This window comes from Excalfactoria chinensis, chromosome 3 (assembly GCF_039878825.1).
Source record: "Excalfactoria chinensis isolate bCotChi1 chromosome 3, bCotChi1.hap2, whole genome shotgun sequence".
NCBI classification, from domain to species: domain Eukaryota; kingdom Metazoa; phylum Chordata; class Aves; order Galliformes; family Phasianidae; genus Excalfactoria; species Excalfactoria chinensis.
Window position 1 is genome coordinate 90,907,814 of NC_092827.1, and position 144,179 is coordinate 91,051,992.

At 41.4% G+C, this 144,179-nt stretch overlaps 1 protein-coding gene and 1 long non-coding RNA gene across 3 annotated transcripts; one reads left to right on the forward strand and one right to left on the reverse strand.

Annotated features, from left to right (window-relative positions):
* Positions 1-2,656: 2,656 nt before the first annotated feature.
* On the reverse strand, positions 2,657-22,473 carry FERMT1 (FERM domain containing kindlin 1). Of its 2 annotated transcripts, none has more exons than XM_072333116.1 (15): positions 22,441-22,473; positions 18,598-18,770; positions 18,162-18,395; positions 16,318-16,464; positions 15,528-15,741; positions 14,783-14,885; positions 13,152-13,259; positions 12,083-12,214; positions 11,887-11,936; positions 9,765-9,889; positions 8,395-8,501; positions 7,245-7,466; positions 5,647-5,771; positions 4,170-4,311; positions 2,657-3,003 (listed from the first exon to the last, which is right to left on the reverse strand). In XM_072333116.1, the coding sequence occupies exons 2-15, from the start codon at positions 18,746-18,748 to the stop codon at positions 2,830-2,832; spliced, it is 2,034 nt and encodes a 677-aa protein (XP_072189217.1). In that variant the 5' UTR covers positions 18,749-18,770; positions 22,441-22,473; the 3' UTR covers positions 2,657-2,829. The 2 variants fall into 2 exon arrangements, with proteins under 2 accessions (XP_072189217.1, XP_072189216.1); XM_072333115.1 differs by lacking the exon at positions 22,441-22,473 and adding an exon at positions 22,143-22,428.
* Positions 22,474-23,746: 1,273 nt separating this feature from the next.
* On the forward strand, positions 23,747-78,868 carry LOC140250416 (uncharacterized). Its single transcript, XR_011903161.1, has 3 exons — positions 23,747-23,886; positions 24,508-24,736; positions 78,734-78,868. It is a non-coding gene; the product is annotated as an uncharacterized lncRNA (long non-coding RNA).
* The last annotated feature ends 65,311 nt before the right edge of the window (positions 78,869-144,179 follow it).

Here is a 144,179-nt window from a genome sequence, read left to right on the forward strand (position 1 = left end):
AAACCCCCCTGCCTGCAGGAATGCAAGGGTTGGGCCCTGCATTCCTCAGTGACACAGCGATAAGCAGAGCTACGGGAGAACAGGAGAAGGTGAGGATGGTACCAGGCTGTAAAGTTTAAGAGATGAGTGTTTCTTACTGGCTGTGGTCCAAGTGATGGCTAAGAATGAAAATATCCTGAAAACTCCGGAGAATGGCTTTTAAAGCCAGCAGAAAAAACACTTTATTGGTCATTCCACAGTGCAAGCACTAGCAAGACTTAGAGGTTAGAGGGAGAGAGGGTTATTTAGCCCAAGGTTTCAGAAAACTATGGGATGTGTCTGTTGTCTTGTTACAGCAGTGTGGTCTGGGGACAACAGTGAAATGCCCTATGGAGTCTGTTGTGTGTATGGACAGATAGCAGACGCCTAATGTTGGTAGCGTTTTACCCTGACCTGACATTGGTTTAATTAAGCACGGCATATAGAATATGGTCACAGTTGGGCCAAAGTTTGCTAAAGGTTTTTGATTTAATCTAAACAATGTTCCTGTCTGGGACTTTGTGCTTTGCAAAGAAAGATGATGATTTATTTCCAGGGCAGATACTCTCTCTGTAAAGTATTTCTTATGTAGCCCTGGGACTGTGCTGTTAGTAACTTTACTATAGGCTGCCGCAATGGTGGTACAAACAGCAAAAGCCAACTTAAATCAGGTTGTTGCACCAGTAAGGGTGTGGTATCTGGTGTGCGTGAAGGGGAAGGTCTGAATCTGGCTCTGACATGCTTGGTGCCATGGGTGGGATGGAAGTTGAGCAGCTGGCCCTGAGCGGGGCTGTGTGCAGGCCCAAGCAGAGCAGGCTGCTCAACCTGGGGCTGTGAGGTGTAGAGTGCCCTGTGCACCCCTGGGCTGCCTGCAGGAGCTGCAGCCGCCGCCCCATGCAGTACTGAAGGCAAATGGATGAGAACAGATTCGTCTCTATGTGCTCATTACCTCTCATCCAAGGGTGTTGTAAGTTGGGTGGTACAAGAAGAAACAACAATCTCAAAAACCATGGAGATGGGGCAGGGGCAGGGAAGCGTGGCAGATGGTGGGGCTTGCGTGCCAGCCTGCATGAGCTGGCAGAGCTTCTGCTTGCATAGCAGCAGGAAGGCTTTCTGAGAAAGGCAGTGACGCATCAGAGTGAGATGGAGGGAGGGGTGGCAAAGAACAGAAAGATTTGGTAGTTTTGCTGGAACTTCAGCCAAGGCATCCTTGACTGGAAGTACGTGTGTTAGCTAAGCACTGTAGGAGTCACATGCTGTGCTGGTGGGAATTTGTGTTTGAAGTTCTCCTGTGTCTGGATTTTTGTATACAGATAATTTAAACAACAGGTGGCAACCACGGGTGTTTGATGTGATGGTCGTGTGACAAGCCCTGTGCTGAGGGTGGCAAGCACAGAGCTGTGCTTCCTGGTGGTCAGTGTAAGGGAGCCTGCGGTCATCAAATGCAGGGCTCCAGCACAGACATAGCCACGATCCTGACTGAAAGTCAGTAGCTGACGTGGAGGCTGTCTGGCAGAGAGCGCCTCTGGCACTGATGTCTGTGTTCAGCTCCCCAGGGCAGGTTTTTGAAATGCTGCAAGTGTTTGGGCTTGGCCTATCTGTTACAGCTGGCTCTTAGACTCTGAGGAAAATACCTGGCTTGTGTCAAGTGAGCAAACAAGTGAGTCCTCAACTGAAGTAAAACTGGATGGTCCCTTGGCCCCTGTGTAGAAAGTGCCAGGGAGAAAGAGTCACAGTGGGCTGGACAGTGGGCTGCCTCTATCTGCTCACCCTTTTGCAAAATATTTAGTCACAGTTTGTTTAAATTGATTCTGCAGCAGCCTCCTGGCGTGCACAGGAGAAAAGCTCAGGACATGACAGAAGAACGAGGGCTGTCCAGCCTGTGACGTTTGGAAATGATGTAGTCACTTCTGCAACATCTCCCAGTGATACGGCAACACTTGTCCCTGAAAACAGTTTTGGTTTGTCCAGCTGTTCTTTATGAATCCTTCTACCTTTCTTTTCCTGCGCCTTTCTACACGTTGTAGGGCAGAACCAAAGCTCTTTTGGAACAAGTGGATGCGTGTGGCTCTCTCCAGCACGCTGCCAGAAATGTTCATTAGGCAAAATGTTTCTGAGTAATCTTTCCGTATTCCGCATTACATCGTGAGCAAGCTAGTTTCTACTGGTACTTCAGCTCCTAATGCCTGAACAAGCTCAAAGTTAGATGTTACTGCCAGAGAGAGTAGTAAGGACAGAAAACAGAAAGCAGGCCTATGCTCAAAGGCCTTTTTAATAAGTAAATAGTTTAAAATAACACCCAAAGCTTTTTTTCAACCTGGAAACTGACAAGAGTTCCAGAAAAGATGAACATCCTGAACCTAATTCTGTCGAGATAAATGCTTTGTTCTTGGTATGTTGTAGCTCTGCTGGCTCCGTGGGAGCAGTTTATATGGGTGAAGGTAGATGCAGCACCACGGTATTTCTGAACTGTGTAATCACTACTTGGGTCATGACAGCTCAGCCTCCAGGGCTTTGGAACGCTGACTGAATGTTTGCTGTTCCCAGCACAAGTGTTAGACAGGTGATCTAGCTGTAAAACATATTTATTAAGCACTCGTTCCATTAAAGGATGGCCTTTTGAACAGGGGCTGGTTTGACAGTGGTCATTACACAGCTGTAACAGTAGAAATTCGCCATACAATGTTCTCGAGTTACTGTACAATTCATTTATTATTCAGAAATTAACCATCAAAGATGTGGTCTGGTTTTATTTTAATCATCTCTGGACCTCTTAAGCCGTGGGGAGAAGCAGGCAGAGCTCGCTTCGGCTCATTCCTGACCTCCTGTTAGTTTGTGGAACAGCTCTTCATCCAGAGATTCATTGTGGTCTTTGGAGCGGGTTGACAAGAAGATGTAGCCCCCAATATGCTCATGGATGATTTTGCAGTCTGCGCTCAGACATGTGAAAGCAACAGACATGTTCTGATCAAACTCAATTGCAACCTAGAGAAAATACATACAGAAAAAGAAGGAATGGAGATAAACTGCATCATTTTTCTGCTTCAACGTCAGAGAAAGAGCGAGTGTGAGCACAGCTGGACCAGAAATACTTGGGCAAAGCAGCACCTGTCTCTGCTAACCAAGAGCTGTAAGGATGGCTGGGTCTGCAGTATGCTGAGGGTCTTTGGCTTCTGGTTTGTTAATGTTCTGTTCCGGCAGGGCCCTCTTGTGGTCAAAGGCCTCATTGGCAGGCAACAAAAAGTTTCAAATGATTTTTTTTTTCTAGTGGTGCATTAAGTGAGCACATTGAGAAGAGCAGAAGTGGCTCTCCTGACTCTTAATGTTTAATACCACTCATCGTTATGTGCTGCTTTGGGGGCCAGGTTTCGATTTCCAACTACTGTCAGTTCTAAAATCCAGCAAAGTGTGGGGTTAGTTGCTAACTGGCTTTTGCCTTTCTGAGAGGCGTTATTTGCTCTGGCATGAGGTGTGCAGCAACAGGGGGAGAGCAACAGGCATTGTATTTCATCTCTCCTGGCTCTTGCAGATGGATACGGAAAATGGTGTAAGCAGGAACAATTTCAAGGCTGCTTGTGTTTAGCTCAGCTTACCCTGGTTCTACACCACTAACATACAGTTTCAAAGGTGGCTTCAAACTTTGAAATCCAAATGCTCCAGTAGGCTGCTGGCCAACTGCTGGTGGCACAGAGCGTCCAGGAGCAGAAGCACCTTGCTATAAATTGCACCGTGGAGCATCTTTCACAAGACCATGTATAGACATGGGGGAGTTTGCAACCTCAGTCTGGGATTTGAAAAGCAATTTGTGCTGCTGTATCCTCAGCCTCTAGCAGGGACTGAACTACTGCAATTTAGAGGGTGATACACGAATAAGAGCAATTCTTACAAAGATAATGAGGAGGAATTTACCTTCAGGTCTCTGTATTTCATCCCACTAAAATCAATGGCAACCTCAATAACCTTTGTAGGTAGATTTTAGACTTGGAGAACTTACAGTTTTCTGAACATTCACTACAGTCTCACTGAAGAAAAAAACCTATGTTATTTGATAACACATCAAACACATCTAAGATTTCCTCACTGTGAGGTTTAAAAAGATTTCCACTGTCTGAAATGTAAAGGCTGAATGCTGGGAGCTGTTCCTGTTTTACCTGGCGTATTTCCCAGTTCACATTCCACTGCTTCATGGCGGAGAACCTCCATGTTGTGATTGGGTCTCCTGTGGCTATATCTATTCTTATCAGCCTGTTGTAGGACACCCCAAGCACGTCTTCTTTCTTGCTTCCTTTAAACCTGAAAAGAAAACCACACCCAACTTTTGAGCACATTTAGTCTGCAATGATTCCTGTCTCAACTTCCTGCCAAAGGGCAAAAAAAGAGTGGGAAGATTCACAACAGCCTGGGCTGGAGCAGAGCTTGGACTCTTCTTTAAGACCAAGATTAATCTAAGTGTCCTTAGATTAATCTGGTCCTGAGGGAGATAATGTGATACACAAATAGCATCATCATCTTTAACTCCTCCACTGAGATACTGTCCATCAGCTTGCAGAAGTGAACCACAAGATGTTTTGCTCATCCTATAAAATTTAAGGTTGTTTTTGTTACAGAATTAGCGCTGACGGATGGGGCAAAACATCTCTGTGTTAGTTAATTAAATACTGACAGGGAACATTCCTGGGCACTGAACTCAAGAGCCTGTTCTGTTCAACTGCTAGAGGAGCCTCGGGCACAGTTCTGGCTGTAAGCAAGCAGCACTTTCCTATGTGGCTCTCAGGGATGGCTGAGGAGCTGAACATCCAGGCTTAGCTTATGTTTACCAGCTCTGTGTTCACTGCTCATGCTGTACTGGTGGTTCACACCCTACTACTGGGCTTGGGGAAACAGGAGAGTTTAATAGTACAGATGTCTGCTGTTCTATGCCAGCCGGCCTCTGTGCCAGCATACAGTTACCAGCTTGCTCAATTTATACCACAGATGATTCCTGAGTAGCACTAGGAGAGGTAGTAAGAAATTAAGGAGTGTGCCTCTGAGTATGACTGTGTCAGTGCTCTTTATTCTCTTGGTGTTTTGTCAAGAGAAAAGGATCAGATACTTTTGCAGAGCCATGCCATATTCAAGGAAAGCATCTGGGGAGATCACTGTGAAGACAGCAGGACCTTTCTTGTGCTGACTGCTCTTCCAGACTAACCTAAAAGAGGGATTCTGTCTGCTGTTTTCTTAGAGAATTGTCAAAGAAATTATGCTCAGCAAAAAAGCACACTTTTGTATTCTAACAAATGAGAAATGGAATGAGAAAATGTACAGCAAACCTGAACACACCAACAAGGTTTCCCTTTTTATTTTAAACATTTTAGTGATTTTATGTCCAGAAGCGTTTAATCTTACTGATGTATTTCAGGCAAAACCCAACAGGTTTGTATAGAGGCAAAGTGAAGACTCTCATTCCAGGAATGGAACTACTGAGTTCTACTGCTATAGAAATAAACAGTAGCCTGGAAATTACTACAATTAACAAATGCCTCTGGGGAAAAAAAGTACTAAGAGAATGTTTCTATAACAAGGAATCAAATAAATTCCTGAAAATCAGTGACTGTGAACAGCCTGCCATTGCTGCAGCAGTGTGATTACCTTACAATGTAGTAGGATAAGCCAAACTCGGGGAGGGACTGCCATGCTTGAATAAAACGCAGCTTTGCCTCCACTAGGGGCATCTGGGATACGTTTTGGTGAGCCTCCAGAATACGAGCTGCCAACTGGGAAACACAGCAAGAGAGAAAGATTTCAATTGGACAAAAATACACGTTTTCACTAAATCAAACTGCATTAGCGCTGATGCCAAGTTCAGCTGTTTAGCGGTCACTGTCCATGCAGTCATACTGCAGAGAGAACTTAGGGACAGACTTGGAGCTATATGGGCAGAACAGCACAGGAAGGACTCAGTATTTGGGTTTGTGCTGCACTCAAACTACTTCCAGCACACCATAAAATGATCTTGTCAGGCCTGTTCTGTACTGGGAGCCTGCTGGCAAACAGGGATGAAGTCCCTGTTCAGTTCCCTCTGCTGTCTGTGTCTTCCTCAACGGGCAGAAGCATGAGATGGTATTATTAGGGCAAGGTCTTCCCTTGAGAAGGTGATTCATAGTGTACAGCACTGCCAAAACAGACTGCTACAGTGTAGCTTGAATTACTAGTAAAATTCTGGCCCTTGGCTCCCTGCTGGCCAAGGCAGTTGCAGAAGACGAACATCTGAATTGCAAGTTCATTTGTAACAGGTTCTCCAAATTCAGCTATCCTGGAGCAACAGTTTGTTCTCATTCAGAACCTGCAGCATCCTGTGCCAGAATTTTTTTTAGCCAATTTTTCATGATTCTTGCCTTGTACTTCTCCTCTGGCAACATGGGCCCTGCTGTACTTGCTCTGGATTGACTCCATCAGCTGCAGCTGACCTGGAATACCTCTGGAAAATGGCCTTGCTGGAATGTTAAATGCACTGCTAAGGCGCAGCTCCACACACCTGGAAATGAACTCTCATCACCCTCCAGGTGAGCAGGACATTCTCATAGACTGAAGGCTGTGAGGGAGGGAAGGAGCTCAGCAAACCCCTCAGGATTCTTTACTGATGTACCATTTGTTACTCACTTAGGCATCTTTTAAGCTCAAGGTGTCATGCATGGGCTAAATACAAATGTATTCGCAGTAACAAAGTCCCCTTCCTTATCTAGCTGCTCTAGTTACTGTGCCATCTATCTAGTCCTGAAAGCAGACTGTGAAATGTGTAGTCAGCTCCTCTTGATTAGGTAATGGGTTTATATGGATGATGCTGAGTAGCATGTACCCTATTACTCTGCTTGGAGACTATCCTGCACTCAGGTGGGCTGATCTCTTGACTCAAAGGGGCAAATAATTAAATGGAGAGGAAGGAGGGGTACTTGGTTTAAAATACAGGCAGAATCTTCCTTTCTCACTCTGAAGAGACTTTCAGGGACAGCACTATCAGGAGAACGTGATGAGTGACTTAGGAGGCAGTGCAGCTGTAGGAATATCTGGAATAAGGGCTGAGAGAGCTCTCCCTGTGCTCAGTTTAAAAAAGAGGCCTCTCACTAAGTATTAAAGGGGCAAATAAGTAATGCAAGATGATTCTAGTGGAACCAGTCCCATCCTTTAGCACTCATCTGCCTGGTGTTTGGAACAACCCATCCCCACCTGTAAAGCCACGCTCCGTATACCTGCTTAGACTTGTATTTCTTTGCATAACGTAGTGAGACAAAGCATTCTGTTTTCATATCTATGCTTTCTGGATCAGAGGCGGCCTGGGGAGACATAGTCCAGTTCTTCATCTTGAGAAATGAAAGGATCTTGTGAACCTCAGGATGGTAAGAGCTGTCAGCCATTGTTTTGCCTTTTGAGGCTAAAACAGAAGCAGCCATCCACCGAGCATATTGATTCTCCTGCAACAAACACAAATGTTGGTATTTCTGGACAAACCATTTATGAAGATGGCTCACACATCTCTCTCTGTACAATAAAACCACAGTGCTTAGTATGTGTGGATGTGTAGTTACAACAGGACTGCTGTTCTTCCCTGACTGGGCAAGTTGCATCTACAGAATCAACCTGCAGAACAATTAGATTTTAAAGTTTGAAAGTCCTTTATCTTGAAAATGTAGTTTTTTCTCAAAAAAGAGATGCTTTCTTATGCCAAAGACTGTACAATGTACAACAGGTTTAGTTGTGTCCACAGCTACCACTGGTATGAGCTGCAATTGCAGCTATACGCTATCGCTGCTTTGGGTACTAGAAAAACTTTGGTATTTCATCCATGTGAGTACGTGTGGAAAATGGGCTGATGCATGAAGCTACTGGCTGGCAGAAAGAAATCTGGTACTTTTGAATATATTTGCTTGGAAATTTTGTGCCATGACTGTTTTCCACGTAATGAAATTCTTTACACAGTTTGCACTGATGCATTTCAATGCAAACCAAATACACTGAAATGGAAAGCAAACTTGAGATCCCAATCTTTATCTGTACGTAGGGAATTCTAAGTAAGAGAACAAAAACTCATTCTGAAGAAACTGAAACAAAACAAAACGCTGTAAGTTCTTTTGATATTTTTGATAGTAAATTCTTTTATTCTTTCCAGCAACCCTACTTGGAAAAGGATGATAAAAGACAGAATTAATGTCCTTTTGTTTCCTTGGCCATTGAATTTTTGTGAGACCACCCCATCACTCTTACATTTTACTAACCATGTAGATAATGAACTCTCCGGAGCATTCTTATTTTTCTATACAAATTCTAGAATTGGACTGTGGGTCTTCTAGACAGTCTGCTAATAAATCTGGAATATAAACTTCCCCTTGTCTTATTACTCACGTTATCACATCTTAAGTACACTTCGTTCATGCCAGCAGCAACTGGAATTAGCAACTTGATTCCAAACTTCTTTGCTGCAACATTTACATCCGGTACAACTTCACATCCTAGATCACGGAGATTGAGAAAGAAGTGGATTTATTTAATTACTAGCTCACTAAGTACTAGTTAATACTGGAAAACTGCACTTAATGGTTGCTTTGCTTTAAAACTGAAGGCCAAGACTTTCAAAGATCAGGCCTAATGAAAGCTTTCTGTTCTAGCTCACTGCCTGGCCTAGCTTGCCGTGGATATGAACGCTCTGGGCATGAAGAGCAAGTTATTCACTATGGAAGAGAACAGATGTGGTGCTTTCAAAACTTCAACCTGGTCTTAATAAATGCTCAACACTTAGAATGGAGTTGATGAGACAGATCATTTTACCATAAGTGATTTTTTCCCCTCATTTTAACCTAAGTGATTTATTTTCAGAAGCAACTTAGTAGTGAAAATGGGACATAGGTGACATCTACAACAGAGCTGGTCATTTCTAGGATCCCAGAGATCTCTAGGACTCAGTATTTCATGTTGATGGTGTTACTGCTCTCTGGACCCAGCTGGAGTCAAGGATGACTAGAGTTACCTTTGTGTAAAGGGCCACCAGAGCTGTGGGCTACTTGGTGAGGTTCCAGTCACCCAGTTCAACCATGCATTTATCTGACCTACGGAGGATGTGCAGATTGGTATGCAGAGCCACCTGTTCACAGGTGTCAATCTGCTTTCTTTTACAGAAGTTTATTTTAGGAGGAATCCTGGGCATCACCCATTCCCTGTTGCTGAATGTATGGTGTTCCTGCAGGAATACATGTAGATGGAGGCTACATATAATGTTGGTGTGTGCCCTGTGTAATTGCAGTGTTTCTCTTCCAGAAGCACCTAAAGCAGCTATGGAAATCCCCAAGGCTCAGAGAACTTGCTGCACAGCAGTATACAGCTACAGCATTCCGGGTCATTGCATCATCCATAATCCTCTACTAGCAATGTGTGTTTGCCACAGACAGAGGTGAGTACTGCCACTTAACAGAGAGGAGAACTATTCGGTAATAGAAGAGATCACATTCTCTCTCTGATTCATCCTTATGTTAACTCAAGGGTACATGCAATTTTACAAGCCAGGTCCAGATAATCCTGTGTTAAACTACTGAATCCATTCTGTCCAGCCTTCTGAAGATTCAGTCTGCCTGCTTAGGAGTGGCAGTAACTGAACAAGTAGTTTCAGGACTAAACACAACTGTGCATGCCTTGAGTCTTGCAGAGATGTATTCAGTCTTGATGTATTCAGTTCATTAATGCAAAACAAAACAGGTAAGAAAGGAGAAGAAAATTCCTACCTTTTAGGTTTAGTTTCTCTATAGGTTCTCCCTGTCCAGATTCTTTGTTTTTAAAATAAGATATGGAAGTGTCTTTAAAGACAAACCAATATGGCTTGATAGTTCTGACTGACAGTTTCCTGGGCCTAAAAGAAAAAAAAAACAATCACATTTGTTAATATTGAGATGTACGAGGCACTAATCCTAATTGCCTTGAAGTTACGTACACGTGGCTTCAGTTGGGCAACTCACACTTGTGTCGTTGAGGGGGAAAGCACATGCCTGGAACCAGCACAACACCCAGGTTATCGCAGGTGTGTGTTTTTCTTATCCTAGACTCCAGCTGAATCTTACCTGTAATTTCTTTCCCTCCTTTTATTCCCCCACTCCTATGTGATTTCTATTATTTTTTCTTCCTTTCATAAGTGAAACCATTTCCTTCCAACAAAGAATATATATGCGTATATAGATACATACACATATATTTAAGATAAACTCACTAATGCTGATGTAACCCACTAGTTTGTTCTTAAACAAGAGAAACTTTTCAGCTTTTCCTTAGCTAGGAAGTATGCACCCATCAAACTAACCTGTGTGCATTGAATTGTAATGGAGTAGAGACCATCTTTTTGGCTTTATCTGAAATAATATCTAACAGAACAAAATTGTGTTCCTTGTCTAAGTTTCAGAGGTTCTGTAACACTCCAAGAAGTAATTAGTTGAAACCATCTTATTCAACCCTTCACGCATGTATATACATGGCTTAATCTACTTCAGTACTTTTCAAAAGCAAACTGATTTCTTCCTAACAGTAGGCAGAAAAATACCAACTTTGGAACCGTGAATTAACTGTCAGATACTAAAAATCAGTTTCACTGTTGTGCCAGTTCCAGGAGGGGATAAAAATCATAATAATCATTATTCACTCTGAATAATTCTGAGTAAAAGTTGACTTCTAATTTATTATAAATGATACTATATTATAAAGTGTGCATCTCCTGTAGCTACGTTTATGTGAATACCTGTACAGGTGACATGCAGAAGTTTGCATTTAGGTTTATAACTAAGCACATAATTTTACTCCCCAAATGCTGTCGTTCCTTGAAAAAATGTACTACCACTTAGCAAATTTCTACAATGCATTGGTTTAGTAAGTGATTAACCATGCCTATAGGACATGTTTAATGATGAAACATAACCACTGAATGTTTTTAAAGCAAACTATTCAACCGCTGGGGAAAAATAAACTATCTATTGTTAGAGGCAAGTAGCTGATGGCCCTTAAAAGGCTTAATTCCCTTTAATCCTAAGCCACCTTTGTATTGTGCATGTCAAACACAATTTCTTAATTGGAAATTAATAATACTTAGCAGTTAACAACAGTTAAGCATTTTCAAGTGCAGTGTTCAGTTTGCTGATTACAAATATGACTTGTAAACAGAATGAATCTAAAAGATATTTCTGTAACAGAAATCTTTATCTTTCCAAAACCTAAAGACTGCTTTGATGAAAGACACTGTAAAGTTGAGGTCAGTGCAGTCACTTATATAACCCTTAAATCAAGACATTACAATGGGATCACAGAACTGCACTTCCCTCAGTTTACTTATTTAGGTGAGGTATTACTGAGCTGGTTTACTATACTTTTACTCCAACTTGAAATTCATTTTGATATTAGATTCCACATCTGGTGAGAAAAGGGTAATGTTTGTTTTGTTTGAAAAGGAAAAAAATCTGCAAGGCTGCCTTCAGAAATCCTTGTCAGGGAAAGCCAAAAGTTCTTTTCCATGTTTCTCGCTGGCAGAAATGAATCACAGTAAAATGTGATTGAAAACAAAACTGTAAATTATTTAGAGACAATGATTGATGAATGCTAGGAAATTACAGAGAAATATAGAGAGCCTAGACTTTTCACAAGCATAAATATAGATGCCATAGCACCCCAGAAGTTAGAAAGATTTGAGGAGAATCTGGCTCAGAAGCAGTAAGAGAAAGATTTGAATAGGGCAGTATTAGGCTAGTTAGAGCTATCTGTTGTATTTGCTCATTTATAACCTCAGGATCTACTGTAAGATTAGAATGCAATGTTCAAGGGATCTCTTGTATGGTAAGCTTTTTGTTATTGTTGGTTTTAATAACTCACCTAACTAGCCTGAGATAATCAGCAAGTTTCGGGATGTCTGTGATGTCCTCCTATCAGGAATAATCAGGAATAATTTTAGTACAACACACTTTGTAATTGTCTGTTAATTCTGTTAAGAAATCAGGAACCAGCAAGGCTCATCAGAGCCAATACATTTGATTTGGTGAAAGCAATTCTGGGATGCAAAAAGACATACCAAAATATTACTTGATTTTCCACCTTCCAGCGTCACCTCCAGATTAGAAAGTGCAGCTTCTACTTCATCTACTTCTGATTCATTGGTGAAATCTTGTGTCTCTGATGATGATGATAACTTGCTTATGTGATACTAAAATAAATCATCAAGAATCAGATTTGAATGAGCAAATTTATTTCAAATAGCGATTAGCAACACAGAATCACAGCATATGAAAATGCCCTTTGGTCTTCTGGGTCTTGGTCAACTGTGTAAAGTTCTGCAACACAGAACCTCTTAAAGGGAACCTTTGAGTCCTGTGTCCTTTCCACTGTAATTGCTGACAAAAGTTTCCCATTTAAATTGTCAAGATTTATATTCCTTCCCTGTATAATCATCCCATTCTGCATTCTGTGAGGTTGACTCTGCTAACATTTACATTTTGTCACCTGTAAGTGCCATCCACACCAGGTGGGAACTTGAGAGGTGAGTTCTGTGGTATTCTACAGTGGCAGGCTGTGAATTTTTGGCAACTTCATTTAAATTTAAAAGGAAGGAATTTTATACTAATGAATTATTGTACCTTATTACCCACAGTAAGGGACCAGGCCATGATAAATCATGTTAAATTTATATGTACTTAACATCTTTTGTGTAGCATCTTTATTTTCACACTGTGTTATAAGGTTTCTTTTTTTTTTGGCTGTTGTGATCATATTCATTTGCATATTAGATTTTCAGGACGAACAAATGAAAGGGTGGTAGCTGGTATGAGAAGCAACACTTCATAGTAATCCCCTTCGGAAAAGACAGAATGGTATCAAAGTAATATGTTATGAATGGTTAGCTTTAGGTAGAGCTATTAAATGGTTCCATGAAGTGTATGTGTCAATTTGAGTAATGGTATGCTGCCACTGAATTTATTTGTTTTTTTTTGTTTTATTTGTTAGTTGATGCTCCTTACTGTTTCTCGCTCAAATAGGAGGCCCCCAGACCAAGGAGACCTATTGGCCTGGGCTCTGTTTGAGTCCCGTCCGAGCTTGTGCCTGCTTCAAGAAAACAGGTTTTGCAGCTTGGATCAAGTACGTGCCTGTAGTGCAGCAAAGATCAACATTTCTTCCTCTGTGCAGTCAATTTCTTCTAAGAGGATGGCCCAGCGGGCTTGCTCGTATATTTGGTTTATTCGCACGGCATCATACTGTAGCAAAAAAGGAACAACACTGGTCATTCATGGCAATCGAGGTAAAGATTAATGTCAGCTGCAGCTTATCTAACATTGGACTGAAGCTATAAAAGTTGTCTCCTTCCTCTCCCTAACTTCTTCCCTGCTGTATGTTCCCATCTTTCTCTTATACAAGCTCGCGTGACTGTAATCGCACAGTGACTTGCTGATCCAACAGAAAATGAATGAGGACTCTGTGGCTGAAGTAGAAGGAAAGACTGAGACTTCCCTTTTTGTGGTAGTAGGTTTTGGACTGGCTTTAGCCAAATGTGGAGCCATGCTGAGAGTAAAAATAACACCACATGGCTGACAGGAATATGCCGTTCAATAGCTTGCTACCAACAAAAGACAGAAATTCTTAGTCCTTACTTCCTCTCTTTTGCTTTTGGCTTTTTTGGTTCTGGCTCTCCTCTTTCACTGTCTTGACATTTGTCAGGTCTTGCTGCGAGCTGCTTTAATTCACTATCCATTTTTTCAACATGGATTAGTTTAAATTTGTTTGGTTAGTAAGCTGAAGTGAGTCATGGATACTCAAACTCCAGAGCTGGTGGAAGGCAGCTGATGGGAGGGTGAACCTGGGAGCGTGACCTCTCTCTTTCAATAGCTTCAGGATACTCAATAGCTCATTGCTATCTTAGGTTATTTCATGGCTATGGCACAGAATGGAAGTGTCAGGGCTGCTGAAGCTGAGGTTCCTATTTGATTTTTAGTGGGGATGGCATTTCACCTGAAAGAAAACAGGTTTACAGAATTTAAGGAAAATAATCATATGAATGCCAAACCCATTTCACATTTAACTCCTGATTTATACTGGTCAATAATCATAGTTTAACTTCTCTGAATGTACCATCCAGGCCCTTAAAAACCTTGGCTTAATGAAACCACAGTGTCTGACTGACTTTTAGTTGAAATAAACACATATGAGAGGCAAACTGAGAAAAACATATATAAGTGAAAAACATATATAAGATTTTTGAAGACTAAGTCTTGCTTTCAAATGGGACTCAAATACTTTTACTGAGCTTTCCAGAAGTATTTAACCATCCAGATATATTGAAACTAATTTGATTTAAGTGCCTTGGAGCTTCAGAGTCCAAAAAAGCTGAATATTCATTAAAGGGCAGTAGAGTATAAATGTCACTTTCACTCCTATTTTCAAAAATAGGGCTTATACTTCTAGATCATTTAGGTTTAGTTTTTTTTCCCTTAGTTTTAGTTGTTAGGAGTGAAATGGAAAGTAAACTGTCCTCTCTAGAACTGCAGATACTTTTTCTGGTGCTCTTCAGATCTCATCTTTACACTTAAGATCTTATCACAGGTGAAGAATGGTAGTTGTGTGTCTAGAGGGGAAAAGTGCAGCCATAGCTGAGGGGCAGAATTAGAATTTTATCTCTGAAAGGTCTGTGACAAATCCCAGCTAAAATTCAGTATCTTTGTGCTACAGCTCCTTGACATGAAAGCAGTCAAAGAGTGAGCAACAATAAAAACAAAGCTCTTACTTTTGGATTCAAATCAAAGAACGTGTAATATTTAAAGCGTAGAAGAAGCTGATCATCCTCCAGAATGCCTTGTTCCATAAGTGATCGAGATGAATCTAGCCAGCTGTGGAAGAAAACAACTCTCAGATTCATTTGTACAGGAAAGCTGTCACACCTGCAAAGCTGCATTGTAGTTATGAAACAGAGCAGTAATGAACTAAGTCTTGTAAGTCAGGGAAAAGTTCACATTTCAAGTCATAACTTGAGAAAAGTGGAATATTCATATAGCTTTCCAACTTCCATTGGATGAACACAGGACCTAAAATCTTCCTCTTCTTTTTTTCTCTATTCAAAACATTCAGGACTAGATATCACATATTTTTAATTCATCAGAACTTACTGAATTTATCCACATGTGTATTTTCACTGTTCCTTTAAAGTCTTCAGAGTTTGCTAAGCAGTCTTTTGCTATACCCAGTGCTACTCACTTCACTGGATTTCCCATCATCTATCAGAATTTAATCCAAAGCCTGCGCAATTGTATCATTCATCACTTTAAAACAAGATCATCTGATCTTGAATAAGGAAATAATATCAAACATAGTCGACGTATTTTCAAAACAAAACCTAGATCAAAGCACGTTTATAAGTATAAATACAGCCATTTATCAAGGTTTTGTTTTCAAGGTCTCATTTGCCCTTAATAAGTTGGATTAATGCCACCTCTGTTCAGCCAGCTTACAAAGAAGTCAGAGAGCCGTCTTACCCTGCGTTGAGTTTGGCTTTGTCAGCTAAAGTCCGAGGCTGATACATCTCTGCTAGTGTTCCTGGAGAACAGTCGGGATGACTGAAGGCAAGGATGCTGCAGTTCTGCTCGGTCAAGGGACTATCGCTGAACCACGTGATTGTGGAAGAAGCTGGTGTCCCACTGATGGGATCATAAGTGGGCGTCATGGTTTTACTATATAAACCTGGACTCGCTGGAAGTTAAAGCAATAAAGTATTATACCACAGAAAACTGCCTTTAGACTTAGGTAGTCTACCATTTTCCATCGCAAGAGCCTAACTAACCTTTTTCATTTGAGACACTACTATCTGCTGTTTGCAGCAGTCCTTATCCTTTTACAGGCCAAGTGCCCAAAGGGACAGAAGTGCTTTTCCTTCTTCTGTGAGGTGTATCTCATTTGTGTTAGACACAGGAAACACTCCCACCTTTTGATTTCTCTTTTTCCTTGCAGATTGCCAAAACTGTCAGGTTTTTTTAAGGCTGGTCTCACATTTTTAATGAGCAGCAGCACATCCTGTGTGCGGGGCCACCGCTGATCACCTGTTTTGTGGTACCGCATTTCAAACAACAATGGAAAGTAGAGCATTTACACAATAGAAGAATATAAATATACCGAGGATTTCTTGAAGCTCCTGATTTCAACTCAGCTGTGTCTCTGTGACTACAGTCCTACACTGAACTGCTCTCCTTGGTTTTAATTGCATAACAGAACTCCTTCCTCTTTTTCACTTTCAGTCAGAAGAAGAAAATTTTACCAGTTTCTCATTACCTGATAATCCAGAACTCGTCGGAGAGTTGCACAAGTTTAAAATGTCCTCTGTAACCCCTTCTTTGCTATTCTTATCTTTTTTCTTCTTTTTTCGGAGTGTATCTTCAGGCTGTTTCAACAAAGAGAGTTCTTCTGACCGCCTGATATCTACAATGGCAATTTGGGAAATGAAGGAACATGAAACATTGGAAACTTAGAAGACTACGTCCATAAAACCCCCCATGATTAGGAACGACATTTGGGGAAGCTTCATAATGCTCTCTGAACCTTAATTTTGGCAGTTTGAAACAAGTACCCATAGAAAATCTTGGTAATTCAGTGACAAGGCCAGAGAACGGGCAGCAACGGTGAGTTTTGCCAGTATTTAATTCTGCTTTCTTAGCAAGAAGTCAGTATGTTTTAGAATATGAGAGGGAAAACTCTCTCCCTAAAGGTTCCACGGTAACCTTTGAACAAAACCTCACTTTAAATGTATCATATAGAAATAAGCAAGAACAGAAGTGGGAACACTCTTTTTGAAATTCATTCCTTTGGAGTTTTTTTTTTTTTGCTTAAAAATGTCTTATTTTACCCACAAGATTGTCTTGTTGATACTCTGTTCCCTACTGCAGTACTGATTCAGACACGTATTATCAGTTGCAGATCTGAAAAACATGCAAAATACTTTCATCTTGGATAAGCAAAGACATTTTAAACTCTGTTCACGTATAAGAAGAGTTAGAAGATTTAATCTGGAATAAAACGCGGGTAGAAATATTTAATTAAGCCAAATGTCAGTTGAGCAATTACGGCATTTTTATCAGAGTTGTTAGATGTAATAAATGTGCAGTCTAGGTGCTAGAAGATGAAGCTGAAAGCTACATTGTAGTTAGTGTATCACAGAATAGCTTAGGTTTAAGGACCTTAAAGATCATCTGGTTCCAAACCCCTGCCAGGGTTTCCAGCTGCTAGATCAGGCTGTTCAGGGCCCCAACCTGGCCTTGAGTGCCTCATGGGTTGGCACATCCACGGCCTCTCTGGGCAATCTGCTGTTCCAGTACTTCATCGCCCTCCAAGAAAAGAAATTCTAACATCTAACCTAAATCTCCCCTCTTTTAGTTTAAAGCCATTCCTCACTGTCCTATCACTATCAGATCGTGTAAAAGGTCAGATCCCCCTCCTGCTTTTAAGCTCAAGTGCTGGAAGGCTATAAAGAGGTCTCCCCGGAGCCTTCCTGATGTGCTCCAGCCCTCTGATCATCTTTGTTGCCTCCTCTGGACCCACTCCAACAGCTCTGCATCCTTCCTGTACTGGGGCCCCCAGGCCTGGATGCAGTACTCCAGATGGGGCCTCACAGGAGCAGAGCAGAGGTGGAAAATCTCCTTCTCCCTGCCCCTCTGTTGATGCAGCCCAGGATACAGTTGGCCTTCCAGGCTGCAAGTGCATACAGCTGGCTCACGTACAGCTTCTTGTCCATCAGGACCCCCAAATTCTTCTCTGCAGGGCTGCTTTCAGTGAGTTCTTCTCCCAGTCTGTATTTGTATCTGGGACTGTCTCAACCCAGGTTCAACACCATGCACTTGGTCTGGTTAAGCCTCATTAAATTCTCGTATGCCCACTTTCTGAGTGCATCATCAACAGGACCTCAGCTATCCAGTACTCTTGCAGCTCATTTCTGACACTGTTTTCAGCAGAGAATGGGAACCACTGGCATGCACTGGATACTAAAAACAAAACACCTGTCATTTCATCCTACCTCAACTCAATGACACTTCTTGGGCTAGCAGGGAGTAAGGATTTTACACAAAAAACAAAGACAACTAATAACATGCTCGTTTAGCTGCCAGAGATTTAGCTTTACTTACTGAGAATTTTGCAGATGTCACTGACAGCTTTGAACACCACAGAAGAAAAGCTGACTTTCAGTCTTACAGTCTTCATGTTTGGCAAGCGAAGCCGCAGCATTTTGTGCTGAGTAGTAAAGAGCAGCTTAGCATCTGCCTGTACCCCACATTTATCCAGAGTCCAGTGGGTTTTCAGTAGCCAGCACTTTTTTTGCTCCCACCAAAGGGCGTAGTCTGACCAATCTTGTGACACTTCTAGGAAACAAACAGTAACAATATAGAAACGATAATCCTGATGCGAAGGACAAAACCTTGAGATTGAAAAGCACACACATAAGGAAAGAGACAAAACATTGCTGCTCTACGCTCCATGGGGAATTCCGAGATTGAATGGATTAAAGCAAAGCTTCAGGTATTATTTTATTAACACTATACAAATGGAACGGTGTTTACTCACTGATCTGTTCCACCAACTTCAGCATCACTCCTCCAATATGGAGGTCCCCTGTGACCCGCAGTGTAAATTCCTTTTGCTCCTCTTCACACTGATGATCAACTGTCACCAAGAGCTCCCAGGTGTTAGAGCCGTACGCACTTGAGGAAATCATTTTCCAAAGATCTGTGTAAGCTCTGCAAAAAAACAAAACAAAAAGGATATTTTTTCCTCTACTCTTTGAAACCAACGCACGTCTTCACAGTTTCAATACATATCCATATTGCCAAGATTTCACAGCAGCCTTAGTAGGAAATTCAGATGTGTTATCTCGTTAGCTCTGAACTAAGCTCTGTATCTCAGTTCTTCTGATTACTCTTGCAAGACAGAGTGGGATTTTTTTAAATTCTGGGTGTATTTTTTTCCTGTAGCTGTAGGTGGAATCTGTTCTGGCAATCTATCCAGTGAACGGAGGGGTTTTGTTGACTTTTACACTCACAGCTGTGATTTTCACTGCAAATAGAAGTTTACGTTTAGAGCAAAAGGCAGAAGAGCTCTACCAGAGTATTTCACCTATTAGGGGAGGTGTGTGTGGGAGTGTACAAACATTTTAATGGCTCTCTGCCAGCAACATCAAGGCACATAGCGGCAGTTCCAGCTGACTGTCTGCTTCTGTGGGGATGAAAGCATGTATTCTGTCTCAGCATGATGGATCACCTGAGATTCCACCAGGCTCCTGCCAGGACAGGTACACAGTAATCATGCCAAGCCAAACTAGAAGAGATGCTCACAGTAGAAGCAAAGCAGGTTATCATCAGTAGAGTTCTGCTAATTAGTGAAGAAGGAGCTTGTAGGTATACAGTGCCTGATGCTGCAGGAAGCATTTGGATATTTACCCAGTGAAAGAAGATAGCAGATTATCACTCAGTGTCCCATCAAACTGAACCCTAAGGAAACAAACCTTTACAGTGGAAGTTTAGGCAATAGAGTGGATGACTTCCATTTATCGCAGACGTTCAGCAGTGTCTGAGAATTCAAGTCACAAAGACTTTGGCCTCTGGTGCTGTATGCAGACTGCCTGAACGTATAAATTAACTAGTACTTGTTTACAAAGAAGGCTAGAAGGGACACAGCAATGCTAACAGACTTCTGCAGATCCTTAAAAAAAGCATTTAGTAAGCTAAATCATTCAGCCTTAATTAGGTCAAAACATAAAATCAAGGCCCATTCCCACAGGTGAGGAGTGACAAGGAATGACCCTTTCTAGGACTGACCATGGGACAAAAGCAGACTTGTTTAGGTTATATGAATGTAAAACAAAGCTAAGGGTTAAATACTTCATGCCTAGAAACAGGGTTTTCTAGTTTTTATTCCACCTATGCACCAAATTCATAATAATAAAGCTTTATGTTACTGATTAGATAACAAAGGAGGGTTTACGTGCCAAAAGATACTATTTGAAGGCAGAGCCGAGTTCAATGTTCAGAGGTTCCCTTCCAGAGGCACAGAGAGGCTCAACAGCCAACCTGTTCCTGCTGAACCTTCCCCAGACTTTCAAATGTGCTTCTTAACTTCTTACAGCTTAAGAATTTCAATAGGAAGACTCCTGATTTTTTGTTAAATGACACAGCGTGTAGTATTTGCACTATGGAGACAGGATAGAGTCATCTAACCATTTCAGTCAAGCTCTTTGAAAATCTGTTCTCAGAATACCACCATTGCAGACTTGGTTTCTTGAACTCCTTTGGGTTCAGGCCATACTTTGAGGCAATCCTACTGATATAAAATTGGATATTTAAGGGATAATACAAATATGGTGGCAATGACAAATCTATTAATAAGAAAAAAATGATTCCAAATGTAAAGGCCTTGAAAATGTATGTGTTAAGATTTGATTGATGCCAAAAGAAAATGAATGATAACATAACGGAAACAACGTGTCTGGCTCAAAGCCGTCACTGATGCAGTCTTTTTCCCCTAAAAGGAGTTTAACTGGAACAGTGCTGAGAGTCTGCCCTGAATGGCTAAAATGGTGACTTAGGACAGCTCCAACTCTTCAACACCAAAAGGCCAGTTAACACTGAGGAACAAACACTGTTATTATGTTCCTGCATGTGCCAGCCTACACCTTTTTCACCAAATAGTTACTAAACTAAAAACTAACAAGGGCTGGTACTTAACCAAGAAGTTTGTTTTGTCTTGGTAAATAAAGGCATCATGCTGTATGCTGGAAAACACTATAGCTATACTGCTTCTGGGATACAGCTGGCACTTTGAATTTGGGCTGCTATGCACTACATGGATTTACTAGCTTAGGTGTGCTTGAGAACAGGGCACTGTACCTCTTGTGAAGGCAGTGTGCAAGAGCTGCTGAGCCCCGGCACAGCAGGATTCAGCAGAAGGGAACACAGCGTGCAGGAGATCAGTTGTTACCATTACACTTTATTCATGGCAATAGGAAAGTCACAGTGCCACCAATCACACTCCTGAGCATCCATAACAGCATTAATATACAAAGAAATGGACGGCTGACTAAGCATGAGGACCATGTGATTTCAGTTCAAGAGTGCAAGTCTGGCAGAGCCGTAACTATTGCCTACACTTCAGTCTGTTGTGAGGCAGTGTTATTACTGAATTACTCATTCAGTATATCTGTCCAGCAAAGCCATATGGGGAACTTCTTTTTCAGTTCACTGTAGCATGCCAATCCAATTCTGTGCACAAACGCTTGTGCTGATGTGGGTGAAAAAGAGCAGCCCGAGGGCTGGGTGAGACTCACTCACACTGCGGCTTGCAGGCCTGGAAAACCATGGCCTGAGAGCAGCAAATTCTGGCAACCCATCATTCCCTGAAGCCGCTCTCCTCCCCACTTCCTCCTCGAGAGGTTTGAGTTTGCAGATAAGAAAACACAACCACCAGTAAATCCATCGCAGAACAAAGCCCAGTCTCAAAAAATAGTGAAAAAACCATGCAACGGGTACAACTGGCTGTTGTGCATTAAAAACAGAAGGTACGGCCCCAACTGCATAGAGGGACCACGCAAGTTCCGTGTCTTAAAACTTAAGGTGGGCACTGGATGTGCTGGTGGGGCGGCGTCACTGCGGAGCCTGTTGGCCAACACAAGCCTCCAGTGCAGCCGTTACAGCCTCATGGAGCTGGGTGCGGATTTTGGCCCCAAGCTTCGAACTTCGTGTAGAAATACGTGTGGACGTGACCTTGTCTGCGCAGGAACAGATTCACCTTCAAGTTAAGCGGGGAAAACAGGCAGCGTGCAACTGATGGCCCTGCACGCTGGCAGGCCAGGCAGCCCTCCTCAGAGGGAAATGCTGAGGAGCCCATTCCGCACGGAGCCCAGGCCTTTGAGGAAGCGCTCGGCTGCTGCCACCCCACCGAGGAGACTTCCCGAAAGGGCCTCGGATGGGATCGGCTCACAGCGCAGCGATTAAAACAGCTCCCCAGATAATAATAATAAGCTCAGCCGACCCCACGCTCGCCCCGGCACGGATTGCCCCGGCACGGATTGCCCCGCGCCCCGCCGCCCGCGCCGCTCCCGGTTGTCGCTCACTCACTCGGGCCCGGCCCGGCCGTCCCTCGCCTCCCCGCCCGACTCCTGCTCCCTTCGCCGGCACCTGGCGTCTCAGTGCCGGGAGGAGGAGCGGCGCCCTGCCCGGCCCTACCCGCGCCTCGGCGGGGCCCCGGGGGCTGCACCGCTCAGGGAGCGGCCCCGCTCCCGCCCCCTCTCCGCGACAGCCAGCCGGCGGCACCCCGGGGCCGGGCAGCGCGTCCCTGCCCCGGCCTGCCCTGCCCTCCTCCCCCCTCTCGGCGCCCGGCGGGCAGCGACAAGCCGGAGCTCGGTTCTCGCGCTACCCTCGCGAGGGGCGGGCCGCCTTGCTCCGCGCGGGGCTGTGCCGTGCTCGGGTCTCCTCGCGGAGCCCGGCGGCGGGGCCACGTGTGCCTGGGGGCCGTCTTTAGTTTGCAGGCGTCCAGGGAATGCTGCGAAGGCAACCGAAATGCGCACCTTAACTCTTTGCTCTTCGGAATACTGAGCACCGACAAGTCTGAGTGACAGCTGGGGACATAACCTGGCTCTGCTTACTGTACTGTCGGTCTCTAGGAGAGGTTGGCTTTTGTGGTAGAGGTGGCTGGGCCGCGAGGAAGCCGATAGCCACCCTCGGGAGCACGGAGCGGAAAGCCATATCGAGAATGCACCCTATCTCACCATTAGGAAGTGAAAGCTGCTGCAAAGAATCCATATATATGATGTAGAAGTTAATATTTAACGTCAGTAACTTTTAAAAAGCTATGACTCCATATGCAGATAGTGTTTGCGAATGTAGCTACGCAGATAAAAGCTGCTTTGAAGTGACTGTAGATAAAGGCTTTCCTTTTGTCCTGGAAGGCTTCCTGTGTGAGTTGGGTGCTGGGTGTGGAGCTGAGAGGTGGGACAGCCCAGCACCCCCCAGTGCCAAACCTGGCACCTGTGTGTGTGGGGAAGGCCTCACGGGGAGCTCTGCCTCATTTACATCTAACCTGAGCGCCCCAGCCCCAAGGCTGTGGAGACACATCAGTTGTGTAGGGATGCATTATGATGAATAAAATGAGTTTGATTGACTGGAAGTGGATAAGTGCTTCTCTAAATGGCACACTCCCACAGAAAACCTTTCATCCCTTCAACTTTTGACCTGCTTAGGCTGTGTCGTGACTAGGTACAACAGAACGGGGAAGAAAAACTGATGGGAGACAAACAGAAAATCAAGGAAAACATTCGCTCATGTTAAACTCATATCCTGGACAATGAGTCCCTGGAGACTGGAGAGGTAGAAAGGATGCATCTCTGAAACTCCATCGGGAGCAAACAGCTACTCTCATTAGAACAAAGCAGATGTGAAGTAAGTGAACCACAGATAAAATCATGACCTTTGGTCCCTTTATTGCTGCCATAGATTCAGCCACTGAACTGCTCTAGCAACACTGATCTTTTCAGATTGTGGACTGGGTAAGCATCAAACATCTTTTAACTCAAAACCTTGAGAACAAATGCCTTTCTAGACTCAGTCACCTGGAAGCACTGATGGGCCTTTAATTGCCCTGACCAGCCTCACCTGAGCCCCTCTGGCTCCTGTTTATAAACCCAGTAGCAGCTGTTGAACTTGGATTTAGGTTTTTAGTTCCTGTGTGAGTGATGCTGGTGGTGCTCTTGGTGGTCATGGCACTGAAGGGCTTGCTTTGCAGTCTTCTTTGTGCTTCTGTTGCTTCTTGGTGGTGGCTTGACTCAGCAGTTGGTTGGCTGTTAGATCTTTGCAGTGCAGTTGGGTAAGTTATCTGTTTGTGTTTTGAATACAGATATGTGTACAGTTGAGTGAATTAACTCTTCATGGAAAATGCCTTTGAGAGATATGGAACTCAGGGCTGAGTTATTTTCAGTAGCTAGACTGAATTATCCCAGTTCCCTTAGATGCTCTCATAAGACTTACGCTCTTCGTAGCTTCATTGCCCTTCTGTGGGATCTCAGTGTCTTGTAGTGAGGGGCTCAGTACTGAGCTCGGTGTTTAAGGTATAACCTTGCCAGTGGTGACTACAAAGAGATGAGATGCAGAGATCTAAGGAAACTTGTAAAGTGCTGGATTGCTTGGCTCAGAAAAAAAACATGTTTTATTGTTTAAAAAAAACCCAAATTTTCTCTCTTGGGGACAAAACTGCAAGGCCTTGATTAAAGTAGGTAAAAAAAAAAACCCACACCCACAAACCCAACAACCAACCTACCAAACAAAAGAAAAACCCTGAGGTGATAGTAGGTATAATTAATGCAATATAAATAATGGTGACTGCTAAGCCAGGTGTATTGATGAATACTGAATTTAAACTCCAGGTCGGTGTGAGTCTTGATGTCTTCTAATTTCAAGTGCTGTTTGTTTTGTTTGTTTGTTTTTTCAGTTCTCTGTGAATAACTGAGTTGAGGGAAGAGAACGTAGAGGCTGGTATCAGCCGCGTTCTGCTGTGCAGGGTGCTCTTGGCATGTTCTTCCTGGGCTGCTGTGGGATTGCTGGAGAGAATTCTGTAACCCATCCACCAGATCAGTTTGAGAAGAAAATGCATTTACTGTGCACTGGAGAAGCTGGATGAGGAAGAGATTTGGAAAAAGCCAGAAGACGACTAAGTCTGGGTAAGTTCTGAGTCAAGCATGAGCTTCTACAAGATGTAGGTATCAGGAAAAAAGTGTTTTTTTTTTCAGTCAGCATTGAACAATACCTGCACTGTGAAGAGCACTGATGTTTTACTTCTGAGAAGTCGTGGAGTAAAAAGTATGTTTTGGGGGCAGAATACTCATCTTCAGCCATCTCCCAGGAGGCTGAGGAGATCAGTTTTGGAGAAGTGTGATTTGTCCTTTCAAAATAGTGAATGGGGAAAACTGTAATTGAGCAACAGCTGTTCTCTGCCTTCTCTACCAGTTTACATGTTAAAATCCCCAGCAGTCAGTAACAAGGCTTACTGGAGGCAGTGCCACATGTCTTTGCCTGTTGGTTAAGAGTCAGCTCATTGGTTCAGAGTTTGAACTCTCTTCCTTTAGGATTTACTGATGTCTGTAATAAAGTCTCTTAGTAGGTCAATGTGTGTTTTGAGAGCATGGGAAGGTAATGTGGAAAAGGCAGAGAACTCTATGGTATAGTTGTTTTTAAATGTATTTCTTCTTTTGGTATAATTCTTACAGCTCCTTTTTACTTTTATTAGGCCGATGTTTTAAATTACCACCAAGCAGGCATACAAGATTTGCTCTTTTATCTCTAGAATCATTATTTCTTGTGCTTATGCTTCTCTTAACAAGCACAAGGCACAGAGTAACCTTCTTTCTTGGTGGGCCTCTGTATATCCACCATGATTTTACCTTAATTATGCGAAGAAAACTTGCTCAGTATTAAGCTTCAAATGCTTTGGGGGCTGCTTCAGTTCATGGATGCATCTGGTCTTCAAATTCATGTCGCTTCCTAGCCAGCCTTACTTTAAATCGTTTTCACATCCTCTATTGAAGTGCCTAAGGATATAAAAGAATTGGTTGTTGTGGAGGTAAGTGAGCTAGCATGATGCCTGATGCTTCCAAAAGTACTTGGAGCTCAGTTACTTTTCTGTTGTTCCTCTTGTGAATCTCTGTAATTACATGAAGCTTTGCGTGTAGTGGCAGTGTTTGCACACAGGTGGGAGATCTTTGTTACAGTTGGTGAGTATTAGTGACCTGTGATTACCCTCAATAGTGCACCTTGGTGCAATTGAAGCTAATGAATGGCAGAGCTATAAGATGGTCAACTTAACCCCCCCCTGCCCCTGTGACTATATAATTGTAGCATAGTCTAGGCTATATTAGCTCTTTGAGGTTGATGTTAGTATGTTAGCATCAATCATGCAATGCTGTGAGTGGTCACAGCTAATGCTGCGGTTTGTTACTGGTAGGTATGTGAACAAGTACTGAGTGTGTACATCGCAGGAGGGAGACATGAATAATGTTAAGTTTGACTTGCAGGAGAAGGGAAAATTGTGTCTCTTTCTCATTGACATGCTCACTGCACTTGCTTTGGTCAAGAAAAGTTTAGTCTGCAGTGATGCCACGGATCTAATACTTCCTTCCTCTCTGTAAGCAAAGTTTCCTAATAGGAGTGTGTCAGGCTGAGTCAACTCTGGATCCAGAGGAGAACCACAGGGGCCAGGGTGTGGGGAAATTGTCAACTCATTGCAAGCCTGGGTTTTCCTCACTTCTTCTTAGATGCTTACTCACTTCAGCTTTTCTCAGGTCATGAGAGAGCTCCTTGAATTTGGAGGGCAGGAGGTGAGTGCTGAATGTAGCCTTTGAGGTGGAAGTTGCCTAAGACTTGTGAAGATGGTCTGTAGGTATCTGGCACCTTTGGCCTCAATGAAGCCTTGAAGGTAAGATCGCTACACTGAGTTTACAAAGGAAATAAATAAATAAATTTTAAAAATTGCTTGTCTTGCTCTTTGTTTAGAAGAGTTCAAGCTTCTATTGCAGATCTGAGCTGGGACCTGAAGTTGATGTGGCTTGGGTTTCCCAGGATGCAGAGCAGACAGCCATGATCCATAATGAATCAAGCTTGTTACCCTCTGGGTACAGGTGTTTCTGAAGGATTTGAATTTGACCTTCTATCTCTGTTTATCTTATGCGTGAAAAACAGATCGTGATAGAACACTGACATGTCTAGTACAAAGGCTGAGTCATTGAACAGTGCTATCAGAAAATCCTTGATTATGAGGAACAGCGAGGGGTGAGCAGGGGCAGTCACAACAAAGAACAGATTGAGGACGGTGAAGTCTGAAATGGACCGTAACAATGCATGCTTTCCCCAGGCAGCTGGTTTAATGACTCAGACCTGTGTCATAATGCTTTTAGCTGGAGCTGTGAAGATTTACGAAGCTTTAATCACACGTAGGACTTTTTGGTGACTGAAAATGAACTAATCCATTAAGCCAACCATTCAGTCTTTTGCCTCACACTCCCTTGCCTCTCAGCACCCCCCTGTCGACTATAGGTGGCCTGATTACTGAATGTGATAGGTATTGTCAGACTTAAAGAAATTCTTAGTGTTGCCTTTTTTGTGCTTTCACAGAGTCAGGGCCTATGAAGAGATGGTGCCTAGTAAATGTGACAGTTCTGTCTCTAAAGTACCTGTCTGTCGTTAATTAAAAGAAGTACCTCCTCCTCCACACTTAGAGTCTGAATACTTGCTGTAGAGTTGTTAAAGTTAGGATTTAGAAGTTACTGTGCCTGATTACGTGTACATAAATATTATAGGCTACAGGTTAGAACCCTGTAAAAGATGTTGGATTTAGTCTGCACTCCTGCTGTGTTGATTTTTCTTGTTGATTTCATGTCAGCTTTTAATGTGTTCATGTTGTTTTTGTTTCACCTTTGACAAAGGAAATGCTGGTTCTTATTTGTCAAGTTAGAAATATGAGGACTGGAATAGCTACACGTCTGTACTAAATTATAAGGCTAAAATGCAGATGTCAAGCTTAGAGCTTTAGCTGAAATGCCACAGTCTGTTGTGTTTGTATATAAAACTAATACTTCAAGTCCTTTTGTTTGTAGTGGCCACTCAGTAACATGGCTATTTGCAGTAACAATGGGCTGTATCCTACAGAGCTGTGGGTGGGTTTGGTTTACATGTGCTGGTTTGGAGACTAGGGCTTACCAAACAAATAACTGAGTCTTCCTTCCATCCTGCAGTTTTGGATTATACTGGTCCTTAATGTCTAAAAATTATTTTGAGATCTTGGGGTGAGCAAAACCGTGCTGTATCATCCTGTGGTGTGCTGCTGGACTGTGCTGTCGGTGTACTGTGTCATGTCTGCTATTCTACTCTTAGCTCTAGGAACAGGTGAAGGAACAATTCAAAGGCAAACACAGGATTTGGCGCTACTGCTACCGAAGTTAAAACATGAAAGACTGGGTTAGAAATAATTGTTTGATTGCATAGTCTTGTTGTAAATGCTTTCTTTAGGATACTGTTTCTCAGTTGGAGTGACATTCTGAGATATCATCTGAAGCTGGATTGGGGCTGTTTGGATGAAGGCTTTTAAGATAAATAGGCTTACCTTTGTTTGACCTTTGTTTTAAAATTGTTCGTATTAATACTACCCTAAGTCATTCTTCATTCTTTCTAAACACTAAATACTACAGCTGTAGTTACAAGATCAGAATGAAATTGAACTTTATACGTCTATTCTGGTTGACTAAAGGCTGTCTTTTGCCTCAAGGAAACCGGAGCTGCAACAGGGGGACCTCAGTTGTCCTTGCTCCATTTATACGGCGGAAAAAAATATGCCTTGAGGTTGTGGAGTGGTTCAGCTGTAAATCAGGTTTCTGAGCCACAGGTGGTAGAGGCAGGGTTATACATGTGTTCCCTGGCTGCGGTCTGGGAGGTCTCATAGAGCCCCAGCTCCAGGTTGTGTTGGTAGGAGCCAAGCACCTCTGGCTCAGGCAGCAGAGGCTTGTGGAAGACTTGTGGTGATGAGACACCAAGGAGCTCGTGTCCTGTGACTTGCTCATTGCCTGGCCAGGTCTCTGGAGAGAGTAGAGTTGTACCAACTCAGCCTTATCTTGGGGCCATAGAGCTGTGCCCACTTGTCTGGATTAGACTCAAAGGCCTATAAGATATCAAGCGATGAGTTCTTCCCTGGGCTGTACTACTTGGCATGGAGTAGTACATTGCTTCTGTGAAAGGGAGCTGTGCAACTTTGACAAATAATTCCAGATGAAGGCATAGTGAATACTGTGTTGATTGACTTGGTTTTCCCATCCAAATGCGCAACTCTCTTTTAATACTAAGCCCAGACTTTAAAAATAGAAAGTTTAATTAAGACTTACCTTTCTGTATTCTGGCACCTAAATCAACACTGGGATTTTCCAAAGGGCTGAGCAATGCACAGTTTTCTGCAGGGTTATGATTGACCCTTGAAAACTATGTTGTTTTAGTTAAAAACTCTTTGAGAATCATACCAGGGTTTTATTCACCTGAGGAGAGAGATATATATGTATAATATCTATGTAGATAACCTCATTCTCACAGTCTCTGTCTGAATTACCAATTTGCTGATTTTACTATTATCCTTTTACCCTACTATCCTTCTTAGAGCTTCAACTGGGAGAGTAAGGCCTGACTTTGAAAACAGCATAGAGAAGCTGAAAAGATAATTCAAGCACATTTAAAACTAAAGAGCAAGTAGTGCATTGCTTATTTAAAACCAATCTAAAAAGAAACTCGTTTGGGGTACGGCTCTCTAAAAACTGGCAAAGTTTTCAAACCTTGAAGTGCTGCTTTAAATATTTCTTTAAAAAGGAATCACCTTTGAGGATGACTAAAGCAGCGGTTGTCATAATAGTTGGGTTACTTGCATCTCTTCTGTTTTCTGGCCCTAACCCAAAGTTTACTTTCTTGCCTGTGCTTGTACTTGAGGTTGGACCAGTTAATATTTTTATTCCAGGTGACAGAAGAAAACTGCTTTCTTCGCAAGATCAAGTGAGTGTTGGATACTTAAATTTCCAAACAAACTATGATGTGTAACTGCATTCTTAAAACTTGGCCCATATTTAGTTTCTCTTTGCAGCTAGAGTGGGTACTGATTGAAGAGAACCTCTGTAATGGTGAACTGCTCTCTTGCGCACGTGCACCAGGCATGCTTTTACACAGTCTCATTTCATCATTCCAGCCTGAGTTCTGCTTTTCATATTACCTGTAGCCAAATTTCATCCTCTCTTTCTCATGCTGATCATTCTTAGTACCTAAGAAATGCAGATATTGCAGTTTGTTAAAGATAGATTCTAAGGGAGGTTCAAATGTCCCCGTTCAGGTGCTGAAAATGGTTGGCCTTGTTGGCTTTCTCAGCAGCCCTGCTAACCCAGACATTAAACAGCCCTGACCCCTGTTGTACCGCTGGTGGGATGCACAGTAGCTGTGTGTTGGTTGGAGTGGTACATTCACATAGAGTTTCTCTCCTTGTCAGCAACAGTCAGCAGGAAAACAGCTGTGTTGGCTTTTCCCCATCTTACAGATCCATGGAATTTGAGTCAGTTTGTTGAACTTCTCCTTCTTAGAAAGCCCAGGGAGGTTTTTCACACTGACAGGAACTCGGCTCTAAATTAACTTTTCTTCTGAATACATGTTTTACCATGTTGTGTTGTATGTGTACCACAGGAATGATCCAACCCATATTTTAAATATAGGTGGGGCTCTTTGGTAGGAGTTTGGTTCCATATCTTCACTAATATTCTCTGCTCAACCTCAACATGAGAAAATGTGATCAGATCAAGTGAATACTGGTTGTCGTGCAGCACCGTACTTGCCTAGAGAAATGAGGTTTGTAGAAAGCAAGGAGAACAATGGAGAATCAAACTACAGCTATGGTTCCCATCAGAAAGGTTAGTGTAAGAGTTGAGGTAATTTGTTGCTGGAAAAGCAGGTGTATTTTTGTGGCTATATAAAAATGCGTGCACTCTGACCAGCCAGAAACAAATTGTTAAACCTTTGACTTGGGGGGAGCAGGGACTGACAACTCAGTGACTGAAGAAATTCCACAAGGTTTTTTAAACCTTTGCCTAATCTGCTGCCCAGAGCTGAATATATTTGGAATTGTCTCCTCTGTGGAGGATGGAAGAGCTGAGGGTGAGCCGGTACACCTTTTTGTTCTAATGTAGGATTTTAAGGAATTCAAGTCACTTTGAACTTGGGATAAACGACAAAATATGTTCATGTGAATTACTGTGACACTGCACTTGGTTGTGTATCTGTACTTAAAAAAATCTCCAAAGCAGCGTAGCAGCAATGAAGATAAAATAAGGAAAACTGTGGAAGAATCCTCTACAATTAATGCTCTTTTATCATACTGAAGAACTCAAGCTGAAAGAAAACATCACCTGCCTCGCTGAGCTGTGACCAGTAGATGCCACTGCAGGCTTAGTAACAGGGGGCACCGCAGTGGGGAATGTAGCTGCAGCATGGGAAGAGCTGAGGACAGTATCCGAAGGGGCATCTAATGGCTGCCTTTGTCTTAATAACTGATGACAGCATGTTCTATGCCATTTGATGCTGAAGGAGTATGGGACTGATATGTGGTAAAACAGCCTTAGGCACATGTGTACGTGATTAATTCTTAAAGCAGAAAGCATGCTTCCTATTTAGGATTCCATAGTAAGTTTACTTGTCCTATTTGGGTAGCCTGCTTGCACTTGCTGTATGCTGGAAGTGAAACCTGTGGCTATATGTCTGCTTCTCCCCAACAGAGGAGTGCAAATGATGACAATGCTTTCCAGTTAACTAGAGCTTTGTGCTCAGCAAGCTCAGAAGGATTCTACTTGACATCACATGGAGGATTTGGTAAACACTGGCTATTGCATGTTTGTGAAATAACATGAGCTGTCTCAGAGGAAATAGAACATGCGTGGGGAAAAGAACATCTTCAGAAACCTACAAAACTGTATTTAGGTTTTTTTTTTTTTAAAGTTTAATTATATTAGGGAGAAGAGATCTAACACTGAATCATTTAATTGGAAATAGGTTGTAACCAATAATATTTTTGCATACTTGTTTGCTTTGCTTATCTGTAAAGAAAAGCAAATAGTGGAAGTTGCACAGCTTCAGTTGTAGCTCCATTTTTACATATGTTTGCGTATAAAATCCACTTGACTATGAAATTTGTATGGAGCATTAACTATTTCAAAAGTATCTCTTAAGTTGAAATGTAGACCTTGCTGCTGATGCAAAAGCTATCCCCAGGACAGGCCTTTGGTTGCTGGGAGAAGGCCATGCTGTGAGGGTGTCTGGTTTAAGAACCAGTGCAGCTGTATAATACAGATGGTAGGAGAACTTGAGGGCTGAAAGATGTGGGTGCAGGAAGGATGTGGTGGTGTCACATCTATGTCATACGTGCTGTTGTGTGGAGTTCATTAAGGGTTATTACAAGCTTGCAAATGCTAGTCTAGCAATCCAGAGTAATTCTATTGCTGTCAATGGAAAGTACCTCCTTCCTGTTGTATCCTGTCACTCATACTAGGCAGGGGTGTGCTGAGCCTTTGGGGCTGCTCTCAGAGATGCTCTGAACACCTGTAACTGGTGTTTGGGTAGACCTGAAGGAGGGTACCGTCAGTGTCCATCACTTTTCCTTCCTGAGCTCCTCCTGATGCAAACTTTGTTTCTGAAGGGTAAGGTCAAAGTATTATGGGTTAGTTTTGTGAAGCCCTTCAGCAGATACTTAACGATATGAACTGTCCTGCTGACTGTATTCCATTGTACTTTGATCTGATAGGAACTCTTTGCTGATAATGCACTAATCAAACTATGAGTTACTTTTACTGTGTCTGGCACTGCAGTTCAAGCTGTGCATATCTGTCCCCATCTAATCAATTAGGAAACTAATCCTAATAAGCATGTTAACTTTTGAAGCAATTGGGAAAGCACCTGTTACAAAGCCCTGAAGGTCTCAAATTGTGAACTGCATCCTTCCAAAATCTAACCGGCTTTAACAGAACTACACAGAGTTAATTTGTTATTCTGTTTGCTTGCTTGTTTGACGTTTTGAGCCCTTGTTATGCATTTGGGTCGTACTGTTAGTCTTTACTGCCCAGCTGAACAGCCAAGTGGGTAGAAGATAGACCTAGCAGAAGTGAAAGGTGAGATTCCTGAGTAATTGCATAAATACAAGAAAAATGACCTGAGAAAATATCTGAAGATTTGGTCAGAAATTGTGGTAGCCTTTCAAGGAATTGATTAAACTGAACTGGAGTTAGGATCTTCCTTCTTTCCCAAGGAAGCATGAGTGCATATGGAAAAGAATGAGAGCAGCTTAAATGAAGTTTTATTTTTTGCCTTTGTCTCTGTTTATGGGTTCTTCTAAATTGATTACACTAATGTGGTAGTTTCTGTAATTGAATTATGTCTGCACTTAATGAGAACAAGTTAATTACAAGTCATCTTTTCTTAGTTGAAATGTATTAGCTTTGCCTGCTCAGAACTTCATGGCTTTTGTTTGCTCCTCTTGTTGTAGATTGTTATTCAGTGCAGCTGTGCTTTCTATTGCATAACAACTTAATATAACTGGCTTTAGACCAGCCTATAAAAAAGGGAGAGCTATAAATTACCCCCAGTGATTTTCAAATGTAGATCAGTAGTGTAAAAACACAGTTCTTATTCTTATATTAAAGCTTGCTCCTAAGTGGCCTATCAGCTTTGCTTTTAGCCCCTTCAGCAGGTTGCGTTGCCAGCTCTTGATGTCGGAGGACTGAATGTGTGTGCAGGAAAGTTGTTGGGCTTTCAAAGATGGTCCCAATAGCCTGGGTTTGGAAATCATGTTTTGTTTATAACCAGAAAGTTTTTTATTGTAGAAAGCTCTTGGGAGATGACCTTAACCTTGGGCTACGGTAATGTCAGGGCTGAACAGGGCAGGGCATAGTTTGTATTTAGGTTGGCAAGAGCCAGTCCTTCAGAGCTGCATGACTCAGTAGCTGACACACTTCCTTCGGGGTATGAATGCCGCAGCATGTTGGTAGGAGGTGCTGCGCTGCTCCATGAGTCATTAAAACCAAAGCATTGAACTTTTCCTGGTCATTACGGATTACTGGGCTTTCTTAGTAAGAACGTGGCTTCACCTGGCGTTTCTGACTAACCCCTGACTCCAGTATGCTCCTGCCCCATGTAGTCTACTCCCTGGCAATCAAGTTTCATCACTTACTCTGTCTTCTTGCTGAAGTGCTGTAGCTTCCTGAATTTAGTGTAAAATAGCCTATTCTTCATATTTCTGGGGACATCCATTGTGTTTCTATGTATGTGAATGTAGAAGGCTAAATCCTCACATGACAGAAGCTGGATCATTCCCTTTGATTGTTAGTGTACAGAAACAAGGCAGGAATGTTGGTTTTCTTTTCCATTTGTAGTAAAGATCCTTGTTGTGATGTCCAGTGACCTAGAACAGAAATATTTCTTGTCCATTTCAGGAGCAAGTACAAGCTTCCCCTTTCCTGCAGTGGGGATTTGCACTTTCCTGGGGACCTGCTCGATCCTGTGGTCGCAGCCTGTGCATATGTTTCCTTGCATATCTATTGCACTGTGACCTCCACTTCATGTCCCAGTGAAAGACAGCTGGTATCCTACCATAAGAAGAGAGTGAAGTGCTTGTGATGTTGACAGCAGCTGTGTACCAAGTCTGCCGTGACTTGGGGATGGTTTAGCAGCTTAATGCTGAAATACTATTCACACACAACTACTGTAAGCTTAACTAGAGACGTTGGTGATCAGTTTGCATTATGAAGCAGCTGGCTCTCCTTTCTGACTTATGCAGACCAGTTGGGTTTTCCTTGTTTTAGAGACAGCAGGTTCTGGCTGGGTAAGTATGGAAGAGGAAAATGCAAAAATGGCTGATGCTCTCAGGACTCTGGAGAGGTTTCTGTATTTGTCTGTTCTAACTTGATGTGAATTCCCCCTGGGTCTTTGAGTTGCGCTCCACAGCAAGATTTGTGTTAATCCTGAAGCTTTTTAGTGATGATTTCTTACTCATTGCATATGGAAACTTGTCAGTTCTGACCTGTTCGATCTAGCATTGTTTTAGGAATATCTAAGTGTGAGGGAAGCTTTTGATCTTTAGGTAGGAGTAGAGGCTCCATTTCTAAGTCAGTGTTCAATAGTCTTTATGACTATTTTACTTTTACCTATCTGTACGTATTGCATTATGTTCCCAAGAGCTTTAGTTCTGTGCTTACTGACAGCTTACTGAGCTGATGGCCCATCTTGCCTAGCCCTTGAGGTAAGGGTCATAGTCAAGTTTCCACCAATCAAGTTTAGAGATAAAGAGGAACTTCTATTTTGTGAACTGTTTTTTCAACTTTAGTAATAATAATAATAAAAAACCACCAAACAAAACATAACAAAACCCTCTGCATGAAAAATCAACCTCCCTGCCCCCCACTTAGATGCAAGGGAAGTATCTACGTGGATAAAATACTCTGTGCTGCTTTAGCTCCCCTTTTGTTTTTCTGGAAATCACGGTGATTGTGTCATTCCATGTATGAAATCTTCTGGCATATCGGAATGGTTCTTAACGTGTTTTGAGAAGCTATTCGGTAGCCACCTAGTATATAAATGCTTAATCAGAGTTTTTAAGGGCTCAGTTACGTTTCTAGGATGAGAGGTTAACAGTTAATAAATCTTTGACAGCGACAGGAGTCTTATCTTAACCCGCTTACTAATTCAGTACCTGGAAAACTCAAATGTCTCAGAATCAGTGTTGCTTTTAAGTGGAAACTTGCAATAATATTTGTAGCTCATGTACTGATACCGTGCTGTGCTTGTTCTGACCTCCCTTTAAGGACCTGATCCAAAACCAATTTTGAAATAAGTGGAAGGTCTTCCATTGATGTTCTGTTTTAGAACAGATCCTAGAAGAAACTGCAGAGGAAGCGATAACATGGTGGTGGGTCATGTGTCTTGTGTCTGCAGTACCGGGGAGCTGATGTCATGTTTATTAGAAGCCAAGATCAGAGTTCACAGGCTCAGGAAATGTCTGCAGAGTTTAGGAATGGTTTGTAACTTCTATCCCAATGACAGGTTTATTTGGCACTTTTTGATAAGTGGCCTGTTTGAAATTTCCTCTCCGAGTAAGCAATTTGTAATTCCCACTTGAAAGGGCTACTGTGGGGGATGGTGATGGGGCCATATTTGAGAACCATTTATGGTTACTAACATCCTGGCATCTGTCATCCAGGAGTTTTGTGCCTTTATGGTTTTGATCTGTCCAAAATGACTTCTTTATATAGAAACTGGAAAGCTCTTTTTGTGTCCTTAGAGAAGATAATAAATACTTGCAGTCCCTTAAAACATATAAATAGAATTGGTGACTGAGGTAAAGGATCATTAGAAACAGCTTTGCTTTTATTTGCTATGGAATTTGCTCACTTTATTTTGATTACCTTGTCTCATACAAACTTACAGCATGGCTTTCTGTTCCTCGCCAAAATAGCATCATTGTGACACTTAAAATCTTCCAGTTCTGAGCCATTGCACTGATTCACAATCCTGTTACCTTAAGGCCAGGATTCTTAAGTAACAAAGTAGTCATTTTGCAGGTATTGGAGGTTCCTTTTGCTGATTTCTTCCACTGGCTGCTGAAGGAAGTTGGAAACCCCTTGGTGCTGTAACTGCAGTACTCCAAGGGTATCAAGAGGGTATAAAGGAAACAAAATTTCTTGGGAGGGATAACGGCTGCTCCTTAGACCAGCTTGCATTGCTGGAAAGAAAGAGCAAACCAGTGCAGAATTTCAAGGGATGTGACAAAGTGAGCCTGAGATTAAAAGTCTTTTTAGTCTAAGTATGTTGGATGTTCTTTTTCTTTACCTTTCCTGATTTCAGCAGAACTGTGGAGTTCCATGAATGGCAAAGGGGTGCCATTATGTGCTGTTAAGATTACAAAGATGGATCCTGTGACTAACTAGAATAAAAAACTGCTCATTTTTGGTGATGGTAATTAGGATACAAGAGACTTGTTTCATATATGATTGGTATGACTGCTCTTTTGAGGCTTAAAAGGAGTATAAGGGACAACAATCAGCTGCTTGCTAAAAATGGAGACTTTCCAGAAGCAGCCTAGTGTGGTAGCTATGAGCTTAGCCACAATGGCCTTTATTTTAAGAACTGAGCAGGTGTTTAGGGAAGTGTTACTGAAACATAGGCTCCTCACAGTCAGCATTTAGGAGCATGGTGGAGCCCAACAAATTCACTGCCAACTCCTTGAGGATTAATTGGAGTTCCATTGTTACCAGAGCTCTGGGGGATCACCCAGATCAGATAAGGGTCCATATACCTCTATTGAAACCTGGATGCTCTGAAAAATTGAGTCTTCAGCATGTGTAAATCTTGTGAATAAATTCTGGATTCCCCGCTCACTTGCATGCTCTTGGAAAAAATGACCACTGCTTTTTTTGTGTGTGATAAGATCTAGTTGGACACACATATTTACTCCTTTGATGTTTTCAAGGTTTCTATAGGTGGTGGAGACCTCATTTGCCTGAAGGCATACAGTGGACTAGTGATAAGGCTGAAGGGAATAACTAGATCCCAATTCCAAGTTGCTGCCCTGTTCTCTGAGACATACAGTTAGACTCATCTTTAATCGAATTTATTTTGTCATCAGTAGTTTGTGCCAAATGTACCCTGACCTCTGTCCTCACTGAAGGGAAACCAAGGGTATCCACATAGAACTTTATCACAGTGTTGATTGGTTTTTGTTCTTATATTTTTGACCTCCCATTCAAACAATTTAACGCTTTATTCATGATCATTGCCCTGCAGTTATAGAGAAGGTAATTCTTTCACTGTTACAAACTGAGTTTGGTTCCTACCAGCAGAGGACACTGCTGTTCAAGAAATTTGGATTTGCAGGTTAAATCCCCAGGAACAAGAAGTGGATGAGGAAAGTGGGAGGAAGATTTTAGGAATAGCGTTAAGCACAAATCTTAGCCACTCAACTGCACTTATTACTAGGATGGAGCTGATAGCAGTAGCTGTATTTTGTTAGGAGATGGCTTGTGGAGAGGCTAGATTGGGAAGAGTAGAGAAGACTTCAAGCCAAGAACCCCAGGCCACTTGTGAGGGTAAAAATGGAGCAACCTGTATGTATATATAGCTTCATCTCTAACAGTAATGCATCCTGTTTACTTCCATTGAAACCACAACAGATACAAAGAGCACAATGGCAGTATTTAATACAGCAAATTCTTTGCTACAAAGCTTTTTTTTTTTGAGCCACCACTATTAGCCATTGGTATAGAAGAGCCTTCATGTTGCATTTAACAAATCTTCACCAGTGGAGGTGATCACAGTGCTCTGAGGGCATCATTGCTGCGGTGAGAGCATCGCTGCTGAAATGCATGACCTGCTGCCTTGCTGTGCTCACAGTCACTGCTTGGTCTCCTTAAATATTCAGCAAGTGTCAGTGGATGTTGATGAGTGTGTTTTTTCCTCTTTGAGGACTTCAGTGGTGCGCTTTAGTTCCATACACACTTCTGTGTCCGATGCTGTTTTGTCAGGCTGTCCCTGTGCTGCCATCTGTCGCACAGCAACAGCATGTAACAGGATATTGGTGGGAAGGTTCAGCCTCTGCTGCTGTACCACCACCGACTGCATCTGACATTGCGGGCCAGCATTATAAAAGGAGAAGTGTTACTTCCAGGGCAGCCCTTGTGTGTTTATATGTATTTTGGTTTTCATTCACCTTATATTTTAAGAATTACTTGTTTACTAAAAATAACACAGGAAGTAAATGCTTGGTGTTTTATCTGCTTCTAATGAGTGTTGTAAAAGAACAATCCTTGAATTCGCTCTTAAGTTGAAAAGTTAAGATGGGGGAAGTTGTTCAGCATTTCAACTGAAGTCAACTTTAGTTGTGCCATGCTTGTATTAGGTGAGGATATGACTCTGAGCTTTGATTTCTGTTGTTGGTCAAGTCAGGATACCTAAGTTTCTCAGCTGTGATGCCACTTTGTGTTTTTTTTTCCTCCTCAATTTCCGTGAAATCTGCTTTTAAATGAAGAGTGTAGCTGGTGTGCACAAACCTGTTGATGCTCAAGGAATAAAGAAGGAAGTCCAGACTACTTAAGCCCTAGAGCTGGCAGCTGCTGCTCTGTTGACTTTAGGGTAAGAGCTGGGCTCATGACTTGATGCATTCCATGGGTAGCAGGGCTGATCTCTCCCTTGTTGACTCCCAGGAGTGGGTGACTAGGGACAAGTTTGGGTCCTGGTGGATGAAAAGCTGGATACAAGCCAGCAGTGTGCATGCAGCCCAGAAGGCAAATGTTATTGTGGGCTGCCTCAAAAGAGGGGTGGTGAGGGGGGAGAGAAAGTCCCTCTCAGTTCTGCCCTCATGAGGTCCCATCTGGAGTGCTGAATCCAGGCTTGAGGCCTCCAATGCATTAAATCTGTGGGAGCTATTGGAGTAGGGCCAGAGGAGGGTCACAAAGATCATCAAAAGCCTGGAGCACCTCTCCTATGAAGACAGGTTGAAGGAGCTGGGCTTGCTCAGTCTGGAGAAGGGGAGACCTGATTGTGACCTTCCAGTAATTGAAGGGAGCTTATTAACAGGAGGGTGACTGACTTTTAATGCAGTCTGATAGTGATAGGACAAGGGGGAGTAGACTTAAAGTACAGTAGGGGTAATGTAGGTTAGATGTTGGGGGAAGTTCTTTATTCAGAGCTGTAGTGCCCCATCCCTGGAGGTGCTGCAGGCTAGGTTGTCTGAGGCCCTTGGCAGCCTGAGCTGGGGGGAGGCAGCCCTGCCCATAGCTGGAGGGTTGGGGTGATCTTTAAGGTCTCTTCTAACTTAAGCCATTCTATGATTCTATTAAGTTTTAAGAGATTGAAATGGATGTTATAATTCAGTGGTGAGGAATCAAAACTCTGGGGATTCATTTTCTTAGTGAATTTTATTATGACACAAAGACTGACTCTCGGCCAGCTTTGCACAGTTAAGAAGGGAGGATGCAAGTTTTTGAGATCACATTGTCAAGCTTTCCTGGCTGAGTGCTTTAATAAGTGTCACAGGCTGGCTCATTCTTCCAGTATTGTTGAGAAGTGGCAAGTTTCAGATGTGATGTTTTGTGTAACAGCTAATGGTATAGGTGTGTTTGCCCTGCTTGCTAAAGAGAGGTAGGAGACACTTTAGTTCTTGATAGTCATATATAAAGCCAGGCTTTTAGGTTCTGATTGGTAGGTACATAGGTACTTATGCCCTGAGTAATCAAGTACCAGCTATGCTGTATTTCAGGTGTCTAAAAACAGCTGTGGAGGAGGCAGGAAAACTATTTGCCCCCTTTTGTATTTCTGAGTATGTATCTCAAGACAGTGGCTCATAACTGAATGATTGCTTATTTTCTTTAGCTTTCTCTTACGGGTCTGTGTAGTCTTTTTGTGTGAGACTTGTGCATCTGGCCCTTCTGTCCTGCTCTCCTATCGTGCTACTGGCAGCACATACGTTTGAAGCATCTCAGCTTTTCTCTGAATTCCCCAGCTGCTGCATCTTCCAGCCTTCCACATCTGGCATTGGTTAGTGACAAGCTACACCATCATAGATCTTGAGCTCTCCACAAACATTGTCCTGTGCTACAGCTGTGTCCTATTGTGTGATTTTGATTGCAGGATACACTACTGATATGGTCCAATATGATGGATCCTAATGGAAAAGGCTCAACGTCTGCTTGTTTTGCTGTTATATTTGCTATAGATGTGAGGGGAAATCAGTCAACTGGAAGATTAAGAAAACAATGTTTTGGGGTTCTTTCTCATAAATATAAGTTATGTAAAACTTAACAGGTTGGATCCTTATAGTGGCAGGTGGCAAAACTTGAAATGGAACCTAACCCAAGTGATTTGTTTCCTAAAGTGAAGGAGTTGTAGCTTTTGTCAGCTCAGTGGAAACTGGAGATCTCAGCACTGTTGATTTTGATTCTGGTTCATCAGGGTCTTTTAAATATATGTTTATATTTATTCCTGTAATTATAATTATATATCACAGAAGTGGAGAAAGTGTTGTATGTTTACGTGAAGCTGCAGTTTTTCCCATGACATTCTATCTCTGAATTATGTACAGGTGGTTTTTCATACGTCTGTGTATGTATGTACTTTGTGTGTTAGAGGATTTGATTCTGGAGTTGCTGAATTGCTCATGTAAGCTAATAACTCTTGCCTATTTATGTGCCAGTGCTGTCATAGAATCATAGAATTACTCAGGTTGAAAAAGACCTCAAAGATCATCAAGTCCAACCGCAGCCTAACCATAGTACCCTAACAACCCTCTGCTAAATCTTATCTCTGAGCACCACATCCAGGATGCCATTGGCCTTCTTGGCCACCTGGGCACACTGCTGGCTCATATTCAGCCAACTATCCATCAGCACACCAAGGTCCCTTTCCATCAGGTAGGTTTCCAGCCACACCTCCCCAAGCCTGTAGAGTTGCCTGGGGTTGTTGTGATCAAAACACAGGACCTGACACTTGGCCCTATTGAAACTCATGCCGTTAACCTTGGCCAATTGATTGAGTCTATCCAAGTCCCTCTGTAGTGTCCGTCTTCCCTCTGGCAGATCAACACTCCCTCCCAATTTAGTGTTGTCTGCAAACTTACTGAGGGTGCACTCAATCCCCTCTTCAAGATCATCAATGAAGATGTGCAGAAGTAAGAATAGTGCAGCAGTAAGATATACAAAGATGACTTTGTGCAACTTCAGGAGTCTTTGCTTGAAAATCAGCCCCTTTATGTGAACTGTTTGGGAATTCCCTTTAGGAAATGACTTGAAGTAGCTTCATCTCTAGTACTGTTAAGCTTCAGCCTCCTGAGGACACTTTCTTCTACTGTGGTTGTCTTTTTATTTTCTGTGCACAGCAAAGTCAGCACATTTGCTCTTGCTCTTTAAAATAGAGCAACAGAATTATTTGGGTATCAGTGTGTATGTGTAGTAAAAGAATGTATGCCTGCATAAAATGGGAATGTGTGTATGTATGTGTCAGTTTTCAGAAGGTTATTGGAAGCAGCTGTGGGTGGAAGAGAAACAAAGCCGTGGATTTGAGAGCCAAACAATTAACATAGGAGTGGAATACTGTAGTTACATCAGTCTTTCTTTAAAAAGCCAGAATTTCTCCCTTATTCCCAAAGGTATATTATTAATTCTCTTGGCATGTAACATAGCAAAATGACTGCGTTTATGAACTTGACTACTTCTTTTAACAAGTTCCAATAACTGCTTCCTAAACCTTGTGTTTTTATATCAATTACATACAGTAAGCATTGAAATCTACCAAAGAGAACTGCTGAGGCCAAGAAGGGTTATTTATGTTAAATAAGGATTGCCAACTGCCAGAAGTAAAATGTGGTTATAATTTTATAACACCATTTGATAATTAAAGTCATAAGTGAGGTTTCCTGCTATTGTTTAAAAATGTGTCACGATAAATTTAAATCAAGGATAAAGGCACAGAATAGGCTACTAAAGAACATATCAGTACAACAAAGATGGTACGGCAAACATGTCTGTTGCAGAGGAAAGACATGTGCTAACAATTTCAGTGAAATAATTATATTTATTGCATATAGATTCTGTTTTAGGAACTATAACCACTTAGGAACCGTTTTCATTCATGTCAGATTGAGGTTAATTTGTTGTTACTGTATGTCTATAGATAAATTTTGCTGTCAGAGAAATTTAATATGTTGGTTTAATGATAAGACAGTCTTCTAGTCTGTTTCTTTAAAAAGGTCAAGAAGTCCAGAAGAAGTTAATAATTTTGGCTAATATTTGTGTCCACAGCGCAGTGAAGTTAATACTTTATTGATAAAGAAAATAGAACTTTGGCAAGTAAAGACTCACTGGCCAGATTCAGTAAAATATTTGAGCCCGTGCTTAACCAGTTTCAGTGGGATATTGATTTGAATAGGAGTTAGGCATGTGCCTTAGAGCTTTTATAGGGATTCTTTTTTCAGAACTAGCCTAAATTTGAAGAAACTTCAAACTGTGAAAGTGAACATCAATAATGATATCTCAGTTTTGTTTTATTAGTTGTCAGAGTATATTATTTTGCTACTGTACCATCCAGACCATGTACTCATTAGATTTCAGGGCTGACTCATTTCAGCCTACTGGTATTTGATAGTGCTGCCATATTCCCAGAAAGAAGTGGTTTAATTCACATGCATTTGTAAGAGTTGATCACTAGGACATTCCTGACTTTAAGTCATGTTCGTGGAATAGGTAAGTAATTTCCAATGTATCATTTCATACATTGCTAATATAACCCATGTGTTTCATATCAGCCCTGAAAGGACATTAATCAGTACACACCACTTCTGCCAGACGTATTCTACACAAAGTCCCAGGTTACATCTCGAATGTCAATATGTGGATAAGGATGAATAATAAAATGCAATAGATATCATTTGTTACATATGCTGTATGTTAAAAAAAAAAAAAAAAGAGATCCCATAGAGCTGATGGTAATACAGCATTAGATATACAGTATACAGTTAGGCGCTCTGAGGTAAGAAATGCCACGTTCAGGCCTACAGGTTTTATTCTTCTGCCCTGTACACATACATTGTTGTCATATAGGCTCTAAGTATAGAGTCATATCAGTGATGCGATTTTTTGAGCAAAATAGAAACAAAACATGGAAGTGGCACAACTCTACTTCTTTTTAAGAACAAGTCCTTTGCTCTTTTCCTGTCCACGAGGAAAAATAATTTATCTCCTTCTCATCTGTGTTTGGTGACCTGCAGGATGTCCTTTTTTCCTTCTCTCTACAATCTAAATGTTCTGATTTGCTACAATTGGCTGTTATTCCCGTTGATTTACTATTTTCCAAATGTCTGACAAAAGCACTTAGAATTCAGGATACTGCTGCACCCATTGTAAATGTGGTATTATGAAGATCCTGGTGAATATCATCTCTTGTCACAACGAAGGCTTAACATGGTTCACAAAGATCATGTTTTTCCTCGGATTGTTTATTTATTTATTTTAAGAAGAGCTGTGTTGTGAGGGCAGTACTCAAAGCCTTGCTTGGCTGTGACATCTCTATATACTGTATGCTGCTACCCGTGTAAGGGGGGAATTGTTGTTTGTTCAGCTGCACGTACACAAGTTATTTTGTACTGTAGGGGTTATAATCAGCTATATAGGACGGGCTTAATGTTTCTGAATGTTCTCTGTCTCTTAAACATGAAGTAGAATTATGCTTGCCCTTCTCTGGCCTCCTAAATGGCATGTGTGTCTTTGGTGAGCACTCTAATGATAATTGGAATTGGTTTGGTCCTTCATTTTGTTTAAGCACACTGCAGTTACCATGTAGATGCATCTAACTATTCCAAATGTTTTTCAACATGCTTTTATTTTTTTTTTCCTCCATGTGTTTACTCTGCTGTTAAGTTCAGCTCTAAGTATCTGATCTCAATTAACCTCCCTTAAAAACTGAAGCAGGAAAGGCTGTATTGTATTTAAGGGCTGTATTAAAGCCTTCTAGATGTTATCGATAATCAGGAGAAGCATTAGAGATGCCCTCCATTACAGTTTACTGCCAATAGCTGGCAAATGCAAACATGAAAATATCTTGGACCATTTAGAGAAAAACCCTCTGCTACTGTTGGGGGGGTTTATGCTACCAGAACACTCAAATACTTGTGGAGTGCAGATGACTGAGCTGCAATCACAGCCTTCTGCGTTTAACAGCAGCAGGAAGCATTTTGTTTGCTACTTTCCTGGGTGTTTTCCAATGACAAAAAAAAAACACCCCTGTGCACTTCTGTCTAGTGAAATTCAGTTAGAATGCTTGGTAGTTGGATCTAAATCAGGCTAGACGTAGCTGCTTAGCGTGGTTTGCATTACGTACTAGCTGCGGACATAGCCTTGAGGAGACTATGCACACAGAATATTTTGTCTTAATTGACTCCAGTCTGCTTCACCGAGAGGCTTCTAATCTTTCTCCTCTCTATTCTTTCCAGCACACACCAACGTGAGACTTTGCTCTTATATATATCTGTTATATAGATGGCTGTTTCTTAAAAATTCTTCTAAAAATAAATACAGGTTAGATGGTTTGATCTAGAGAGTGTAAGATCAGTCCTGATTTGAGTAGTGAGGAGAAACTGGGCTTTGGAGTTGCTATATCAGTAACCAGAAGAGCTAAGCTAATGCTGTTACTGTTCAGAGCCACATTGAATTTTTATTTGCACTTCAGGCCAGTGGTGAGTAGCTCTTCTTCAGCAGTTCTGCCAAACTGATCTCTCCAAGCTCTGTTGCAGAAATATCTGTATTTAAAATTGTTTACTTTGAAACAGAAAGGATTGCTGTTTCACTGCTGGGATGTAGCTTCTCCAAGTAGCTGATGTGTATTCTGGGTTCAAAACGAATGCAGAGGTTATCTTTGCTCTGTTCATACTTCCCATCTTTATAGGATGGAGCACAGGGATGAACTAGAACTTGATTTGTAACTGATCAAGCTTCTGACGACTTCTCTCAAAGTACACATGGTGACTGGTGGCCAGCAGTATGTTTTTTTGATAGCCTTGCTGAGACTCATTTGGATTTCACAGTGTCTCTTTAATGTAGGTGTCACCTGCTTTAAAAATGAAAAAAATCAAGCTTGGGGAGATTAAGTTGTTTAGGATCAATGTGACAGAGCATGTTGATCCTCTATTTCAGTAGCTGTATTATCTTTTATCACTTTCAGTTCTTCTAAAATAGGTGAGCTTGAAAGCCTGTTTAGAAGCATGGCAGAGAATACACAACTTTGAGTCCCTGTCTTCACCCAGACCATCCTATCCTGAATCTAAAAAAAGGTTCATGCTAGTTCTTATTAGTCAATGTGGAACAGAAAAACTGTTTAAAATCGGAAAAAGTTCTTATTTGTTACAGGAGATGAAGTATTGCTCTCTGAGTTGCACTTGAGGCTCAGGTTTACAAGATGGAGAACAACTTCTGGACTCTTTGGTACTGCTGTATATTCTACTACATGTAGCTTTCATCAACAGCTTGTACAGCTCTCCTTTGGGTCTTGTGCATCATGAGGTTGGTGGCAAAATTGTTAGATGATGTGAAGGTAGAATTAAGGAAAGAATTCTCAAAAGGCTCCTGTGAAAGTTCCCTGGTTTCATGGTTCATTAGAAACTTTAAACTCTTGGCCTTCATGTTGAAAGATTTGCTGAAGTCAGTGAAGTCCAGTGAGTGAACCTTGTCAGGCAAAATCGGTGGTTCCTCTGAGGATCCAGAGGTGTTACTAGTTTCAGACAGCTTTTGCTCTGAGATTTCTTTGATTCATTTGGACCTGATGTAGTAGAGCTGCAGAGCAACTTGAGACAAAATACTTAAGTGACCTACAAAGAAAAGCCGCAGAGTTTTTGAAGTTATCATTAGGGCTGTGTTGAAAACTAGATGCTCTTTTGGAAGTAAGAGGGGAAATATGAAACTGAGATTTGCAAAATTGCCTCACTATGATTGCAACAGTAAGAAGCTTAAGCCCTAGAAATGTCACCAGCTGCTAAGCTTCATCATAGAACTCAGGCCATCGTTACTGCAGCAACAGGTACAACAACGCAATCAAAGTGCTGTCTGCTGAGCTGGACTTTATGTGGAGAAACATGTGATCTGTTAGTCGTAATGTCAGAAAACTGAACAAATATGGAAGAGATTTTCTTTTAAAACATCTTGAGGGAGCTTTGTCACGAATTTTATTGAAACACATCCATAACTTTAATCTGCTCTGAAAATCATACCAGTGGAAGTCTGTTAGCATCCAATAGGTAAAAATGTGAGCAGTCTGAAAAAATGGGGGATCAAAATGTAATTTTGATACAAATGTATATTCTTGAGTGTTTGCTTTAGACCCTACTTTCCAAGCTGTGTTTGCAACACTCTTCATACTGTATTCTCTTTATATAATCAAAATCTTCTGATGATTTTCTGTAAATGTGAACACTGGTGCATCTGTACTATTTAGATTTTTTTTTTTGCTAATCCTCTTAAGCACTTTAAGAATTTGTTCCAATCCCCATGAAGTCTCTTTGGGCAAGTTTGCCTAACCAAATGTTCATAGAGAACCATGCTTGAAGATCTCCTGTACGCTAGGGAGAAAGTGGTGGTACTTCTTGAGAACTGTCATCAAACCAGAGATAGCTGCATATGAAGGGAGTATGAGAATGCGAGGCAACTGAATTACAAGACCTGGTATACTGGAGCAGTGTTTTCAAATGGATTTACTGCTAGTTTTAGTTTTCTTCTTTTTTTCCTCCTCCAGAAATAAAAAATAAACTTCTGTGGAAATGTCACAGCTTTCAGCTTGTTTCATTCCAGTGGACACATTTGAAAAGTTGTTTAACTTAGATTCTTACAGAGTCATGGAAGCTTCCTTCTTGTTTCTTCTAGGTACTGTCTTGGAGCACAACTTTCCTTGATGTCATAGGTTACCCTAAAATCTACCGGCACCCATGACAGGGGTATAGACAGCCTGCAGGGCCGCTATCCCAAAAGGAAAAGAAAACAGAGAAAGAGAAAATAAATACAGCGGCAACGATCTAAGGAGGCACACTATTTTACTAAATACTATATTGCAATACAGAATAACACAATATAATGTAATATAATTGGAATTAAGGCTAACGAATCAAGTAAAATAAGAGAGAGTGAGTCCCGAAACCGAGAGGCCTACTGTAACTCTAGGCGAAACGGCTGGAACGCTCCCACACACTCCCCCATGGCTGGCAGGATCCAAGAGCGCGAGTCCAGCACTGAAGTGAGATTATATAGTCCTGGTCATATGACTGACCGTGGTGTTCCCTGGGACATTCAGTCTTCTTTCTGTGAGCAGCAGATTCGTCAAAATTATCTATGCTTAACATGATGTTATGATGTGGAATACTGACAGCAAAATTATAACATTGCAAAACCATGACATTCCACCCCTTATTCTACATCATTACATTATGCTTATTATACACACACACGCACATATATAGTTGTGAGCAATCAGAAACCTTATTGTTCTATTCTGAGATGTTAACGTGCTGCAGATGCTTTCTCAACTGCATCAAACAGGATGTAAAAATTTGCTATTTAATGCAGATTCAAAAGCAAATTCCTTGTAACCACCACAGAAACCGTGGCAGTTTGATAACTACAGTGAATTGTTGCTGTGCTTTTTAAGTGCTACTTGCTGGCTTATGCATGCTGTTGCCTACGTAGTGCAGACTTGCTTATGGCTTAGTTATACAGAAGCAGTAAAGACAGTTAAGCAAACCTTGTTCTTGGGGAAATAGTTGCTATATCCTGCTAATTTCTTAAATAGATATAGAATCAAATCAAATGTAGTCCCTTGTAAAAGCAAGATGCTTTTACATATATTAAATGTTCTCTAGAAACTTTGCTGTAGAATTTGGGCATTTGACACAAAATAATTACATGGAATGGAATTAAATGGAAGTGTTCATGTCATTATTTGATGTTTTCCTCAGCTGAGAACTACTTGAATCTGTGTTTGATCAGATCAGTTCTCTGACCTTGGAATTCAGTGCTTCTCAGCACTGAGCTTTGTTGATAGCTCTACAGTTTGGAAGGTTGTACAAGATTTCATCCAATTCCTGCCTTCTCCCACTAGGTAGGAACTCAGGTTCCACTGATGTTAGTTGCAGTTTCTCACTTAAATACTTCTCAGGATGTCGACCATGGTCTCCTGAGATCTGTTGAATGAAGCATTCTTAGTTTGAACTCTGTCAAGTCCTGGTCAGAATTGGGAAGTAATGATCCCAGGCCATTTTCTGGTTGTCTATTTCTGAACTTGTAAGGGCTTGAACATAGAACAGTTTAGGTTGGAAAGGGTCTCTGTAGGTCATCTAGTCCAACCTTTAACCTCATCTTTGAAGAGGAAGAATAATCGCTTGTTTAAACTTTGAGTGATAACCACTTGCAGTTGTTTAACCATACGTGCCTTTGGGCACCTGTATTAAATGTTTAATGTGCACACTTGATATATCAGTTTCTTAAAGGCAAATTACTGTAAACTAATTGATTCCATGCTGAACTAGACACATGTAGGCAGTGTAGATACTTGGTTATATAATCAAGACCAAATTTATAAGCATATGAATATATTTTCTATTGTGGTTTTGATAATGTGCTGTACAGAATAGCAAATTCTACTTATGGTTCTCAGTGCTTCCTGTTAACTAGAGAAGAGCAACCTTCCCCTTGTATTTTTGGATATTTTGTCTTCTGGTTTGTGATTTGTAATCCAGGAGTAATAGATGATTCTATATAGAAAACAAATTCTGTGAGTTTGCCTTTAAGGAGGTTGAAATGTATTCAAGGATCAGTCACGTTTGACTAGGAAGTTCAAGATAAATACAGAAGTAGTTTGCTTTTAGATTTCTTAATTTCTCTTTACATTCTTTGCAGTTGGTTGGGACACTGTGAACCTGGTGACAGTTCACACGTAATACCTGACAAGGTTTTGTGCTGCTAAGATGGGATTTAGCTCTTACGTTGTTCTTTGGTAGTGTTCATGTATCTTCTTTTGAGGGACCTGGTGTGAATTGTTGTCAGGTTGGAGGTGTATGTCTGAGTTTGGCTTTACTCCGCGGTGGCATGTCTCATCTCTCTTCTTTTTTTAATCAGAAGTTTAAGTCAACAATGGAACAGTAGGTGTCGCTACAGACCCTCTGTTATTAGGGAGCTTTCCACATTGATTCTTCCCTGCCAGTTTACCCTGAGCTTGTCTAAGTGTTTCCAAAACCAACAAGGCTGTTCCCAAGTTTTCTTGAAATATATGCACGGCTGGTTAGTTATTCAGAATCCCTTCTTTGCAAACACTGTAGATATTTCACACGAGGGCAGTACGTCAGAGATGGGAGTTTTGAAGGAATTCCCAGTATCATGGAAAGGAGTCCCTGGAATGGTTCTTTCTGGCAGCATCTTTCTTCTGTTGACCTACATCAGTGACAGAGCTGCACTCTATTTCCCCTCTTTAAGCTCTCTCTGGTTTTGCAGACTGCAGCCTGTGTTTCTCCAGATGAAGAATCAGAGAACCTTGCTGGAAGACTGTTTTTATTGTTGGAGGGTCCAAGTGTAAGCTTGAGTTTTCTCCCTCTCTTCTGCATAACCAGCCTCTTGTATGTGTGAGAGGGGAGTGTAGATATGGGAGGAAGAGTTGTTGTGAATCAGTACACACTAACTTGGTGACTTTTGCTGCTACACATGAAACCAGCATTTGGCCTTTGAGCCAAATGTCACTTCTGCCATTTTAACCTGTGCTTCTGTTTTTTATATTTACTAGAATTGCACAATTTGATGTAATAGGTATCTGTAGAGGGACCAGTGCAATAGAGCTGTATAGTGTATATATCTAAAACTATATATATATATATAGAGAGAGAGAGAGAGAGAGGAAAATAAGGTGCTGGGTTATGAAGCACACTGTTTTGAAGAATAGCTTCATAATTAGCACAGGTTATCTTTCCATATTCAAAAACATGATCATCTTTTATTTATGAAAAATGTCTGTGCTTCCGTTCAAATAAGCAGGAAAGGGCTTTCATAGGGTTTTGGGGTAATTATCCTCTTTCCTAGAGGCTTACAATGGTAGCTGTTTCCGTCTGATCAAGCTTTACAATCTCAAGTGTGAGGTGACCTGAGAACTGCTAGCCATCCATGCCTTTGCTGCTGCAAGCACATGAGCAAGGGGTTAGTGTTGGTAGCCTGATCTCGCTGCTGTGGGGCTGAGGCAGAGAGGCTAAGTGATTGGACCCAAGCTGGAGGAAAGCTTGTGGCAAATAAAAAACATGAACTGAGGTTGTCACATTCTTCCCCTGACTATCTATGCTGATGACTTCACTCCAGCCCTGCAGACTGGAGTTTTGTTGAAAATTTTGTGTCCTAGTTTTGTGATTGGAGCTGCTGCTACTGAGAATTGTTGGCTGGAGTCTTCTGTGTGACAAGTGCATACTAAAATTTCCTCTAACTTTAAACTTTGGCCTTGCATCTTTTCTCTGTCATCCCATCTGCACATCACACCTTGACTCTTGCACCCTGATTCAGCAAGCACATAATACATCTGTTATTTGGGGAATTATGTAAGCACCTGCTTTGGGCAGGTGATTAGAAGCAGCTGGTAATAAAGGAACCGGTGGGACATGTGCATATGCTTAAAGCTTCAGCACCTGAATATACTGGCCAGGTATGCTTTCCATATGCCCATGATAGCAGTTTCCTTTCCAGTTCATGTGCTGTCTTAGCAGGGCTGTGAGCTACTTGATACCTGATATGAAGCCACAATATAAATAACAATACTGGTGATTATTATTGTAGCTGACTGTATTGCTGTGAATACAATCGCTAGTTTGAATTTGATTTCTCAGCCAACCTTTGATCCTGAAGTGGGCTGTTTTTCTTTGCTATCCTAGAGCCCCTGAAGGGAAGGGAGAACAGTTCATCTTTGAGGGAGCAACACAGCTAAGCTACAGGGCAAGAAATGGAATCATGTCATGATTTTTTCTTTCCTGCTGAAAAAGCAGGCTTTTGACTGTTTCTTGTAATTTAGATTCTGTATCATGACATCAGACTAAGAAAGCCTAAATCCATTAGAAATATTGTCAAAAAGTTGTAGTGAATTCTGGTTTGGAATAGGCTTGGTACCAACAGATTACTTTCAGCCTGGTTGAAAGGTGCAGCCCCTGTCCCTCAGGTGCCCTCTTGTGTCCTAATGCTTGCTGTACCATCAGTGGTTAGGTGGGGGCTCCAGAGGAACTTCTCACTCCCAGAACTGCCTAGGAAGACTATCTTGAATAAGGTACTAAATTGCAGTATTTGAAATATTTCTATTTCTTTTCCCCTGTTGAGAAAAATACTAATTATTATTATTATTTTTAATTAGCCCGGTATTTTGAGCTCTTATTTTCCATTCTTACCTTATGAAATCAGCAGATTGTTAAGGTTGGAGAAGACCACTAAGATCTTCTGTGCTGCTGTCCTGTTTCCTTCCAGTATGTCTGTCATGGCAGTGATCCCAATAAAATCAGACAACCCTCGGTACCTCTTATCTCAGAAGAACATGTTCTACTGCAGTGTTAAATCTCAACTTGCTAGCAGGAAACACTAGGTGCAAAATCAGCTCTGTGCTTACTAAGGAAGAGGCAGAAGTCAGTTACCCCCCTGGGTGGGCTTTGGAGGGGAGCTTAAGTTCCCACAACGCCATTCTGCTCATGTGGGATAAAGCATTACAGTGAAGTCTGCTGCATCATGCAGTATGTGTACCTTCCCCTTAAGCACACTTTCCCTTTTAGACTATAACATAAATACAGCTGCTGTCACAGGTCAATACTGTCCATCAGATCTTTGTTACTGTAAAATTACAGTTGTTCACTATGAGGGTAATGGTCTCTTTTTCCTCATGCTTGTGTGTACTCTCTCTGCTTCACAAAAAAAAAAGGAGGAGAAAAAAGAGTTTGGGTGGTCTTAAGCCCATATTCATATAATTCTAAAGACCAAGAGTCAGAATAGCCAGGAGGCCCTGGGAATCTTTTTAATCTACAGCTGTGCTGTCACAAAGGCGTTTCCTTCCTTGAGCTTACAACTTAAGGGACTTAGAATAGAGGTTTCAGGAACTTCTTGAAATTGTTATTTCTTGACTTTTGTGATGAAAATGCTTTGTAGCAAGGACAGCAGATGCTCTGAAATGACTGCACAGATGTCAGGCTGATTTTTGCCATGCCTGAATGTAGCAAGATGATTCAGGCTGGGAGCATCTTTGATTCATTGAACTGAGTTTTTGAGACATGGAAAAGAAGTTGCAGTGCGATAATATTGGGTAGTAAGGTTGAGAGCAGGTTCTGGACATACATGTTAATTAGTTTACTTTCTTGATTATCTGCTTGAGTAAGGTTAGAGTCTGGGGTCAGTTAAGACAGGGGGAAAAAAAACAGTCCTTTCTATTGCCTCCCTTTAAAAATACACCCTTCGTCCGTGAAAGCTTTTACACATCTCTAAAGGCTAAGCTGAAATGAAAGGCTTGTTTTTGAAGGTTTATACGAAAAAGAATTCGTATTCCATGCAGAGAAACTACCCAGTTAAATGTTAGAGTTCAGCAAGTAGTTCTGTGCTGTGGAGAAAAAGAAGTTGTAGGAAGTTATCGTTAGACCAAGGATTGAAAACATGAGCAATCAGGGATGCGAGCATCCTGAAAGAATGTCTGGCTTGGCAGTGTGAGTAATTGTGGAATCTGAATAATCTTAACCCTCCATACAAGGTGACCCTATTGGATCTATAGGGCACCTTCATTTCGAAGCAATGGTGTTAGAAACTGCAGATAGATATGCAGTACTCTAAAAACAATCAGACTCAGAAATTTGTGTTTATTCCCCTGTAGTCCCTATTTCTTCTGCAGGCGAGCTTTTTAGTACAGTAGCTAAGCAGGAAGGCCGGGGTTATGATGAGGTTATCTGCTAACCTCTTGAGGTTCACCTCTGTTCAGAGGTTAGAAGAGTTAAAGCTTGCCTGCCTTTGGGGATGGTGTTTCATTGTGCCCTGCAACAATTCCAGAGAGGTTTTTAAAACTTGTGTCCCAGGAAATGGGTACATGGCACAGAACTCTGTTTCTGTGAACACGTACCCACGGTGCCTGTCTTTAGAAATGGCAATGTAAACATCAGATATTCATAGTGCTCGGTAATTCTTAGCGAGATGACTGTGAGATGATGTTCAAAAGTCTCCTTCGTTCTTTATGCTGGGCTCTTTTGAGAACCTGCCTCTGTGTATGCAGGGCTAGGCACAGCAGAGTGAGTGGTTTCACAATCCTGTCTTTATTTGCTGAGCAGCGAGCAAGGAATTTTCATTACTACATCATTCATGACCTGATGTGGTGGCTCCAAGAATCACATAACCTTATCCTGCACTCATGTTAGCATGAATGGTTTAAATCAACATTTCTTATGGGGAAAATTGTTGCTTGGGAAATGGGGAGCATCCAGTATGTGTGTCTGTTGATATGTTTTTCCTGCTGAGACTCTCTATGGATTCAAATACCTAACACAAGCTGGGCTGTTTCCTTGGGGTGGGCAGCGAGCTCTGATAACTACACCACAACATACAGTACCAACTTCATGTTGCGCATGTAGATATTTTTCAGCAGGAGAGCTCTTGTCTGCTTATGCAGTGGTACCACTTTCATTAAAGGTGAGATTTAATTCAAAATAATTTAAAGGCTTAATTTCAGTGTATGCGAAGTTCTTAAATCTGAGAAACACAGCCTTAATTTGCCTCCCCCATGGAGGTCCTTACTGCTTTTTCTGTTGGCTTTGTAGGACACAATGGAATGTTATAAGAAGTGAGGCTTTGAGAGGAATAATGATGTTGACCTCATAAAGGTGATTTTTGTACAGGAGAAATGATATTTCCAAATGTAGTCTTGTGGATGCATCAGTAGGTGCATTCTACTTTAGGATGCAGATGCTTAGGGTGTCTAGTGAATTGCTGGCTGTGTGTGACACTGCCAACTATTGTTTTTGAAATGATGATAATAAAGAACTCTTGGGCAATTCTGACTTGGAATTTGACTGATCAAGCTACATCACTCAATTCACATACAGCGTTTAGATAGTGGTAAAACTTGATTTGTATATACCAACCTTTGCTAGCAACGTGATAAAGAATATAGATCATTTTGATCATTTTAAAATGCAATTTGTTCTGTTCTTTTCAAGCATTTAATCCTGATACAAAGCAAGGATTTTTGTTAGGGCATTTTTCAATTCAAATGGAACAAAAGCACAGACCACTTGGAGGTTGAATTATCACTTGCAGCTGCACTGATAAAAGAGCAAACACTAAATGCCTCTACAGTTCTGAATGCTTTAGAAGCAATGAAGTTTCTCTAAAGCAGCTGCTTTCTTCACTGTTATCTGGTTTCTCATTGAAAGCAGTATCTCCCTCCTTGCAAGGGCATTCCTACATCTGTCTTATGCACGTAACACGGGCAAGTATCAACAATGGAGAGAAGATCAGTTTAGTATTCTGCTATCTGTTTTGCGAGAGATGTCATGCTATTATCGTTAGGCTATAGCTTCTTGCTCAAGTGTATTCAAAACAAATCAAATTATCAGCTGTGATTTGTTACGCTGTCTGGGGTTATGGACTTTAATCTAGGGTTATGGACTTTCAGTATCTTCATTCTGGATAGTAAATAGTGTAAATTTGCTCATACAAATATATTTATCTTATGGAAGAGGGTAATAAGATATATTTGAAAAAAAGATATATTAAATAAGATATATTTATCTTATACACAGTTGCGTGTGGAAAATGGGAACTTCTCTGCTTTTACTACAACTTGGAACATCCTCAAATCCTGCAGTGTTCCTGGGATCCAAGTTGTTACGAAAACTGTCAGTTTTTATTTAGTACTGACCAGTTTTTTGCTATGGCCACTGGCTCTCAATGAACTAAAAAAGCGCATATGAACTCAGCTTCTGTGCAGTCTCTGTAGAGAAGATCTTGATGGCCAGAGGATCAGAAGAGAAAGGATTCTTCAGCAATCTTAGACGCTGCTTTCCCAAAAGAAGCAGTAGGGTCTCTTCTCTTGTTCCACTCTTTTGTTTTCACCTCATTGCTGACAGTCACTATCTACAGCCTTGGAGGTAAGCCAACACCAGTGCCACTTTGTGAGTCAAGTGTCAGGACATGGCATGGAGCAGTAGTGCCTGAAATCTTCCTGAGCCCTTAGAGATAACAAAGGCAGGTGCTCTTGAGAACTGAAGTTCAGTTCCCATCACCTTATGTTAGGCCTGGAATCTCAAAAGGGCAAGCAGTGAGGCAGAGTGTGTTGACAAGTCAGAGGACAGGCTTGCTCTGAGCATTGACTTTCTGAGGAGTGGGAGAAGGTTGGTTGTATACACACACTTGCAAGATACTATTCTTACATATGTAACTGGTTTGAAGAGTCCTCTTCTGCAGTATCTGGGCACTGTAAGTGACAGTCATAAAAGATAGCTAAGACCTGGGGGTTGGGGTGGGTTCCTGCTGATGTAAATCAGTACAAAGCTGGGCAGAGAGAGGCTGGCTGCGACCCAGGCTGTGGCACATGCTTTAGGGGATAAGTATGAGTACAATGCTGGGGAGAGGGGTTAATAAGCATTTGGACCTCTTTTTAGCAGTCTTCAACGTGCAGTCCCATCTGACTAAGGCCCTTGTCAAAGCAAGGCTGTGTCCATCATGTTTCCACATATATCTTATCAGCTATTGACAAAAAGTTTGTTGAAAATGCCAATATTATTTTTACAGATAGGCAAGACAAATGGTCTCTCATCTAGTTTATTTGCTGAGAAATCAGACTCAGTTCAGCTGGAACTGTTTCCAGGCAGACTTGGCAAACAATTTGAGCTCCATCCTTCCACCCTGGAGTGAAGTGAAAGCTGTCATTTCAGCATTTTCTACAAGAAACGTTTAGGCTTTGTTTTTAAATGTGGCTCCAAAATCAAATTCAATTACACTTCAATAAATCTGAAAGTCAAGGAGCCTCCTCAAAAGGAAGGGAGACAACTTGCTTGCTGTAGGATGTAAGGAAACACTTATTTCAGTCTGAAGTGTGTTTTCTCCCAAATTTACCCTTTAGCAAGAAAACTGAGGTGTTTAATGCTTTTACCCTAAAGAGTAAATCCTCCAGGTTATTCATTTTATTGCCTCACCCGATCCTGAATCAGGCTCATTTTGTGCTGAGGAAGCAATGTTATCTAGTCCGAACTATCTCACTGTCACCAGCTTAGCGCTGTAAGTCACTATCAGGACTCCAACCAGTTGTCATGGTGGTGCTGGAACAGTGATATGGTGGTGGATTTTCCTGATGTCCCAGTTGTTTATATTTTATATGAGGGAGTGAGAGTGTCTACAGCATTTTTATCAGATAATGCCATGAAACAGGATAAATGAGGGGAAATGGAAGAAGGAAACTTTTACAGCCCATCACCACAGCAGAAATTTGCTTCAGTGAAAATGTGACTGGAAAGAAACATAAAAATAACTTAGGATCTGTTTAGTTAAAATAAGACTAAACCTCCGTATTTTGGCTAAACTAAGTGAAGGAATCAGATGCTAAATGTATATTTGCATCCAGAGATTCTATGGACGTGGACCTGTTAAATGATCAAATGCGTGTTATGTGTGGAACCTTGTTTAAATTTGAATGTTAATACCACTCAGAAGATTTACAGAAACTGTTTGATTCTTAATACCTCTTCTAAAGATATATCTCTGCAGTCCAAGTGTGTTTATTGCTCAATAATAAACAGTGTCGACAGGAAACTCATGCAGAATAAACATCATCCGTATGTTTTACTTCTGTGTTTTCTTAAGAGGTCAATGTCCCATTACAGCTTTCTTCTCCAGCTTCTTAGTAGTTCAGTTTAGATGTTTCTTCAATGATACGTGTTATCAAAGAGTGGAAGAGTTTAATCTAGTAATACGCATTTGTGGCATGTGAAATAGTTAACTTGTAAACAGTTCTGTGGAAAGACCTTGTACCAACAGGTAGCTTATTTTAATTATTTTTAAATACTTGGAGCGAATCGCACTGGTTTAATTCTACCAACACTGATAATTCCTGTATGAATAGTTTTATCAATATATTAAGCACGATGCTAACTAAAGCCAGATATGGTGAATTCAAATGTGGTCAGAGCACCTTGTTCACATTTTCTGTTTGAAAAGTTCCTGCGATTGAAAAATAGCCTTCTTACTAGATTAGAAGCAATATGTTTTGTTTTTTAACTAAAACTAGAATTGTTAAAATAGTGGGGTTTTGATATTTTAATTCTATCTCTGTATGTTTTATCTCATATTGGTACTGAATGCAGTTGTCAAACAAGGGCACTGAGAAAGCTTCAGAATCCAAAGGAAAGTCTAGGAAACTTAGAAAAGGGTGAGGAAAAGGTGGAAAACAAACCAGAAGAAGATATAGGCAAGAATAATAATGTTAGACATCCTTTCAAAAAGTAAGAAAGGGCCAAAAAGGTAATACTCAAAAAAAATCCATATGTTTAGAAGTGTTGTTTTGTAGATATTTTAAGCACAAAATAATTTCATTGTGGAATAAAAACTGCCTAAAAACTCCAGCCAATCTACAGTTTCTGTATGCCATAGGTATTCCTGAATCTTTTGCTCAGGTTTGGGGATATCAAAGCTTAACTGGAGTAGAGTCTCTGATGCATTTGTTTCCTTGTTAACCAAAATTATTTCCTTTTCCATTTTGATTTCTAGCATAGCTTAATTATAAACTCTGTAGATTCAATGAATTCTTGGAACCTAACAGGACTTATTTCTACACTGTGTTGTGCTACAAGTCTTTGAATTCTGATGAGCAGCAATTTAAGTTGTGGGAGCCGCTGTAATATTCACAGGTCAGAGTCTTTAGTAATAATCTCCAAGCCTTGAGAAACAGATGGTTCTTTTTTTCTTCTTCATAGGAGGTAGATGAATGTGTATCAATTAATAATTTTTACTGCCTTTCAGTTTTGCGGAATTAAAGTTGATGTGGACTGTCTTGATTGGACATTAATAGAGCCAGTTGCGAGGCTGTTTAAAGAAAAAACAAATAAAATAGAACTTGGAACTTTGGCTTATAAATCCTTGTGTAAATTTACATGAGGAGAGGGTCTTATCCTGCTTGTTTTCTGATGTTTAAGCTATAACACACTCGTCTCTTAACCTTAAGAGCTATGTTGAGGGGTGCAGCACAGTTACAAGTGCATCTGTGCAGAAAAATGATGCTGAGAAGCTGCAGTCTACGCTGCATGTGGCTTGAAGGTTTCACTGCAGAAGTAGTCTGTGCTCACTGAATTAATATCCTTTAATAGTTGGGGCACATCTTTTTGGATGTGATTTGTGAGAAAGAATTCAGTTCTTGTGCCCTGAGCTGTCTTTGTGATGGGAATCAAAGCAGATAAATGAAGATGAATGAAAGATCTGTTTCTGGAAGATACTTGCTGATTAGAATTAAAATGTTAATATTGACACGCTCCCAAATTAGTCGGGAACAGCAAAGAAATTTTCTTTCAGTCTTCCCTATAATTTTCTAGGTTTCTTTCAACTGTGGACTGGTGGATTTAGGATAAAATTGAATCTACCTCGGATGAGCATTGATTTTTCTCTGGCAGTCTCTGCTGGTCTTTCTTGCATTTGAAAGTTGATGGTCTGTCGTTCCACTGTTGGAGCTGCTGACTGACTGCTGGGGGAGAAAGCAGCAGGGGGCTGAGAAAGGGAGATGAAAGAAATGGGGAACAACCAGACCTGAGATCTGAACCTTTTGGTGCTGAATGTTTTCTTTTGCTGACATCTACCTGTAATAGCTGAACTTCTGTACAGATGAGGTTCTCTGCTTCATGTGAAGGACTGAAGTTCTCTGACTTCAGGTATTCTGTAAGGCCTTAATTTTCTCCTTTCAGTCTGCTGACTGATGTGTTGGTGTAATTCTGAGCACCCTCTGGTTCCTGCATATCTTTGAAGCAGCAAAGCTGCCTTTTCTGCGTAAACTGAATAGCTGGAACTCAATCCTTATTAGATTTTAGCAGGAAGTGGTTGTGTTGGTTAGTGACGTGTACTGGGGGGCTGTTCTGGTAACTGTTGAACTTGAAGTTTGTGGGCAGCTGCCTCTTTGGGGGTGTTGTGATCTCAGTTGGTGCTGCGCTTTGAAGGGGAAAAGAAACAACCACAACCAAGGAAAAGCTCGTGCAGGTATTGAAATCTCATGCTTTGCCACGTGCCTTTTGTGATTCTTCAAGCTGAAATAGCTGTTTGACCTCCAGAGTCAGTGACTCACCTGCTAATAAATCCAGTATTATGTCCTACTCTTAAAATTGACTCCAACTTCTAATACTTATGCTGATGTATGTTGAGGTACAAGATAGCTGTAAGCTGGGCCTTGCGAGTCTTCTCCCAAGAGAGATCACTGGTAGACAGACAAGCCAGACAGAGGGCATGTAGCTGTCATGTAATCTGGTGCATGTCTGTGTTTTAGTCAGCAAGTGCTGTGGGGACTTAAGGATCAGGGAGCTACGGTTCCCTTGGTGTCTCTAAGTTAATGAAATAGGGGGGTATGTTTAAAATTACTTGTTTGGGATGCAAAACCCGAGACTCATCTTCAAATGGAAAGTATGGCTTTGAGATTCTCAGGGCTTCCTGGAGGGATTCACACACCCTGTTCCTGTTAAAATGACAAGGTTAGCTTTGAAAATCACTTCTGCATGAATGTTTTGGAAGAGGTGAGGCTATTTTGAAGATGACAATAAGATAATTAAATTGAAAGGGGGAACAAAATTTCACATGACGCAGTGGTTGTCTTTAGTCATTTTGCACAAGAAATTAGCTGGTAAAGATGGGAAGAGTGAGATTGGTGACTTGGCTACGGTTGCTGTTTACTTTATCTCATTCTTGCCTTTTTTTGAGGGGAAGGATGGGGAGAGCATGATCAAGATCTGATAACTCTAAACTTTATGCAAGTCTCACCCTTGATTTCTTTAGAGAGGAACTCTCTGCAGTTTACTTGGCCAGACAGCTTGCTTGTGGCTGTATTCTTATATGATTGAGTGTATTTTACTGTTTTCTTTTTCTTTTTTTTTTTTTTTTTTTTTTTTTTTTTTTTTTTTTTAAGATTGTGCAAATGAAATACAGGAACAGTTTAAATTAGGACAAGCAAGAAGGAAGAGAAAACAGTTTGCTTGAAGTCAGACAACCAGACTGTATCCTGGTGCGTACTTGCCTCTGTTGTGCTCTTGGCCCTGTTTGATGTTTCTTGAATGTCAAGGTGAAACTGAACTCTCAGTTTTGAACTGTTTTTATTCAGAAAATGGGTGTGAAGAGAACAGTTGGTTGTCAGTGTTGATCACTGATTGCCTGGATTTATCTGAAGTAGGACCAGTTGGTGTTCCCAATGTGTTCAGAGAAGTTCAGTGGGTAAAACCTGTACTGGGTGGTCTCAAGTCACTGAATCCCAATGGAAAAATGCTTCTTGGAAGACTTCTTTGATCTCCTTTTTCATTGCCTCACTGTGGAACAATCACAGACTTATTTGTTTTTTAATATGCATTTTTACTCTTGGTCTTTCTAGTTCCATTCTTGCCCTGTAAACTTCTCCCCTGAGAAACTTTGACTGGGAAGGAGAGTCTTTTGGGGATCAGTCTTTGCCTGATTCTGCCTTTCTAGAGATCATGAGAGGCAGCATTACCGGGAGGTTGGTTCCTCTTGTTCTTTCCACTAACAAAGCCACAGTTAGTGAGGCCTTTGAATGGGAGAGCTCGCTCTTCTTGGCACTGACTGGCCGTTCTTCTGGCACCTCTTCACTTGGTCCTGTTGGTCAGTAAGCATTCACCAGAGGTGGTCTTTCTTTTGAAGAAAGAAAGAAAACCTTGTTCTGGATTATGGATGCGAAATGAGGATATTAAGTGCTGAACATGGCATTTGCCTACCCCATTAGATTGCTTCCAGCAGGGCACTGTGGTGCAGAGCATCAGTGCAACATATGCTGTGGCAAGATGTAGAAGGGAGAACCTTTGAGATTGGTGTTTAAGGGATTTGCAAAAACAAAAAAAAGTGTGTTTACATGTACTATTTGGCCAATATATCCTTTACCATGTTTATTTTAGGTTCAACTGCTTAATTGTGAAGTTTTGGAATTGCTTAAACAATTATTTGTTGGTCACCATTAACATGCTTAATGTTCTTTTGGAGTTGAGAGACCAAATATTGTCACCTTTCACTGGTACTTAATTTTCCCCCCACATGAAATGCTGAAAAAATTTCTACAAAAGGGAGCCTGGGAACACTTAAAGGCATTTATTATTCAGATCTATTTTTAACCAACTAATACCCTCTTAAAAGGAAAATAAGAAAATAAAAGAGCTCCGCTGAACTCTTTCAAACTGTCCATCTTGAAATAGCTTGTGGGGTTTTTTGTGTGTGTTTGTTTCTAACATCAGGTATTTAATTTATTTTGGGAGAAGTTTTAACAGCTTCTGGACATCCAGCCATACCATCAGCTAATTCCTTCAACTATCTTAGGTGGATGCAGTTTCCAACATAGCCACCTACTCAGATATTATGATTTCTGTTGAGAGCTATGTGGTTCAAACGTGCTGTATTTTGCAAAGGGTTTGAGATTCAGCATTCGTGTGGTTCTGACAGAGGAAAGTAAATGGAAGGTGTCCTCACTGACAACCTGTGCATTGTTTTCAAAAGTGGCGAGAATGAAAAACTGTCATCCTTCTTTGTGAGATGGTGTCTTGTTCTGGAACTTGGAGTACTGAGGCCAGTCCTGGTTTTGTTAAAGTCTGTTGGAACATTCCCATTGACCTCAGTGGAGCCATAATTTCATCCTTATTTTTAATAATTCATTAAGGAGATCTCAGGGGCCAAGAGGAGAGGCAGGAGTGTGTAGTTTTAATGCTGGTGGAGGGAGCCTGGCGCCAAGCACAGGACTCAGCATATGGTGGAAGTCTGGCCCATTGAAAATGTGTCTATGGTTGGAGTGGGCATAGAACCAACTTATTTGCTGAGAGGACTCCATGCAGAAAACTATGAAGGGGGATGCCCTGAGGAAAACAGGACAACTGTGTCTCTGTAGTGGGGGAGGAATAGTCAAAGCAGGTTTTTGCAGTAGACTATAGGAGCAAAACGAAGAGCCATCAAACAGAAAATTCAGTTAATTTCTTATAGTGTTCTGAAAAGGAAGAGAAACGTGGAGTGGTTGTGACATTTGGATATAACTGTTCAAAAAAGTTATTTTAAAATTGCAAGGAAAATACAAAAAAAAAGCACTGGCAGTACTGTAATACAAAGCTGTGGAAGAAAGCTTGTAGCTTGGCACTGCTTGTAGGTGTGCTGATGGTGCTGTAGAGCCAGTTTGTTTGATACTTAGAAATACCTGTGCTGAAGTTCTCCTAGCACGGATTTGTATGCAAATCCTTAATTCATTGTGTGACTTTGTTCGTTGTCCTCTTCATGCAGTGCAATATATCAGTTGCAGTATGAAGCCTTTTTATTCACTGAAATCCCAGACTACGCAAACACATAAATGGGATTAATGAATTCAACTCATTACCGGCTCTTGATTGAGACCACACATGATGCTAATCAATCACTTTGGAGTGCTAATGGCTTTGGGTGACTGACCCCTAACCTAGTCTTTGATGGTCATCTTGTCAGGGACACTGAGCAGAGAGCTCTGGACAGTGTCCACTGCTCTGTAAAGCAGTCCAAGAAACCCTGGCCAGATGAGCGTGTTAACTAGAGGAATGATATACGCTCTGCAGTACAGATTGCTTCTACACTTTCCTTCCTGCAGCATGGGAGGACAAACTTGGGTTGTGCCAAGATTTTTATGAGGAGTCCCTGCGAATAAAGAGATAGGAGCTGTGTAAAGGGAGGGCTGTCAGGGTAATAGCCCAGCTGAATTTCCCTTGGCAGCTGAGCCTGGCAGAGGTGTTGGTGAATTAGTTCACATGGCAGATGGCAGCTTCCTGGTGTCGTGCTGCAAATGGGTGGCAAACACAACTCCTGGATATTATAGACTCATTTTCCCAGGGCCTCCTGTGCAAGTGCTGGGGCAGCTCAAGTTGTGCTGTGTGTAAGAGAATGCTGAGACGTGCTACAGATCTGTCAGGCTTTGCTGAACAGGCAGCCTGGCTGTGGGCAGGGTTGGGTCACACCGTCTCCTTCCTTGGTGGTTTTTCAGGAGAATGGCATGTGCTCCCATGTTGTCCTGTTACTGTATGTTCTGCTTCCCAAGGATAATTCATTTTCAGTTAAATCAAGACTACTGGTAGAGAAACTTCCTGAAAATATCCGTTCTCTTTACATTTGATAGATCCTAATGACTGGTTTCAATTGGCTTCAATAAAAAATGAGGAGATGGAGTATTTTCATTGTCCCAGACAATCTAATGATATTTAAGTAAGATTATTTAGATGGCACCCCATTTTAACAAGTAGTGCTGGACTTGAAGAGTTAGGAAAAGTGGAGAGAAGATCTGCAATGGAAATGTGTGGTGGTCCCTCACATCCTTTGCTGGTGGGCAGTAAATACATGGGTTATAGACCTCATTGAGGTTCCCTGTTTGCTGCTGTATGCTAACCCTGACTTCTGTGCTTGTCAATTCAGCAGTAGCTGAGGGTGAGCCAGTTTTCCCCTCCTCTCTCCACTTTGGCCCCAAAATGTAGAGCCTTTTGTTAGGACTAGAAGTTACAAATTCAAGCAGTTAATTTTGAACAGTGAAGTAAATTAAGAACAGCTGGACTTTGGCTGAAGTGAGTCGGGTTTCTACAGCATTTGTATTCATAGCTGAAAGGAGGTTTTTGGAGATTCCTCTGAACGTGGGTCTGTCCCATGTGGAAGGGAGGGTCTTTGGAATATGCCCAAGTGTTTTGTAGCAGTTGTCTGTTTCTTGCTGAGATATTGTTGTCATTTAATTACACCACTTACCTCTGATTATTTGTCCATTTGCATCTATTTGCCGCTTTGTCATAAATAAGAAGAATCACAAGGGACCGGAGCTGGACCAGGTTGGAATAGAGTCCAATTGCTGGCATGTCAGCACAGGAAGGCGTGAATCTCACGCCATGATTTTTGAGTATGGTATGATTGCAGGAAAAAAAGCCTTCCTGCAAAATTTGGGGCTAGAAGTGAAGTATGCTGATCTAAATACAATAATGTTCACATAACATTCAAATGATAACTGATTCACATTGGCATCTCTCTTTAGGGAGAGATTTCCCCTGTGTGATGTGCGTGGTGTCTAGGGCTGTGGATCCTTGCAGTAAGGAATGCTTGTCATTGAGATATGGGTTGAAGCTCAGCAGCTGCTCTGGACTCTTGAGAGCAACACAGGTGATGAGGAGCATCTGGTTATGGAAAGCTGACAGCAGCAGGCTTTGAGTCTAGTTCTCAGAGCAGATAGTCTGTCTCTGCTCCTAAAGCATTGATGTTACTGGCACCATGTCACAAAAATACAGAAATTTGGTCTGCAGTGACCACAAAGCCTGCATCTGTTCCCTAGGCCTGTTCTTATAATGAACCTATCATGTTGTCTGTCCTCTGTCTCTTGTTTCTTGGTGTTCCTCCAGAACTGTTCGTACCACCAATCCACTATAGATGTCAAGTTAAAGTGTCCTGTTGTTTTCAGAGGCTGAGTATACTGACTAATGTACATGAGTATCCAACCTCTTGGCTTGCCTGGCCTGCACTGAGTGAAGAGAAGTTGTCTTGGGCCATATTACTTTATATGTAGTTAATGTATGCATGGTAACAAAATGTCTCTTGTTTTTTAATTTATTTTTATTAAAATATAAAAGGGCAACAAAAATATGAAACAAATGGTTTGAACACAGCTTAAAACAGGTGTGCTGCCGAGAATGATTGTACTTAGTGCAGACTATGAAAACTAGTCTAGAAGGGTTTAGGAGCTAGAGTTTGATGTCCTTGCTTGCATTCAATAGCATGAAATAATTTTGGGGCCTGGAGGTTGTGGTTATAATACAGAGAAAAGCAAGAGTGGGAATGATGGAAGAACTGCTCTTCATGTTGGCAGTTCTATCCCAACCCCTTTGGTGTTGCTTGTGATATCTTTTGAGATTTTGGATTGTTTTTAGCTCATTAAAAGATCTCCTAAAGGAGATGCTGAGATTGTGTGTTCAAGGCAGTAAATACTGTGATGTCATGTTTGGGGCAGAACAGGAACTGGTGTATCTGCATGTAATTATGAAGCAGTATGGAACATGCAGCGCAGAAAATTCTATTCCCATAACAATCATATCAATTGCATCTCATAGATTTTTCTGCCTTTGATATTGCTTTGGCTATCTTTTATTATGGGTTTCCTTCAGCAATGGGATTGGACGTTCAGTTTTGACAAGTGGCCAGACATTTCTGGTTCTCTCAGAGAGGTCATGGAAAGTTGGTCTGGCTATCTAACCAGAGATCTCACAACCCTGGGTACTCTCAGGAGATTTCTTCAGCTTTTCACTGGGCTGGTTGGAAATGCTAACAGCTGCCTTTGTTTCACTACTCCTGGACCTAGACCAGACATAGAAACAGATGCATGTGCACTGAAGATGACTGCAAGTGTACTGTGTGATCCATAGAGCAAATGTGTGTGAGAAAAGGATTGTAGTTTGCTAATTTTATCTCGTGGTAGCAGGTGCTGTACTAGGGCTTGCAATTGCAAAACATGCATGAATATGAGAAAACCGGAGTGTCTATTAGGGAAGAAAAAGTGTGACAGGAAGTTTGCAGTCCTCCTGTTGAGGAGCAAAGAAAACATGCATAAAGCAAGGAAAAGAAGGCAGACCTGCCTGAAAGAGACTTGTGTTAAAATAAAACCAATTGGCAAGATGCTTTGAAGCAAGTGAGGCGTAGAATCAATACCGTGTGAAAAGATCTGTACTGATAGCTTCATCAGTTAGCTATTGCAGACTGATCAATCGGTAATGTACAAAACAACAGAAGATCAAGATATAAGCTGAATGTAGAGATTTATGGTTTTTTTTCTTTTTGAAGATGGGGGAAAAAAAGCTGTAAATGTCAGTAAAAAAAACTTAAGCCATATCTTGTTTTACATCTGGAATGAGAATTGAAAGTGGGAATTGGAGAGGGCTTCACTGCCTGCATCTGTTAGAACAGCATCACAAAGGTGAATGTGTAAGATTTCTGTGAAGACGACATTTTTCATTGGAAAGGGTGCAGTGGAATTGGGCAGGAATCTCTTTGTGAATGTTGAAATCTGAGAAGTAATCCCAACTCCTGATTTGGATTAAGGTTTTTGATAGGAACAAGGTTTTCCAGCAAAATGGCGGGCTTGTTTGTGAAACTGTTACCAGAGCCATTTGCCACTTTATCTAAATAGTTCTAACAGAGCACAAAAATCGCCTAGATCAAGCAGATCTCAGTCTTAGTATTTCCAGGAGGTATTTGTGCTTCAAAGTTACCTTTTGAAAACATTTCAAAATGAAAATGAAAGAATCCCTTCAGATCAAGTTAACGTTAGTTTGGAGCCAAAGTTAACTAATTACTACTATTTTTTTCTTTGTTGTTTTGCTTTGCTGGAACTTTTGAAAGACACTTGGAATGGACAGACTCACAACAATGTTCTCTAGTTTTTAGAGACTCCTGGAAAGTCAAAATTGGTTATTTATGTAGTTCAGCTTCCAGATACAATCCTGCTTTTATTCAAGACAACAGAAATCCTTTTTCCGAACAGGCTGATTGATGTAATCTGTGCTATTTCTGCCTTGACAGATGGTATTTTGTGTAAGTACATATGTAAACATCTTTTCTGGTGCCAGCAATAGGCAGAGCCATAAAGTGGAATGCAAGCTCTTCCATTTTATGGGGAATGCCCTTGTTGATTTCATTAATTATTTTTGCTTAGATCCATGGTTCTGATGTGTTTTCTTATACTCTTGACTACTTTCATTATTCAGGAAGATTAGTGCTTGTGATGCTCAAAGTAGTCAGATGTATCCACTTGTGCTTTCCCTGCATTGATGTTCCTTTTTTTTTTATATATCTCTATCAGCCACTGTTGGTTTAAATTTGAATTTTACCATCAGGTTCAGTGGAGTGAGAACTGGTTTATGTATGGCTTTAGCCATTCAGCTGTCTTGCAGGGAACAGTGGTCACTGCTCAAACACTTGAAAAACCCACTTGTCAGAACGTACGTATCTTTCATGGTGCATGGGGGGGCCTTCTGCAGGCAATGAGTTGTCATAGGCAGCAATTGGAGGCACTTGTAATTTCTGCTGTATTTGTCTTGCTAGTAAATGTCATTAAGACTTTTTTTAATGAAATGGCTTTTATTAATTCACTTGAATTTAATGGCCATGTTGCAATAGTTCCATTTACAGTGTAATTTCTTGAATATACGCAGCTCTTTTTAAGGATGAGAGCTGGCTTTGCTAGATCAGGCTGTCATTACGTTTAACTAGGTCTTTAATTATAACCAGATGGATGAATTATTTTAATCACTACTATATATCTTAACAGTAGTTTGTACATTGACACAGAGTTGAGAACATCAAACAGAAATTAAATGCTAGAGCAGGAAAGCTGCCAACCTCTAGGGGAAGCAGTTGATCAGAACCTGTCATCTTAAAAGGTTCAAAGAATGCAAAACAAACATTCAGGATTAGTGTACTAAATATGGTTTATCGGCCTCACTCTCTTCTCCGATAATTCATCTATATCATTTATTTTAATACTTTGCTGTGCATATCTCAGACTCTGTAATTAGAGAGCTTCACCTCTTCCTGCCTTTGAAATAGTTTGCTTTGAGGCTCTTCAGAGAGAAAGATACAATTATTACAAGGCTATTTGATGCATAGTACAAAAGAATCTTCTCATAAAACTGTCCCTTTGTATATAATAATTGACTAGAGTTAATATTGACACCTACAGTGATTTTTGGCTTTTCTAATCAGCCTGGCTTCCTGGCTGAGGTTGAGATCTCAAGAATAAGACCACTGGTAAAAGCTGGCTCTGAATCTGTGGCGCAGGGTTAAGATACAGCAATGGGAATGGCATTAAGTTGGCACACTTACATTTCTGGTACCATTGCAGAGAGCAGCAATGTGCTGTGGTCTCTTCTGATGCCAGTTCATGGTCAGAAAGCGGTCTGACATTGGGTGTCTGCATCTCCACTGTTCCTTTAAGGAAAGAATTAGGAAGGCGGTTTGGGAAGTCTCAGGACCGTCAGCTATTGAGTAAAACCTCCAAATGGAGTGGAACTGAACTGGCACGAAGTGACTTTGTTAGAAACAGCCAGGGTGATTTCGTGTTTGATGTCTGATTATACAGCAATTGCTTTCTAATTATAGTGTTGATTTGAATTAGATTATTGTGCTCTTGATCAAATGCAAGTGCTTTGGTAAAACTGCTGCATGTGCTTGTTTTCTTGCCAAATAGTGATGATGTGTTAAGAAGGATTATCTTCTGAGTGTTTAACACATATCAGCAATGGTCCAACTACAATTTTTGTTCAAAACAGTGAGCACAGCTGTAATAATCATTTATGCTATAGTATTTTGAGGTTTCACATCCTCTTGGTTGTGAATTATCTCTTGCTTTGCTGAACAATGGCAATAACTTACACTTTAGGTAAAGTACTTTGTTTGACTGCACTGTTTGTTTTGATAACATTTGACCCTAATGTGCTTTTCACTGCGGTCTTTCCACACAGAGCTAGAATGATGCTTTCTGCAGAAGTGCTCTAAAGTTCTTTACACAGCCTTTCCTCTTAGAAATGTAGGTAGTTTAGAAAATGTTAATGCTCTGGAGCTTCCTTACCACCCCTGGTGGTCAGACTCTACCTGACTTTCCCAAATAGATAAGCTTATGAGGTGATTGAGTAGTGTAAGTTTGGCAGATGGGAATCATATCAGAGGCAAAATTATATTATTTTCATGTTCCCCCCCCCCCCCTTTTTTTTTTTCAGCTGAAAGATTGCTGCCTTTCCATAAGCTTTACTTATATTTGTTGATGCAGAAGTAAGATTTGAAATCACAAATAACCATTGCTTCAAAACATTTGTTTCTTTCCTGCTAACTGCTGGGGAAAAAGAAGGTGGCAAGCAACATGCTCTTTTAGAGTGTGTAAATAATTACCTTTAGCAATTACCTTTAGCTCAGCATCTTTTAAAGCTCTGCCTTCCGGTGGAAGTAGAGTATGTGGAAATGTAGAACTGTGTAAGGAGCACTGATTAATTCAGATGCTCATGCTCTACAAACCATACTGTGTTTTTGCAAGCCATGCAGGTTTGAGCTGTTGAAGATTTTAATCCAAAATTTAGACTTCCTGAATGACCTCCTGAAGAATCTGTTATAAATTGTATAACAACTACTGGAAATGGCTTGTGCTTGCTGTTTTTATCTGAAATAAAGTTATAACAATCATTATCCAGCAGTGGAGGTGATCCAAATTTTGGATCTATGCTATTGGTGATGGTAATGATGGTTTAGGTGGTGTTCATCGGGTACCAGGAGTGACTCTGTGCTGTGCAAATCACAGTGAAAAACAGCAGCAGAGTTTACTTGGAGTGAAGCAGAGCATGTGCAGGCAGAAGAGGCTGAGTGAGTGGAGCTGGAACACCCAAGCAGAATGACCAGTATGAACCTTGCAAATGTCATGTTAAGTTATCTAAAAATTCATCTCTCTAATGGGTGGTTTAGAAAAGCCCAGAGCTCAGCATGCAGGAACTTGTATTTTTGACAGCTAATTCCTGACAACTGAGAGCTGTTTGCCAGCTGAACACTTGCCTTCCCATTGTAAATGTTTTCTCTTGTTCACTTGTGCTTTTTCTGTTCCTGTGGTTTGTCCACACTTGAAGTCTGAGCCTGTTCTGCTTTCCTTCCTTAATGCTCAAACACTGAAACAAATGTCAGCTTGCTATGGATATCTAAAGGGAGAGGAGAGCTTAATGTACTTTTATTTGCTGCCTCCCAGAAGCCAGCAGGGAAAAATGAGCAGAATTGGAATTTCCATTTGGGACATTTTAGTATTTACTTTGCCATTTACTTTCACGGAGTTGTGTGAGTGTAGTTTGGAAGGTATGTTTGTGTGCCTCTGCCCTGAAAGAAGGGCTGCTTTAGCAGTGGGATCTGTTTCATTCTGAACCAGAGTGAAGAGTCAAAGTTGATATGCCTTTACATCTGCTGTTTTACATCTATAAAGGGAAAGGAATAAAAAATTAGGGTAAAAAAAAAAAATAAAAATCCAGGAATGGTGAAATATTCTTTATCAAAGCAGAGTATTGTTGACATTTCTGAATGGAAACACTTCATTAGTATCTGTTTGACAATGAAGCCCATCTGCTTGTGATACCAGGACCATCTTGTGGAGGTTGGTTGTAGTTCTGGATGCTGAGGCTGTGTGTCATGCTTCCCAAATTACACTCCCAGTAGTCATCTTTCTACTTCTCCTTATGTCTTCCAACCATAGCCATCCTGTTTTACAGAATTAAATGTGCTCTTGCCAGTTTCTAGCCATTCTTTTGTCTTTTGGTCTTTCGATCTTTCATGGCTTTCCTAAAATCACACAGGAGGTGCACAGTTTCCTTTCCTCATACGTGATTGTGTATATTGACGTTTCCAGGCAATTAAGGAGTTGCCTTTTGCCTGAAGACTAGGTTATTGTTTTAGATGACTTCTCCAAGGCAGAGATTCTTGTGAGCTGTTCTACGTTTTCTGGTTTCTGTGGTAGATGGGAGGTTAGCTGAGAGGTGCTTGTTGTTTCCATAGGAATGTCCAATGAGTTGGATGGTTCTGCTGGATTCCTACAGGAGCAGAACAGGTGTAGACATTTTCCATATTAAGCTTGAAAGTTACATCTGTGATGTTATTAATTTCACTGGGAAATAAAAGTAGTTTTGAGATTCCTTATTTTCTCGAGGATTTACTCCTGCTATGATGAAGAAACACTCACTGGAATCATCTGGCAGGAGCACCCCGTCCACTTTGCACTGCATTGTATGTGGTGGCCAGTGTATTGCAGTGCCCTGAAGGGCAGTCTGTGTGTTCGCTCACCTCTGGAGTACATGTGAATTTAAACCTCTAGGCCTCTGTGTGCCTGTTGAACAGCGATGGCTTCCTTGTGTCTTCTGTTTTTCCTTTAGCAGTTCCTGGAGCTGGCCAGATTTGCACACTCACAAGATGTGATAGGGCAGTGGGACAAAGGAGCTCCTCCTGTCAGCTGGGCCAAAAAAAGAAAGTCAAATAAAACCTCCATTCATGGGATGAAGGACGATGAAAGGCAGAGAGGAAAGATGACACAAAGCTGACAGCTGTGGCACACGTCTCCTCTCTTAGCCAGGAAAGCTGACAAGTAGATTGCTCAGGACAGGCACTTACAGGTTACCCTGTCAGCTACTTGAATGCCTTGTCTTTTATCTGCCACCTTCATAGGAAAGAACAGAGAGAGCTTGTGCCCATCTGATGAGCCGGTTCATACTGGCACATCATCAGCCTTAGCAGTGCATGCACACAATATAGTCCAAAAGCAGCATTTCAGTTTCTGAAGTCTTTCTCTTTTTTTCTTGATGCATGCATGAAGACACGTACCCGCCCAAGCAGCTGAATGCATTGAAAAGTTCTATTCATAGAAGGAAAATTCTCTCTCTCTTCAGAACTAATTATTTTTTGTCTTCTAAAGCCTTACTCCTTTACTCATGGGATAATAGTCTAACTTTGTGTAGAGTAACTCTTGCAAGTACAGCCCTAATTCAGGTGGTAACTTCTGTTCTTTTGTTTTATTTATCTTTACTGGAAACAAGGAATTCTTGCTCCTTAGGAGGTGGGTGAGAGCTTGGTGTTCTTGAAAAGTTGGGAGTGTATGCAGAGCTTCAGGCAGTCAAGGAGAGTCATGTAGAGGTGCCATCTACATGAGTGATGTCAAACAGCCGGCTGTGGTTCAGCCTCTGCATGGTTTGTAAAAGAGGCAAAAGTTGTGGCTCCTTCCTTTTTGTTTGTTTAGAGCTTCATATGCAAGAAAGAACTCAGCTGTATCTCACTTCAGAATGAGGGAGTAAGAAATAAAGCTTTTTTGTTTGTTTTTTTTTTGCCTATACCTGGTGTAATGACTTTATAGGGAGACAAAAGTACATGACCTTGTCATAGAAAGTAGGAGTTCATTCTGTCTTCATCTACAGATTACTTAATTGATGACTGTGGAAAAAATGAGTCTGAGATCAACATAAAACTTGGAAATGATCATCCTTAACAGTCCTGGTCTAAATGAGGATGTGCCAGGTAACATTAAAGTAGAGTTGCCTTTAAAATTAAAGCCTTACTGCATTTCCTATCAAGGTCTGTTTGTAATAAAAGCAAGAAGAATTTTAAGACTGCTCAAGAGAGAACTTAAGTATGTGTTGTTCTGAGTTGGGTCAGGATTCAGAGATACACGACCAGAAGTGTTTTGCCTAAGTGAAATCTAGTAACAGAGATGCTGGTTTCTGCTTTAGGTACATTGAAGTGCTATCTGGGACCTGACTGTAAATCAGGACTTTCATTCTATGAACAGAACTGACACAGCTTCTTTTTGATTCTTAGGACTCTACAGATGTTAGTGAAAACAGATACTAAGCCCTGAATCTTTCAGTGGTGTAATTTCATTAGCACATCATCCTCTCCTCATTTCCTTCCCTATAACTTGTGTAGTCAGTGGTTGTGGAAGGCTAAATGTGGTGTGTGAAACAAGAGCTTAATGGTAAATTAGTAAACAATTATAACATACTTTGAGGAGGAGAAGAGTTGAATATGATTATGATAGAGCTACATCTGAAGGCCATAGGCCATTCAAAGTATTATAAGTAATTAAAGATATATTCTGTACTGCTGCAGTAGCCATCTTTTAATTAGCTTGTATAAGTGCATACAGCTGCAGTATCAAGGAGTTTTCTTGATCATACAGGTTTTGGTATTATAGATTGCTGGAGGTGGTTGCATACAGTGTTGTTTTGTGGTTGCTGATTAAATGAGTTTAGCTGCCTACATTTGCTGTTTCTCAATTGCTATCAATTGTTGTCACTCCAGGCTTGTGGTCTGTGCTGATGCACGCTGGAGGAACGCTTCTTTTGGAGGGGTTTCCTGGGTGTTGTGATCATTTGTCAGTCAGTGGAGTGTGGTTGAGCTGATGGTCCTTGAGCTCCTCAGAACAGAAAGGAAAAGGCATTTATGTTCTTTGGGGTCTCAGTACCATGGCCTTTTGGGTGCCAATCATACTGATGAGGAGTAACATTTATTTGCTCATTAAAGCATTGAAGAACAAAATAGATGCTCTGTGTATCAGGAAAACTTGGTTTACTGCTCTGCTTGAGGAAATCATTAATACTTCTAAAGAAGTTATGTGTATTTGGAGGGCTTTAACTTGATAGGAGGGCTGAGGAATAGTTGCAGCAAAGTTGCAGCTTGTGCTGCTTGAGGAAAGCAACATATGGGCACAATAAGTTAAAAGGGAAGAAGTGATGTTTTGTTAAGAAGTCAGTGGCTCCTGCTGGCAGGACAATGCCTCAGATAAGCCTGGCAGGCTTCACTGGTTGAGGTCTCTAGGGTGGATGCCTCCTGTTTAAGGAGGAGGAAGCAAGACCCATATATTAACACATTCAACAGAAAAAACATGGTGAGCCCCTGCCAAGGGACAAGAATTTAGATGACCTTGGCTGCAATATGAATATATTGTTCACATTTAACAGAGGACAGAAAGAAGGAGCTGTGCTTATTTTAGCGTCAGAAGAGAAAAACATGTTTCTGTTCAGTGTAGTGTGTTGGAGAAATGTCCAGAAATAGTTCACCTTAGTGAAAATATTACTTCTGGAATATTACCAAGGTCAGCAAGACCCTGGCTTATCAATCCTGTTAATGGTCACATAAATTAAAGCTGTCAAACACGAGTTTGTCCAACCAAGATATTATAAGACTTTCATCTATGTTTCCCTTTTCTGTATTTCTTTCCCTTTTTGCATGCTTCCATCCTCCTCCCATTGCGTAGAGGTTCTGTCTGTTTGTAGCAGAGCAGGAATTCAAGACTCTGGATTTTCTAGGCATTAAATGAGGCAGAAAAGCTTGATAATTTCTTTCTTTTTTTTTTTTTTTTTTTTAAATGTCTTAAAGTTATATGGTTTTCCTAGAATGTTCTCTGAGTGTAGCCATGTTTATGAGAAGAATATCAGTGTATTAGCAATGAACTGTTGGCCATAGTTGTTATTCAAATGAATAGCTGTAATAGATGAAGGCTTAGCACAGGGGATGTAACGGTCTGTTGGAGTTTGGTTCTGCAAGGGGCTGGATGCTTTGGCCCTGAGTTAGCAAAGCAAGTTAGTGGTTGTTTAAAATGAGGCATGTGAAGTGCAAGACCTGTGCAGATAAAGGTAACTCATCACACCACAAATTCTGGTGACACTTGGTGAGGGTGCAGTTGTGACAGCCCTTGAGGTTTCCAACTGAACGAGTTCATACCTTTGGAAGCACAGCACCAGCTTGCTAATGCTGTCACCCCTGACTAGCCACTGAAGCCTGACAAGTGTCCTTGGGCTGTGGAGGGAAAGAAGACCAATGCTTGTTTAAGCTATTTAGCCTTGGTTTAGGATTTGTGGACCTTGACCCTTTTGGTCTCAGTGCCAACTCTGCTGCAGCAGGAGCCTTCAGCTGTCTGTCTGCAAAGAGGCTGAAGAGAAAAATGCAGGCTAAGTTCCTTATAAAAGTACAGTGCTCAAATCTAACGCAGTCTGTTCTATTTTTAAAAGCTTGTAAACTGTTTAAAGGTTTAGTAATGGAAGAGAAAATAAAGGACTTGTGCTCTTTCTTCTTTGTTTCACTCTTCCCCATTTCATGCTGCCTTAAAACGTTAATGACATATATCTGAAAGATTGATAAGAAATGAGAAGCCTGGGGGTACTGGTGACATTTCACAGGATGAAGTTAAGAGATAGCTGACCTAATGTGACAAGTGTCTTTTTTTCAAGTCTTTTCTAATAGCGGTAACCACTTAGACTCCTTAGGTGTGTGTCAAATGGCACGGGCAGTCAACTGAATCATGTCAAAAGGTTGCCCCTTCTGACTAAATAGTCTCATATCAGCACAAAGCCCTGTAAATCCACCAGGTGGACTTTAATCATTTTGCTTTCAATGGATTTCTGTTAGCAAGAATTGACTGAGAAGCTAATATTTCACCCACTGTGACTGTGAATTGTATGTGAATGTCCGTTTTAGCTGCACAACCTCTTCTTTGAGGAGCGGAGCTGATAACAAAACTGAGGGGGGTTTGCCATTGATTTGCATGGATGTTGGTCATACTTGAGCAGTACTAATTTCTGAAGTGCTTTGTAGTTGAAATACTGTTTAGGGCTGGAATTATCAAACACAGGGCTGGGATTTACCATGGGGTAGCTGGGGTTCTGAGTCAGTACTCACTTAGTGACCTTACAGCAAGTGTAAGTACAGCTGGCACTAATGAATTTATGCTTGTATTCCAGTAACTCTGAGATGTAAATTTCAGGTAGGTCAGCAGACAGATTGTGTCTGAATATGATGTCTAAGTGTTGTATTGTCACTCTTTTTTCTGTGCTCAGATTCAAGCAGACAGTCCTAGACCAGGCCTATGTTTTTCTTGGTGCTTTACAAACATACAGCACTAAGAGGCAAGTCTGTTTGTGTAGCAAGAAATAGACAGATCTTACTCTAGGAACAGAAGGAATGTTCATAATGGAACTGTGAAGTTTCAGATTGCGGTGCAGTCATCCTTAAAAATGAACGTAGCAAAATAATTGTGAAAAGTTGGAAAGAAGTTTTAAAAAAAAAAAAAACCAACAGTGTAAGTGTTCATATATTTCCAATTTTAATAGAGTTCTGCTTTGAAAAATCATTCCTTTAGCCTTTTTCCTCCTCCTCCTCCTCACTGTTTCCACTCTTTTACATATTGTCCTCCAATTCTTGCAGCTTCCCTTTAAAAGAGCTCTGTCCTTAGAAGAGCTCTTTCTGATAATATTTAGAGCAGGAGAATCCAGACCTGATTTAGTTTGTTCCCCATAAGAGGTTAAGTCATAAAAAGAGGCAAGAAAAACCAAGATATATTCCTGTTTGGACACTGGTGTATCTACTTGTAGTCTGGGGAGCTTTACAGTCATGCTCACTTCTGTCACTCCCCACTGTGGAAGCTGAAACCATTAGGAACAGTGTCCGTGGTTACTTGAAGAGGAAGAGATGTTCATCATCTGCTGTTTGCCAAGTGCTCCCTTCTACAGCCTGGGGCCATGAACTGCCTAGTCAAAGTCAAGTGTTCCTGTAGTCACTGGAGCAGAAGAGGGCTTGAAGGGAGGGATTTGAAAGCTGATAGGAGAATAGGTTTGTCTTATTTACAATGAACCCCTTCCATGCTTAAGAAGCACTGTGCAAGGAAGCATAAAGGTGCTCCTGTGGAGCAGTAATCAGCAGGCGTGAAACTGTTGGGATTGGAAACTGACTTGAAAGCTGTGATACACAATAATGCAGGTAAGAATAGGCCAAGAAGAATGTAAAAATGAGGATAAATAGTCTGCTGCAGTGTAAGAAGAGGAACCAAGAGTTTGTCCACAGTGACCATTTGCATCTTATTTTCTTTTCTTACTGCAGCTTTCTGGGATTTCAAGCACTTTTGCTGCTTTGGTCAATGCAGGCTTTTTAATGGCAATCACTTTTTAAGTCTACTTTTTTTTTAATGTTTTAAGGTTCACTGTTTACAAAAGCTTAACAACTACATGGACAGGAAAAAAACCAAACCCACCTTCCTTTGACAAATTAGAAATCTCCAAAGACTTATAAGCCAGCATAAAAGATTGACTTAATGGAGCAGTATATTTTTGATACAGTGAGGAGCCCCTCAATCCTCTGATTAGACTGATATATAGATTTTCTAGAGATTAGCAAAATCTGAAGTGCATTAAAAAAAAATCCAGTGTGACAAAACAGTTTTGACAGCATAAACGAAACCTAAAGCAATGTAAAATGTAATTACTGCAGCTATCCCTGTGACCCGTCCTATATGCTGTTTTGCTCTGACCTCAAGAGAGCTGGGCTTATTTTCCACCTATTTATTTTTGTGCGTGTTGACGAGTGTTTTTAGTTTATTCACTTGCTCTGCTCAAGTACTCCTGCTCTGGTTCACATCTATTCCAGTGTAGGTTTTGGTGAAAAGATTATAAAGCAAATAAAAGATTGGATAGTTTTGAGGAGAGCACAGGAAGTTCAATGACAAACCAGAACCAGTTCCTTACTGCCTTTTCATGTGCATCAGTGCTAAGGCTGTGTGATTACTTCAGTTAGCTTACAGATGTCCAGAAGAAGTGATGGGTTTTATTTCCATCCTAGGGGCTATCAATGGTACTAGGAGCGTGTTGTGCTGGAGCCTGTAAGAGAAGACTTACTAAGTGACTTAAGAATAAGAGGAGATCTTGGAATCCCCAGGTCTCATAGCAGCTATAGGAGCATTGGGCCAGTGCTTTACCCTCTTTAACAGTTCTCAAAAATGAGGTTTCTGGCCTCAGTTTCGCAAGCCTTGGCAGTGCACATCTATCTGCTAGCCCCTTCATCTCTAATTTCATCTCTAATTGTGTCCAAGGAAGCTCAGTTTGTGGTTGAATTGGGCTGCCTGAGGAGTTGTGCCAGCTGGTTCATGTTGGTGACAGCCCGCTTCTCCACCTGGCCCTACTTGGAGAGCCTGGGACAGACTTGCATCTGGCTTGGGTTCTCCATCTCCACCAGGCAGGAGAGAATTTCTCATTTTCTCTTCTCCTGGAAGCTAGGTTATGACAGCAGTGTGAATGAAGGTGGTGTATCTTACCCTAGGGATAGCACGGAGATCACAGCTGTGTTGTGAGATGACTACTTTATATCTGATTTTGATCTGGCAGGCTTGAGGAATGAGTTCTTGATCCTTGTGTCACCTTGTCATCCTGGACATTGTCACAGTGGAGAGTACTAAATCAGTCAACAGATAGCTCCAGATGGGAAAATGCATCTCTCAAAAATGACCTTGGGGTCAGTTATTTGGCATTTTGGGGAGTGATCATAGATGTAAATGTTATCTGGCTCTTGGACGGCATCTATCTTAAGTATTTGTGTGGCTTCCATTACCACAGGATCTGAGCAACCTTGTAATCATCAGTACACTTATCCTTGTGCTGCTGCTGCTTTTGTGTCAGTGGGAATGAGCTGCGGGGTCTTTCGCCCCAAGGTGCATGGGAAGTCTGTCAGGGAGCAGCAGCCTGGCAGCTGGGCACTGGCTCGTGTTGAGGTACACAGTGTCCTCCAGCAATATGGCCAGCACTGCCTGGGGCTTTTCACTGGTCTGCTGGTTCTCTTGGCTGTATTTGATAAAGTCTTATGAAAACCCCAAACTGTCCCTGCTTTGAGCTGTAGGCTGGAGCAGATGTTCCTATCTGACCTAAATTACTGTATGACTCTGTAGTTCAGTGATAACAGAAAAAACATAATCAGACACTGAGGGCAAGATCCAGAATTCTTATGAAGCTGCCAAATAGGACACTAAGTTCCAAGGACTGTGTTTACCCAGAGCTCGTCTTGATCTTTACTATGCAGGTGGCAGCATTGTATAGAGAGAGCGTCATGAACTGAACAACAGAACCTGAGGCTCTGAAGACAGCTTATTTTATCTGGTTAGAGTGTACCTTTGGGATGGCATCCAGTTCAGAAAGGTGACAGAAAAAGTATGAAGGTATGTGTAACTGCCTGAGGAGCAAGTGCTGTTTTCAGCTGTAGAGACTGGCAGAAATACGTGCCTGTTGAATGTCTTGGTCCAACACCTGAGATGTTCACCCTCAGCTGCGGGCTGGTTTCAGAGCTGCTTTCTATGAACTCTGCCCCAAAGCACTTAAACACAGATCTGCTAAAAGAGTGGAGAGGAAAGGAAGAACACAAAATTCATTCTGAATTTGTTCCAAATGAAGTTGTTGGTAAATAGGTAGCACAGCTGGTCTCAGGTAACATCAATAGGTTAATGATCATGTCTGTAATTGCTTATATAGTAATGTATGATTATAACATCTAGATTAAAATGAATGCAGTATCATGAATTTAATAGAGAACCCAAAAAACAACTGGCCACCCTAGCTGCAGTTTGGATGGTTTTACATTTATATATGCTGTCAGTACATTCGGAGTAGTTTTATTGCCCTGGAATTTAATGCACTTTAGATTTGCTAATCTCTCCGAAAACTATACATCAGTTTAATCAAAGGATTAAGGCTTCTTTAGTAAATCAAAAATATACTGCTCAATTAAGTCAATCTTTCACGTCAGCTTATAAGTCTTTGGAGATTTTGAACTTGTAAAAGGGGACTTTTCAAGTAGGATTTAAACTCTTACAGCAACGCAGGGAAACAGAAGCACAAAATAAATAGAGTTTACACTTAAGTAAAGAATGGGGAGCAGCATGTTTTTTTTTTGGCCAAAGTGTGTAACTTCAGAGATGCTGATGCTATAGGTGAGGTGCTCTGACTTCACAGGGAACTGTGGACCTTTTTTCTACAGCACAGGTTCAGCCAAGTGAGGTTGGAGATCACATTAAGCCCAAATTTGATGACTTCCTGAAGGACTGTCCATTATGGTATATTTTGTATCCCATACTTTTTGACTCACTAATAATGGTGTTAAGAGGAAAAAAATAAAACCTCAAGTTTTGGATAATGAATCTTCAGGCTGTGGAGTGGAAACTCAATGTCTGAATAATGGAGACTGGGCAAAAATTTTCTTTGTAGTTACGTATGATGAGTTTTGTCTGTGTGTGGATTAATGAGAACTCGGTGTATTTATTTCCCTAAGCCTTTCAAATGTAGGGCATATATAATTTCGTAGCTAAGACACAGGTCTGCATACATTCATGGGTACCTATACAGTTGGCAGTAGTTGTGCAGATGTGACTTGACCAGGGCCATGTAGGACTGTGGTAAGGTAAAGATCTGAAATCAGTTATTCTGAGCCCCTGCATAAGAGCCAGAACTCTGGACCACTCATTGCATCTAATGGATGTAATTCCTCAAAGGGAATTGTTCCAGACTGTTTCTTGATCGAGACTGAAGCCCGAGGTTCTTGGACAAAGTGATCAAAGTCAGTGGGGAACCCTTTGCAGGGTTATCTGTGAACACTGCAGCTGTCTTTTTCTTGAACTGAGGTGTTTTAGAGCAGCATTGCCACTGTTCAATACATTGTATACATCAATGTTGTGCAGTTGTGTTTGTGCTCCAAAACAGATAATGCCAATTAGAAAAGCTGCTGTAGACTGCCTTAGAGCTAAATTATTTATTTCACTTGTATCTGGGAAGGAGAATAAAGAGCTAAGCCTCATGAATAGCAGCCCACGTAAGAGTTACTTACTCATGTTATGTGTCAAAGGAGGGTTATGTTAGATGGGGATGAGGTGGCAGTGTGCGCGTCAATGCACACAAACATAGTGTTGCTAAGATTGACTGTAATGCCTTAGGAAAATTAGTTTGTTGCACAGCCCCGTGTAAAATTATTCTACTTGTTGCAATAGCAAAGCCAGTTGTTAAGGCAGAGGTCTAATCTGCACTCTCTTCTATTAGCTTTTACCAATAACTTTCTTAAACTTGTTTTAGTCTGAAGTTTTTCCGTGCTCGTTGTTAGTCTTAAGGTGATTTTTTTTTTTGAATGTTTGAAAGGGTTTTGAATTCTGAAAGCATGAGTGGGGTACGTTTTTGTCCTCGTGATTTAATCTTTGCTTTCTGAAAAGCCTCTTGACGAGAACATTCAGATTCATCTCTTAGTGCTGAGTAAGTCAAAAAAAACCCAAAACAACATTATTTGCAGGATATCCTGGTTCATGAAAGTGTGAAAGTTGTGGAGACTGCACATGGGTACAGAAACTTTGTATGATGACGACCACCTTGGGGAATGTCTCATGATTTAGACCCATCTCAAAACCACCTTTGGCATTTAGGAGATTAAATGTCATAGAATGTGTAACACAGCTGACTGCTTTGGAGGAACGTGGTGTGATGTTAGAGATGTATGGTGAGATGTCCTCTTTGTGTGAGAATGGGAGGCCTCTGCTGCAGTTTCTGTGAGGGTCTGTGTCCCCCAGGTGCTGCAGGCTTGGCTTGAAATATTCTGTAGTTCTGACAGAGAATGGAGCCACATTGATTGGCTTTAAGTCTTTTGAGTCAGAGTTGTGAAACATTAATCTTAGATGTGATGGGGAAGTAAAGTAGACCAAAAAAATCTCCTACAAGCAAATCTTTATATGGGGAAGTATTATGATCTGCTTTAGTCTTTGTGTAGTTGAACACAATTTAATTTCAATGATATCTTAAATGGCTTCAGCTGAGCTCTTCTTGATCTCGTCTGTGAAAGCCGTTAGATGCCAGCAATGCAAGAAGCACAGCAAGCAAGTGCTACTGCAGTGGCTCCTGCTGACTTCCCATGGCTGTAGGCAAGGCTGAAAAGTCTTGTCTGTGTTGCAAAAAATAGATCTGTGGCTAAGTAGATTTACTGTCTATGCTTTCTGCTTTCCTATTGCTGTCTTGTTCTCAATTTGTAAGTGCTTTTCTATTAAAGGGCCAATTGGTGACCGTTCATAGCAGAGCTGAATTTCCCCTAGTATCGTGAAGAACTCGATAACAAAATGGAAGAAGCTTTGGTTTGTTAATGATGTCCAGGTGAAAGCTACTAGAATTAAAGATGCTTTGTTAATTGGTAGCTCTGTAGAAGCTGCATTAGGAAATGATTCCTAAGATATTTGCAAGGAGTGAAAGAAGTCATTGAGTTATTAAAATCCTCCTATGCTTGAAATAGTCGCAAAAGTGAGCTCTAGAACAATATTTTGGTTTTTAACAATTGACAGCAGGATTGAGTGCCTCCCAGCAAATTTAGTGGATGATACCAAGCTATGGGCAGTGCACTCAATGTGCCTGAGGGTCAGGATGCCATCCAGAGAGACCCAGACAGGCTCCAGCAGTAGGCTCAAGAGAACCTCATGAGGTTCAATAAATCCAAGCGCAAGGTCTTGCACATGGGTTGTGGCAATCCTTGCTGTCGCTACCAGCCGTGAGAGATGTAAGGATAGAGTACAGTCCTGCCAAAAAGGACCTGGGGGTTCTGGTGGATGGCAGCTGGACATGAGCCAGCAATGTGCACTCGCAGCCCAGAAAGCCAACTGTGTCCTGGGCTGTGTCCAAAGAAGCGTGGCCAGCAGGGTGTGGGAGGTGATCCTGCCCCTCTGTTCTGAGCTGTGAGACCTCACCTGGAGTACTGCGTCCAGATGTGGAGTCCTCAGTACAGGAGAGATGTGGGTCTGCTGGAGCACATCCAGAGGAGGGCTGTAAAAGTGAAGGAATGGAACACCTCCCCTACAAGGTCAGGCTGGGAGAGCTGGGGCTGTTCAACCTGGAGAAAGGGAAGGCTCTGGGGAGACCTAGTTACTACCTTTCAGTATCTAAAGGAGGGCTGTATGAAGGAAGAGGAGAGACTCTGTAGGAGGATCTGTTGCGGCACGACAAGGGGAAATGGTTTCAAACTAAAAGAGAGGAGATATGGGTTGGATGTGAAGAAGTTTTTCCTGTAAGGCTGGTGAGGCACTGGAACAGGTTGCCCAGAGAGGCAGTAGGTGCCTTGTCATGGTGACATTCAAGGTCAGACTAGATGGGCTCTGGGCAACTTGATCAAGCTGTAGGTCCCTGTTCATTGCAGGGAAGTAGGATGAGAGATGAGATTCTTTAAGGGTCCCTTCCAACTCAAAAGATTATTTGACTATATGGATATAAAAACACGGGAATCCAGAGTTCAGAGCAAAGAAAGTATAAAAAAAAAAAAGTGTGTTTTGAATCACCAACTTAGTCTCATGGTGTGAGACTAGAAGGCATTTTCCAGTTCAGTTTTCCTTGTTAAATGTAATGTGTTACTGTTTATTATTTAACGTATGCTTTACAGTATACAGGATGTAGAGTGTGGCTAAGCTAATACTGTGGCTGGAGAGTTCATTTTTGGAATTTTTTGCCCTTCTCAACTTTTGTTTTCAACTGATTTAGTGACAACTTTTGTATTTCCATCTGTGTCATGTTCAGAAGCACAACTGAATGGCTTGAATGCATATTGGAGTACTTACCTTGGGACCAGCAGGAAATAATTCTCTTTTCAAGCCCCTCCCAGCAACTACTGCTGCTGGTGGAATTAACTGAGTGAGCCTTTATTTTCAGTGATTTTGCTTTCCCCCTCATTATCAGGGCGGCTATGGCCAGCTTCATTTCACTCACTAGAAGCAAGTTAAACATGATGGCTTTGCTGATGCTGGTTACCTCAGTCCAAAATGGTTGTTGATATACATCTCTCTTAAATTGGTCTGGTGTTCGGTGACTGGATGATGGGAAGTTTCCTTTCAGTTTTGGTGCGTTTTGCTCAAAACTTCCATTTGAATTGGCTTACAGGGATCTGAAATATAATTCTTATGAAGGGATTCCCACATGAGTTGACTAACTCGTTGTGTATAATATGAGGAAAAATTCTCATCTGAAATCTTAGGATAATAAAAATTAAGTGATTTTTAAAACGAGCTCTTACAGAATGTATGTTGATGAGCCACTGAGAGAGACAAAACCCACAGAGTCAGTGGACTGGCTTAAAAATAAATAAAGAAGCAATCTGGTCTATGACTTTCATCTCAGCAGATCTGTTCCTTTAAAGTTTTAGTATGTAGCACCTTCCTTTCCTTGCGTTTCGAGAACCCTGCGTGCTTTTGCTTTTAAATCCTGCTTGCTTTCATTTTTATTTTAAAAATTTTTATTTCCCTTTGGATAATTTCCCCCATTCCCTCTGCTAGGAATTTGGTGTGCTTCATAGCTGCCGTGGGCTAAGCAGCTAAATTGCATTACCAATGAGGGGAATAATTATCAGCCTCAGATTATGGCTTTATTAACGCCTTAATACTGATAACTCCTAGCAGTTCACAAGACCATCAAATGTTTTCTTTTTAATGCTGCCTTGGATTTTTCAGTGAGCGTTGGAGATAACATGACAGCCCAATAGAGTTTGATGTATGTGTCTGGAGAGAGGGGAGGGGAAAACAAAAGAAAGAGATCCTCCAGTCAAACCAATGTCTTTAATGGCTTCCCTAGATTAAAATAATCCCTATGGGAAATCCACAATGACAGCAGTTCTTACACAGAATTTTCCAGTCACTGCTTCTGTGCCACAACCATTCTTTGAAAATGTTTATGTTAGTGAAAGGCCACATTCTCAGAGACTTCAAAAAAAAAAAAAAAAACACCAAAAAACAACACCAAAGAACTACTTTAACTCCATTAAGAAGAGTCTGAAGTTTTCACTTTCTTCCTTGGGCATTAGTGTGCCTATTAGTTCTGTACCTTCTGGATGTTTGATGATGTGAAGAAATGTAAGGGTCAGCTTGGACTCTTGTATTTGAGGTCATCTCGGTGTTTGCACTTTAGTACAGCCTTCATAATGTAGGATGATTGAATTAATATGTGAGCCCTTTAGTGTTGTGGTGAATTAGATTGCATGACAGGAGGCAAAGCAGTAACTAGTGCTGATTTAAAATCAAAATAAAATAAAAATAAAATAAAAGATTTGCACTCTGGAAATCCATCTCTTAGTCCTGTTTAGGTGCAGCTGCAGTACAAGTTAGTGCTGGATGGTCTCTGTCTCATTTCTAGACCAGACTCGTGAACTGGAGAGAATTTTAAAGAGGTCAGATTACGCCAGCTGTTTTACGGGAGGGAGAAGTTGTCATTCTTGACAAGAATTTAAAGTTACCAGGTAAGTGCAAAGCTACAGGGGAAGTAACAGAGCAAAATGCTGGAGTAGTTTGGTGGGTGTCTCTTGAGAGCTGAGATCAGACATTTGTAGCATCATTGCTCTTAACCCCTGCACCTTTGTCTCAGATTGTACAATAAGGCAGAAAAGCCTGTGAATGGGAAGAAGGTCTCACTATTTGTGCCTCTGCCACTAGAGAGCTATTGGAATGTATTGCTGTGCCCACAGTTTATAGACTGTCAAATCAAAAAGTAGTTTTAGATTCGTCCTGCTTGCTCCTTGTCGCATGGGAACCTGCTGATGTTCAGTAGCAGTTTTATCTTGCTCCTGGTTTCCTTTGGTTGTTGCATGAATCAGGTTGAATTGTTGGTGTTCAGGGGCTGTGTGTTTTTGTACAGTAAACTCTGAAATGAATTGCAGTGTTCCTGTAGTGTACATTGTTATTGCAGCACCCTCCACTGGCTCTTTTACCTACTTTGCCTTTCAAAGGTAAGTCCTTAGGTATGTTCTGTGAAAAGTATCGATTTATTTTTAATTTATAATGTAAAGGAAAAACTGGTATCTTAGGAACCAACATTTGCACAGTACCCTCTTGAAGGAAAGCTAGGTTAAGCTAGCAAAATGTAGTTAAACAGGTTGTTAATGGTGATTCATGGGGAATCAGTCATGATCAGTCATTCAAAGTCATAATTAAAAGGCGACATTGCATGAAATAATTTAGGTAGTTAGTGAAAACTGTAGTTCAGCCAAAGCACAGAGGAGGTATTAAAACAAGGTAATGTTACCATGGAGCAAGCAAAAGAGTGAAGGATCATGGAGGTAATAGGAATGGGGCAGTATCAGAACGGCTGCCCAAACTGTGCTAACAGTGCCATGCTGCCTCTGACCAAGGAAAGGAGTTGGAGTGATACTTCAGCTTTATAGACTGTACAATTTGACTAATGATTATCTACTAATGATAACATGGTTTCAGTGCTCCTCTTGCATTTGATGCTGGTTGTTGGGCATGATGCTCCCAAGGCATCTTTCCATAGCTTTGCAGGTCAACTTTTGAGGGAGGAGAATGTGATCATGTTTCTTATGTTATCTGCTTTGGTTAATCACTTCTACCAATCTGGAGTCAGCTGGACATTTGCTGTCTGTGCATGGTCACATCAGGCCAACCTGGATTGTCTCTGCAAAATTTGTCTCAAGGAGAGCTGCCAGGGAAAAATCTATCTCCCTTGCTAGGCATTTGTCTCTCATCCTTCTAATGAGCTTTCCACAGCAGCTCAGGGCCTCTGCACTTCATTCAGTGACAGAAAGCAGCAGGGCTGGCAGCCAGCAGGAGCCCATTGCTGGCCCTATCCTAGCCATGCTGTACAGCTCCCATGGAGCCAGTGCCTCACACTGAGCAGCTCGGTGCTGGGGATCTTCTTGCTGTGCTGGTGGAGATGTGAAATCAAAGCAACTTAAAGGGATCAAATTATGAACTCTTGTAGTGCTTTGCAAAGAGAAAGTCGAAGTTACCAAAACAAGGGGAGTCCTGGTTGGGGTCAGCTCTGTAGGCACTGACCTCTGGTTGAATTTCAGCTGTACTGATATGACCTCAGGCCTGTTTACATGATTGGCTGTAAAAACAGTGCTACTAAAGTGAATTTTCACAATTCAGTTTGTTTTGAGTGCTAGGAAAACAATATAAAAATATAAAAATTTCATAAATTCTTCTTGCAGACAGGTCTTGGATGAAATGAGCAGTCCCACAGCTTTAGTTTAAGCTTTCCAGCTGCCTTTCCTGTTTCCCACACACTGCAGTCAGCAACCTTTGCCCAGGGCAAGGTGATCGCTGATTTTTATGTAAGACTTAGGCCCTGCCTGGAGTGGTAGTGATGCTGCAGCAAATAGGATGTTTGTTCCACTTGCCAAGCAAAGGAAAAAGGAATTTCTGGAATGATCTGGGTAAAAAAAAGATAATTGTTTCTTCTGGCAGCCTCACTTGGATAGTCCTTGAGCTGTTGTTCGGTGGTTTTGTTTATATCAAGGAAATTCAAGCAAACAAGGCTGCCCTGGGCTATCGGGGTGGCTCAAGTTCCTGACATCTTTCCTCCATATCAAAAGTTTGGACACTTGCCACTCAGTCATTTCATAGTAATATGAGTGGAAAGCATTTAGCTTGGTGCTCTGCTTGTAGTCAGTCTGTTTCTAAGGTCTCCTATCTCTGCTGCTCCAGGGCTGATCACTACAGTCCCTTCTTGAAGTGTATGGGTTAAGGGCTGGCAGGGGGATGGAAAAGCAAGCAGCTGGCTTGGCTTCTCCTCCTGGCTGGCATGAGCTTATTGAAATACATCTATCCCAGTCCAGCAAGATGAAACTTCTGAACCTGTTCAGCACTTCCCAGCCTGGCAGATACCACTGTTTTTCTGAGCACCAATTTTAGAGCAGTAACTCATCTGTTGTAATGGAGTAAATTATGAAATTTTACCTTATCTGTTTGTGTATGTAAGATACTGCTGCACTTGCACTTGAATTTCTTAATCTTGTTTTTACCCCCAAGATTCTGTATAGTCAACCAAGGTCAGCTGGTAGTTTTTAGTAGACTGACAGCTCAGGGTCTTGAATCTTCCAGAAGAGGTGTTTTGGTAGATGCTGTTAGCAATTATTCCTTGTTTCATCCTAATTTGCGTCTGTGATCAGAAAGATACCCAACTGTGTCTATGCTTAAAACAAGTCTTGTCTATTTGTTATCAAACAGTATGCCCTTACATTTCTACTTTCTTGATCCTTCCAAACGATTGAGTGCGCACAGTGCTATTGCATTCATTTAATCTTTGCCACCATTTGTATAGTTTTATGACAATGGCAAGGGTATGTATTACAATGGTACTAGCAATTTGGATTACCCTCAGCATTGTTTAGTTGAGATGCGTGCATCCTGTCATGCTGTTCCTCCAGCATCTTCTGTCATCATCTACCCTTCCAGTTAATCCCTGGGGGTTTGCTGACTTGTTCTGAACTTAAGAATTCTGGAGAATATTTCTTGAAGAATAACATCCCCAGGGTTCTGAATGGTCATTGAGTGAGAATACTGCAGTGTTTTCTTCTTTGTAAAATGCATTGTATCCAGCAGAGTGACAGGGACTGAAGAAAAAAATAGCTTAAGCATTGGAGAGATCTTCTTTCCACTGTAACCCAGAGAATGAAAACTGAAGTCTGCAGTTTTTCTCTCTTACCATTAGGCACATGGACTGGTTGGAAAAAAAATAAAATATCATAATTATGGGACCCTGTAATGCCATCAATGTATGTCCAGTGGTTCATGTTTTGGGGAGTTCAGTTATTTATGGACAAAGATGTATGCTTTGTGTATCTCACCCTATCCTCCTTTATGTGGTTTAGAAATGTAAGGCCCATTTCCAGCTTGTTTGGGATGAGGCAGATAAAGCAGCTCTGCCTGAGCAAGTCTTCCCTTGCTGCCTTTCCCATCCCAGCCCTGTGCACTGTGCTCATTCCTGGTCCTGGGACAGTCCGAGGCTTCTGTTGTAGTTTATTGCATTAAGCTGATCGAGGTTTCTGCCTCTGACCATTTGTACATTGAAGCTGTGTCATTCCCAAGGGCCAAAGAGTGATTTTAAAATAACAAGAAAGTCTGAAAGAACTCCCAATCTATATTAGCTAATCTCCATGGGAGGAGGAAATATTACTTCTTTTCCTAAAAGTTTTACTCTCTGTTGGTATTCTTTTGTAGCATATATATGGAGAGAGTGTAGTTTTAGGAGCCATCTCCTAGCTTTATTTACAAGGGAAATAGCAGAAGAGTTGCTCGCATTCCCATAAACAGGCTTCCAGGACTTCAAACTGATTTCTATTTGTTCTGTTTACGACACAGCTAAAACAAAAACAAAAGTCTCCAGTGTCAGTCAGCTGATGACTTGATCTCACTGTGCTTGGACGTGGACAGCAGAATGAGAGGGTACGGAGCAGTGCTTTGGACTTGTACCTGCTGTTCCCAGTGCCATCATTCCAAAGGGATGACCTTAATAGAGGCACGCTTCCCCATGCCTCCATTTCCCTGCATGTAAGAAGTTGGTTATGATCCTGACTTCTTTTTTTTTAAAGCATTTCCACCCCTGCTGCTGAAAAGAGCCAGATGCTCTGTGATTGACCCAGGTGCATGGGATAAAAGCAGGCTGCCTTGGAGGAACAGGCTGCTTTTGTCGGGGAGCGCTGAGAGCTGGTGCTGCTGGAGGTGCACAACTGTCTGAAGTGTTTACATCCTGGACTTCTGAAGTAATATCTGTAGGCCATCACTTTGGGTTGGAAATTGATTTTATTAGGTGAAAATGAAAATGAACTGAAGAAATGAACTGCAAGCCACATTGCTGCGCTTACAAAGCACGTTCTCCGGCCTTACGTGCCCGGATGTAATGAATACACACAGACCACCTACTTTGAACGCTACTCTGATTTTTCCACTTTCTTTAAAGTCTAATAATATTGGCGATGCGGGATGAAAGCAATTGTGAAAAGTGGAAAAAGTCCTTGTTTGCCTGTCCTGTCATCTGTTGTCTGTTTCACTGAAGCTGAAAATGAAGGTAACTTGCCTTAATGCTACAGGACAGCTTTTAGTCTAATTGAACCGTGCATTGGCAAGAACCCTGTATTGAACCTTCGGTCTCGGGTTAATCCCTTTTATTGGCCTTGGTGTGGGTTATCATCCCTTCTTATCAAACAGGGATCCCTTTCTTCTTGTTGAGGATCAGAACTAAAAGCCAGTTGAGAAAGAAATGACAAATGCAAAGCACTAAGCCTTCCCTCTCTGTAAGCACCTCGTGCACCCACCAGGTGCAGTGTGCCATGTACCCTCCAGCTGCAGGGCTTGGGTGTGCTCTTATTTTGGGGCAGCTCTCTCCCTTCCTCCCCTTTCAGCTGTGATTTTTGTAGCAGCAGCTTCTAAGTACGTAGACTTGGTTCATTGTTTTGCCCAGCATTCTGCGATTAGTATGTCAGATGAAATTTATAGGCAGTATTTGAACACCTGCTTCAACCTCCTCTTCTGGCACGGCTTTGTAAGCAGAGGTGTGTGTTACAGTCACTGAGAGGCGAGTGTGTGGAGTGTGAATTGGTAACTTCTTTTTATGAGGAAAATAAAGGTGGCTTTAGGGAAAATTAATAAGCAGTCTTTTTATACAGTTTAAAACTACCAAGAAGTTCCCACTTTGTTCCCCTCCCCATTTGATGCCTGTCTTGGCCTTTGGAAGAAGCTTCTGTGATGGGATGAATACCTTAACAGGTTTTATGGCAGTGACAGGAGGAAAAATCTTTTATGGGTCAGAACAGTCTGACAGGAGGTAAAATAAAAGCTTTCTAAAGGCCTGGAACCTTCATGCTTTCACATTTTCCTCCAGAACATCTGGTCTGTGACTCCCAGAAACAGGATACTGAGCAAGATGGACCATGGAGCTGATCTCGTGTGGCATTTTGGTTTCCCCTCACACAGTCCAAGCTCCAGCAGTCAACGGCAATTTGAGGTGTGTGAGAAGGGTACGACGCAGCAAAATTTGGATGCCTCTGGAAGAAACTGATCCTTTGTCAGCCTCTGGAATGTTCAGCCAAATCCTTCTCATCATCAGTAGCGTTGCCTTCAAAGCACTTTTTCTGCAGGCAACCTGAAAGAAGTGGCTTAAAAAACTTTAATTCCCTCCATATTGTTCTTTGGTAGAAGCATAGTATAACCGGGATTGCTTTTTCTCATACAGAACAACGCAATGCCTGCTGGCCTGGTTATCCAAAATATAGCTTTATTGTGGAAAGACCTTAATGAGGAAGAAAAAAAACCTATTTAATAAAGTGCATCAAGTGCCCTTGGGAAAAATTAGCACACAATGACTTCTTGTGCCACCAATTGAAGCAGCAGATCGGTGTAGTGATAGGCTTAACAGGAAATATTAAAAAAGCACAGATGGCTCAAGTTTACATGTTTACAGTGGAGTTGGAACAGCAGCTAAAACCTTCCAGCTTAGTATAGTTTACTAGAAGGTCGTAGACCTAGTGGTTAAGAATGAACCTGAAGACTATTGTAAACACGCTATTTGGGTTTGTAGAGGTATAATCCCAGTGTTTTTCATTCTTCTCTGCAATATGATATTAGAAGCAGCAGGCTGCAGTGTTAGTGAGAAGAGCTGCTTCAAGTGTGGAAGAATGTGACATTCTGTTGGTGTGTGTGGGGCTGAGCTGTTGCAGGAGCAGGAAGAGCGTTATGCAATTGCTACTGTTACTATGTAATTAGAAGCTAGTTGATGCTAATCTGTGAATCAGTTTGCAAAGTAATTAAGAGACATACTGAAAACTGTAACTAGAAATGAGCTGCTTTAGCAATTACGGGAGTATCTGCTGTGAGTGTAGGAGCAGCCGTTCACAACTCTCCAAAGAGGGCTGGCTGATGGCAGAGAATCCGCTGGGTTCTGCTGTGGGCTTCCTGTAGGTCGCAGGTTCAACAACTGAAGGTGTTTGCTTATTTAGGTACCTGGATGAAATGCCGATATGTTTGTTGTATGGGTGGTGAAATCTAGTAGATACATAGCTGCAGTTTGTAGCAGGGCATTCAGCAGGAATACTTTGAGCTTCCCGGGTGTATTTCTTATTATCTGTGGCTTCTCTTTGTTCACCATGTCAGCTCTTTGGGGCAGGAACAGTAGCACCCAAAACCAAAATATAAGGTGGGCTTTGATAGCATCTTGTTACAGGTTAGAGCGTAAGGTGTCCCTGAGCAGATGGGTGAGCAGCCCTTACTAGTAGAAGACTGTGTTTGGTGACAGGTAGCCTTTCAGCGCTTGATTTACATGGATTGTTTCCTATGGAAGTTAGCAGCCTGGATTAATCGAGCATCTCCTTAACATAATGACAGTTTAATGTGGAACCATTTTCTGTCTCCTTTGCAGGTTGAACTATGTTGCTCACTTAAAATAATCCCCAATCTGTGGTAATAGTTCTAGCAGCTCTTCTGGTCTTGGCAATGAGCATAAATCTGAAGGTGCAGAAAGCCTTAAACAAATGCATAATGAGACCTAGCAAATTTATTTCCCTTTGTGACCCATTTTTAGAGCACAGCATGAAGCAGCTCAGTATTATCTCCTTCCACCAGACAGATGAACTGAGACACAGAGGTGATTTGCCAGACATGCGTAAAAGTTTGCACATCAACAATAAATTATTGACTTCTCAGTCAAACGTTCTCTCCTTTGGGCCGCAACCCCTGGGTTGCACTCAGTGCTTGTCTGATGCATCTGAATGTCACCAATTCAAACAAGACAGTTCCATTTGCTGTCAGTCTAGGAGCAGCTGTTTTTTTTTTTTTCCCTTCTTGCACATGTACATGTAAATTTGGACAGCAGTAGTTTCATTTAACAAGCTCCTCTAGTATCACTGAGATCACCTGACACTTAAATCATGTTAAATTAAAACTGAGTGCTGCTGCCATGTCATCAAATTGACAATACAATAGGTCTGTTATTAACTGAATATTTACTTTGCAGATTATCTTCCTCATCATATAGTTGACTTCACCTGGGATTGTTAAAATAGGTGATTTGGAGCTGGAGTTTTCAGCTAATCTGGTACTGATCTAGATGGCAATATCTCCACGCGAATTTTACCAAATGAGACCTGCATGATTCATGGTACAAAAATCTCAACCAATAACACGAGCTCATTAAGCACAAATCAATCACTATAGTGACTAACACCACAACGTGTCAAGGAGCACTTAAAAAAAACCAGGATATCTAGGTGAAAGTACCCATCATGTGTAGCTTTTCAAGCAGAGCTTGTTGCTGGAGGTGGTGGAAGGCTAGAGCAGATGGTGAGGGCTGTTCTGGGACAGGATCTGTGATGAGTTAAGCGATTTTTGGACAAACTCATGTTTTATTTACATGTCAGTCTCTTCTCAACCCTTTCAGCATGGGCCAGAAGCCTGGTAGTGAGTCTTATGGTATCTAGAGGTATTTTAATCTCTCTGCTTCTCTACTGGAGACTGTGTGTACATGCCATGTGAAAATACTTGTGTCTGTATGCAGGAGGGAGAAGTGAAGTATAAATGGATGGTTGCCCTTAACCCAGATCAGAAGGAAGAAGGAGTCCAGCTTCCTCAAACTAAGGTCAAGAACTAAACACCCTCTGATGATTGCTTCTTTTTATGCAGCTAGGACAGGAATCTGTGGCGATGCTGAGCACGCACAAAAGTGAGACTGTAAGGTCGAGCTCAGCACTGCTTTGGCCTCGTGCAGCCTTTCCAGGCCTGCCTTCAGCTTGTTCTGGGAATGCTGCCAACCAAAATTCCCAGTTCCCCCTGTGAGTAGCTTTTGAAACATCTCAGCCTAATCTGCAGGGTGTACTACAGCACCATTTCGATTAATGATCTTCTGTGAATCCCAAATTCAGGAGGCGTTTCAAGGTGAGCGTCTCATAGTTGAATAGTTTTTCTGTGGATGCTCATTGTTCCTGGCTGTGAGAATTGCTGGGCTTGTGCTGTAGAATGCTGTAAGATGGTGGTGAACACCTTTTGTGTCCTAAGGTCAGCGTCCTCTGTCCTGATAATTTTGGTGGTTTTGTTTTGCACACCAATTCAGCGTCACAGAGCATCATGAGCTTCAGATGATCTGCACAGGATTTATTTAGTGTGTATGTGCAGGTGAATGCAAGAAGAGAAACAGATTGAAGGCCTGCTGTGATTCTTCTACTCGCTTCTGACCTGGGGATAGGGAGGTTTAATACCAAATTCATGTTGTGGTGTCCCATGTGTGGCAACATGTCTTGTTAGGCATCTCAGCGAGTCACTCCCCAAGCAGTTTGAGCTTGGTTAACAATGACTACCGTTCACGCCATGTTGGCAGTCTGAGAGCTCCTGCACTGATGAATGCACTCCTAATGACCATGAGGGAAGGAATACAAAAGATTTCTGTTCTCCATTGTGGAGGACAACATATCTCTTATTAATTGCAGTGGGATCTAGGCTGGATCATGCTGTGGCTGCTGTTAATCACTTATGAATTGATACATCTGATAATAGTGCAGTCTACTAGATATTCGTTATATGCATAATGAATGTATATATTTATACACACACAGAGTTATGTGAGTTCATAACCTTATTTTGCTTGTTAGCAGTAGCTTTGGTTCATAGAAAGAAAAGCATATTGGATTCCATCAGTCTCTAGATGTGTGTGTTTGTATGGGCCATGGTTCCACACAGTGCAAGTCAGTGATAGCCCTTAAAGTCAGTGATGAATATTGGTTGAGGGTGGACTGCTGCTATTTACAGCACAAACCCTGCTGTGTTTTATGTTTTGATAAAAACCTGAAATAAATTATAGGGGAAAAAATGTTATAACTCCTCAGCTTAGGGACTTTTTAAGCAGAAAATGCCAGTGTTAAAAATGCTTTAATTTCTGAGAAGAAAGTGTAACAAGAAACTCCAGGATGTAGAACTGACCTCAGTGAGTTCAACCAAGAAGTAACTTATTGTTAAAATATAACGTTGGCTAGAGGGAGGTGTAGCAAACCACCAAGGGAAGCAGCGGTCTCTGTGTTTCCTCTTCAAGAGTGAATTATTTTTTGGGGGGAAAATATTTGCGATCCAGACTAAGTTAGCAGAATTCATGTAGAAAAACTGGCCTGTGTTAAACAAAAGGTTGGGACTTAGGTGATCTAAATCATCCCTTCTGGCCTTTAACGTTATGATTCTTACTGTGTGTTTACATAAATCCTGGCACGATGAAGTCTTGAACTCCGTTGTGTCTTTGTTGTATAATTACTAGTAATTGCAAAAATACACTGTAATAAATTTGGGAAGTGAAAGTTTGTCTCCATGCCTAAGAATGTAGAACATTTCTTCACATTAGCTGCAGGTATGAGTTAAAAATGAGGCAGTTAACCTGCTTTAGACCATCAGAGGATAATCTGTTCTGGAAAAAAAGTTCGTTCTAATTTAATTTTGGAAGTGGAATAAGAAGAATCCCATTGAGGTCACAAATGAAGGAGCTGTATATTCTCCCAGGGGTTTAACACTGTTGGACAGACTTCTCCTGGGTCAACTCTTGTTAATTTCCTCAGGTGTCCCCATCTAGACAAGACTGTGGTTATGGTGCTCCTGCTTGTTTGTTTCAGAGTCTCCACACTGAAGCTAGTGTTTTCTTTAACACTTTTTGGTGACTATAGCTGTCCTTTATCTCTAAGAGGGCTGTTATATTAAATGCAGAATACATTAAATTGGATGCCTATCACATTGGATGAAATCTGTTACTTCAGGGCTTAACATTTCATCTTGGCTTATGATTAGGAGGATGAACACTGCTAGGATGTTGTCTTCATTCTCCAGGAATGCTAAAAAGGTAAATACAATATCTTATTGAGCATAGGTTAGACCACACACGTTGTTGATCTTGCTATATGTATGTATTATATATATATATATATATATATATATATATATATATATATATATATATATATATATATACACATATATATATGTGTGTGTGTGTGTGTGTGTGTGGAGGTATTGGTTTCTGCATGGTATCAGCATACACAGCAATAAGTTTGGTGACTAAAGCTTTTCTACTGGGGCTTAAAGTTCCCGTTCTCCTCTTAGCATAGAATTCCTGTATGACGTGAGAGATGCTAATACTGGCTAAATCCTGTCAAAAGTAAGGGACACGCTCTTGTCTGCTGCATCTATGAACATTGTTTGCTGTTTTGAGCAAAGGCGATGTCTCAAGGTGTGTCTGTGCAATACATGTGAGAACTAAGTGTAAAAAAAAAAGGGGCTTAGACCTTTTGCAACTCTTAATACTTGAGAATTCCATTGCTTGAGAGGAGTATCTGTCTGAAAATCAGCAATTATCTAAGCACAGGATCAATAAGAGTAAATGTGTTGTGTTGGGAATGGAGAGGACTTTTTATTTCTGTTTTATTCAACTGAGCCAGATGTCTTACTGGCTTCAGTGATGTCACGTGGGGGGTGGAACTGCTGCAGTGCACGCTAATGGCTGGTACTGGTAGTCGACAGTACCTGTGGGAGTCTGAGTGCTTTCTAAAGGAGTTTGGTGCCTTCACCTTCTGGGCCCTGATTCTTGCACCCACATTTCATGCCAAGTTGTTGAAACACCACCTTGAATGCTTGATGATAAGAAAATGTCATCTGTTGTTCTTCCCCTGGCTTCCACTGTATTTTATTGCCTCGCTAGATTAAATTTCAGGACTTTCTTCAGAAGAGGTTGTGGTCCTGGTTCTGTTTGCCACTGAATACTTACGTATCAATGGTGATGATGGTGTTGTGGTCATCATTTTTATTTTTATGATCTCCTGCCGCAGTCCCCACTGAAGTCCATACCAGGTACTGTACAAGTCTCTGCAAACACCGGCTTTAGGCCAAAGTGTGGTTTTCATCTTTATTTGATGATTTGAGAGGAGAAGTGCTTGCACCACTAAATCGCTAAGGCTGTCGTAAATCTCTCCCAAGAGCCGGGGCAGATGTACAGTGGGAAAGGAAAACAAATGAACACAGGAGTGAAGAGATTTGCCTACCGTCACAAAGTCACCGTCACTTTTTAATGCTGCCTCAGCCACTGAATATTCTCTGCTCTTCACACCTGTGTTCATAGCTTGCTGAACCTTCTTTGAAGGCATGATTGAGTTAAATCACGTATAAATTCTACCCGACACAGTATCTGTTTCAAGGTGGTGCAGTATACACTTGACAACATCATCGAGTCATTAGCTGGTGCTCAGGAAGAGGAAGTATTTCAATCAAAGCTTACAAGCATTTTGTCTTATGTTAGGTTTTGTGACAAGACCCCAAGGGGCTGACTTTTGTCTTGGTAGCGTCAGATACATCACACGGTACTCAGAAGTTAAGATGAAAAATTCACTCCTAAAGAAAAGGTTATTAGAAATTGTAGATGTGATGTGGTCTGTGGAACTGGAGGCATTTAGCATAGGTAAGCAGCGTATTGCTTTGGGGAAGTAGACCTTGGTCCATGTAGACTGACCTTATACCTTAGAAATAGACTGTAGTCTCTTTCATCAGTAATTTGCAAGAGTGACCAGCCTTCAGTCCTGTAGTGAGGGAAAGTGTATTTCTTAGGAGCATATTATACATGTTTCTACTCTTGCTTTATAAATCGTTTAAAGCTGTTTGGTAGCCTGCTGTGAACATGTAAATAACAATAGGGGACAATAGTTCCCTGGTGATTCTACTATGAAACCAGTAACCTCTCTTTGAAATTGAACGTATTTAGAAAAGAATCACTTGTGAAGATGTAATCAGAGGGTTTGCCTCCAAACCGCTGTTTCTGGGTGTAGGGTTTTTAAGGTCAGCACCTATATTTCAGTGTACTGTACAGTGCTGAGCCCTCTAGCGATGTTTAGCAAAGAAAGAAATGTAGTGCAGACTCTTTGTAGCAGTCAGCCAATTCATCTCTGGTATAATGGCCTTGAGGCTACTTGGGATGTATTGGGAATGAATTGTCCCTCTTAAAGAGAAGTGAAAACCTACCCTTCTCTTGTGCCTGAAAGCACCTGGGTAGCTATTTCTGTTAAATGCACTGCTGTCACCGTTTCGCTCTCTCAGAGCAAAGCCACCCTTCTTTTTGGGAAGATACAGTAAGTAATTCTCAACTGATCTTATCTGGGAGCACTTTCCTGCCTCTTTTTCTTTCTTATGGTGCGCAACCAATTAAAGTGTGACTGCTATAGATCAGTATGTGCAAGTATCAGTGTGTTATCATACAGTGGAGTCTGTACATGCTGCTGCTTATAGACTTGTTTGTTTGCAATGGAGATAAATGAAGGTTGAAAAAGGGGAAATGATAGGCTGGGGAAAGCTGATGAGAGATGGTTTAAAAAAAATAAAACAAAAACCTGCATTGACATTTCTTACATGTGGTTTGTGTTGAGGTTGCAGATTTGGAAGCTTCACTGCTCGTAATATTGGATTTTTCTGTCAAAAAAGGGCAAGAAGATTTATCTTAAAGGGCCTGCCTTGCGTACCTGTCTCCAGGAATCTAAGGTCGATAATCTATGCTACCTAAGTGTTCAATACAGAGCTTATCACAGTGGGGTCTGGTCCCTGAATAGGTTTAGAGCTCCTCTGTTTATTAGCAGCTGTGTCAGTAAAATCTGTCTTCTCAATGCCACGTTTCAACGTAGTTACCGAGGATTTCGGTTATGTTCCAGGGAAGCTGTTGATGTGAGACACCTCCGTGCACCTGTCCACTTAGAAGGCTGATCTTATATTGGTCTTAACTTCAGGAAGTAGCTGTTGCTAATAATTTATTGAGTGCTGACAGCCTGTTCTTTTCTGTCCAAAATACCTCCTCCCAACCAAGACTGCGTACTGAGTAAGGCAGACAGTGCCCTATAAATCATGATCAAATACAGCCACGCTGCAGTGATTCAATATGTGATTCATTTAAGACGGGAGGGGAGGAGGAGAGGTGGGAAAAGGTGGGATAAAAGCACTTTCCTGAAGAATGCTAAGTGTAGATCACAGATTATTTTCAATTAGATTTGCTGGCATGCAGCTTCTGCATGCAGGCAGGAACTGGTAGTCATGTGAACTGTCAGCTTTATTCACGGGAGCAATGCTTAGATGTCCTTCTTGGGAGCTACTTAAAAAGCAGTTCTGTTTATCTGTAAAGGGAAAAAATTATAGATGTTGCTCTGCTTTTTCAGCCCTTAGGTTACATCTATTTTCACCAAGTTCTTGCTAAGCATTTGTTCTTGAATCAAAAGATACTTTCGATTGATGAAAGCAATTAAACAATTTGGAGATAGTAGTCTGTGTTAGGTCTGTCTTCAAGGATTTTGGTGTCTCAGAAATTCTACACTGAGAGGTTTCTGATGTGTGTCAAAGAATTCAAACTCAGATTCTGGGGCAGGGTGTGTGTGTATGTGTAATGACACAGGAAAGGAAGTCTGTCTTTCAGTTTTGCTGTCTGAAGAGGTGTTCAGAAGGCTCTGCAGCTTTTGTCGGACTTGCTTTCTTGTGTGAATGACTTAAAAGTTCAAAGGGACTGCTACACGGACCTACGTGTGAGATACTGCTCTCCCTCAGGGGGATCAACCATCAGCCTTTGTGGATGGTGGCTGAGTTATTCTGGCCAGTACAGAAGTCAGTGGGACTTCTGTGAACATAACAAGAGGGAATGGAAGGTTTGTGGGTTAGTGAGGCAGTGAGGCAGTGCATTCCTGCATCTCCATGGATATGGCTGAGCTCCCTTTCTGGACTCAGGACTTTGGGTCTAGGAACGACTCTTTCTTTCTGACTGCGTGGGTGCCTTGCAGGTAATCTGTTTGTGCTTGGCTGGACAAATGGAGCTTTGCTGGCTGGTTAGGTTCTGTGAAGGAATCTGCATCCATGCTTCTTTTGGATCGTGCTTTTGAAATGGATCTTTCTACCACTGCACTTCAGATAACATTACAGAGTGGTCCTGGATTGCATCTGGATGACACTGGGCCACAAGCCGTGCAAATAATACATTCCAAATGCTGAAGAACACTCTGCTCATAGGTTAGGGTTTGGGCTAGGATAGAACTTAATACTGTTTCTCTATAGATTCTCTTGTATTATTCCACAGTATTTGCTAAAATGTTAGCCCTACACAATTTGTATGGATGGCTCTTGGATGTGATATACCCTAATGCCTGGGGTACTTCTCAAGATACATTATGTTTTCAAATGTATTCCAAACCAACATCATCTCTCACAGGCTGTGAGAAGTCTTCACAAAGCCAGAAAGCAAGAAGGAGGAAAAAAACCACACAAATTTCCAAATTCTGCTTTGTTAAATCATGGGCTTGAATTATTTGGAGATGCTGAATTTGCCTCTCCCCTCTCCTGCACCATGCTTGGTATTTTATACCAGTGCACATGTGCCAGTTCTCGGATTACCAACCCCCAGCTGCAGCACGTGCCCATGGGCTTGCAGAGTTACGCTGAATTTCAGCTGATAGCAAGGAAGTGGTGTAGAAAAATTTTGCCTTGGGGGACACAAGACACCATGTAAACAAGACAACATGTCAACCCCTTGCCTTGATCCCAGGTCTCTGCACCACCTGGAGCTGATAGGTTCATTTCTCCTGAAGAGGGCAGCAAGGCTTTAGGGAGGGTGCCCGTACTGTGAACCTGCAGCCCTTGAAGAGAACTAGGGTGGTTTTAGCAAGAGGCTTTTGCAAATAGATGAAGGTCCAGCTAACACATCACACATCTATGTCAGAGTCATCTCTGTCTTCATACTAGGGATTTTACCAAGCTTCTCTGCAGCAGTCTGTGCAAAAGATGTTGGCCATCTGCTCTGCTGGATGGACCAGAACCCCTAGTACAAAGATGTCCCAAGATTTTCAACACGGGAGAGGGCTCCTTTAAATTGAAGGCACCAAGAAGAACTAAGAAATGAGTAGTTTTCATCTGTGAGTCACTGGCCCACGTCAGATCGGTTTCCTCTCTCATTTCCCTAAACTTCCTGCTGATGGTTTCTAACAACGCATCATATGCTACAGCAAACCAATGAAAGGTTAGTTGCTGTCTATATTGTTAACCCAGACATGCAGTGTGTATCGACATATCCCAAAGTTTAATTAGACACTTTGTCAATGCCCAGTACTCAATATATTTGTCAATATATATTTATTCTCACTAGGCTTGGAACTTGCGGTTTAATTGGGATTTATTAGAAGGAACACGGTGGTCTGACAGAAAATGCAAGTTAAACTGGTGAGAGTTTTATATAAACGCACACGCATCTGTGCAAGGCTCTCATTCAAATTTTCATCCTCTTCTGTACAAGCCAATATCATTGTCTTTTCTAGTGAACCGGAGAAAGAAATGCATTGATTTTCTTAGTCAAAGTGTATTTAGAAAAAATAAATAATTGGAGTGCTGCTGGTTTTGTGCCTGAAGGCAATGACCATTAGAAAACCAGTGATCTGTTTGTAGTTAGTGGTCTCAAGAGACACTTCACGCACCAGTTTTTGTCTTTTGAAGACCTGCTCAGGCATGGAAAGATGGCCCAGCCCATCCATAACCCCAAGAGCATGAGGCAGCTTGTGTTTTAGAGTGCTGCTGGTGTTAGTACTTCTTAACTGACTGAGTAAGTCATGAGTAGCCCTGGACACCTTAGTGCAGTCAGGTCCCTGCATGGACATGAGGTGGGGCATGTTTGTAAGTACATCAAGCTCTTATCCTTTTGCACATATCCTGGTGTGGATATGCCCTACAGCACTCCCTGTGAAGCAGATAGTAGGCAGTTCAAGTTGGACCATTCCCGTTGCTTTTACCAGCCCTTCCCTCATATGCTTTGCATGTGGGAACATGAGGAGAGATGGCTGGGGGTGGGAGAAGGGGTGGCTCAGTGAAAAACTCTACTAAAACGTGTCCTGTACAAGAGAAATACTTCATCTAGACAAGGAGGGGGAAGGAGGGAGCTAGCTATATTGCTGCTAATAAATTAAACAATGCAGAGGAATGTTTCTGGGCTGGGAGCATGACTGCCCGCCCTGGTGAACTGTTAGAACAGTCCCTGGTGAGGTTTTGGCATGCACCAACCAGTGTTGCCCCGGGTAGTTTTCGAGTACGATTTGGCAGCAGACAAGTTCTTGGGACCATCCTCTGTCGGCTGTTTGTATGCAGCCTCCCTGTTTTGAAGGTTAAGAGTGTTTACTGACAAAGACTTGGGCTGCTCTGTGCCAGCTGGCCTCTGTGCCTAGGAATGTTCCCAAGCACACTTAATTTACTTGTGTAGATATAACCTGATGTTAACAGTTATCATCTCTCCCTGAATCTCACCTTACTGTGCTGAACTCATACTGTGCTGCTTGTACGCATGCGTTTTTCAGCGATGCCTTCTGCTGCATAGGGCATTAAGCCTCATATTGCACACATAAAAGCCAGGCAAGGTGTCTTCATTGGAAAGCAGCTGGCATCAACTTTGCTCCAGATACGCTTCTCCTGTAAGGGCTCACCTCTTCCTTCATGGTAATTCCTTTCAGTTCATCAGCAGTTTAGGTTGCCATGCCACTTTTAGTTATTTACTTCACGTTGAATTTACTTTGGCATTATTGTTTGGTAACGGAGGAATCCCAACCCAAATGAATTAAATAGGAAATTTCTCTCTGATTCTGTAGGGATAGGATATAGCTGAAGTTGCCTGTATCCATCAGCTCTCTGTATTACCGGTTATTTTACATTTTGGTTGTGTTTCTTGTATGCTTTCTACTTATTTTCTTCCTGTGTTTCTCAGCCTTCTTAGTCTCGTTGTATTATTTCTGTTCTTTTTTGTTGTTGTTGTTGTGCACTGTTTTATTCTTCCATGCATTTCCAATCCATTTCGTTATGTAAAATGTCTTTGGCATATTCATGATGTAGTAGCTGAAAATGGTTTTTGCAGTCGTCATTTAGGTCAGCACAGATCACGAAAAACAACAGGTCTGTTGGAAAAAACGTAAGTTTTGCATGGCAGGTTTTCCACTTGGATTGGTAACAGTGAGCCATATGCCTGGGTGTCGAGATATGCGTATGATTTCCTCATTAGAAATCTGGAAGAGAATAGAATATATTTTCATATTGGCATATGGTTTATCTTCGGAAACCAGGAAGATCAGTACATGCTTTAATAATACAGTGTCAAATGTAGGAGGAAGCTGTAAACATATAGCTAATACAGTCACTAGATTTTGTGATGTGAGAACAATGGTGCATATTCTTTATTAGGCGTCCACACTTATTCTTTGCTGGAGATCTGTCTCTAAGCCAAGTCAAGCTGGGTAATTTGGTTCATTATGCTTCAATTTTATGTTAGTTTTTGTAATGTGCGTAATGGTTCACAGGCAGATAGTGCTGTGTGTTGCCACTACCTAAAAATGCAGAGAGAGCAGTAATGAAGAACACCTAGACTAAAGGCTATTAGCTTTGTTTTGTATTTTTAGCTCAGAATACAGCAGCTGCTGTTTGAAACAGTACTGGTGTCTGTCATCCAGCTCCTACAAATAATTCTGGCTTTAGTACCGAATGTCATTATTTCATCACGTGTGTTTCTACTCAGTCACTTGAATGCTTGCTGTGGCTCTCTTCTCACATGTAGTGCAGGCAGGCTTATTTCAAGAAATCTGCATTGTTTTACCTGGGGGTTTCTCCAAGGCTATGCTGAATTGTATTCATTGAAGCTGTTGGCTCTAAATACAAGAGAAAAGAAAAACAAATGTTCCGTAGACGTGCATCAAAGAGTTAGTGAACTCCACCTTATTAAAACTAAGCAGGTACAGAGCGTAATAGCAAACTCTGTGGATGCAGGGCTACCACCTTCTCAATCCCATAGTCCAGATATGTTGGAGCAGTCATATTCCTGTATCCTCCCTCTTGATTTATTTTGTCTAGTTAGAAAATTATTACGTAAACTTTAATTCACAGATGAATATTTCTAAAAGATGTAGGTGACTGATTAACAAATGATCTGGAGTGATTCTGAAATAGATAAGGAAGCAAGTAGTCTCCCAGTGTCTTTAATGCTGTTATTTCTGTTCATGACAGACCACTTAATTTAAAGGTAAAGCTGCTTTTTCACTGGGTGCTGAACACCTGAAATGCTTATGTTATTAGAAACTCGGGGGAACGGTTTCATTTGGATCCAAAATGACAGTAGTTCAGAACAGAGCCATTACCCTTTTATCTCACACATCTTCTTAAGAAGCGCATGTTATTCTCCTCTGGATCACCAGCTCCATGACCCAATTAGCCTCTGCTTTTAGAAGAAAAGGCCTGATGGAAAGTTTTATGGCTTAATGAAATAGTAAGAAAGCAAATATTAAATTCTTAATGAAAGAATGAAAATGAAAAGCATGAAGTAATCAATACTTCATGATCTCTGAATTCTTTTCTCTTGCCCCGCAGAAAGCACGTGTTCTGCAGTAGTTGAACTGATCCTACAGAAACTACTGGCAAGTCTTTTACTCAGTGTAGCGGTGCAGGATCAGGGATTTGGAAGGAATGCAGGAAAAGGAGCGGATAGGTCCTACTCGGACAGAAATCCAGCCTTCTGCTGTCGTCATGGGTTCTGCGCCATAAAATCATAAGCTTTTCAAACCTCCATCACTGATTGTTGGAGTTCTCTGTCCAAACAGCTCCCCAGGCTGTTCTAGTGACTCATCTTCTAATCTTTTTGCTCAAATTCTTTCATGGCTGTAGATGCTGCTCTGTTCTCAAGCCACTATTCTCCTTTCCTTTGGATGAATCTTCTCTCTGCTGTGCATTGCTCTGACGTACATGGTGATGGCAGCTATACTCCCTCTGAATTTCCTTTTGCAGCCATAACAGCCAAGCTGTTTTAGTGTTCTGCCATGGAACAGTGCTCTCATCATACTAGGAACTTCACCCTGCCCCAGGTATTCTACACATTACCAGGACCAGAAAATGACTTCAGGTAATGCCAATGTTAGTGCTGTTTTGGACATCACCTCCAACAAACTACTTGTGTCAGAAAGTGAGAAGTGAACCATGGTGTCCTACCAGTATCAAAGCAGTCCCTCTGACAGCAGACTTCTTTAGATGATGTTTGTGTCCAGCACTAAAATTTCTGGGCAAACTCTTCAGTACAGGCATTGTGAAGCACATTGCTGCTGCATGTGAGTGCGTCTTCTAGCTAGCAAGAAGGATGACAATGAGTCACAAATCTGGTTTGGGGTCTGATTTGAGTGGGATCTGTGAGTGGGTGGATTATTTCTGTGGTTTCTGTTTCAGTGCGTTCAGTTTTTCATCACTGATGTCAACTTTTTGCTGTGTTTTCAAGATAATTATGAATCCTTTATGAATTTTGTAAACTCTTCAAGGCAAAGTCTGCTGGTTTCTGTGGCCAAAATCACTGAACGCTGAAGAATCACGACAGCCAAAGGTTTCTTAGAGAACTGTAATGTGAATAATTGTCACCTAGATGAGCACTTTCGAAGGAGCCATTTTCAAATGACTGCGTAGTTTTGCTAGCTTAGAAGCACTGTGCACCTAGTCAGGCTCAGTGCGAATCAAGCTCTCTCAACCTCAGTATGTTTGAGCTGAGCCTTTACTGACGGAAATTTTCATGGAACACATTTAATTTAATTTTCTACATTTGAAGCTGTAATTCTTGCAGATGAAGTGAGTGTGCTTGTTCATTGTGAAGATGACAATACAGCCAATGAATTGCATATGCCTGAGAAAACTCTAAACACACCAACCCAACATGGAATATAAATCTAAATGTCTTGCACATGCTATGCAAATTCAGGAGTCTTCAATAGGGCCCTGTTTCACCAAGGAGCTGATTCCAGAAAAGTCTGAAAAAGTAGTGGAATAACTTTAACATTATTAACCCACATAAAGACTCCTGAATATAGTACAAAATCACTCATGTTGATATTGGCTCCCCCCCGGAAAGAAAAAGAGATCAAAGTTTTTTTTTCCCCTGAAAATATTAGCCTTGAGTTTGTTTTTAGATCTTTAATGTAAAATTGCATTTGCTTTCTGTGTTTTCAAGACTGAGGCACTATTGTTGCTTCAGTTCAGTGGGCCTTTTATAATCAGTTCATATACTCACGTTTATTTAGCTACTTCTGAATGGCAGGGAGATGATTTTCCCTACAGAAATGGAGGGTCTTTTTAAACATGGAAATATCTTAAAGAATTGCACCTTTACGACGATTCATGGACTTATTTTATAAGGTTAGAACCTCATAAAATATTTGGACGTAGTTTAATTGGTAAACTAACACTGAGTTGAAATGATTTTGTCTGTTTTCTCTTCCAGCATATTGTATTTTTATTGCATTGTAATATTGGATTGTTCAGATAAACAAGAAGAGAATACTCATTTCAACCATAGCAGAACTAAACCTGTTTAAGAAAAAACAACAACAACAAAAAAACAATTACATATTGTCTTTTAATGTTACAATTTCAAAATGCTGCCTGAGTATTCTTTTCAAAACAATTATACTGTGTCTTGATAGGATATATATTTTAACATCTGCAGAATGAAAGTCACCAAGTAACCTCCTGCGACATCTCTTGAGTTTCTGCTTTGGATCTTGCTTCACCAGGGGCCACGCTGATTCTGGCCTTGAGAGCCTTGAGAGATGTACTGTAGCTGACTGATGTACTACAACGTAGTACATTGTTAACTTCATAGACAGGCCCTTAACATGAGGCAAAGGGACGTGAAAAGTTCTGGGTTGTTGTTTTTAAGTTTTTAAGCTCTACTTTCTATCTTCTCTACTTGCCAGGACTGACCATTATCATAAAATGCTGGCAAAATGAGGATGCACATTAGAAGCAGCCTGGACCCCAGGTGAGAACATGCTTTTGTTCACCTCTGCTAAGAAGAATTATGTAAGTTATACTGGCTCCCCAGGGACTTACAAAACAGCTAGATAAACACCGGACAGTCCATTTTTCATGTGGCTTGAGAACTGAGGGTAAGCAGCTCTGTCCAACCTTTGCCTGTTTGTTCCTGCCTAGAAGAATGAAAATAGCTCATGTGGAGGCAATGACACATCACGGTTCTTTCTTTCCTTCAAAATTAAGACCATCTCCTGAAACCATGATGTTAGGGGGAAGGACTTGCCTGATCAAGGAATCTGGCACAAAATGAGTTCCTTACGCTAGGATGTTAATTGCTGCTGAAAATATTTATGAATGGGTTTCTTTAATGAAGTGGTTTGTTGGTCCTAAGTACCTGCTTTATCTCATCAAGTCCAGAGCACAGGAAATCTTCTGTGAAGGTTTGGTCCCAGCAAAGTATGCTTGGCTTGAAGAAAAGAATCACACTTTGGAAAAAAAGAATAATGGAATATTAAGTTAGTAATGTCTTTTGCAGCTTATTTGGAGTTTGACGTTTCGACTCTGTGAAATGATTTTAGAATTTAAATTCTGGGGCTGAATTTGTGCCTTTGCTTGGATAGTTTATTAAAGTATTTCTTCTGCTTGTTTCTTACACAGAAGAATAATATTACAATAGATGGTTTACATTTAACTGCCAAAAGCCTGACTGCTGGGACAAGGATATTCTGGCAAGTGTGCATATAGCATTAAGACTGACTAGCTTCCTTGATTCTCCAGGAAAACACAGCTTACCTCTCCCAGGTCTTCTATCCAGGAGAGCAATTATGTTTGTGTTACCTTGACTTTTATAGGCCTATTCGTATGCTCAAGAGTGAGATAAATGCTCATCTGCTTGGATGGGTTGGAATCATACAGCTGTGTCTTTTAAGATGGACACAGGAACTTGGAGCTCAGCAGAACCCGCCAACATGCATTGACCTCTGTGTTGTGTTAACCATCCATGTCGATGGTTGGCCAGCTAGTTAAGGAGGATCCTGAAGGGAACTAGGATACGGGTTGAATACTCACTGTAGTACTGGATTGCAGGGGGAACAGACCTTATTGAGGCCATAGCAGGAGAGCCATACCCTCTGAGATGGTGCTGCCGAGTTTCACCATGGAATTGTTTCCTCGCACAGATTTCCCTAAATTTCTGCATGCTTAAGCTGATTGGATGAAATACCAACAGTGTGAAAGGGAAGCTGATCTCCAGAGGAATAGAATTATTTGCAAAGGGTCAGGAATGGTGGAGCTGAACAGCGAACGGAAGTCTCTTGAAACCATGCCAGCGCTTCAGCCACAAGGCCACTGTTCCTTCATGGCATATTTTCCTTTGACTGTAGCAGCTTTTGCAGCTGGCTGGCTTTGTAGAACAGACCCAACGCTCGCTGAAGTCAGCAGGAGTCTACTTACTGATTTCCATTGGACTTTGGGTCCAGCTTCATTAGATGCTTTTTTTCTTATACTCTTAGAAAGTTCTGTCCTTTAATACTCCCTTTACCTGTCCCAGCTATATATTAAGGTGGCTGCTTGAGTTTTGAGTTATTTTCCCTCGTAAGGGCTCCTGGCAACTGTTTGGAAACAGTGATATAGAAAACAAGGTTATTGCTCCCATCTCCTCACTGGAAATTTCTGCTCCCTCAGAGCACAGCTACATAAACAGCTGATTTGGCATTTAGCACAAGGAAGGAGCGGAAACGCTTGGCAGGGTGGTGGGAATGAGTTATCGGAGGTGATGGGGGCAGAGCCACAGGCTCTGAGCAGAGCTAGTGCCTGGTGGAAGAAGCTGTGCTGGATCCTGAATCCCTGGCTCGAATAGCAGCAGTCTCTTTGAAGGGATGGGAACTATCAGAAGTAGGTGAGGAGGAACCTCTTCAAGTGCTAATAAAATGCTAAAATTAGCGTGATCGCTGATAACCCACTTAGTACTTAACAGCTGCATGCGAAGGTTTCCTTTAGTTCCTCAGGGTTGCTACTGTTCACTGCCATCTCCCTAAACTCAGAAAGTGATGGATGGGAATCACTGCTTTTTTTTTCATGTACCCATGTTTTCCCGTGTGGAAGATAGATTTGTCTCTACTCAGGAAGTATTCAGTTGTTCTCTCTCTGAAATCAGTGGTTAAGCTACCTGTGGCTTCTGTGGTGTGGTTTCATGATATTTTTTTTGTGAGGAAGGGACGAGGCTGAGCAGAGCTGTGTGCAAAGCTGATGTGCAGCAAAACCTACCAAAAGTGTGCCTGTTTTTCTGTTGACTTCATTTGGCTTTTCATCTTACCTTAAGACCTCTTGAACCAGACTTTAGATGAGGTCATCTGTGGCAACCACAGTAGTGTCACTGTCTTGATTTAAACTTGATTTAAGCCAATATGCATGGGCTAGAAATGTTCTCATAACAGGTCCTCTGCTCATTTGCAGATAGTACTGAGGACTCCCAGAGTCTGAATTCATCCCAGTTTTCTTTTGATCCTTAGATAACTGCTTATCTTAAGTCCTTCTGTGGCTGTGGGATCCCTGTATAATCGGTGGAAAAAAATAGTCACTTCTGTAAAACAGTACAGAATTTAGATGGGATGAAAGCACTTACAGTTGTAGTGGTCTCGTAGTCCCTTTCACTATTGGGATAGTTCAGTGCAGGTTAATTCCTAATTTAAGCATTTTGAAGTGCCTTGAAGTTAGATGAGATGGATCCATGGGCTGGTGAGCAGTGGTTTCTTGTGGACCTCACTAAACTTTCACAGAGCTTCTTAAATACAGATACGTTGTTTAATAAGGAAATGAGAAACCTGTGGGAAAACAAAGAATATCAATAATCACAAGTACTTACATCTGGCAATAAAGTTTTTGGGAGAAAAAAAATAAAAATCAGTACAGCAGCTTGTTGCCTTTGAAACTTATTGCTATTAAAATGGTCAACATGAAGTTTCTATTTTTAAAACAGCAGTTGAAAGAAATGCCCAAGATTAATAAGAAACTAAATTGAAACCATGTTAGTTCATAGGTAATGCAGTTGAACTGTGAGCTAATGGGGAAGTATTTGTGGGGAGGGCTGTGTGCGCACTCTGGTTTGTAGTGTTGCTTGTTTGGTTTTTATTTTGTCTTTCTTAGAAAGCAGAACGGGGTAGAAATACCAGCCTGTTAAATGCTTTGTTTTCTTTTTTCGACTGTTGTTCGGTCCAGTTTATTAAGCTTTCTGAAAGAACACACTGTGACAAGTTAAGACATCGTTTACCACCCCAATACATGAGGAATTGCTAACGTAAACCGTTCTATAGCAGAACTGGACAAAAGACCTGCCCAACAAAAACCTCTAGGACAAATGAGAAGACACAGCAGTTATGTGGAAACTGATGGAACGGAGATTTGAGCTCTGTGCCATTTACCTGTCAGGGAGAAGGCACCTGACCCAGGTGTCCAAGAGAGCTCTGTCTGTCTCTGTTGCCATCAGAGCTGATGCTGTTTAGAACAGGCACCTCTCCTTCATCTGGCCAAATAAAAAAGTAGTTACAGATAGATTTCTCTTTCCAAGATAACCATGGCTTTGTGGTTATCTAAATATTATATCTTAATAATATCTTAATAACTGTAATTACTAGCCCAGAGGATGGGATGTATTTATGTACTTGCTATTAGATGAAAAAAACGAACTTGAGCAGTGAAGTAGGGTGTTTGTAGGTTGGTCCCTGGAGAACAGCTTTGGTTTCCTTGGCACTGTGACCATTCGCACCATGTAAAGATCTGGCTCACTGACTGAGTTGGGATGATTCATGCCAGCTGCAAGAGCTGTCTCGTATGGTTTTTATTTTCTCTCAGATTATTATTATTATTTTTAAGTCCAAAAGGAACTGACTGTGTGGTAATAATAGCAAAATGAGCACTGGAGGACCTTATTTGCAGCCTGAAGGAGAATATGCAGGTAGTTGTTTGCTTCATGGATTGTTAGCAGAAGCAGTGAACGTTACCAGCCTGCACTGCAGGAGCTGTGTATGGAATAACCCGCAGTGAATAAACTGCACAGAGCAACGAATGTATATTTACATATGGGAGACGTCTGTAAAATATTGTAGTCATAAATGTAGTTATGTTCATTTATATGTGCATTATTTCACTATGCTAATACTTGAATGCGGGGTTTGTATTTCATTGCGAGTTTGATTCAAAATGTATCTTTACAGGGTTGAATTAACACGTGGTGGTAAGGCTTCACCAACAGCATACTGAAGATGACAGGCTACTTTCTGATAGCTGTGCTTTGTACTAGTGAAGTGCCCCAAGTTACTCATTATGACCCTAAAATCAAGTAGAGATGGTTCCTGCCTTGCCATGTGGTCATCATGGTGTAAGGCATGGACATGGAGAATCAGACTTTTCCATGCAGTGAGGTGATGGACATGAGAAAACCAAGAATTGATGAGACAGAAGGGCAGGGTAAAGCCAGGGCAATTTCTGCTGCGTGATGCATTGAGACAGCTCTCAGGCAACTCTAGCAATGACCTCAGCTTCCTTCCATGCCATAGTGACCTCTAGAAGTGCTTTACAAAACCAGGTTTCTGGCTTACTGCTCTCAAAATGTTTGATTTTCAGCTGGACATTGTATTTGTTATAGAAGCTTTAAGTCTTAGGTTTGTGCTCACAATTTATGTTATGTGAACCCCATTGTTTAGGTAATGCAGACGGTGGTGGGGGGAGGGGGTACAGTCAGTGATCAAAGAGCATTGAGGAAGGCCACAGGTATCTGGGGAGGGATCTGCTAGTCTTTAACAACAGAACATTAAAAATATCCAGCTTACTGTTAGCATTGTTCTGCTTTTGTATATAAGCAAGTTACGTAAGTTGAAAGGCTTCAATGAATTAAGCCCCGCAAAAAGCCCAGGTGAACAACAGGAAGACAGGTAGGAATTATAGAGTCATACAATCACCAAGGTTGGAAAAGACCTAAAAGATCCAGTCCAACCATTCACTTATGACCAATAGCTCCCACTAGACCCTGTCCCTCAACACAACATCCAATCGTTCCTTGAACACCCCCATGGTTGGTGACTCCACCACTTCCCTGGGCAGTCCATTCCAGAGCCTGACCAACCTTTCTGAGAAGTAATACCTCCTAATGTCCAGCCTAAATCTTCCCTGGCACAGCTTGAAACCATTCCCTCTGGTCCTATCACTAATGACACGAGAGAAGAGGCTGACTCCCAGCTCACTGCAACCTCCCTTCAGGTAGTTATAGAGAGCCTCCTCCTGAGCCTCTTCCAGGCTGAAACTGTCTGATGATAGCATTCCTAATTAAATCTTATTGTGTGTGTGTATCCCGAATTGTCTGATATTAAAGGGCAAACAATCAAAAAGCCTCACAATTTTGAACATTAACTCCCATTTTTTTCTCATTGACTCGTTTTTTTCACAGATGCTGAGCTGTTTTCTTGAGCACTTTGGTGTCCCAGAGTAGCCATCTGTATGTTACGTGCAGCTGGTGTCATTGATCAGAAAGTAGGACTTTGTTGAAATAAAATACTAAGTTTCTAACTGAGTTTTCAAACCCCATCAGCAGTCAGGCAGCAGTTTGGCACTCACGGTGAAATGAGTTTTCTGAGAAGTCCTACTTTGGAAGCATCAAAACATTTTGATTATGAAACGTGAAAATGTGACACCTGATAGTAGTGATTCTGTATTATCATAGGGTATAATAATACTGAGTAAGGTATAACAGTGTACACACATGGTATATATTAACATTTTTTTAACGTAATATATGTATGAATTGAAACAATGAAATACAGCCGTACTGTGAGAGTAAAAATATGAGTCAAGATTAACTCAGGCAAAATCAGCTGAAGTCAGTTTCTGTAAAACAATTTGGTACTGAAAAAAAAAGGTGTTTATTATGTAAAGCTAATGCACCAAGCTGCTCCTAGCTTTCAACTGAGTTTCATTATTATAAGTGAAACCAGTGATGCCCAACAATTTCCATTGTAGTAGCCTCTAATGTTGTTAAACTTTTACCATGCATGTTGAAATTATACATGCTGAGGTCTGCTTCAGGCTGAGTTATTTGGAAATGATCAGCAGAAACTGTTCTGTATTTCTGAGCGTTAAGGAAGAATACATTATTTTCCTTACAGAAAATACATTGCAGCTGTTTCAGAGGAGAGCCTTAGGGAGAAAGGCTGTGGGATGGTCTCACTCCCTTGTGAGTGTCCGCCCTGATGTGGCCAAGGTGTGAGCTTGTTTGATGCCTCAATTGATGTGTTCTCTGTGTTGGAGCTCAGCCCAAGGAAAGTTGGGTGGAAGCAGGGATTGAGATCTGCTGTGCCCCTCCAGACACTTGTGGAGGAAGAGCTGCCCAGAGCCATATCACAAGGATCAGTCCCGGGGCGGGCAGGTCACAGCGCCTGAACTGCTGGCTTTGTCTGGAGCCTTGTGCAGTGCCAGCAGCAAACAGCAAGAAAAGCACCCTATGAAAGGCTGTATGTCCACCTCAGGAGCAGTGGACACAACTGCCTCCTGAAGGCATAGTGCTCTGGGCTCTCATTCCTCTATAGCATTGCTTGCAGCCTTGGGGCTCACCTTCTTTTTCCCCTTGGGCCGTATGTTGTCCCTGTGGCCTGTCACTCCAGCACTGGCTCTGGATGTGGAATGCAGCCTGGCTGTCCAGAGGAGGCAGCTAATTACAGCTTTAATTTTATTGTGTTTAGCAGGAGACAGAGCTCCAGCCTCTGCTAACTATGGATCTGAAGACAGGCAAGAGAACAGATAAGAGGCGTTGACAGAGCACATGGGCCTGTGGCACGCTGCCCATCAGGTGAGTAAAGCCCACTATTGATGAGCCGTGTGAAAGGGCAGCTATTGCTGGAACAGTATATGGAGCTAGGTACGGGTGTATGTCTGCATACACGTACAGGCATTACACATGGAAAAACATTTGTTTCTATGTGTTGCTCGAATAATTGATTAAAGAAAACAACAAAAAAGGAGTAGGAAAGGTGTGCTTTATATTACGCTGGTGGACAAACCTCCTTATGTAATACATGCTTCATTTCCTCTGGGAACTTCTCTAATAAGTTGCAAATATGTAAGCAGTGAAACTTAAAACCAACTGGCACCTAATAGTGTCTTGTGATGCCTGCAGTTTGGTAACAAGGAAAAAAAATGTGCTTTGAGGCAACAGAAACGAGCTATTATTATACAGTAAGAAAGCAAAAGCAAGAGCATTCTCTTAGCTGTAGATATTGTAAAATGTTTTCGTTTTGAAAATGGCAAGCTGTAGTTTTCTTGCACGTTACAGCCCCTTTGCTTTAAGATACGAACAGCTGATTTATATCAGCTGGAGATCTGTTTTTGCGTTGTCCGTCTTTTATGCAGAATTCTTAGATTTCATTACATTAGAAATTGCTGCGGTAGATTTTACCATAAATATTCAGGTTTAGTGGTGCATTATTCCTTCAGTGATCTCGTTTATTTCAGAGCTTTAACAGTGCTCAGGAGGCCGGATTCCTCTGGAAGAAGGAAAAGCTGATCGATTTTGAAATATGGTTAGTGGGAATGTTACCACAACCCGCTTTGCAGCATGGCAGTGAACTTAATTGCTGCACTGTCAGCTCTGTTCCTTGTTCCACGCACAATATGTTGGTTGGTGATAGTGCTGGGCCTTGTACAGCACCTCTTGAAATTGATAGGAGCCTTTCCTCTGACTTCATCAGGTATTGGGCGTTTGGGGATCTTGAAGTAGATCAAATAGCAGCTATTAATGTAGTCTGGCCTTCTTCCAGCTTTAGTTATTGCCCGTGATGCTTATGCAATCTGTTTGGTGTATAATTTTCTCTCATTTCATAAAAGAAAGAGAGTGACTCAGAGCCATGCTATGCCACTTGGTATTTTTGTTGGTATATTGTCACTTACCTCTTTTCCACTAAGATAAATCCAGCAGCCGTCAATCTGCTGACCTTTTCTGTGAGTGCTGACATTGCTGAAGGCTGGTGTTACATTTATATAACTGAAAAAAAAATGATTATGAAAGTTCAAAGCGATTTCCATTCTCTTTTTAAATACTCATGTTTTAAAATTGGGGTAGATACTTGGTGCTATTGGAAGAAGAAACACAAAGCATTTGTCCGCATCTCAACAATATACTGAAGGCTTCAGTGGAAAGATCCTGTCTTGGTGCTGAGGTAATATCAGAAATGGAGCTGGTTGATATAATTCCAATTTAAGACAGTGTTGGTCCTTCTCATTTAAAATTCAGACAAAAGAAAATAGAATAATGACAATAACTTCAGACAGTGTTTCAAGTAAGGAGTCTGCGCTCTGTTAAGAGCTGAAGAACAGGCACACAGTGTGTCAGGAGCCTACCAGCATTGCAGGCACATGGATTTGCTGTTGTAGATGCAATGTGTGTTTTCTGCAGTACTGACTGAAGAAGGTAGGACAACCAGCATCCAGAGTTTGGTAGCTCTCCTCCCAGTAGGAGTTTGCTCACAGCTTCATTTCCACCAGCAGTTGGTTCAGTTCTCTGTTTTTTTTTCCCTCTAGTTGTTTGAATGAAACAGGTGTTTCACAGTGAGACTGAGTGCTTGCAGCTCTAATCTCTCTCACAAATGAGTCTTTTGTACTGTCTGGTGGATTAATAGGGGGGTGAGGTGCTTAAAAAAATAAACAGTGAGTGCAAACAGTAGGAAGGAAGGGGGAAGGAGTAAAGCTGCATGTGGTTGATTGAGTGAGGTGATGTCATTTATTTAGCAGAAGTGATACAGGAGTCAAGAGATGCTGTAAGAGGTAGGGCTCCTTTGAAGGAAACAGTGCGGCATACCTCCGAGGGTCAGTATACCACCAAGAGTGAGGCAAACCACAGCCCGTCTGTTAGATCCCAACAAGAAAAGTTCATCGGTTTTGAAGCCTTGGAGCTCAGGTGCACTGAAAGGAAATAGGGGCTCATTGTTAAGGGAGGGATCAGCACTCCCTTTTGTTCCTTCCCTTGCTCCCTCGTCCTTTGGCACTACAGTAATAATATCTTGTCACTCCTAATACGTGTTGGCATAGATCACGCACACTGATGGATGTTCAGTCAATGAATGTACTAAAATGGTTTGTTTCTGTTGATGTATGCCTTTGTAGGCTTCTCTAACAGGAATGTAAATAAATGAACCCTTCACCAGTGATTTCTTTCACTGTAGCTCAGTTTAACCCCTGAGTGCATCCTTACTAAGAGGGAGGCAGAAGGTTTACTGTCTTATATTACTTCTGCCTTAGTCTTTTTGTTTAGTTTCAGTTACTTCATTTTGCTGTCTGAGTGTTCAAGCAGCTTTCTACCCAAAAAGGCAAGTTGCTTTTAAAAGAAGTCAGCCTCAGTAAAATGAGGTTGAGAAGTTAAGGTGTGCAGTCAAGAAAGCTAAGGGCCTAACGTCTGCTGAGAGCACTGAAAAGATTTCTCATGGCCTCACTGGGCAATGTAGGAATGAAGACAAGCTTTTCAGATTCACTTATTTTAAGCTTTGTGGGAAACCTGGTTTGTATGGGTTTGTGAATTGTGGAACTGGAATGTATTTCTTTCTTCATTGGTGTGTAAACACTGCAGTGGTACTTGTCTTCAAGCCACTGAAACACCAGAACATCTTCAGAAAATACCCAGAACAAATTATTTATCATTAAAGATTAACCATAGACAGTTTTTATGGAGAAGGTAAGTGCTGATGTATTTATTCACAAGAGATTTTTTTTTTTTCTCCTCAAATGTATTGAGAGTTTTGAGATTTGCATAGCTTGCAGAGCTCCATTCTGGACTTCAAAGTGCTCATAGCTGCTTATACTTAACCTACAACACTGGAAATGCCATCTTCTATAATCATGCATTTAAAGAATAGTTTTGTAACTGTTGGTCAAACCTCTGTTTTCTTGAAGTCTGCTCTTAAATTTAAGAAGTCTGTTTTTCAGGGAAATTTGTACACCAGCTTCTGGTGAATGCACGCCAGGAGCCTTAGCTCTGAAGTTAACACGGGTTTTGTGTGGGTGAGCTAATTGGCATAGCAGGCCACACCTCCTCATGCAGACATTTAGGAAATGGTAAAGCAAATAATCCCAGTGGTGCCGAAATCAGAGCGATAGCTGATGAAGCCCTGATGGGGAGAACAGCCAAGTAGCATGAATGGAATGTCAGTAAGCGCAGAAGTTAAAAATATACATCTCAAACCTTGAGGACACTCTGGGGACTAAGTAGTTATATTGATACTAGACTTCAAAAGATCCAAATAAACAGCAGGTTTTTCTCAATGCACAGAACTACATACTTGTGATGTCAGAGAGATGTTATTTCTGTGCTGCAAATCTCAAGACAGATGCCTAAAAAAGCAGTCCAGATATGTTGCTTCCTATTTGATTTACATTTATATTTTATCTTATTTTCATTTATCTTAGAAACTTAGTTGTCGATTGATATTACAACTCCATATTTATGGTAAGAACATTATGCTAATGCTTATTTAAGGGAGAGTACATGACCTGCATGATTCTCAGCAGTGTTTCAAAGCACCGCAGTTCAGCTTGTGTCTGTTCTGGGTGGCCTTGGGCAAGTAAATCAGGAATAATAACATTGATCTGCGCTCTGAGACACTTTGAGATGAACAGATAAAAAGGGCAGAGAAGAATGAGGTATAAATCTGAAGCCAGATTTCTCCTGGATACTCCTCAGTATTTGAAAGACCAGCATGTCCCTTGTCTAGGTGCAGGTGGCTTCCCAGTTCTTGAACCTTGTGTAGATGGTGGTTGTCTCTTTATTCCATATGAACAAAGGTATATGCAGTGCTTGGGTGGAAGCTGCTGGGAATAGCTACGGTTCTGGTACTTCCATCTGTGCTGCTTACTCTGTGAAGCAACTGGGAGTTGCTTTTGCAGACATACTTTAACTCACTTTGAGTTGTGTCTGAGGCAAAATGGAAAAGAGTAAGGTAGGGAGAAAATGTTGATGGTAGTGTCCTAGTTAGTCTAATGGAGAGCCTATAAAAAAGCCCAGGCAAGTCAAATAGGGACGATGAAAGGAAGTCAGTCATACCAATTTCTCATAATAGAGAGAATCTCTGGAATAACTCACTGTGATATAAAAACTTTGAATGAGAGTTGTAGACTGGATTAACTGATGATTTTGTTCTATGTGCAGATCAGATTGGTGGATTGTAATGGCACTCTCTGAGGCAAAGAGCTAAGCAACCCTGTGGAGGAAGCTGAAGAGCCTGTTGCTCTCATGACAAGGTGTATTTATGACAGATGCCAACCTCTAACTGTGCGCCAAATTGCATGATTTATGACTTTGAGAGAGTTGCAGCTAGTTGCCGCAGGAAGAGCGACCTCATTTCTTGTGGCAGTAGGATGGTGTATGTGTAGGCTGGCAAGAACAAAAGCAGCAGCATCAGAATATTAGTAACCTGTGCACTGTCGTATAGGAGCCTGATTATCTCTGAGAATGTGGAACTCCTGTATTCTACATGCATTATTTTAACTAGGTTAGGCTTCTCAACAGTAACACTGAAAGTGTTAAAAACACGTAAACCTGGGGTTTTATAAGATATATACTAAATCAATGTGTGGATTCACTGTAGAGAATCAGGGATGTGGTTCATACTGCTGTGTAATTGAGTGGTGGCAGAAATCCCCAGCTGTGTCACCATTTGAACACAGAGGAAGCATTCTGCTCTTGTGGATGGTTCTGCCTATGTGAATTTCAGTATGAAAGACCATTTCTGTGTGTTTCATCTCTTTCTCTTCTTGAGAACACCATGGTCTTTTGAATGCAAAGAAAAATAATCTTTCTAACCTGTTCTGTATTTTTAATACGTCCAGACTATTTGTATGAAAATGAAGTTGAAATTGCTGAGCTTTTCCTTATGCATCCCACCTTGCAAATGCCTTAATTAATCTCATAACTTCTGTGCTTCAGTAGCGCTGATGATTCTTTAGCACTGAGCAAGCTTTGGGCAGGAGCTGCTTTTAGAGCTGGATTTGAGCTCTATTATTGAGAGCTCACTGGAGGGCAGCGCACTACAAAGTGGGACACTTGAAAGCTAGGAGCTGGGGAGAGGGAAAGTGCTGCATGAGCAAGAAGGGAGATTATGAAACAGAATTCAGCTCAGCGTGTTTGGAGCCACATAAATAGATTAGAGGGTTGTAAAAGAACACCCTCAAGGATTCAGAATTGCAGCCAAAGAGGAGGGGAAATGTAATGCTTTCGTACCCTGTGATTTATGTACCAAATAAGTTCGAATTAGTCACTAATGTGAAGTGGGTTTGGAAGGATTAATAAGCCTTACCCAGCACTTATTGTATGATGATCAGCTATAAATCATCTTCAGGCAAAACAGGAAGTAGCCAAATCCCTTCTGTCTAGAGATGGGAGATATTTGTGCTATTGTTCGAGGGGAGCAGTTTGAAATCTGCTTTCCTTCTCAGGGTGAGGCTACAGATTACTCATAGCAACTTGTCTGTTTCCAGTTTGCTCAGAAGGCACAGGCTGCCTGGTGACTCTGGCGAGGGATGGGACAACTGTGTGAAAACATGAATTCCCATTTGCTGGGCTTATACAATTAGCAGCATACGGTTCACTTCTAGGAATGGGTATATTTGCCTGGAGAGTGAATAGATGAAGTGTGAAAATGCTGTAGGTTGCAAACTTTCTGTTTGCAGAGCTTTTCTTACTGTTTCAGTCCTGTACGACTTTTAAGCTCATTTTGTCTACTTGTTGTGGTAGTTTGAAGTGGAAAACTTTTTACATTAGAGACTTAAAGATCTCATTCTGGTTGATGCTTTGCCCATTTGGACTTGTGCCAGTAGCAGCATGACTTTTGATTTCTTCTGATCATAAGTCAGCTGGTGACCCACCACACCTTCTCTTGTGTGGTCTATATAAACTGATGCCGACCGGAGTTTCAAAGAGCAGCTTTCCTCCCTGTAGGACTCTACCTCACACTTATTTCCAATAAACTGCCATCCTCTTGATTTTCCACAAGCAATGCTGTAATTGAGCAGTAACCTCAGTGTATGAAAATCTGTGTGGCAGATGAAAACAGTATCATTAGGTTAGAGGCAGCTGGAGCACAGTCATGAAGCACACAGGGCTCAGCTCCTGTATGAATATTTAGAACTGAAGAGAAAAACCTGTTCAGCTGTTTGGTTGAAGTGAAGTTCATATTGAACTAGGAAAGAGGGAGCATGAGCTGTGTGGCTAAATGAATTGTTGTTCATCCAAAGAGGAAGGAAAGGCAGAATTACCTTGTGAGGAGGGCTGTCTGGGCCAGGCGACTGTGAACCCCTTGGGGTATTGCTGTCTGGACAGACAAATTTGTTTGGGCTTATGAGAGAGAGGTACCGGAAGATGCACTGTCCATGAGTCCTAGGGAGTCCTCTGTATGGCAGAACGGACTACTGTTATGTTATAAAAGGCATCTTTTGTTTATTGCTTAATTATTTTAGACTTTAATCTTTCTGTTAAATTTACCTGAATGCACTTAGCTGATATTTACAGCAACTTGGCTGCTGCAAACTGATTGCACAGCATATAGCTGATCTGTTTAAAGCATCGTGTTGGACCAAAGCACGAGACCACGATGGACCTACAACTGGCACTTGCTCTTGAGTCCATCCTTAGAAATTCTGAAGACTTCATTTCCCTGAGGGCACACCGCAGAGATCTTCACGGCTGCTGACAAGATGTGTGTAGCAGAAGCAATACCTGTTCTTTTCAGCTTAGCTGAGCAGTCCCAAAGAAGAGCCAAAGAAGTTCCAAAGCCAGGAGTTACATGTATGTATTGCCACAACTGTTGACCACAGAAGTAGTTTCAGCTGATTCTTTCCCATTTTCCAGTGAGGGGGCATTGCCTCTTTGCTTCTCAGTGGACCTTGGCGTGAGTTGGAATGCCCAAATGGAAACTAAGTGAGAATTGCCTTGGATTCGACTTGACTTTTCAAAGTCAGTCAAGTCCGTATGAAAATACAAACTTTCAAGATTAGGCTCCTGGTAATACTCATGTAAATAATGATGGTGGAACCAGGACCATAAAAGGCATTAAAATACTCTTCCTAAGCACACTTGCCCCTGTGCGCAGCTATGGAATGTGATTTTGAAATGCCTCAAATTCACACTCACACAGAATCTGTCACCATTCCCTGTGACCTTGATCAGGAGCATTTCTTTAAATGCCTCCAGATAAGCCGAGCACCACCCATTGACCCAGGCTGGTCATTATCCTCTTCCTCTTTATCAGGAATCCTTCAGCCAATTAATCACGCACTGCTCTGCAATCTTGAAGCTCAATTATGCCTGGACAAGTGTTGCTCAGCTGTTCCTCCTGCTACAGATGTGACATATCCTGAGATTAGCTCCGATTCTCAGAAGGTCACTGATTCAGTATCAGGCGCTAAGAAAAGCTGGGCTGTCTAGGAGGGAAGTGACACCATCTTAGAAGCATTTTATCACAAAGTAAGTGTAGATGTCTAAAAAATCCTGCTTGCCACCACCACATCACAGCAAGTCCTTTTCGCTCTCTGCTATACTTCTCATCTTGAGACAATTTACCAGTTTTTTTTCTAGATGAAGATATCAGCAGACTAATAAACTGTTAGCAGCGCACCGATGACAGACAGTAGCTTGTCCTTCTATGGGGTAGAAGATAGCTTAACTTGAATTGTTGGGATAAACCTGTTTGTCCCTGATCTGCAAAAACCTCTTTTTTGTGCATCAAATAGTTTGTTTTCCTTTTCGTTTTCCTCTTGCTAGCAGTTGTTTGGAATACGCTATGTTTTACAGCCTATGCAGGTACTGTGGAGCACCCACTGAAATGAAGGCCAGGCTGGGCCTGGTGTTGGCAGTGTATGCTGTATGCATATCTCATGTGCAGATGGTGCTGCAGAGCATTGCAAGCAGGTAGGGTCTGGTTCTGCACGCTAGCCTAGCAGGGTTGTGTGCTTGCTCAAAGAGCTGAGCCTGCCAGTTTGAGAGATGAAATACTTGTACCTTGAAACACACGGATCTTCTGCGCCTCATTTTCTGCAGATGAAGCTAATGCTACTGCATGGCACCTTGGCATCTAAATGTTAAAAATGACTCTTGCATCAATGAGTCTGAGTAAAGGGCTACAGGAGTCTGACCTGAAGCATTTGTTGCTGAAAAACTTGTGTTTGTATCTTGTGAAGCTATTTGTATCTCTGAGATACATGGAGTAGAGACTGGAAAGAATACGAAGGGGGTGTTTCACTTCAGAGCTGCCATGCTTTGTTGTTTCTCTTAGTGACTAGGCAGTACTTGTCTTAGCTGTTTGTTCACCGTCAAACAGTGCAAATGTGTCTGTATTTAGAGCAGTTATTTGAATTACAATATTTATATTGTTTTTGCAGTCAGGGAAGCTGCTGGGAAGCGAGCCAAACTGAGCTCAAAATAGTTGCCTAATTGAGATATTTTATCTGAAAAGCCACCCAGCTAAAAGATTTAACTATCACAACTAGAGTAGGTGCTCTTTATGGACAACATACCTATGTTGGTCTATCTGTAGTAAACTACAGTGGTAAAACATCTCAATGTTTGATATGTAGCAGTAGAGATGATGCAGGACCCTAAACATTGAGTGCTATGGCCAGAGCAAGTCACTGTGAATGTATCTGTCAATTTAAGGACTGCTGAGTCCTGTAAGCGATCCTGTAAATGTCTATGCTGCGTTCTTCCTCAAAATCTTCTAGTTCCCGAATCCTACTTCTCTTTCCCTCTCCTCCCCTCAGAAATTCAGGACTCTGTCAGCAATGACTGTGCTTTGCTTTTCCTGAGTTCCTTGTTTCTGGATGAATGTGGTCAAGGTTGTTATGAGAGTTTGCATTAACGCCCTGTGAGGAAAAGCCAGCACGCATTTAAATGCTGCTGTATGCCTCTCTGCTCTAATTTATTACTTCACAGCAACTGAATACAGAGGAAATTAGAGAGCCAGATTTGTACCTTCTCAAAAAAAAAAAAAAAAAAAAGAAAAAAGAAAAAAAAAAAAAGAGAGAGAGAGAAATAAAGGAAGGATCCCACCAAAATTGCTTTGTGATTCACTTGAGGGTCATGACCCCATCCCACTGAGACTTGTGTTGGAAAGTAGTAACTCAGTAGCTAGAGGTTTTAAAAGTGGTTGTTGATTGGCTTAGCTGTAAGAAAATCACATTTCCCTGAAACTCTTAGAGATGCTTTAAATGGGTGGATTATCCAGCTGCCTGATTAGAAGTTTGGGTTATGTAAACATGGAGTGTTTAGATTTAGGCTTTTCAGTTGAAGTTCGGGCAGCTGTTTGCACTTAACTCCATCAAGAAGCCCAGTTAATCAAAGAGCAGGAAGGACTTTTTTTTTTACCTCCTTAAACCTGCGTCATTATTTTTGCTGTCCAAACTCTTTGGAGTTAAGCTTGTTGCAGTGTAGAACAAGGTATTTTGGATGTTCTGCTGAGGAAACAGGAAAAATGGATGGGGTTTTGGTTAGCGAGATGTGCCGTGTGGAGTTTTTCCCCCCTTTGCAGTGATGTAATCATTTCTGCAGTCAAAACTTTGTCAAGCCTCAAAATTGTGGCTGACTTGTACCTTCTGAGCCATGGAACAGAGATGACCCTTATTTGTTGTACAGTCTTGTTTTCAGAGCTTCTCTGCACATTTGTGTATAGAAGGATCATCTTGCTCTTGTAACCTTAGTGGCTGAGCAGACCTTGAAATTCAGTCCACTTCTGTTGGAGGAACAAGGAGCAGGCAGAGACCTGTGTGAGACATCTTCCCAGTGCTCAGGCCTTTATGTCCAGGTTATGTAACTGGTTAAGGGCACGTGGCAATGGTCTTTTTCATGGCCCTAGTGCTTATAAACCATAAGGATACTACACCAGACAGAGGGTTACAATGAGTCCCCGAAGTCATCAGGCCAAAACTGTCCTGAACTGTGAGCAGCTGAAGCCAAGGAAGAAGACACAAGCTAGAAGCTGTATGCCCTTTCCTGACATTTTCTATTTCCCTTGAGTTTTCAGTAGGAAAAAAAATAATCAAATACATTTGCTGTTAAAGTCAAACTTGAAGTTTTAATTCATCTTTGGGGAGCCTGGTAGAATAAGAGATTGAGGCAGGTCCACCTCAAAGCTCTGTCTTGCTCATGTTGTTCTTGTACACACATCCCATTTTCAGACATAAGGACCAATGTATTCTCTTTACGCCAGATTTCTTTTAGGGAACTCTTGACTGCGTGAATAGATGGGACAGCAGAGTAACTAGCTTAACAAACTAGCTTCAGGATCCAGGCAAAAGAAAGAGTTTGTGTAAGAAAGAAACAGAGGTCCTGACAGAAAAGTCAGACTACGGAATGATCATTTTCTGTCTTCCTTCCTTTTGGTTTAGTTGCCGTGAAGATACATTTGTAGATGTGCTGATCTCGTAAGGTTTCAGTTGGCTATCAGGTTGCGGTAAAGACTTGATGGCAAATGTGATATGATACTGTGTTTGTTGTTGTTATTGCTGATATTATTTGTTTTCAGAGTACCAGACATCTGGATGGAATATAACTTTGTCATAACCTCTGAATTTCTTGCATTTTTATACCTGTTCTTTTCTACTTGCCTCTCTTGTTTTTCCATCTTTGCCCATGACAAGGAACAGGCAGTGCTTAAGATATCTCCTCCCAGGTAATGCTGTGCTATTTTCTGTTATCAGATGTAGAATGCTCTGGTGGCCCTTCTGTAAAGAACAAGGGTAGTACATGGGGTTTGTTTTTGTTACAGCATGCCAGACTGGAATAACAGCATAAGGTATCAGTCTCCAGGGAACTGTTTCCACTTTCTACCTGTGATTAACTCGGGAGGCCACTTTATGTCACTATTGCTCCACATTCAAATGTGGCTGAGGCAGCATTTATTGAGCAGCAGAGGAGGCACTTTCCAGTTTCCTCTGTACTTCAGAAATCCATGCTTCCAGAAGTGGGATCTCAGCATTCCTTTGGCTGGTTCCCCTTGCTGTGGACATCCCCATCAGCTGTGTACCAGCCAGATGACTGACTTCCAACACAAGAGACACCTGGGCACTAGGCTTGTGTGGCTAATTATTTCCTTTTAGACTGTGCTCCGCTGTGACTTCAGCTGGAGGTCAATGGGCTGAGGCATGACCTCATCAACTTTTTGTCTTTGCTTTTCAACTTTTGAGACAGCTGGTTACGTATCAAGGTGGGAGTTACTGGCTTAGCAGCCACCCAGTTGGAGTGGTAGAAAGTCAGTCTTCCTTCCATGCACCAAGCTTGTGGCCAATAAGTAAATGTTATGCTTGCCAAGATAAGGGTAATAAAATCTTATGCCTGAGGGCATAAGACAATCACTGCAGCAGTCTGACTGAAATTCCTCCCCAGACATGCTGCGGCATTACACAGTTGCCTCAGCCAACGGTTGTCATGAGTTTTCCATAGCGTAGCTTCTCTTTACAAGGAAGATACCCTCAGACAGTCTCTTCCCCAATTCTACATGCTGAATCTTCCTTGTAGCTCTTCCAGTGCTTACTTGTACAAAAAAAGTAAGGTGGGAAAAGCTGGGGCGAGGGGGAAGGTAGAATCTCATGCTGATGCCAGTTGTGCTGTTGCTGCTTGCTGGTATCTGTTTACCATCGATGTACGTGCTGGTGGTTTTTCCTTCCCTTTGGGGGTCATATCTACATTGGAGCAGTTTATGCAAACCTCTCGCTTTTGCTGTGGTGTTGGCACAGCTACAAGGGTGGAAGTGAGAGTTTAAACCAGCTGCGGGTGTCTTCAGCTCTGTATATTCTAGTCTCTGCATTATATCTGGGCTTGGTGGAAGAGAACTGTGTGCAAGAGAGAATGTTTAGAGGTTTAATTCATCAGCTGATAGAAATGGGCAGCATTCCATTGACCTCAGTGGAATGACACTGGCCTTTGCCAGCTCAGGAGTCTCTGTGGTGAGGAGGGAAACCGAAGAAAAGCAACTGTGAGGCACATTCATTCACTTGATTTAGCTTGTGAAGTAATGGGAAACTTTCCTTGAGCAACTTAATGCTCAGTCTGGAAAATGCTGTGAGCATCCACAGCCTCAGGTCAGGAGGATGCTGCTTGCACTGTGACCAGGAGAAGTGGTTGCCAGCACGTGGAGCTCCTGGTGCTGGGCACTGCAAGCCTGGCCCTCTGCAAAGTGCCTCTCCACGGACCTCTTCCTAGCAGTAGGTGTTTAGTGGCTAAAAACAGTAGATGTGAAATGGGGCTTCCTTCGAGACCATGCACTGGTTACCAGTATTCACTGTCTTGAGACAGTAGGAGGGTAGCATCCTCTTGTTCACACAGCCTCTGTGGGAATCAGCATGAAAGAGATTTCTGCTGACACCTGCTGTGCCACTGTGATTAAGGCAATTCTGATGTCTGTGTCTCTGGTGGTAACCCTGACATGGAGTTTTGTGCACCTCAGCCCATGCCTCTGGTGCTGCAAGCTCACGTGTGCCTGGGTAGCAGAATGTTCTATTAAGACATGAAATGCTTTGAGGTCTGGTGAGTGCTGTGTCTGCACAGTGAATCAGATTCATTGCAGAGTTACTTGGTAGAGACAGTAAAAGAGAATCTATAATTATGATTCAGTGGGAAAGTATACAGTGGTCAATAACCCACATAATTCTGACTTCTATTTATGTTGTGCAGCGATGTAGTGTCAGTGCCCTAAGCTGTAATGTGAAAGATCTGTATATATGGGGTTTGCCCAGTACCCTTTGTTTAGTCATTTTAAGGGTGAAGCTGCTGTGGACTTTGGATTTTCAGTTTCTGGTGGGAGAGGTGCCACCATACCCATCTACACGACAGACTGGGGTAGGAAAAGCAATTGCTAAAGTTGAGTGGAGGTTCTCAATTGGGAAAAGGTGGTCTTGCCCTCCTAAATTTTGTTGAATTTTAGCAGCTAATTCTTTGGTAACATCCATTGGAATTCAGTGATTTTCAGGATAAATACTTGTGTCGGTCATAAAATTGGTTGGAATAATTAGACTATAATAAATAGCATTATGCAAAGTTGCCACTTTGCCCTCTAAGTAGTTTGGATGTCTTCTCTATGGACCAGACAATCCCTGTTGTGTGCTGCACCTGAGGAGAGAGTGGGGCCAGCTGTGGGCAATGGGGTCCTGCAATGTTCTGGTCAGTGTGACCCAGAGGGGAGAAAGGGACCTGAGGCAATTTGTTTTCAGACAGAAGGAGTTGTATTTAGGCCAAAATATTCCCATCAAAACTGAAAGCTAGTTCAACAGCCAATGGAAAACATACTGCATTTTGTAAAGCTCCTTCTATGAAAAATGAGTAGCGTTGTCTTTGCTTGTAAGTGGTATTCAGACATAGCTAGAAAGATTAATTTCTAGTACGTGTTTTGTTTTTCTTTATGTTATAGACATTTAATCCTTATATTCTCCAGCTTTGAAATGTAGGCAAGAAATGCAATTGTATATAAACGTAATGTATGCGTACCTATATGTATATTGATAAATATGTTCATATGTATGTATCAAGAGCTCATGATAAAGTCAGTGAGGGGAAAAAAAAAGCCATGAATTTTTAACATATCTCCTTTGTCAGAAATACTGGCTATCTATGTCAATGGATCAAGAAAATCCAGAACTTCCTTCTCCTCTTGTTAGTTACTTTATAGGCACTTCAGCACTCTTAGGGTTGTTAGTCTTTTGGTTTAGAGTGCACTAACTTTAATGATGGGAGAAAAAATCACCCAACTTTAAAAAAAAAAAAAATGTATGAAGCAAATTCAGAAACACAGAAGAGCATTTTTGCTGTTATTTGCAGATTATCTCTCGGCTTTTAATCGAGAGGAAAGCTTTCTAGTGAATCCAGTTCTTCACCTACTTCTTCCTTCTACAGTGTTCGTTTTGTTCCTCGTGATGCTGAAACTTACTGGTAGGTCACACCCAGCCTTGTTGCAAATTGAGGGTTTTAACCTCTTGGATGACATAAGGCACAACTTTCAGTACCTCTGAATCTAGGAGGGGTTTAAAGTGACCGAAATTATATATACTTCCACGACATTTTGTCCCCACAAACCATTAAAGCAGAAAAGCCAGCGAGAGACAGTAACACAGTGTAAGGAGGTTTATTTGCCAGTCAGAGTGGTAGAGTGGTGATCATTGTGGAAAATATACTGGTTACATGGTTACTTTATTAAGAATGAGCAAAGTAATCTCTCTTTCCTTCTCCTATCTGTCTATGTTCAAGCTGTTGAGTTCACCTCTAGTATTCCAAAATCAAACTCTACCAGGAGAGAAGGCTGGAAAACCTCTGATGTTGCTGCAGTGCCCCTGCTGCTCCTGCTTATAAATAGCAGCATTTGTGCTGCAGTAATTATGAGTTGTAATGGAATAGGCCACGTTGCAAAAGGAGCGTGGCTAGACTAGTGTGGCCCATCATTTTCTTACAGGCGTTACCTGTTTCAGTTAAAGGGCAGATTGGAGTGTATCTCAAGGGGAATGAAGTCTGTCATTTTTCATATGTTTCAAACATAAGAAATAAACAAGAATGGGGGTACTACAAGATGATGAACACCTGAAGCCTCCCAGAACTGAGGTGACTGGGTACTTTTATCCTGTTGCTCAACCTGTCTAGTCCAGGTATAGAAAAACAAGCACAACTCATTTTTTTTTAATATCTATTTTTCAGTACATTTGCCAACAGCAGTAAAAACAAGGAAGCTTGTTCTTTGAGTTGCTGATTCAGTATTAGATGCCTGTGTCATTTTGCCAGTGTATCCAGTGCCATATATTTATTCTAGAGAAGCCTACTAATAATGAATAATTCCATATCGTCATTTTTTTTCCCCCTTAGCAAAACTAGTGAGATAACCAGCTGTTAACAGAAGAGGTGTGGAGCAGTGAATGTCCCAGTGTGTGCAGAATATAAAGGCATAGGTGTTAGTGCTGAGAAAATAGCTCTTTGCACTGTTTGCTACCTTACATTTTCAGTGCCAGAGCATGGCCTTAGCGGCTTCCATTTCTGACAGCTAATTTCTGACCTTTTACTCTCAATGATCGTTCCTTGTTTTTGCAAGAAATTTCCTTTCTTGTCCAAAAGTTTTAAGCAAATACAGTTGTTATTATAATTGCCTCTGCAGTATTGGCTTTTAGGAACCAAGAAAAGTCTCACATCACCGCTGTGTACAATCACATCATCTCAACATCTCTGCTGCCAACTCTTACTCTTTGCTGGAGGCCCATTGTCATTTTTGCTTTAAAGACATGGAGTGACCTCATGAGCTTCTGAAGAAACCCCACATCTGACTGCTTGCCTTACCAACATAATAAAACAGTCACGTGGGACTTGGATTGATTAATATTTCAACACAGAAGCACCTGTGCTCTTTGCAAGAGATCGAGTCCTCTCTGTTAGGCCAGATCCTAAACTGAAGTTCCTTTTCTGTGTCCTTTTAAAGGTAGTAGGCTGAGAATGGAAAAGAGTAACTGGTATTCACAGCTAATCGGGAATGTGTTGGGGTTTAAAAATAGTCAGGCCTCAGTTCCAGCTTCTTATTAAAGCTGAAGCAAATCTAAGTATAATTGAAAACAAGAACATGCATAGAAATTGTGAACCTGATTTTTATTTACACTGCACACCCCTTGCACCTCTCCAGCAATGTGAAAGGTCTTGGAACATGGCTCAGTTATTTTTATATTCTCATGAAGGACCTGTTTATTGAGTCGGACCTTAGAAGTATTTGTAAGAGTGCAGAATTTGCCTTTCAGAGCAGTGGAAATTCAGCGCTGTATGACTACAAGGCACTGTACTTTAATTTATTTAGGGTTTCCAGTTGGACAGTTGTGAGGAAAAATAGGAATTGAACAATGGCTGGGTCAGAGGTTCCATAGAAAATGTGCAGTACCTCATCTGTAGGTGATTTGTGGGAATCAAGTAGACCTTATTATTGGCTGGAAGTATATGTAGCCTCTGTAGTCTAGGTGAAAGTAAATGGTCTCTGAGCTGTCTCATTGGCCAGATGATTTCATCCCAACTGGCAGTATTTGACAGATACACCCTTGTTGGACACCGTAGCTCTCGCTGAGTGACCTAATGGTACTACAAGAGAATGAAGTGTCCTCATATCCTTATGGGAGAATATCTACAGGTCATAGTACTCAGCATCCTGTGTGGAGCACTGCGTGGAAAAGCTTCCATTGCTGTTGCCTTTTCTGTGCCCATTCGGAGGGCAAGCAGAGATGCTCAGGTTCCTGGCTGACTCAATGGTGCCTATTGTAAAGTCTGAACTGGTTGTTGTAATGTCTAAATTGGAATGTTAGAAAATGGAGAGGCAAAATGAGAAAGTAAAGGAGTTGTGTAGGAGAAACATAGTCATCATAAAACTAGCAGGAAAACAAGGATTTGATTGTGTAGCTCCAGGAGGGCCCTGCCAAATTCCACTGTAGCAGTAAGAACCTGAGCTGGTGGCAGTTGTTCCTTAGTGTTGACATCCTGTATAAGGGAGGTGCCTTCTGTGCTACGTTGAGTTTGGTGTTTTCAAGCAATTCCTGTTGTGCTCTGCAACCAGGAATTGTGATTCTGTGATGCTGCAAATTCACTCTTGGTCAGCTGCCTCCCGCTGGTTAGGACTGAAGTGATTCTTTAATGGGTGGAGAGTGTAAAGCAGAGGATGCATCTGTCTTGCGTTTATTTTTCACACGTTACCAATTCTTAAGGTTTTTTTTTAAACACATGAATTCCAGGAGTTACTGAATAATTTCACCTTCCAATTTTAAGTGACTGTAGATGAAACCTGGAAACCACAAGACTTACTAAAGCTCGCTCAGATAGAAATGAAAAGATACAAAGTCAACATCTTAAAAAGTCTTGAGTGTTACTCAGGGAACATGGAAGAATAAAGAAGATGGAGATGTGTACATTATTGCCAACACAAAGCACTCGGCACTGTTAAGCACCATCTGACACAGTAGTTCTTTTTCAAGTATTTTTTCAGGGAACTTTTGCTGCATCTTTCGAGTTCCCTTCCAGTCCCTGATGTTCTGTGATCAGGGTTTGAATCTGTACTGTCCTGAGGAGGTCAAACATGAGTTCTTCCCCTCTCCCAAATGCCAAGCTGCAAACCACAGCTTCAAATGTATTTGACTAAAGCAGTATTTTTATGAATTAACATTCAAAATAGACCTCAAGAAGTAGACCTTAAAAAAAAAACCAAGATCAACAAACCAATTCTGCTGACTTGAGTTTTGTGTTGCTCATGGATGTATTAGGTTTTGATGTGAAGAGTGCTTTCCTGAATTGGAATTTGTCCTTAAATTACTCATAAACAATGGCCTCTTTCAAGAAAAATAACGACTTGCTTATCACAGAAGTCAGTGCTGTGGTTTTTGTAATTGAATCTCCTCAGCTTATCAAATTCTTTATTTCCTTTTAGTTGAAGAGGAACTTAAAAATGTCCATCAGTTAATGCTCTTCAATTTCATGATTTTAAATCATGTAATTTTCTGTATTTTGCCTTACTATTCATTCTCGTTCTTTGTCATAATATGTTTCGCTCAAAGAAGCTCACTGTTTGTTCGTTCATTTTTACGGCTGCTTTGACTAAGGAGTAGTATTAACACCAATATAAGTGCTTATGTCCTTCTACAACTAATTTTACTCTGCAAGATCCCAGTGTGATCTGGGGATCTGGGATTATCATGTGGTTGTGTTTGCCACTGAAGTACTGCCATCTGTGGGTGAATTTGAGTTGTTATTTTGCATGGGAAGGTAAGGGGAAATGGAAGAGTTTATATTCAGAATCATAGGGTGGTGTATGTTGGAAAGGATGTCTGGAGGTCATCTGGTTTAATTTACCTGTTCAAGCAAGGACACATAGAGCTTGGCCCAGATCATAACCTATTGCTGGTTTGATTCCAATTAATAGATATTTCTGTTTCTTGCTGTTCTGAAACTCATTCATCCTTCTTTAGGAATGTCACATTAGTTATGTGTGATAGTGGCATTCTAATCCTTTGACCTTCAGGTTGCAGGCTACACTGATGTTATTAATCCTAGCTCAAATTATACTATAAAAGCAATACAGCACACTCCATGAATGAAAGTTGCATCCTCTATCCTTGACTTCTGGTATTCCTTGAAGGTCAGAGTTTGAGGGCCTTTTGTATCAAGGGGATATGCTGCAGATGTTCCCAGCAGTGTCTTGCAGTGGACTGAGCTTGAATCTTGGCATCTGTAGCAAGAGCAGTGACTAATTTCTGCACCTGTGGCAGTATAGGAAGATAGATAGGACCTAAGATTTGATCCAAACCCAGTGAAAATCAAGAGGATGCTTTTCTCTGGAAAACTTTATTTGAAAGTCTTCCAAAGCACTGATTCCCAACCAGCACTGAATTTTTAAAGTCAAAACCTATTATTGATGCCACCAAGCTCCATCTCTAGGGTGGGCAAAGAGGAAGTATCTGCAAACATGTTATATCCAGACCTTGAAGAGTTAGAAAACCTGAGGCTTAGCTGAGGAGTTTATGAAAGTATCAGGAAAACTGAGTATTGTTGTGTTGTTTTTATTTCCATGTCTGGACTCATTCAGCTCCTGGGGCTGCATGACAACCAACAGAACAGACAGTGCCAAGAAGAAACACATTTCTACATGCAGCTGCCTTTATGTTTTGATTAGCATTGCCTGTTACAGCATCATTGCAGCAAGATCACATTACTTGGTTTTACCAATGCCATTCTTGAACTAATAGTGGGAAAAAAAAGTGTCAGAACTCCCTCTCTTTTCCTCCTTCCTGATTTCATTCTCTGAATATTTATGAGTGTTGCAGCCCTACAATAGCTGAACATTCATGATTTCAGCACCACGAGATTCCTTTGAGATGGGGAATTACCAGTCCATTTTGTAGATGAACGATTGAGACAGAGCAAGGTTGTCTGTGACCTCATCAGGATTGCACAGGTATCTCTCCTGAGATGCTCTTTTTCTTCTGTCCATTTGGATGGCAGTAGGACTCCCTGTAGCAAACAAAAGCTACTGAATCCCAGTAACCAGCGAGTGAGTCTTAGTAACTGTACGTGGGTATGCTCTTGCTTGAGGTGAGAGAAGCGTATTCCAAGATGCTGAAACTGGCGTGCTCATGAAAACAGCAGAGATCATTTTGTAATTAGGAAATTATTTAAAGCTATGCTTTAATGGAGGAGTTTCAAAGCATTTTCATGAAAGAGTAGGAAACGTTATTTCCTGCTTCTGTAATTTTGCTCTTCTTTATAGTTGATTAAATGTTGAAGAGAGATCTGAGAAGCTTGTTGGAGCTTCATTTTTGCAGAGATCCACAGTTGCTCATTTGCTTGTAGGATATCCGTTTGCAGCTGCATTCTCAGTGATGCTGCTGTTGGAAAGCTGATGCACTTTTGTCTCATTTAACTTCTTAAAAAAATGCAGGTCTCATTTTGCAAGCTCTGAAATGCTCAGATTCTGTTTTCTTGTGGCACCTTTGATCTCCAGCCTGTGCCTTCACTGGAGTCGGGTTGGGTTTCTAGGAGGTTGTATTGATTTTACAGCTCCCAACTGTCTAAAAGTAAATTCCCTGTGATTCTCTGAGTGAGAGCTGTAGGCTGCCATGGGGAGCCATGAGATGCACTCCCTGAAGCCTCAACACTTGTTGGGAGGTGTGGGATCCTTGCTTTGTGGTGTGGCTGCTCATATCCAGGCTTAGTAAACTCAGGTCCACCTCATTCACCAGCAGTAGTGATCATTTATCCTAAGCTCCCATCTTCGTCAAGAGCTTATGTATATATTCCTGGGAAGATAAGGCCACCTCATATTTGAAGAAAAAATCCATCTCATTTCAACAAGTCAATAAGTGGGTAAAATCTTCTGGAAAATAGAGGAAATTTTGTTTTCAAGACTGATGGGTAGATGCTATCTCTGATTGCAAGCCTGAACATTAAAAGCTAGAAGCAGCTACTAAACATAGCCCCATATTATGTAGATCTCTCTGAAAGTAATGCCTCCTTTTTATTTCCACAGAAACTGCAATAGATGCAAAGAGCACAGTAACGCTGTGTGGAAGAGCAGATGTTTTCTGCCTCTAGATGAGGAAAAAGCACATCCCATTTTCCTCAGGATTTATATTGTCAAAATACGTAAATATCTGCAAAGGCTGTTTTCTCCTATTTGCAGACAAATCCATTTTTCTTCACATCAGGAGACAGAATCAGAATGGCAAATACTGCCTCACAGGAGATCACATTTACGTGTTCTCCTGTTTGATTTAGGGCGAGTTTCACGTACAGGGAGGAGCTAAGTGCACAACTGTTGTTAACTCCAAGAAGCCCTAAAGAAAGAGCCGAGGGAAGTGGCATTAAAATGAAGTTTGTCTTATGACTGCAGAAGAACAAATTCTCTTTACAAATTGTTTTCCTAAGGACCTATAACAGCATAGGTCACATCAGTTGTAAATGGTAGGAATGATTTTTGATAAGAGTATGCAAACAGCTGGAAGAATGCAGCTGGCTCCTTCGTACACATGTGCCTTCTCTAGTACTAACAGCAGTAGAAATTAGGAAGTTGGAAAGGCAGAAGCTTGTAAAGACTTTGATTATCACAAGAAGCACATCTTTTGAGTAAGTCAGTGTGGTGATCCCTTTTACTTTGAAAAGGGATTCAGAAAGAAACTTGAAATCATTGCTAATAACCTGTGAATAGGCAAATGGTGCTGGTTTTGGTTTGTTGGTTACAGTCATTTTAGGCTGGTACCTGTAGGGATCAGCGGTGGTATTGAGGTAGCATTCATGGTTAACACTAGCAGGGGTTTAGATCACTGGCTGTAGATGACTAAGGTAGTAGCTGACTTTATAAGGCCATAGACTTCGGTTGGAAGTAGTGCAGCTGGCAGGTACATGTTGTACCTTACAGATGTTTACAGCCCTGCCTGAGGTTTTCCTGGCATTGATTTAAAACTCCAACCTTGTCATTGTGGTGGGGGATCTGATATGCAAGAATAGCATTTTTTTTTAAAGCAGTTTCCTATATTTTCTAAGGTGACTTAGAGATGTAGGAATTTTAGACTGATTGGCAAGATGTAGAATCCTATGCAAAGTAGATCTTTTGAGAGGTGTTTTTGTGAAAACGAGATGCTTACTTGAAACGAGAACCTCTTGCAGTAACAAGTCAGTTTTGTTGTACTGTTTGATGTATTTCTTAAACACTCTGAATTAAGTCAGCTGTAAATACAACAGTTAATTTTGCATGGGCAGGGGAAAGATGGGAAGGCATTTGTGTCTTCATTTTTGTTTCTTTTAAGGACCGGTTTAAGGTTTGAATGTGCTTGAGCATCTTACTTGAGATCTGCCCAGAAAATTAGAGCAGGTCAGAGGGAGATGTTCTTCAACTGGTTATTCTGGTCAGGCACTTCTCAAATGTATTTGCTCACCCATCAGAGTGAGCCTTAGTTTCATCACTTTATGCATAGTTGCGATGCATGAGATGGAAGTCTAGAGTGCCCTCCATGGTACAGGTGCTTGTGATGCAGCATGGAACACTTCCCTTTTTTCATTTTATATTTTTTATTTTTTCATTGTTGGAGAGAGAAATCTGTTTGGTTTGGATTTTTAAGGGGCCCATTTGTGGTGAAATTGAGGAGTTTGGGTCTGCAGAGCAAAAGCTGACAAATTGGCACCTAGAAGATCTTGTCAACTTTTGCTTCCCTTTGTGCATGTGTATACTTGGAGGAAATTCAGTTTGAAGTAAAATGTGTCTCTCTGTTAAGTATTCGAGTTATTTAGTAAACATTTTTCCACCTGTGCCTCAAGGCAAGTCTGAACAACGTAATGCAAACCAGTAATTTCTTTGTTTCTTATTAGAACCTACTGAGTCTAAATCTATTCTGAACTTGACCACTTTCCATTTTACTTGATTGAGATTAATGTCAGAGCAAACAGTAACGCATCATGCACTGTTTTCTGGTTCTCTGTTTGGAGTGTGGGCATGCAGGTAGTGTTCTTAATTTGGAGGGATTAGGAACCACAAGGATTATTTGCTCTGTGGCCATGTGGCATGCTACTAGAGAGGAGGCATCCTTTTCCACAATTAAACAAGGGAATCCAGGCTGGCCTGCGCTTTGCTGTTGGCTTCATTGGAGTTAGGGTTACTCTCATGTCCTGAATCACATTCTACTGTGATTCTTCTCAGGTATTAACTGTGGTTTGTGAGTGTATCAAGTGTGGGGAAAATGTGGCATAAAGGTCAGAAAAAAAAACAAACAAAACCCCAAACAAAAAGACCTGTATATTTGAGAAGGAAGAAAGCAATTTTCCACCTGGAGTTTTGTATCTGTGGGCTTATAGGCATATCTTTGAAGTTTTACCTACTTTTACTGCTTGTTGGAATTGAGCTGTACTAAAAGGATTGTGTCACCACAGAGATGGACGTGAGTCTGAGTGCTGCTGGCCAAATGTATGTATTAAAGGTAAGTTACTAACTTACTGGTAGCATAAACATCAAGGAGAAGAACTGTAACTGTAGTAAAAGAAAAAAGCGAATAACAAGAAAATATAAGATGAAAGATCAGAATATTTCTGTTTGGAAAAGCTGCCATAGTACCTGGCTTTAAACTTCATAAAGCTTTTTAAAACCTGTCTTCTATTTGGACTGATCCTCTGTGGCCTCCTCCCTTAAAGATGATAGATATATGACATTTGAAATGTAATTCGCTTAAGGAGTTTGGCTTAGATGAACACCAAAGAGCAAAATCCAGCTCCCATGGAACACTGCAAAGGCATGCAGAAATGTCTTTCTGCGTGGTTGAAATACTTCAATATTTTGAACAATCAGTTTCTTCAGGGGAAGAAGGATCCTTTTCATGCAGAATGAGCATTTTTCAGAAGAATTGTGTTACGAAAAATACCATTCTTCATCAGAACATCTGTGATTCATTTTCAGACCACTATTTATAATGACAGCTAATTTGATTCACATTTTCCTCTTTCTCTTCACAAGTCATATGTGAAAAGATGGTGATTTTCACATATGGCTTTGCATTTCATCCATGCTTGTCAAACAGTCTTTGCCTATAGATCATTAACAGCTACTTTGTTGAAAAGACTCGAGATCCAAATTTTAATTGGTGTTGAGTTGCTGTGACTTGATATAGAAGGTGGGATTTTCAGAATAATTGGTTGATGATCCACCTTTACTGCTGCTGAACTCAGAATATGTGGGAAGGAAGATGTGACTTCCTTTGGAGAACTATTTCTGCCAGCAAACTATTAAAAGATTGGAGCTGTTCAGAGAGGTAATAGTGCAGCATTATATATATTTTTAAAGGTACTCAACTCCAAGTTGACCTAAGGAAAGAAGTGATGAATTCGGTAGAGAAGAATGGCTGAGTGTACTTGGCATTCTTGAAAATCTGGGCTGTACATGAGAATGTATCCTCTAGATGGTGAAAATCAGTCTTTTTGGTGCTTATTGCTTATTATAGTATTTTTAAGATTAGGATTTTCCAGAAGTGTTTGTAGGACTCAGAATCATAGAAACACACATTTAACTGGAAATTGCTGTGTGACGCACTGAGGAATATTTTATGTCAGTGAAGTTAGGAGATGTAAGTATTTGCAAACATCCAGCACTAAGGTACCTCTGAAATTAGTACCTTAGGTATTCTGGGAGAGAAAGTGCCATAGACTTTTGGTGGAGGAATTGTAGGCACCTGTAGAGTAGTATACACAGCTGCCAAAGTTCTTTAGTTATCTTGGACCAGACCAACCTCTAAATGCTGAGAGGGGACAGGACTTTCCTATCCGGCCTTGCATTGCCAAAATGAGAAAGTAGTCTCTCATGGAGCCATTAAACCTCTCTGGAAATAAAGGGTAGTTAGCTCTGTTGTCATTTTAAATCGAAACAACCTGGTAAGAAAACCAGGTAAGATCCGAGCATTTTAGTCTCCCCTGACACTCTTAAAGTTTCAAGGCTGAGCTTTGAAAACAGCTTTCCACCTTTGAGGTGATGTTGATCACTAGGCTATGGAATTGCTCTGGGCTTCTTTACAGCTCCAGTCAATCTTTCAATTACACAAAAGAAAGACACTACAGCAGGAAGAACAAGACAACACCTAATGGGGACTCTTGCAGCCAGGGGTACAACTTTGTCCTAGAAATAGGAGAATCCCCATTTGAATCTTTGGTAGATGATGGAGTTTGAATGAAGTGTTGAAGGGACAACAACCTAGTGCTGCTAAGCTGGGTCCCAGGGAAGCTACACAAAACACATGATAGATATGATGAAGTTGATGTGACTTCGTGGTCAGATCTAGTGGGCAGTCTCACTGTATTTCTGAGTCAGCCCAGGATTTAGGCACAGGACAGGAACGGAGCTGCTCACTTCTGCCAAGACACAGATAATACCTTCCCACTGGTTAGGTTCACTCTTGGGGACTTACCCACTGAAAATTAGGTGGTGGCAACGTAAGAATCTATGATTGTCAGTCTGACTGGAAGACTTAAGTTACACTTCAGTGGAGGGTTTTGATCTTAACTTCCTCTTGAAAACAGGACTTTAAACCCAAAGTCAGTGAAGAGCTTTTAAAAGCCTTAACTCTAGTCCTTTTGAAAATCTCAGCCTTGATCCTTACCACCAGTAATTTACATTAGCACACTGTGAATGAAATTAGCCTGGTGTATTTTCTGGCATTACTTGCTTATTCCAAAAGTCCAAGTATCTGGTCCTCTCTGTGTCTGGATTCTCCTTTTCTTGTCTCCAAACCATCAAAACCAAATGTGGTTTAATTCTGTGCAGACCTTTGGAGTTGGGTTTTTCTTTTTCTTTTTAGCCATCAGATCTGAGGCATTTGGCTTACAGCCCAGGGTGAAGAAAGAGAAATAAGGAGAGAGAAAGAGTCTGACTGAAGTGGGGAAACCAGAGAGAGAGATGAGCGTAGAGAGTTGAAGGACAGAAAGTTGGCTACTGTGGAGGTGGAGGAGTAGCAGCCTTGAAAGAATAGAGGATGTGATGACGCAGACTGAAGGTCATATTCCATCCTGAGACTTGGTAGAGGAGAAGGGAAAGTCTGCGTCAGGTTCTGGTGAGGTCTGATGTTACTGTGAAGAAGCAATTGAATGCTATTTCTTCTTGTATTGCTGTGAGGACAGCACAGGGCAGATTGGAAAAAAAATGAGGTGGAAATGGGTGAGAGAGACGCAGGAAGAGGAAGGAAAAATAGGCCAGTGTAGGAAAAAGGGGCGTGCTGCTTGGATAAATGAGGAAAGATAAAATAACAGAGAGAGAGGGGAAAGGGTCACAGCATTTTCCTAGTTCAAGTGGAACATCATTTACTTAATGCTTCAACCTTTCTTGTATAGAGGAAGAAAATCACCAACGTTTGCAGAGAGACCAGATGAAATCGCTGATTTTTGTGGGTGATTCCTTTCCTTGCACAGCGTGTTGTAAGACAGGGATTTGATATATCTAGTTTTTAATTTAGCCGTTGTATTTTGTGGCCATTATAGGATAAAAGGGTAGGCTTCCAGGCCTGATTGCGGTCTAGAAAGGGAATAGATTGTGGGGTAGTTAGGGCTGAGAAGAAAAGGAAAAGTCTTTCCTATAGCCTTTATGACCTGAATGTGATGGGAAAGATTAGGGTTGATGGATATTTCCATAGCACAAAGTGCGGGTGTGTTCTTAATTTGGATTTGCTAACCTGAGCTAGATAATTCAGATTAAATCAGATAAACCAAAGCAATTTGAGAGCCCTCACTGTTATTTTAACCCGAATTGGCCTGCCCCAATTAAAAGCACATACTTGTAGATTTGCTGTGTGCTGGGGAGCTGTACCCATGTTCGTACTGGCTCTGAGAAGCGCAGATTCATGGAATGGCTTGGATTGGAAGGGACCCCAAGGATCATCAGCTTCCAATTCCCTTGCCACAGGTGAGGCCACCAACCAATCTCTGCACACTCTCCATCAGTGGGCAAGGCTTTGGCTTTGCTGTGAGCCCCGAGCTCTTGTGTAGCCGTGCTGACCAGGAACAGATGGAGCAGGATTTCTTGCTTGCCTTGCCCAGCACCAGGCAGGAGCCTGGCAGAGACAGGGTCTGAGTGGAGACCTTTTGAACTGTAGCCCAGCACGTGGGATTGGATCAGAAGAATTTAATATTGGGTTTCTGCTGAGAATACTCACAATTATGAACACTGAATTTCTTTCCCGGCAGCATTCTTCAGTACTGATTTAAAATGTACCATTTCCACAAAAATTCCTGCCAGAAAATTAATTTGTTAAAGTATTCTTTGAAAGCAAATATGAAAAGAGGGCTGGCACTCAGCTGAAGCAAAGTAATGTAAGAATTCAAATGAATATTAAATCTCTATTGCAATAGTACATTCCTCTCTCTAATTATGACTCTGGGTGAGTAGATGAATCTGTGAAGTCTCTCCTGGAAGGTGTACATAGAGCAATCGGTGATAACAGCTTTGCAGATCGAAGTGGGTGGATGACTTGAGCAGTATGCTAATGACATCTGGAGCCTTCACTGTCTTAGAGACAAATTCCTATCTGGCTCAGATCAATAGTGGGGTAAGCATTATTGCTTGTGGAGAAACTCTGTAACACGAAGACATCCAGAGGCTGTGATATTGTCAGGAGCTCCTGGCCACAGGCCTGCCAGCTCCAGGAGTAGCTGAGGGCAGGAAGCCAGACCCAAGCAGACAGACTGAGCAGTCACATCACGTCTGAAATACTGCAGGGATGGCAACGGTGAGAGAGAGGTCACCCATTCAAACTCCAGACTTCTGTTGATGGCTTCCATTTACAGCTGGATACCTTTCTACATTCTTGAAACAGAAGATTTTGGTCTGAATGAAGGATTTTGAGATGTAATGGCTTATGGTACACAGAACATGTAAGGGTCTGTAGGCTATGGAGAAGCTGGCCTCCTGCACCTGGTGGAGTAGAGCAATGTTGGCTCCCAGTAGCTGGGCGCTGGTGCTGCCCAAAGCTCATAGCCAGCTGTGTGCTGCACTTTGTAAGGAAAGTTGCTCCCACTGTCTTTATTCTGATTTTTATTTTTTGCCTGTTGCCCCTTTGATACTCATATGAATAATCTTTCATATTACGTGAATAGGAACTTCTGGCTTATCTTCCTATCGCTGTTATTTTTACTTCAACCCCTCTCCTTGATTCTCTACTTACCCCATTCCTTTCCTTTCCTTCCTCATTATTTTATGCCAGTAGATGGTGGTATTCAGCAAGTTCTTTGAGTGCCAATATAACTTCTTTTGTCACTAGCTGGCACTCCAGATCAGCAGCAGGCAGAGCAGTTCCTATGTGCAGGAATTTGTTTGTGGCTGCCCCGGTGGTGATCTACATGAGCAAGATGCACAAGTTCTGTTTGAATTGCTCTATATTTTTCTTTCTTGTCAGGCATGTGAAAGAACTGCCTGGCTGACAAAGAGTCCTATACATCACCAGATTGTTTGTTGTGGTGAATGGGATGTAGGAGAATCCAAAACAACCAAATCCTGTACACATTTCTGTGGGGTTACTCAGTCAGCTGACAGAGGCTGCTGTTGGCTTTGTAGCCTGCTTTCTGACAAAACATAAGGGCTGGAAATGAGGAAGCATATCTGAGCAAGATTTATCACTGATGAAACAGTGGGGCTCAGGTCTGGATAACAGGTGATAACAGGAGTAGAAAATCTCAGCCACCTTTAAACTGTTTTGTGTCAGGCACCAAAGAATTGAGGCTTCAGCAAGCAAGTTCTCAGTGAGCCTCACCTCTAGTAGGGCCAGGACTTGTAGCAAGATGTTGGCTGAGGGTTTTCCTCCTATCATAGGTAGTGTAACGGGACTATACACACCGTGCATTAATGAAGAAGCTTAATCCAAAGCCATAACACCCTGCTCTGGAGGTAAAGGTGCAGAAAGCATTTTTTCCATGTCTTCATTTTGTATGCTTCATTAATTCATGTAAGATCTGTATTCTTCTTTGAAATGATTATTATACCAGCACCTTGGTGCTTGTAAGATTCAAGGGGGAAGCTTTACAGAAGAAGTGTGAAAATGGATGGGAAATGAGCCCCACGTGCTTTCTAAATGCTGTCAGAGTTCCTGTTCTGCTCCATGTTGCCTCCTGAAGAGTGTAACCATCACTGGCCAAAGCTTTTTTGAATAGAAAAAAAAAGAAGAAATGCTTTGGATGTGAAACTCTCCTTGCCTTGCTTAACATCTCCTTGTCATTTTTGCTTTTCTACATACTTTGCAGGTTGTTTTTTTTTCCATCCCAAACTCCTTTTGAGTATTCTCAACTGAGAACAGCACTTATTCTATCGCTGAATTTGGACTCCTTTCCTATGGAGAGCTTACCTTCAGCAGCAGATCTGAAAACAATTTGCTTATTAGGGCTTGAGGTCATCAGTAGTAGTCAGAAAATATGAACTGAACTGTTTGAAGTATGATGCTTTGATAGGCTTCTGGCTGGAAAATCACTCATTTGATGGTGTGGAAAAAGCTGACAAATCTCAAGTGGTGCGTGGTTTTGGGTGTCTATTTTAAGAGATTTTGCAGGCCTCTGGTATTCAAAAGGTGCGGAGTGTTTTCTTTTTGTAACAAGTTGTTTTAAGTATTTTTACCTGAGAAATGAATACTTTTCTGATTTGAAGCAGGAGTCACTTTTCCTTAGAAACTTTAAACATAAACCTTAGAGAGACCTTGAGTCTCACTGCAAGAATTGCTGTGTTTTTAATGTTCCAACCTGTCACTGAAAATACACTTATCTCTTTTTAGTATCATACCTGTGCAAAGTATCTTGTCCCAGGAACTGTCTTCTTTCTTTCTTCTCCCCCCCCCCAGTTGCAGCACACTATTGTTTCTTGTTCTAGCAAGGAGTGTTTCATAGCCAACGTGTCTCCTTCCCGTTCTTTCTCCCCTTTGTCATTCCCTGGGGCTTTACCAGCCCAGTTGATAAACCTTCATCAGCATACTGCAGATTACCTCATCCTAAGATAAGAACTCAATACACAATTACAATTCTATTTCTAAATAACAGTGGGCCAGGCTGCAATGCCTTTACTCTTCCTAAATAGACTCCGCAGTTCAGTGCTGGAGTGGCTTGAAATCAAAATGCCATTCCATGTGGGTAAGAATATCTGGACTGAGTCCTGGAGTCAAAACCAATGGTTTTTAATACAGTATTACTTTTTTAGCACTTCACATCTCTAATTTTCATCTAGTTTTCATGGATATAGTCCAAAGGTTGCTGGTCTGTATCTGAAGTCCTTTGATTCTCTATAAAAAACACGTTCTCTGGGGTGAATCGTACCCGCCTCCCTTGAACGCTAGCAATGTTATCAACACTGCGTTGTGTCTGAATACATTTGCAATAAGGCTGTTTGAAAGATTGCTTTTCCATATGGAAAAAAGTAAAAAATAATAAAAAAAAAAGATATAAATCCTTCATTTCAAGGGAGGTTTCAAGAACAAAAGCAAGAATTCATGTGAATAGGAATTTCAACTTCTGAAATGTGTTTTATTTATTTATTTTTTACCTAAAATACTGTGTTTAAATTGGGATTTATTTGAAATTGAGTTTTCAGGGGGAGTTCCAAAATGTTGTCAACAGTTGAATTGCGTTGGTTGAAGAAGCCACCATCCTTCAAGAGAAGAATTGCCTGCTTGTAGCCTGCAGTGCTGGGAAGATTGGTGGCTTCTTCAGAAGTCCCCTTTCATAAATGGAAAGGCGTTATTGGCTCTGGGCTCGCTCTTATTCAAGTAGCTGTGGTCTCATCATTGCTGCTGCTCTATCAGATGATTCTGCTGAGGACAAATCTTCCTTAGTGTGGGGCTGAAGTTGCCAGTAGTGCTTTACAACATTGATGGAGCTGAACCAGGTATGTCATCTTTGCAGACATGAGATTGATTTCTCCCAAGGAGTTTCAGGTCAACTGTGAAACATTTCACAGATGACGAATCTAGTCCTTCTTCGGAGGATGCTGCTGTAGCATGAGTGAGACCCATTTCTAACTTCGTGTGCCCACTGACTTGCTGCTGTTCACCCTACTGGAAGCAGCAGAGCCTTTTGTGGAAGCGTCTGTATCAGATATTGGTCCTCTCTCTTGTTCTCTCTGCAGGGTTAAGAGATCGCTCCTGGGCAAGGGAGTCCATGTGAATAATGTCACTGGCAGATTTCTAATGAACTGTTAATTTTAGGATTCCTGGCTAATTGCCAGGTAGACACATGATTGACTTTAATAAGTACAGCTCACTTCAGCCACTAGAGCTGTCAACTAGCATTACTAACCCGAAGCACTAAGAAATCATGAGTCAAGCCGCTCAAATCATACCACTGGTTAAAAATGATGAGATTTTGTAAATAATGCCTGCTGGGGTTTTATCTGACTGGTAATTACTCAGGTTCATGTTTCTGTATTTCATTTGCTGCAGCTGTGAGAATTAGAATTTGACTGTTCTGTTTTTTTTTCTGATGGCAGCACCCTGTAGATTGTCTCTGCACTTTATGTAATGTAAATAGCATTGGCATAGAGGCTCCTGCCTTATGGCCCCTCAAATTTTATTCCAGAATGTGAACGTGACTTGCCCTAAAAACTTTAAAGACAATCATCTCAGGTGCTTTGGAAGAGGCTTGATTTAGACATTGCCAGGCTATGGAGCTGGCGATTCCATATCATTTTAATTTGGTTCACATGGGATGAGATAGAGATTATGATCTAGGAAATTATATAATCTTATTGGTCCAGTGCAAGTATCGTCAGTGTTTAATGTGCCAGTAATGCCTGTCATGCTTTTTTAAATAGCGTGCCAGATACCAGCACATTGCACTCTCAGTGAAGGCAATGAGGAAAACAAGAATCCTCACAGGGCACAAATTTGCATCCAACATCGCTGTTA

Coding starts and splice junctions, on each gene's coding strand:
- FERMT1 (XM_072333116.1), bottom strand. CDS start 18,748: ATGATTTCCTCAAGTGCGTACGGCTCTAACACCTGGGAGCTCTTGGTG. Junction 12,215..13,151: donor TGATCTTTGCTGCACTACAG/GCACGTACTTGA, acceptor GATTTATTTTAG/TATCACATAAGCAAGTTATC. Junction 4,312..5,646: donor TTATCCTACTACATTGTAAG/GTAATCACACTG, acceptor TTTTCTTTTCAG/GTTTAAAGGAAGCAAGAAAG.